Below are 112114 nucleotides of genomic sequence, written 5' to 3' on the forward strand. Positions count from 1 at the left end.
CTTATGACAAAAACACCCCAGGGGATGTGTGCGTAAGTACCTCTCAGAACTTCCAGAAGATAGACATAATCTCGGGAAATCAGATAAACAATAGAATGAAACCCCCTGAAGGGGTTGCTTTAAGTGCATCTTTTAATCTTTTATCTTGCTATTAATCAAAGAAAACAGTTTGATCTATTCACGAGTGACGGTTTGGAGATATGTTGCTGTTTATAACACAGATGCGTGCAGGGCCTGGGTCACCCTTCTGGGCTGGCTGAGGCCAGAGCAGAAGCCCAGGGTGAAGAGGACAGGCTCCCTGGCTTCCATTTCCAGCCATCGGGCCTGGATGCCTGTGATGCTCCCAGGCCTGAGGGAAGAGTGCCATCTGGAGGATCTGCATCCCAGAGAGAAATCCAGGGCAAAGCTGACCACGGAACAGGGCAGTTCAGGACCCACGCTGTCACAGCAGCCACTGTTAGTCACCTTGGGGATTTAGGTTCTTTGCAGACTTACCTTTTTAACAAAAACTTGCCTTTTTACTAAAATTTGAGAGAACTATTCTTGAATTTCATTTCCCAGTCAGCTGCATAGTCATGGTTGTTATCCAGGAAGCGGTGTCTTCTGGGCAGCCTTCAGGTCCGCTGAATGAGTCAACGTCCTTTCCTCCCATAATCCACATCCTCCTTCTAGAGAAGGTTCCACTCCCACTCCACTCGGGCCCTCTATCAGGGCAGGTACCTTCAAGGTCCCCGGGGGAGCTGCCAGATCCAGCTCCCAGGCCGCTCAGTCGGATGGCTCATCCCTAACTTAATCATGAGCTAGCAACTGCCCTGGCCAGGGGAGCGGACGGAGTCTGACCGCTCTGTGCACTGATACACAAACTGCCCATTAGAGGAGGTTGTTCCGGGGGTGGCCGTCTACACAGCCTCAGAAGAACCGTGACGCAGTTTTCTGTGCTAATGGGGGGAGGGAAGGAGTGAGGCGCACGCTTTGCAGTTACAAGAGACCCTGCCCCCAAATGGCTGTACTTGTCAAGCAACAGGAATAGTTGCTCTGAACAAAAGCAAGCTGTGTAGCCGTCCTGCAATGCGTTTACTTCAGTTCTGTCCTCAGTTCCCCAGCCTCACAATTGCTGAAAACAGAATGCTACTGGAGATGGTGGGAATTTTCAAAAACATTTTCTTCACCTGTGAAAATGGTCCCTTCATCCTCTCAACAAAGACAACCTTTGTTCACAAAAAACTAAAGTTGGTCGGGGCGATACTTTTTTCCATGCGTTCTCAGAGTAAGATATGTTGAGTACAGACAAACAGCTTGTCATTAACACAGCTGAGTTCTGTTATAAAAAGAAACCAGCCTTCTTTCTGATTCATTCTATGACCCCTAAAAAGGTAAAAGAAAAACTAAGCAAGCAGAATGTCCAGGGGCTGAGCCCTAAGAACAAGAAAGCGAGGGCAGAACACTTCCAGCAGGAAGCAAAACACTTTGTTCTCTGTGGGTCAGGGTTTGCGGGGGTTGAAGCCTAGGGAAGCAGAATCACTTTACTGCAAACTTCCTCCAGACAGCACCTCTTCCCAGGCACAGAAAGATCACACTCTCTACCCTCTTCACACAAGAGGAAATCGTATTTCAGTATGAAGAGATACAATCCAGCGTCCTACAGAGAGTAACTTTAATATAATATACACCTCCGATGGCTGCAAAGAGTTAAGACAGAAAGTTGAGCTGAAGGCTCACCCACATCCACCAAATAAAGGATTAGGCCGCAAAGCCCACAGTTAGCATCTCAAAGCACATACATGCCAAAGAGCCACTGGCAATTCAAAACCTTTGTCGTTTGGTACTGAAACAGGAACTTGAGAGGCCGGGAAAAAAAAACCCAACCAATAAAATAGAATTTAGTTGAAATAGCAAAAAGTGCCAAAAAATTTATACTGAAAGAAAGACCTAGGAGTCCTAAGAATGCTGAGAAATTAGTAGATAGTGTTATGAAGAACAGGATAGTGAGCGAGTCCTCTGTGAGGATCGTAAATGTCAAAAAGGATGGGACAGAAGACAGGAGAACGTGATGGTCTCTTTTGTCAAAGCTCCCATGTTATTAAAGACACTCACCCTTAACTCTGAAAAGCATTATTTATTGGAAAGAAATATTAGAGGAAGTCTCCTTAATTCCTGCAAGGCCAAATATGGTTCCCTTATCCTCCAAAATACATCTCCCATTTGCTCACAAATTCTTTACTCTGACTCGTGCAATGTCCTGGATTCCTTGATCCGAGGCCAGGGCTGATTATTTTCAATGGACACAGTTCCCACAGGGTCTTGGAAGCAGCATGAGATAATGCTGCCCCGCAGTTTCTCATCACGGGAGGGCAGCTAAAAAGTCAGCAAACCGAGGTGCTTCACTTGACATCTTAACATCCATTTCTTCAACAAAGCCTAATACAAGCCATGAGGTATGGTGTTCTTGGGTGAAATCAAACTTCCAGGATATATTAGCTCACCAAAACCAACAGGTGATTCCAAGAAGCCTTTAAAGGAGTAATTACGCCAACAGAGGAATCCACATAGTCAAGACACAGCCTTCTCAGGAGGCTGGAGCTATTTAATCTTAGCAAGGGCAGCCGCTCTTCTTTCCGTGTTCTGGAACAAGGCACGAATTAAAGCTTTCACTTCACTGGAAGAAAATGCAGCTGCCAAGGGCCCTTTTCCATCTGCCCACCTGCAAAATAAAAGATACAATTTCTATTTCCTATTACGTCTCTAAAGTATAAGCAAGATTTTAAAATTGTTTACTTGATCCCAAATGTGTATTTGTTTTAAATGGAAATAAAGCAAAACCTGGCATCCTCTCCTTCTCAATAGCTTTGATGTCTTCTGCGCTTTGGAATCAGCAGAGATGGACGAAGAGACCAAGTCAGGAAGATAAGACTGTTCCCCCTTACTCTCTACCCACTACTCCCTGTTTGAACTTGATCAATGATGACCACACCCTCACATGGCAATATACACTAATGGGATTTGTAAGTACTTTAAAAAGTGAACCATGGGCCACACATTTTAACTGACAAAGGATAGGTATAAAAAAACATGAAATCACACACAATCCAGTAGAATAAAGGGTAAAAATTATGATAACAGCTCACAGACATAAAGAACACACTAGTTACTACTGGGGGAGGAGCAATTAAGGAGCAGGGGACCGAAAGGTACAAACTGTTACGTAAAAAAAGAAGCTACAAGGACATAGTGTACAACACAAGGAATACAGCCAATCTTTTAGAATAACTATAAATGGAGTATAGCCTTCAACAATGGTGAATCACTATACTGTACACCTGTAACTTACATAATACTGTACCTCAACTAGACTTCAAAAAAAGACATAGATACCCAGTATCAAAAAAAAAATACGTACAGACATTTTATAATGGAAGAAAAAGGATCAATGAACAGATGCTCAATGTATCATGTAGGGAAATGTGAATTAAAATGACAATGAGCTATCATGTCATGGCAACAATCTAGCAAAAATTTTCAAGTCTGATAATACCAAATACTGGTGAAAATGTGAAGCAACAGGATAAGCTATGAAATATTCAGCTATAAAATAAATAAGCCATGGGGATACAATGTAAACACAAAGAGTACAGTCAGTAATATGGTAACAACTTTGGTGATGGATGGTAACTGGCCTTATTGTGCCGGTCACTTAATAATGTGTAAAAATATCAAATCCCTATGTTGCGCATCTGAAACTAATATAATATTGTACAGTAAATCAATTAAAAAAATAAAAACTATAAAATATGTATAAAATAGAACATGATACAGCAGTGAAAATGAACCACAGATTCATGAATGAATTTCTTGAACGAAAGAAACAAGTTTTACAAGGTACCATTTTTAGAAAGCTCAAAACAGGCAAGTGTAAACTTTATATTGTTTAGGGATATGTGCAAATGTGGTAAAGCTATAAAAAGGCAAACAAAGAAGTAACACAAAATTCAAGATCATGTTAGTTCTGGTGGGGACCATCTGGAGAAGAGTACACAAGGGTACACACAGGTAGCGGTAATACTTTTCTTAAGCTGGGTAATCACTACATGAGCATTTATTTTACTCTTTCTTTAAACTGTGAACATATGTTGCATATACTGTACTCCTCCATATGTATGTTTGATAATTTTTGAATGTTTAAACTAGAGGTACTTTCTTCGGTAAAAAAAAGTTTTTCTCAGGTTAGTTATTATCTTTGTATTTCCTGAAATCTCTGAGAAAAAAAGAAGCTGAGATATATCAATACTGTAATTTTTCTCATAGCAAAGAATTACTGATCATTGTTGGGCTCCAAGAGGGCCCTGGGATAGCACAAAGAAAAATTCTAATCTGCTGCCCTCTGGAGTCTTACCTGAAAACATCTTATAACCCACTAAGGACTTGTAAATAACAAAAGGAATAAATCAAATTTTGTACTGAGTGTAGTTAGAGATATTTTAATGTGTTTTTTTTTTTTCAAGCAAAAATCTCATCTACCTCATTTTAGAATGGATAATATTTGCTGAGAACAACTCAGACCCATCCAGGGTGACCAGACTGGTATCGCTGGGCATCTGCAATTAACCGAGCTAAAGCAGGGAGACAAGTAGCTACAGGAATGGATATTGACCTTAAGGTCTGTTCAGTGAGCTCCCTATGCAAGGTGTTAATAATATACCAAGACAATAATAAAAGCATCCAAGGATGTGTAACTGACCCTCGTCTATTCTGTTTTGCATAGTATCAATGACTTTTGCACTCTCAGGATGAAATGACCTAGCATACAATTACTGGGCACAGAAACATTAACTGATGGTGTAGAAATAAACACATCACCTACCATATTTAAGAAAAGATGAAACTTCTCTATGTGTATGACGCTGAATCTCTAAAACTACTTTACTCCCTGCAGAAAACTGCTAGTCAATCTAACAATGGTTTGATGCTGAATATTTTTATAGATAAAAATCACTTCTCTGGTAACGTATCAAGGCAATCTTAAAATGCATCCACTGTTGGTTAAAATGGGCAAGAATTTCCATCCAGGTGTCAGAGGGTTATACTTTTTTACATGTAAGGTTATCTGTCTGTACAGCATACCAAAACATGTTCAAGACCAAAATAACAGAAACAAGGTCTTTATGTCATCGCACATGAGAAAGCAGTAATGAGGTCCACATCATGACAGACCCCGCAAAGGCCCCAACTACTGCCACTCAGTGTGCAGCTTCCCTGAGTAACATTAAGAGACAGAGAACAGCATTGCCATCAATGGCACCAATACTCTTTCACGGCTGTGATGAGATATAAAAATCCTACAGAAGGGCTGACCCACCGATCCCCGATTTCTTGCAGGCTGGCCTGTAACATCGTCATCAATTCTTTGAACGGCATCCATTTTGGCACATAGACTGGAACCTCTTCTTGATATTTCTTGTTCTTGCTTTCTTCAGACAGAGGTGCAAATACTTGGGGTCCTTCATCCATCACTGTTTTGCATAAGGAATACAATCTATCACCATCTTCCGTAGAGATGTCCTGGTTTTGCAAAGGGAACAGAACAGAACAGAATTGGGCCAGCTTAACATGAAAAAATGCTCAATATCGCTAATTATCAGAGAAGTGCAAATCAAAACTACGAGTTTTCACCTCACACCAGTCAGAATGGCCATCATTCAAAAGTCCACAAATGACAAATGCTGGGGAGGCTGTGGAGAAAAGGGAGACCTCCTCCACTGCTGGTGGGAATGCAGTTTGGTGCAGCCACTATGGAAAACAGTGTGGAGATTCCTCAAAAGACTAGGAATAGACTTACCGTATGACCCAGGAATCCCGTTCCTGGGCATACATCCAGAAGGAACCCTACTTCAGGATGACACCTGCACCCCAATGTTCATAGCAGCACTATTTACAATAGCCAAGACATGGAAACAGCCTAAATGTCCATCAACAGATGACTGGATAAAGAAGCTGTGGTATATTTATACAATGGAATACTATTCAGCCATAAAAACCGACAACATAACGCCATTTGCAGCAACATGGATGGACCTGGAGATCATCATACTAAGTGAAGTAAGCCAGAAAGAGAAAGAAAAATACCGTATGAGATCGCTCATATGTGGAATCTAAAAAAAAAGCATATATACAAAACAGAAACAGACTCATAGACACAGAATACAAACTTGTGGTTGCCAAGGGGGAGGGGAGGGGAAGGGACAGACTGAGACTTCAAAATGTAGAACAGATAAACAAGATTAAACTGTATAGCACAGGGAAATATATACAAGATATTGTGGTAGCTCACAGCGAAAAAAAATGTGACAATGAATATATGTATGTTCATGTATAACTGAAAAAATTGTTCTGTACACTGGAATTCGACACAACATTGTAAAATGACTATAATTTAATAAAAAATGTTTAAAAAAACACCTAAAAAAAAAAAAAAAGAATCGGGCCAGCTTAGTAGTAAGTTAAGAGCAGATCTCTGGTGCATGCTATCCAGGGGGTCAGCCACGGCAAGATGTTTTCCAAACAATTTAGCACATCTTACTAGACACCAGATTCCATCAGCGCTGACAACACTCCTAAAGCTAGAATGACACAAAATATGTTTCAACAGATTGTCGGTACTTTAGTTTGTCTGCATGGAAGAGCCTATTTCTCCAGTAGAATGTGGCACAGCTTGCTGCAAAGCAGGGGATGTTATTACAAGTAAGATGTTATTACAAGTAAGGTATCAGTTGGCAGAGGCCAGGCAACTTTCCTGTAGGATCATCACACATACATTCCCAACTGCAACAGTGTGTTGGAAGCGACACACAACACAAGGCTGCACCTCACTTTACTGCATGAAATTATTTCGTTCACTTACATATTACATAAATATGTAACTTTGTACTTTACATTTTGGAACCACTGCCCCGTTTCCAACCTCTTCATTTACAATTTACACGATACCAGATGAAGCAGCAGTATAATCCCACTGTCTTACACAGGTTTAAAGACAGAGATTAGCAAGTCTCCAGCAGAACAGAATTACGGCATACGTGAAAAAATAACAGTACAATGAGTGAGACGTGAAACGGGAACAATTTCTTCTGCCACCTGTGTTGACTAAAAATGAGACTTCAACGTGACTGTCTCAGTAAAGTGACCATCTGGGACAAGAATTGCATCTCCAGTCTGGCGAGGCATCTAACGGTCCTTACCTCTAGGGCAGTCACTCTGCCGATGATCTCAGAAATTGCTGTATTGAGTAAAGTCCCCATAGCCTTGCAGTATATATTCACTGGCAGGACATCCTGCCACACAACTCCAAGTCGCTTTAGTTGGTGCAGTACCTGTCAGAAGAACACAGCTATTTACGTGGAAGAGAGATTGTTACAGCTCCTATTTTCTTGATTTATATTTATCATTTGTGTGTGTATGGGAGAAGAGGCATCATATAAAGAAAGGTATGTGCTTCTTGAATATCTAACCTGAGTGATCTCCCAGCTAGATGAAAAACAGACTCATCCTGAGGATGGGAAAACTGCAGCAAAAAGACAAGTCACTTAGAAGAGAGAGGCATTTTTTTTTTTAAGATGAAAGCTAGTATTTAAAATTCCCCAAACCCTAGTTCATGGGTTAAATACTTGCTATGACAGACTCACTAGGTAACTAGTCACTCTACTGGCTTGATGGAAAGACAGCTTCCTACTGAACTGGTGGAGCCAGGGAAGGGAAAGGTCGTGAACATGGGACCCACATTTTCCAGTTGGGGTTGTGGGGAATCAGCTGAGCTGTCACAAATTTTTTGCTGATTGAAAAACAAGGGAGGAGCGTCTAAAGAAAGAGGACAGAGTCCAGAGCTAACAACAGCCTCCCACCTGCCGGACCGCTTTACTTGCTGCGGAATAATTCTCCTCGTCATCCATGTTTGAGAAGTTTCTAGCACTTGATAATCTTTCCAGAAGTTCTCCTTTCTGTGCCCGCATTTGGGCCAAAAAACACTCTGTCCCTATGAGAAAACAGAAAAAAGAATTCTAAAAGTTGTTCAGTTACACACTGCGAAGCCAGGGGAGAAGAGACAAGACAGACATGAACCGCATGTACCTTTCCTGCTTATCTGGAAACACCTGCTCGCTAGATAACATCGGAACGTGGCCCTAAGGTTAGCAGAAGCATCACTTCTGATACACTAGCCAGTCCCTCCAAACCCGCCCTCAGGACAGTGAGTCTCTTCCAACAGTTTGTCCAGAGTCAGATAAGAAAAATTACTTATACAGAAGAAGCAACTGCTTTTTTTTTTTTCTGATAGATGTATACCACCTAAGGGAAAAGTCAGAAATTGAAAAGCTAAGTAAATGACACAGAGTCTCTGCTTTTCTTAGTCTATCATTATAGTCAACATGTTGATTTACCCCACATTTCATTTATTTTAATTTTTAATAATCCCAAGTAAAGCTAAGGGAGGTAGACGAGAAGGGAGTTCAGTTGAGGTTTTGCAAAAAAATCAGCACTGACATTAGTGCGCTCTCACTGGCAATGCTAACAGAATTGTCACTACACAAACCTTATTGTGTGTCACTCCACTGACATAACTCTGATTTGAATTCACTACACACCAGCGATGAAGTTGGGAACTCTAATGCACCATGAAATCATGTCATGAAAAAGTAACGCTTTCAAAAGACTGCATTCACTTCGTAAAACTGAGTAACGGAGAACACCTGGACGTTAAATGCCCTCCCACTCTGCAGTATGGCTCAGGACCACCACCTAATTTCTAACCGCCTCATTCACAGATTACAAAGATGCTAGTCTGAGAAGCTGCATAATCCACATGGTTTCCTGAATTTAAGGTATCAGTTACCGAGTCTCCTGAAGCCAGGTACAAGATCCACAAAAGTAGTGGTGCCATCACACAGAATGGGGGCAAGACGTAATCGGAACTGATGCCCGAGGGTCAGCAAGTGGTGAGCGATGTACATACAGTTGTTGTGGTGAATGGCGGCCAGCTGAGGCAGTTTTTGAAGGTTCTCCCTAAATCAGGAGGAGGCGGAGGACAAGACATAAATCACGGTACAGAAGTTGGGGTTGATGGAAAGTCTACTCTTCTAATGTATTTCTAGGCGTTAATCACTGTCTACTGTATAAATGCTGTACGTAACAAGATGTAACCTCATCACTCCCACTCCGGTTCAATCAGTGAAGCTGTTCTGTCTGCACGGGACCTTCTCCTATAAACTATCCCCATGATTAATGAAAAAGAGCAAGGGGATCAGGATGTCTACCTGTGTCCGCTCTTTGTGCCAACCTAGCCTAGCTATACTTAATACTTCCCTTGAAATTTAACACTGCTAAGTCCGTGGAGACACAGGTTTACTTCCCCTTTCTCCAAATTCCTATTTCATTTCTATAAAGAAGTCCTTGAACTATTTTCTAATTCACTAGTTTTCAAAGGTGGCTAGAAATTAGAGTAATCCAAGAAATTTAAAATCTATAGATGCTCACTTAGACTTCGCCCCAAACAAACTAAATCACAAACTCTGAGTGAAGCCAGGGCATTTATATGTTTTAAAATCTTTCCAGATTTTAATTACCACAGAAGATCAAAAATCCCTGCTCTAATTCTTCTGCACATATCAGTCTATCTACCCAGCCTGGGGAGAGAGCCTGTCTTATACTTACTTCTGCTACATATCAACTAGCAGTCATACAAGTAACACCTTGTGGTTTGCTGATTCAATGTCAGGCTAGAATGTACCACATCAGAAACTAACAATCTAGAACAGTGGTCCTCATTTTGGGATACAGATCCAAATTACTGTAGGGCTTCAAAAAAAAAAACCAGATGTGTGGGTCTTACACCCCACCTATAAATCAAAATCTCTAGGGGGTAGGGCCTAAGTAAATATATGTATGTTCTCAAAGTTCCCTAAGACAGTCTGAAATCCTACCAAAGCTGAGAGCTCTAACCTAGAACAGTGGTTCTCAAAGTGTGGCTCCGCTGACAAGCAACACTGGCATCACCTAGAAATTTGTTAAAAATTCCAGGCTTTATCCCAGGTCTACCGAATCAGAAACCTTGGTATGGGATTTGGCGATCTATATTTTAATAAGGCCTCCTGGTGATTCTGATACACATTGAAGTTTATAAACCACTGGTCCAGCATCAAGTTCCAAGGTCATACAAAGGGAAGAGAGAAACAAACCTAACTCCACACTTGTCTGAAAAAGCACAGAAGCTCCTAAGCCAACTGTCTCTGAATCTACAAAGATACGGTGATTAACTGACAGGAAGATGATTTCTCTTTCCCTTTACCTGACTAAGTAGAAAGTGAAATAAAAATTGTAAATCGCAGCAAAGAGAATACAAATAAAAATAATAAGGTTCACAGTAAACAAGCTGTCTTTTAGAACAAAAGCAGTAGCTGGGCCTCCTTAAAAATACCTCAATTGTTCAAAAAAAAAAAAAATCTGAATCAAAAAATACTCCAAATAATAAACTGGGTTCTTCTCTGAAACCAGGGTCCTGGATTAAGGAATAGCTTTGTTGACATATTGTTTAAAACATTTATAAAAGGTATCCAAAACACTTAATTTAGAAAACAGAGAACTCCTGGAGGCTTAATGTTATGAGTACCTTTTCAGATTAATATGAAAAGAAACTTTTAAAATCCAAGACATAAGGTAGATACCTAAGATAGCCAGGAAGAGTGGCTGATGGACAGTGAAACAGCGATCTCTCGTGGTATTAAGTCTGCGAAGCTATGAATGCCAGGGGGAAACGTGGCATGTCTACTGGACAGCAATATGGAGTGAGGACCTCTTTATTTTGTAACTAAGTAAAGTGAGGCAGTTCTGAAAATACCCACCATCAAAACCAGGGTAAAGTTCTTCTGAGTTTTTAAATCTGTATCACCTACTACATGCAAGATTATAGTAGCCTTATTAGTTTATTAATAAATGAGCAATGCCCTTTAAACCTGTATTTTAAATGGTTTACTGCATTTTATTGTGAATTTTAGTAACCAGTTATCTTTGATGGGAATATAAAATCACTGGTTTTAACCTGACTTACAAACACTTCAGATCTACAATATTATACCAAAGTCAGATACAATGGCACTTACTTGTGATATGTTGGTACAACATCATGGAACAAATGGAAGATATTCCTCACTGAGTAGAAAAGTTGAACAGCACTAAAAGAAAAACAAGGTTTCAAAAGAAATGCAGAAGGATATATTGGCAATGAGAAAAAAAAAATCAAATTAAATGCACCTTAAGTGAGAGTCATCGGCTAAAACTGCCTCGGTCACTGCTGAAAACACAATCTAGATGGAAATACATTCTCAACCAGTTTTACTAAGACTGAACTAGACTTCAGTTCTAAAAACCTGGACCCATTAATAATTTTAAGAATAGCAGCATTCAACCCAAAGCCTCTTTTCCATTCATCAGTTTGGGTTCTGCCAGTACCCAGAGTATCCCTGCAGTTACAAATGGAGCTAAGCCTCGAGCAAATGCCACCTGCCCACTGACACACTCTGCAAAGGGCAAGCTATCAATAAAGGGGCTCGCTGATGCTGCCAGAACCAGCCCGCCTTTCAGCTTCCACCTTTTCTCCTGCTTCCCCCAATGCAAGGAGATGAATCAACATTTCTAGCACAGAATCTAACCTCACGTTTTCTTGCCCTTTAAATCTGGCCTTAGAACATGTAAAGATTATTATTAAAATGCACTTAGAAAGAACAAATATAAGGTTTTTATGCCTTACTTCTACGTATCTTCAACTATGTATCTTGAACGAGTCACAGGAATTTCATAGTTTTTAAAAATAATGGTTATTATACCCCAAAACACTTATGACTTGCTTGTGATACCTGACTATTTTTGTTGCACACGTTGCTGTTTGACATTTGATAAGAGGGAAACAGGTTGTTGTAGTGTAGTTGTGTTTTTGTTTGTCGTGTTAAAAACTATTTTTGGCGGGGGAAAGAATGTCCACAGACACTCAGTATACAGAAATATTGTTTGGGGTTCTCTTCGGAAAAGTCGCCTTGACTCCCTAACTCTGGTCTGGTATATTTCAGGTGAATGTCATGTAAAGAAACAGTCATGCCCACATTTATTTTGCCAAAGGAGTACATATTTCCTTCTACATGTATCTTTTTTTCCTACTTATATTTAAAACTGGATGGACTTGTGAATATAATGATTCATTAAAATCATGTAAGTATCTTGGTAAACATGTTCTTTCTAGAGAAGAATAAAACAAAGGGGTTAGTTTTTACATAGAGATAAAAACTGAAACTCCGGGAGTCCATCTGAAGATACAATTTGATTAAGTCAGGCCCTAACTGAGACTGTTTTCCACTATGAGGATGAGAAGTACAAAAATTACTACACACAGATTCAAACTAAGGTTTTGTAAATCTGTTTTATAATCAACTTGGGCTATAGCCTACCATTTTCTCCTCAATTTAGCTCAGGAGCAGGGGAGGAGCTTCCTAAACAAAAAGAGATTCAGTACAAATGCAGAAGCATGTGGAATAGAGTTTGGGTACCCTGGATACAATGTTGACTGGAAGAAACCTTGAAAGGGAGAGATCAGAACTTTGGTGCATTCCACTCCTTTCCTTCTACCTTTGGCTGGCTGCCCACCAAACTATTCTTGCTTTAAAACTGGTATTTAAAATGTAAATTAATTAGGGCCTAGATTTCCAAAGGTAAAATGAAGGTTAAGGTAAAGGGCCAGCGCATGCTAAAACAGACAGTACAACAATCACTGTTACCACCACCGCCAATACTAATGAACATCTGAGTATTAGTTAATTCCCAGGCAGCATTCTAAGTTCTTTACAAGTGCTTCCTCATGTAATATCATTCAAATCGAATAAAAAGTTAAAAGTAAATAAAAATTGAAGAGCTTTTGTGAAAACTGATTGACAGTTTTTAACATCTGTCCATCCATACACATGCTTTTATTTCTCATACCTTGCTGTAAGATTTATGTTATTGTAAATAAAAGTAAATTATCAATACATGTCTGTGTGCTGTACTGTTTTTCTAGGGAAAAAAAAAATTAATAGGATATGAAAACCCAAAGAATTCCAGTTAATTTTCTTAATAAATGTCTAGCTTACGTACGCATCTACCCAAGTCATTGCCATTTGCAGATGACTCAGAACTCATACCATTGATCGCTGCTGGTTGTTGCCTCTAGTAAAGTCTGATAGGCAAGTTCCATTAATTTCTTCACAGATTCACTGATGCGGCACGTGGGCAGAGAAAAAGAATGCTGGTCCAATGAATTTTCAGGCTCCAGATTCACCACTTCGTCGTACTGAGTTATGGACACTTTCTGAACTTGCAGCTTGTCATCCTCATCAGGACTAGGAAGGTCTGGCACACTTATCTTAGAGGCAGGAGTAATCTAAGATTCAGACAGAAAGACAGAAAATGCATTGTCCTCAAAATAATTCAAATGCAAGCATACAGTGAGGAATAGGATACTGGTTGCTTGCATGATGCTTACGCTGTTGCTCTAGAGTAGCTGGAAGAGCTGAGTAAATATGGCTGTCCTTTAATGACCTGCTCAATCTTGGGGGAGAGCACGTTATGAGAAATAAACAAGTCCTTCCACTGCGCCATTCTTCTAGTTCTGTGCACATTTACTCTCGGTGGAGACAGCAGAGCTGTGAAACTGGCCCAAGATTTCAGGTAAATGAAAGGACCTTCAAAAATTCTCTTTCTCAGACCAGACTGTTGGATTACTGCACAGCAGTACGCTTTTGTGTTCCACTGTCATTAAACAAATTACTTGTGTTGGCTTGGTCAAAGAAACAACACATTCACGCTAGCTTATCCTATTCTTAAAAACAAAATTCCAAACCCAAACCAAAAAAGCCTCCCTAACATTTACACAGAATGAGAATTCCCTGACTTGGTCAAGACTAAAGGAAAGAACACTAGACTTACAGTCTGGAAACATCAGTGATATTTTTTAACCCTAACTTTTAACAAAGTCATTTAACCTCTCTGGACCTCAACTTTCTCATTGTTATGTGAAGAAATTGCACTACAATAAGGGTTTTCAAACCTTGCTTCTCAAAGATGCCTCAGGGACCAAAAAAAAGGGGGAGTGATTAAGGGGGTGGAAGCAGCGGGCTCCCCACTCCTACCGCAAGAAGAGCAGCTCTGTCTGCACGTGTTGACCTCTATGGAAAACTTCTGATAGAAAAAGTTTTAAGTCTAATCACTTAAGTCATCAGACTTGCCTTCTTAATCTGCAAAATGGTAAAATCATGTCTACTTCATAGGGCTGTCAGGAAGTTTAAATGAGAACACAAGCATCACAACCAGGAGAGATGCTACTGGCATCTAGTGGGTAGAGATCAGGGGTGCTACCGAACATCCTGCAGGACAGCCCCTACGGCGAAGAATTATTTGGCCCCAAATGTCAACAGCGACAGTGCTGAGAAACCCTGATCTAGAGGAAGATACATTATTAGGATTTGGGTACTTGGGGAAAAATACAACACTACAGAATGTGAGAACTAATTGAATAAGGAGCTCAGAGATTACCTAGTTCAATTCTGTCATGTTACAGAGGAGGAAATGAGATTCAACAGGTTAAAAGATTTAGCCCAGAGTCACAGAGCAATCTAGTAAAAATCCTCTTTACATCAAGGAGTTATGACAGAGCCAATGAGATACATGTTACTTTCATTTACCAAACATTTACTAAGCATTAAGCCCACAGTAGTGTGTGCCAGGTATTCTCCTGATGCTAGAGATCCAACAGTAAACAAAGCAGGAAAAAAAAAGCAGCACCCCGCCCTCACAGAGCTTATTCTCTAGAAGGGAGAAACCAAATAATTCACACAGAATGCTTATCGCTAGTAAGGGATATGAAGAAAAATAAAGCAAAGAAAGAGTATAAGAAATAAGGGGAGGTCACAGTTTTAAAAAGAGCGGTCAGGAGAGGGAGCGAGTCACCTAGGTGTCTGCGGTAATATTCCAAACGGAGAGAAAAAGAGCTTCGGAAGTTGTGCAGCCACGTGGGCTGGGCACCGAGTGTGCGGGGCCTGCAGGGAGCCCAGAGTGCGCGAAGCAGAGTACGTGCAAGAGCAATGTGCTAGGAGACAGTCAGACAGCAGGCATGGGGACACAGCACAGAAGTCCCTGCAGGCCTCTGGAAGGGGCTTCCTCTGAATGAGATGGGAGCCAGTGGATTTTGCGCAGAAACGTGACATAAGTGATATTTACATATAAAAATGTGCAGCCCAGTCCCCAGTACTGAGTACATTTCAGCTCCCTTAACAACCCCCAAATTACCTCAAAATGTGTTAACATCTGAGCACTTCGAATGGCGAGTTAAATATTCTGCTGAAGTAGACACAATAGCAGGGTACCCCCAAGGGAAATGGGGGATGGCAGAAGGGGTAGAGGGAAGAAGAGCTCAGTGCTTTCAGTGACAACAGAAAATTCCTCAGCCATTTTTCTGTTAAGGGATGACTTTAATCTCTGTCACGCTTTAATCTAAGTAACACCTGACATTTGCCAAATATTATTTTATATGTGTAAGACATTAAAAAAAAAAAACAGAAAAAAGTACACAGAATTATCTAAAGTCAAAGAAATAAATTACTCTCAGTACAAATTAATTAGTCCACTGACTTTGCAGATAATTGTTTATACCCTACACAGATCACAACTTTTTGTACGTTTCATTATTTTTACTTGAAAACGAGTGTCTCCATTAGCCTAAGAAATGAAGTCAACATTTTCACAAAAGGATATAATCTCTGCATATAACCATATCAGTCATGAAACTGTGTACTAAAAACTCAAGTGATGACGTTGAGAAAAATCCACAGGCTAACACACTGTCTGATTTCAGTAACAGTGTAATCCATTACACTGATGTAGACTTTTTCAATTTACACCATGCTTTTATGTGCATTATCCTATCCGGACCTCACAATGCCCTATGAAAGAGGTAGATGTTAGGACCACTTTAAAAATGAGAAAACAAACGTTTAAGAAGATTAATAATTCGTCTCAGTGACCTCAGCAACTGCCACAAGCTCTTCCACTCCACCATAATCCTCTCAAAAATGATCTGCTCCCTACGTACAACGTATAACCACCCCCATACCGTCACAGTGTTGTGAATTTCAGAGGTCATCAGGTTTCTAGCCGCCACGATCACATCCTGACACTTCTTGTTAGCAAAATGAGAATTGACATTACGGGCGTATTTCAGCAAATCTGTAGTATCTCCTTTTAAAAACCTCATCTCCTTTAGGGCATTTTCAAATTCTTCAGTAGACTGTATGATCTGAGAAAGAAACACATGAAAAAAAATATACATATATACATATATTCCGTTTCAATATTAAAATTTCAAATCCAAAGTATAGAAAAGAACAAGGACCAGCTGATCATTTAAGTTTTAGAACAGACCACCGATTACTAGGTATAAAAATAGTATACATTTTTCTAGCCTTAAGTTCTCTGGAAGAGCATCTTCAATAGAAAGTTCTGACTCTACTGAGTAAAGGTGAAAAAAATCTTTAAAATAAATATACAGTAGTATCCTTGGTTTCATTTACCCACAGTAAACCATGGTTTGAAAATATTAAATGGAAAATTCCAGAAATAAACAATTAATGAGTTTTAAATAGTGCGCTGTTCTGAGCAGTGTGATGAAATCTTGTGCCGTCCTGCTCTGACTCGCCCAGGACATGAATCACCCCTTTGTCCAGCTATACATACTACCTGCCCGTTATTATAGGAAAAAACATAGTACGTATGGATATATATAGTTCAGTACCATCCACAGGTTCAGGCCTTCACTGGGGGTCTCAGAACTTAGCCTCAAATAAAAGGGGGGGGGGGGGGGACGACTGTATTTATTTTAGTGTCTGAGGAACCACTAAAAAGAAGCCAGAAAGTAAAGTGTCACATAGTAGTTACTACAGCTATACAAATATAAAAACAATTGTTTTCCAAAAGTATCCTACTTAAGAAAACTTACTTAATAAGAAAACATACTTCCCCAACCAAAAGGTAGGAAGCCAGGAAAGAAATGAAGTTACAGGGAATTTGCCTCCACACTTCATAATTTTCTTGCAGATGTCACTAAAGAACAAAAGATCTCCAAGGTAAACAAACGACACCAAGGGGAACCCATGGTCTCCTCAAACCTTCTGCAACCCTTCTGCTCTTACCTCTTCATACTGCTGTAACTTGCTGCTGTTAGTCGGGATGGAATAAACCAAACAATTTTTAATGAGGCACTCAGATAAGTCCTCCCAGATCATGTCACCAAGCATCTCAGCCAATATGATCTTGGATGTTTTCTCATTTTCTAGGTCAGCATCAAGAGGCAAATCTGAATTCAAAAGAAAAAGTTTTAAACAAGAAACCATTCACGGTCCAGATATACTCTCAAATTCCCTTGTTTTCTAGAATCCCCTAATTCTAAGATGATGGGGAAGAAAACAGCACACATAATTCTACCACTGTCTCAACTGACTGCGTGGGACACGGCATGACACACTATTATTTTATTTTCACTGCTCAGATGAATTGTCTGCACCGCATTACTGCCTGTTCTCTATTAACAATAAGGTATCAAGCCATCTACATTATAATCATCTACTGCTAATCTACCCATCTGATTCTATGACAAGCATTCAGAAATTCCGCACACCAAACTGAAACTAGTTTAGAATAAAATCCCAGCTCTTTAATAATGAATAAACATAGGTTTTTTTCATCTCTGCACAGGATCTGAGTGTTTAGCCTAACTAAAATAGCAATAAACCCCTTACATTATAGCATAATATCTAGTCTATGAAACAGAGTACCTCAATATCTCTTCTATGGTAATATTTTATGTTGGTATTTTCCAACACATTTTCAGGGAGTTATATTTAGGATACACTATTAATTAATTAAATACTTAAGAATCAGTGACCAACGTAGAGGGAAAGACCATAAGCAGGACCACCTTTTTTGAACCTAGTTCTGATTCACCAAGGAAGACCTTAGGAGATAAGAACCTTAAAAGAAAGTGACCGTATTACCTCAGAGCCTTGAGATACGTTACAGCATCTGAACTCTAGGCCTTTACTGCCTGACTTGGTAGCAGTCAGCCACATTTTGTTACTGAGCACTTGAAATGTGGCTAGTGTGACTCAGGAACTCAATTTTTTTTAGTTTTTAGTAATTTCAAATGAAGTGTAAAAATGGAAGCAAGAGTGGGCGGTTATGAGGGGTAGGTGGCCCCAGGGAGCCTTGTGGTGACAGAAGAGTTCTGTATCTTGATGCATGAATCCACACAAGAGATAAAACTGCACAGAATTGTGCACACACACACACACACACAAACGCACACACAAGTGCAGGTAAAACTGAGAGAAATCCGAGTAAGTTCTGTGAATTGTACCAAAGTCAATTTGCTGGTTTTGAAATTAATACTATGGTTACACAAGATGCTAACACTGGGGAAAACTGGGTGAAGGGTACATGGGGCCTCTGAACATTTTTTGAATAAAAAATTTAAACTAAAAAAAAAAAAAAAAAAAGGAAGCAGCATAAAATGCTTTCAAACACAATTTTTGTTGCTTTGATAAGACCGCATCTCACTTTAACCATCACATCACGTAAGCTATTACGTTGTACTGCAGTGCTCACATCAGGTACGTGTATCATTTCTAGTATTCCGTATGAACACACCACCCATCTAGTCAGTGTAAACAGATTCATTCCACTCTAGCAACTTTTTTACCCTGTGAACCAACGTAACATTATAATGTGCTTATTTGAATATTTTATGCATACAGCACAAATGACTGTGATATCTACATGAACTGCAAAATGCAGTTAAACTGAAATCCTTATTTCGATTGATATATTCTTGTAGTTTAAGAAAATACCTATAAACAGATTTTTAAGTTTAAAACTAAGGTATACTATTGATGCAGAATCAAGTAAAGATGCAGAAGCTAGTGAAACTAGTGGAACAGTAAAGGAAAAAAAGAGATGAAAACAGGCCACAAATTTTACAATGGATGGCAACTGCAACTTGCTAAAACAAAGCAAAACAAATCTTTGCTTGCTGTGCAAAAAAAAAATTTTAAGATAATAAAGCAGACAACATTAAGAGAAAACTTTCAAGAAATACATTAGGGAATTGTGAAGTTTCCTCTCAAAAAAGAATTGACAAAATTAGCCATCTGAAATCACAATTAAATGTCCAACCAAAAATGTGATTTTAATGGGATCTGAGCTTGTAACTTTGGCTAGCTATAAACAGACTTGGTAAAGTCATTCTATATGTTTTCTCTGTGCGCACAATTTGGTGTCAATTTTATGCTGGTTTTTAAAAAAGTTAAGGCACTTATCTGTCTTTTTCTATTGACCAAAAGAGCTTGATTAACAGAGGAATTATCTGTAATTTGGAGAATACAAATGCAAGCTTTTGGTTAGTTTTCAGAGTTCCAAAAAAGTTGATTCTGCCAGTTTCTGCCAGTTTTTAATTGCTTTTATGGAGGACAGATTTTTGGTGTTCCTTACTCTGCGCATGGTCACTGATGTCATCCAAGTACCGATTAAAAAAAAAAAAAAAGACTGATTAAGATTGTTGGTCTTTTTATGAGCAAATTGACCTAAGTTTCCCAATAAAATACCAAAAGAGAAGGTACGGAAATCCTTCAGAATTTTTGAAGTGCTCACACATCCCACAGCAGCATTATCAAGGTATCTGAGGAGCCTCATTCATCTGGTCACAGTGCTGGGATCAAGACCCTCCATTTAAACCCTGCATAGGCAGCATGCTTTTCTCAATTCTAGGCCACAGATAACCCCTCAACTGTCTACTGCTTTTTAAAACATGATTTCCAAAGGATATCTGGCCAGGAGAACCCATATTTCTCTTTGTTTTTAAAAGAATGATGCAGAGAAAATAAGTTTATTGCACTGTTCAGATATAAATCAGTCATGTGTTAACACTCTGGGGAGTGGAACTGAGGAGGGCGTGGAGTGTGCCACTTTATATACTTCTGTAGTTTCCTCTAATGAGTATTACTTTGGAAATTAAAAGAAAGGAAAATAAATTCAAAATACCATGTGAAATAATTTTTTAAAAAAAGAAAACGCCTAGAATTTAGCCATAAACCATACGTACCTAATGGTGGCCTTTTTAGTGGCAAGTCTCTTAACAACCTTTCAACCTTCTACAGTTAATTGTATGTCCAGAATCTCTACTTCTTGGTAAATTTTAGTAACTTATACTTTCTAGAAAATCATTCATGGCAAAAGCAAAATGTGCTTGTTGTGACCAACCCAATACTATTAAGGTTTATAAAGAAAGAAACCAAATGTTCCCTCTCCACAGCCACAAGCTGCTCTTTCTCTCTCTCCTTCTGTGTCCTAGTGACCAGTGTTAAGAGTTTGGCTTGTATTCTTTTTCCCTTACGTTACACTGTTTATATAAACATATACACTGTTTATATCACTTCTGTAAGGAATGAAAAACTGGGATACCTGGGTCAAAGAGATGCATATCTTAGTACAACTATATAGCTTCAGATTACTTTATAAAAAGCACTCACAAAAGCCATGAAGGAGACTACCTTTCCATTTTCTTGCCAGAAACATCTTAAACAGGTCTTTTATCAACTCTAAGGGTGGAAAGTTCTACCCTGATGGTGTGATTTCCATTCCCCTATTAGGGAAATTAAGTAACACATATTTTTAGGTTAATTAATAATTTGTACCATTTCTTTCATAAATTGTTTATTCATTACTTTTTTTTTAAACCTATTTTTCTACTGTTCTCTTTTTCTGTGGGAAAAAAAATCTTTATATTACCTCCTTGTCTGTCAGATGTATTACAAATATTTCCTCCCAGTACACTATTACCTTTTGACTTTATGGTATTGTTTACTATATAGAATTTAACATTTATATATAGTCAAATTTGCCAATCATTTCCTTTATGCATTGTGTGCTTCCTGAGACTATTCAAGTCTTCTCCTAAATTTTCTTCTAGCATTTTTACCGTTTCACTTTTGCATACAGGGCTTTAATTCATCTGGAATTTATTTCTGTATGATGTATGGAGCAGGAATCTAACTTTGTTTTATGCCATATAGCTAATTTTGCTAGCATCATTATTTAGTAAACTATCTGTCCCATTAAACTGAAAATGTGACTTTGATCAAATGGTAAATTCTCATTTATGTCACTTCAAAAAAAAGTGAAGGAAGTTTTATATTGGTGATAAGATGCAGGAGACATGACAACAGCTGCTGTGAAAAATCTGAAAGTCCATCATCTATAATAAGAAATAGACTTATTCTGTATGGCTCCACACAGCAGAAATAGCATCAGTAAAGCAGATATTTCAAGGCAATATATTTTGAACATATTTTTAAAATAACTATCCTAAAGATTTAATTTCCAAAATGGGCATTTTGGCCATAGTATTTAATATAAAAAGGATATACAATTAAAACAAACAAACAAACAAACAAAAACTTCAGAGTAATCAGAGTTGCCCAGTGATAGGATGGAAAGCCTCAAGAAATGAGTTCTCTCTCACTAAAGGTGCTCAGGTTGGTTACATGAACAGAGATATCTGGACTGAATCACCTCTCTAGTTCACTCCAATCCTTGGATACTGTTTATAATTTTATAAAAATCAGTGTATTATCTCCCCAAGTGAAGGAATAAGAAGAAAACTACCTTGGATTTTTGTAATTTATGCAAGTCTTAACATTTTTTATTCTCTGCTGTCAAACCTAGAAAGAATTCTTTGCTTTACATATAAAAATATTTACATATAAATAAGGTATACGACTGCCAGGAAGGCATACGAACAATAGCGGCATTTCTTTTTTATCTTTTCCACAGCAAGGATGCTTAATCTGACTATTCAATAAGACAACTGAGAAAAGCAAAAAGAAGGTAAGTCAAATAGAGTAAAAACAACAGTGTTATAATAAAACACCAGAATAGCATGACAGCCAGAAAATGATTTAAGCAACATAGAAACTGGCTATTTCAAGGATGAATATATAAAGATCTAACCAACAGGTTGAGTTGGAGTGAAATTCATTTCCTACATTAAACCCAGTTTGTTTTTATCAACTAGGTTGTTGGGGATTCTTCCCATCGAAACATGTAAAACAGCACTTGGTTCATTTCTGCTTCTCCCATAATTAAAGCAAGAGCCCAAAATGTGATGCTACTAGAAGTCCAGTGAGAGAAATGCATCCTGAAGTTCAACTAAATATTACAAACACAGAATCCGGGCACCACTGATAACCCTGCTTGTCAGCACAGGGCAGAGAAGGAACGCAAAGTAGAGCACAAAATAAAAAGGCAACGGCTCTGGTCCTATGACATAATTTACTCACCTCCCATCCTCCATTCACGCAGATTGTTGGTATTTTTATTCACTTTAAAATAATATTTACTTTAAAAAATCATATTTACTTTTCAAAAACATAAAAAGCACTGCCTTGGGGACACATACCTAGAAGCTGTTTCTGGACCACTTCCAGTACCAGTCTGATCTTTGCAAAAACTTCAGATGGCGATGGATGTTCCAAGTCATTCATCACAGATTCAAAACGAATAACAATGATGTTAGGCTGGTTTTCTATCACAGCAAAAACGGATGGGCAAGATGCCAGAGGCCTAAGGATATACTTCAGCAGCATCTGACCTGAAAATGATATGAAGACTCATCAAAAATCACCAGAAGAAACAAACAAACAAAAAAAGATTTGTGCACCTAACAACAAAAATACATACACCATGACATTACACAACACCCACAATGCACTGCAGGTTTTCCCACTAAAGCATCCCAGACTGTCTACAGATTTTTATATAAATTATTCAAAAAACCAAATAAAACAAATACCGGCACTTAGTCAAAAAAAAAAAAAAGAAGAAGAAAAAAAAGGAAAGGATCTAGGCCCTTAATGAAAAGAGTAATATTTACAACAATTCCATTTGATAAACCATGAGGCCAAACCCTGTATGATCCATTATTGATATTATTCAGAGAATATTTGTTAATTTTTTCTGTCATTCCTTTAACACTGGACCTTCTGAAATTTCACATAAATGAAACAAAGCTTAAATCATTTATCTTACCAAATGACTTAAGCTTGGTATGTAGCTCCCCAAGAAGAGAAAATGCCAAGAGGACAGAACTGATGGGTGGCACGGGGCCCTTCTCCTCTTTCTGAGATTGCTCAGTACACAAATGAAGTTCTGTTTGTAGGCAAGATTCCAAGTTGCTGATGTCTAAGAAAAAGGGAAAAAATATCAGCTGTCTCAGCAACACAGGATGTTCCCATTCCTATTCCTGAGAGCCCACTGTCTCCTGAGTCTTTAAGTACATGCTCTTACTACAATCCACTTCTAATGCAGCCAAATATTAATTACGACATACATGTCCTGGGCATCACTTTAAAACAGGAAATTACTTTTTTTTGGTATGTTCGAAGAATCAAACTGAGTGCAAAAGTATGATGACGTGCTTACAATAACTGCTAATTCAATATGTACTGAATGGCTGAAAAAAGTCAAGGAATAAAAAGTGAGATCCTAGTTTGCATTAAGACCTCCCCTTCTATGCTCCCTCTTACCAAGTGAAGAGAACAGCCTGCCAGACAAGTTTAACAGGAAGAGTGTGTTACAACAGAGAATGAACACACCTGCCACCTTCTCTTAATTTTACAGTCTGCTTGGAAATAGCATCTAATTATTTTCTAGATTCCTTCCTTCAAAATACCTAAAATACATACATGTGTATATGTGTGTGTATGTGTGTGTGTCTATGAACACACATCCATATATAATGTATCTGAGGGCCAAAGTGGACATAAGAAAGGGAGCAAGAGGAGACTGTGAGGTTTCCTCTGAAATAAGACTAAATTTCAAGATTAAGTGCTGGAAAATACACCAGGTTTAATGGCATGCCCTTTACATATACCCTCAGGGGTTTTACTTTGTGTAAACAAGACATCAAAGAGGGCTCCCACCCAGAGGTGGGCAGAGGGACTGAGAGCCAAGTAGTATAAATAAAAGCCAGGGCCAGAGTTATCCTATTTCTTCACCTTGCAAAGCAGCCCCCATCTCATGATTCTGTCACCATTTTTACCCAAGGACTGAAAAAAAATTGGCCCAAACTCCTATCTCATTGATCCTCTGTCTTCTTTCCTTAGCAAGAGAGAGAATGATTGAATAGCTTCTTTAAGCTTCTAGACAAGATAAACTGTTGGGATTAGGGATTTGGGAACTGGCACGTCCTACAGCGCAGTGGAAACGGTGTGGTCTTAAAGTGCCACCTTCTCTACTTTCTTCTCTACCCCTCCTCCAAGTGGACCCCTCCCAATCACCTTCCCTCTTCTCTGCTCCTTCCTACTGGAAGGGACAGAAAGAGAAATGTCACAGAAGTAAAAAGCATTTTGGTCCTAACAAGCATTTTCCTTAAAATGAGAACTCAATATAGACTTGATAGAATAATAAATGAAACCTTCTCATCTACCAATATAAAACATTTGGAATATATTCAGAGGCCAAACTGGTTCAGGCAGATTAAGCAAAGCAGTCCACCTGAGGTCAGCAGCACCTTTTGATGGTGGGAACTTCCATACAATCAGCTTCTGCCACTCTTCTCCAAGGTGATACAGTATGTTCTGTTTCTGTATTGTAAGCTCCATACTGAGAGATTTCAACATTTTTAAATCAAAGCATTTTCTGGATTTTAACAACTTCAAGCATTTCTGTGCCTGGTAGGGAAACAGAATCATTGTTAAACATCCCACCTGGACTGTGGGCAATCAGAATACATTTTATAATAATAAGGAATACATGGAACACAAAATTTACTTAAAACAAGAATAGTATTAATTGCTCATGCTTTGGAGAAAGTGTTTAATACCTCCTCGAGACGCTGAGCAGCAGCGACATACTTCTTCTCTGCTAATGCACAATTGTATTCTTCAATAGCAGTTGAAAACTGAAAAGAGAAGTGTAGTTATTTAGGTATCTTATTTTACATACTATTACTTCAAGTCTGTCTGCTTGCCTGTTTTTAAAATTTGGGAAAGAAACCATATAGTCAAAGGACACCCATTTAATACTGAGACCAACTGGAAAAAAGTCACTTTCTCACCACCAAAACACTGAAGTTTGGTTTGAGTTTACTGACCTCTTGTAGCTGTTTAAGCAAACTTAGGACTACTGAGTCTCTTTCCAACTGTTGCTTCAGGTCTGTAAATTCAGCAGTTGATACATGAAGATCCCGGCGGACCTAAGTCACACATCAAAGACAAGTAATTTTAAGCTATACTATACCTAAGAAATAAAACATTTCTTAAAATCAATAAGCTTTATTAGGGGACTGTAATTCATGATGAAACTTACATGCTGATGAAGACTGGAATAAAAATCACAGAATGCAGTAGAAGAGACCTTCAGTTGTCCACGTAGCCCAAACCCTTATCCTACACAGGAATACCCGTTTCCAACAACGTAACATCTTTTTGTCACCATCTATTCTTGGTTTTAAATTCTCTTTCATCAGAAAGCTCATTCACCTGGATTACTAGCAGGGTATCCCCACTGCCAAGTGGTAATTCATCCTACAGCTGAACAGTTCTAATAAAAAGCTTTTCTTACGTTGAGTGAGACTCCACCTCCCATTCTGTCCCCTCTATTCAGAGACTTGGTACTATCAATTATTCCCTCTCGTCTTTCACCTCTCCCTAATTCATTCTTCATTCACGAATTATATATTGATTGAATACCTATTAGAGCATGGCTCCTCCCATCAGATTTAAACGTTAAAATTTCCCCCATCTTTAAGAAAACATCTCCACCTCAGCAACTGCCCTATTTCTCAACAGCTACCTTATTCCTCTCCTGCCTCTCAAGCTTCTTGCAGGAGTGATCCATACTCACCGTCTTTACTCTCTCACCTTTCATTCACTCTATAACCCACGTGATCTGGTTTCTATCCCCATCATTCCACCAAAACTATTCCAAAACAGCTGGTGCCAAAAACACCGATCAAATTTTTGTTGCTAAATCCAAAGCATCCATCACCCGTAATAACCATTCATCAGTACACCGTTACTTCCTTTTGCTTAGTTCCATGACACCAATTTCTACCCATCTTCCTCCTGGTTCTTTGGCCATTCTTTCTCATTTTCTTTTGGGAGCTTCATTTTCCCTCTGATCACTTCACACATATTGACATTCCTTTCTGCCTGGCCCTCTTATTACTCTGAACCAACGGTTCTCAAAAACTAAACTTTTTTTTTACCCCACCCCCATCCAGGGACACTTGGCAATGTGTAGAGACATTTTGGCTTGTCACAACTGACAGAGTTCTACTGGCATCTAGTGAGTTGAGGTCAGGGATATTGCTAAACAACTTACAATGCACAGGATAGCCCCCCCAACAGCAAAGAATCCCCAGCCTCAAATATCAACAGTGCCTAGACTGAAAAACCCTGCTCCGTACACTCTCTCTGGACAATTTAATCCATTCCCATGGCTTCAAGTTCTAAGCGCAGCTATCTCAAGTCCACATCATTTTCCAAATCTCCAAATATGTTATGGAAGGAGTGATATGTAAACTGTCCTCTAAAATCCATTCTCCCACTCTCCCCCAGTAACAGCACATGGCTACCCAACTAGGCTACGCATTCTAGAGGGACAATGTGCCTAAGATCCCATCAAAGGAATATAAGCCAAAGGGATGTGTACCAGTTCCAAGTCTTAGTCTCAAAAACACGGATGTGTCCCCTCTGTGCCCTCCCTTTGCCCTTTAACCTCCAGCTATAACTGGACATGGGGCAAGACCCACTTCAACCATGCAAACAACAACAAAGTCTTAGAGCGTGCTTCTCAAACTATAACAGTGGCCAATTCCACTGCTCTCCAGACTGCTGGAAGACAATTCTTTAGGGGCACCTCACATTTCTGCACTGTCTTGCAAGTGAAGCAACTGACCATCTTTTGGTCTGGGCTACCTTTTCAAGAACACTTGTGTAGTGAACACTGGAAAAATAGTGTTTCCCTCCGTAGCAAAAAGCAGGCATTATGAGGCTGAGATTCCCTAACTCAGGAGTTCTATCATGCAGTCCACTGCACACTGCCCTGCAGAAGCCTGGGCTCAGGACACTGTGCAAAAATGTTTAGCATTCTGGTTACTGCTGTGAGTAGTAAACTGTCCTTCTTCTCTCACCCAAGGATGCTCATGTTAGAAGCAAATGCAGAAGACACCTAGGATTAGACTTTGTTTAATCCTCTAATATCAGCTTGATTTCCTTCAACTGCCTGTTTTTCCTAAAAGGAAACTGCAAGGGAAAAATCCTGGTGAGATAATATATGTGAAAAATATTTTCTAAATTATAAAGTGGATACTCCTGTTTCCAGACTGGCTTCTTTATGATGACAGCACTCTGGCAAATGTGGTCAACATTCTTAAAACCCACTGGACCTTCCATAAGAAGTATAACAAGCACGAGGCCCACAAAGTGACACCGTGTAAGACAGGCAGGGATTCTCTGCATGGCCAGGAAAAGTGGCTTTACGACAGGAAGAAGAGTGGCTGATTGGCAAACCAAGCCAAGTTTTCAGACGAAGGCCAAAAGACAAAGACTGTGCTGAAGCTTTAACAGGTTGAGGGCAGCTGTGGGTATAAAAGAATGCCGGCCATTAAGAGATACAAGCATTTTACAGTAGGAGATGATGGGAGAGAAGGCCAAATGGTCCAGTTCTAAGCTTCATCTATTTTTATTTTATTATGAGGACAATAAAATATCTAAAATATCCTGAGTTTTTTTTTAATTTATAAAGTGCTATTAAAAATGTAAGACATTATTGTAGCTAAAACATTCTTGCCATGAAAAAGAAATTTTTTAAATTATGTTTTTGGAAAGTATTTGCTTTTGTTTTTTGGGTTTTTGGTTTTGGTTTTGTTTTTTTTTTTTTTCCTTTGGTGGTGCAGGAGGAGGGAGGCATTTAGGTTTATTACTTACTCTTAGAGGAGGTAGTGGGGATTGAACCCAGGACCTTGTGCATGCCAAGCATGCACTCTACCACTTGAACTATACCCTCCCCCTGTTTTTGGAAAGTATCTGAATTTTAAAATTGGAAGTTTCCCTAAAATCGTCTCATCCAACTTCCATTCCCCAATAAGGAAAGTAAGGTCTTTGAAAGTTGTATAAAACTGAATTGTCTTAAGAATCAGGAAGCTGACCTGCCTCCCAATAAATCTACCTTACAAACTATTCTTACCTCACTCTCGATCCTGGATTTCAGCAGGTCAATGTCGTCAGACAGCTTATCTACTTGGGTAACCAGGTCCTGTGCACTTTGCATGCTAGGCAGGAATTCACTGTACTTCTTGCTGATCATACTGCATACCTCACCCTATTATATAAGATACAAAATTGAAAATGAGATGAGTAGGGAACTCTGTTACATAGCTCGTCTTCTGTTAGGTATCTTCCATATTAGAGCCTTTCTGCTGGTTACCCACACCCATCTGCTTTCCCTCCAAGCCAATGGGGTTCTTCAAAAAGCACATTTCTCCCACCATTAAGAGTCCCATAACTTAAGGATGCAAGAAGACAATGACCAAATCCCAGTGGTGCCCAAGAGTTGTGCAAACACTGAAAAAGAGAAAGGCACAACCAGAAGTTCTCATTTTGAACTATATCAAGACTATCGCCACTAATTTTAATCATATCACTAACAGAAAAAAAGCAAATGTATAAATTAAACCCATAATGTGTATACTTCAATCAATTTGTGAATTTCTGCTTTCTTGCTTATAAAATTGTAAGATCTATATAAACTTGTGGTTGCCAAGGGGGCAGGGGGTGGGAAGAGATAGACTGGGATTTCAAAATTGTAGAATAGTTAAACAAGATTACACTGTATAGCACAGGGAAATATATACAAGATCTTATGGTAGCTCACAGAGAAAAAAAATGTGACAATGAATACATATGTTCATGTATAACTGAAAAATCGTGCTCTACACTGTAATTTAATACAGCATTGTAAAATAATTATAAATCAATAAAAAATGTTAAAAATAAAAAAATAAAATAAAATAAATTGTAAGACCTCATTTTAAAACCCTAAATTGATTTGAATGCCATTATCTCTGTTAATGCGAATTAATTTGATAAACAAATTATTGAATACTTTGCACTGAATTAGTCAATGCTTTGGAAGACACAAGAAAAAATTATGCTTGCCCACAAATAAATTCCTTTTAGGTAGGAAAGACAGCATACACAAGTAATCAGAATACAGAAAATGTAATATGACAACAAAGTTAGTGTCCTCCAGGAACACAACTGGAGTTTCGCTTGGAGTACAGAAAGTAATTCTCAACTGGCTGAAGATTTAAGTTGTTAAAATCAACTAATGAAAAGAAAGTTAGGTCCAGAACAGGGAAGAGCCTTGGGTGCCATGCTCAAGTAGCTTGATTGTCTTCTTTCCATTTTTATATAAAAAGTGATGAAAAATCCTAAAGCCATATTAAAGAGATGCCAGTGACATCAATACTTAACATTTAGGAAATCATTTTGGTAAAGAGAACTATTTTTGTGCTTTTATGGTACAGTACCAAACTTGCTCCCTTAAATCCAGACCTATACAGGTAAACATCACTTTAAATAAAAGCAACAAAGACAAGGGCAAATACTAATAGGCTGGTGATAGCAGAACAAAGTGAAACTGCTTGTGGCTATGTGCCTTTTGTTTTTGTATCAATCTCAAGATAGGAGGGTCCAAAGAAGCGCTATTTACGTGTTTTGTAACACTCAGCACAGCCTCAAGGGCCTAGGGTGGAGAAACTTTTAAGAAAATATCGATACAAAAAAAAAAAAAAAAAAAAACAAGAAAAATTCCTAGAAAGGAGATTGGTATAATCCTCCCAAAGCTATTAGATTCACCCACAAATCGTACAAGGGAGTAGGTGGAGGAGATAAATACACGCCGACGAGGGGTGGGGGGAGCCTGCCCTCATTTCTACCCTCTCCTATGCAGACACCTCGGCCCTCCAGTCCCACCTTCCCTGCTCTGCTGGTCTCCTCGGCCCTCCTCCTCGTCCCTCTATCCCATCCTTCCCCTACCTAACCCCACTCCCCAACACCGCCCCAGCCCCCTCGCTTCCTCAGTCTCCCACTTCCGTCTGGGCTCCCCTCTAAGCGCCCTCCTCAGCCCACAGACCTCCCAGCCCTCCCACTCCTCATTCTTCCCCCTCAGCTCCCACACCCGACTCCTCGCACCCACTCTGGCTGCCGTTGGCCCCACTCCTCTCCCGTCCCTTTGTAGTCAGCCACCGGCTGCCCCGCCTTCACCTTGATCTCCTCCACCCGCCGGGTCAGGCGGCTGATCCGAGTGCCCAGATCCTCCTTCTCCAGCCTCCCCGAGTGTGCCAGAACTTCTGTCACGAACGAGGCCATCGCCACCACTGGAACCAACGCTGACAGGGTCACTCTCCCGTAGCCAGCGCGGCAGCTCCAGTCCCGTTGGCGGCCTTGGCGCGCGGCCTGCCGGGAAACGAAGTCTCGCGGGGCCCGAACTGCCGCGAGAGGGGGCGAGCGCCGAACTACAACTCCCAGCAGGCACCGCGGCTGTCTTAGCGTGGAATTTCCACGGTGTCCGGTAGTTGGCAAACTGTGTGGAGACGCGTTTTCCTCTGTCTCCGTTTTCAAATCGCTTTTCCTTTCCCGCCCGTTTTTCCCTGGGAGAAATGTTTTTATTTAATAACCAGTTCCAACTGAACCTTTCTCAACTTCAAAACGCTTACCTGTGAAATTTATCTAGCCAGAAAACCCAACGAGCCCATCTTGATGTTTTTTTCGTTAAATATTCCTTCTCAGGGGCCGCAGAGGCCGTCAGTCTGTACGAATGGTGCTCTCTGAAGTTGTGCAAGGAAATGACTTCACCTCATTATAAACAAAAATCTGCCCATAATTGCACTCCTTTTATATTGCATGGTTTATATTACATCTGTGTGTGTGTGTGTGTGTGTGTGTGTGTGTGTGTGTGTGTATACTACATCTATGTAATACTATTCATATTACCCAAATATAAATAACAGTACAGTGTGGACTAGAACAAGATACTTGGAACTTTCTATCAGAGATTACAAGTCAATTTTATCAAAACCTTTTTTAAAATTTTTTAATGTGTTATGTGTTTAAGATATTTACACATATTTAAGATAAATAAATACATATATTGAGATGAAGGATATACATCTCTCTGAGTGATGAATTTGTGGGGGGGGGGGTTCCCCTTCTCTTTCCCTATTTATTTTTCTGCAATAAACGTGTACTGCTTTGATTAAAATGTTATTTTTAACTTTTTTAAAGGTCTCTTGCAAGGGTTGACCCCAAGTAGATGCTGACCCTAAGGTCCTTGCTAATTTTAAGTGCCTGTGGGACAATCTGCTTATCCTAGTGAGGCCAGGGCAGCTTCCTGTGACGTGAGCAAAGGAAATGAAGCTGGAGTTGAGGCAGGAAGTCATAATATCTTGGGAAGCACCTCTCCCTAGAGAACCAAACCAACTTGTTTGGTAGACCTGTCAGCTTCACTTTGAGTTCTAAATGCTACTGATAATAAATGCCCAGTGAGAAAGAAGGACCTGCAGATGAAATTCCTGAAAACTTGTATCACACATTTACTGAGCAACTACTATATGACAGATGCTGTGCTAGGTTGAGAATCCAAAATACTCAAATAAATAATCTCAGGAAAATACGATCATTACTATTTTGGAGGTAGATAAGGGACTGATCCAGATTTTGTGGGGCCTAAGTCTTACAGTTGCCAGGTGAGGGTGGAATCTTTAAGGAAAAGAATATAAAATAACAAATACAAAATTAGATACAGGCCTTGGAAGGAGCCTGTGCAAGGAAAAGTCCCTGAAGCTTAATCCACCTCTGAGGAAGAGACAAAAATGCAGAGAAAATATTGGAGGAGGAGCACCCAGTCTCTGATTGAATCAGAAAGGTTTCACAGTAAGAAGGAATCTGACCTAAGAATGGAAGGAAGATGCCAGGTTGAAGTTCTGGAATCTTCCTCCAGGAAACCAATCCATTCATACCCACAAACACAGCTGTGGAAGCTCCACCTCTCCCTGGGCACTGGAGAAGCTAAAGATTGTTCCTCAAGTTTCCAGAGAAAGAGGGAAGAGCCAGAGTCAGCCTGAGGAAGGAGAAGAATGCTCTTCTAGGGGATGGAGTGAGATTGCTACACACGGTCAGTATACACAGGCATGAATGAACACTTGAATAAATAAAGAGGAATTACCAAATGAATGGGTTCCAATTTCCCCCACTAACCTGATCTCCCTCATAGTTCACACTTTATCCTGATGTGTGTGTCTCCCAACTCACAGATTTTCACAAATCATCAAGAAAGAGCTCCGAGGAAGAGCCAAAGAATTAAGGAGCAGTGTCTGACCTCTCATGGCTTACACACCTGCGGCATGCCAGTATTCAGGAAGCCAAATATCAAACACAAATCCAAAGGGATGTAGTACAAGCAGACAGTGTTTCCAGGGATGCCTAATATTTCACCATTGTGTTGATTAGAACATGCGGTTGTTATAAAAGCAGCAGAAGGAGCCTACGATTTAAAAGAGCATCCCATTTGCTTCAAGATAGTGTGAAGGGAGGGATGGGGAGCAGTGGGTACAGGTATGGATGAAACAAGGTTGGTGTAAGTGGATAATTTTTGACGCTGGGTGACAGTGCATGAGATTTCTTTATACCATTTGCTCTACTTTTGTATACATTTGAAATTTTCTGTAATAAAACATTTTTTAAAAGGGCATGCCAGAAGATTCTGCTCACCTCCCTTCACCCCTACAAGACTGATAATCTAATCAGGCTGCTTAAGTGTTGAGGCATCTTTCAGGTAAAGTCAAGATACTGCTTTCTCAGATGCTTCCTCTTTGCTGAATATTCCACACCCTTCTTTCACTTCGTAGTGTACACAGGGCAATCAGTAGGTTAAAATATGAATAGGGGAATACATTAGTCAACATTTATGTTTTCAATATAACAAATCCCAATTTTTTTCTGTGTTTTGCCATTAAGATTAACCTTCATCTATGTGCCGTGTCACAGGTGCATAGGCACAGGGCAGGTGGAATCTCTGCTGTGGCCTGGAGACAAGAATATGAAATGTCACCGGCGAGCCGCCTGGCTTAGGAGTTGGATCTGTTGCTTACCAGCTAGGGGCTTTTGGCAAGTTACCTAACATGTATCTCACATCGGTGGTGTGAAAAGTAAAGAAGGATATAGAATTTAGTCAAAAGTCTGGTATTTAGCTGCACTCAGTTAATGCAAATGATTTCTTTTCTTGTCGGAACCTGCCTCTTGGCAGCAGCAACAGAAAGGAATGGAAGCTGGTATGACTACCATCTATTTATAGCTGCTTTCCTAACAGCAGCAGGAGGCTGAGGAGGAAGGGCTTCCCTCCCGATATATTCTGGGTCTGGATAGCTTCCTTGGATTGGGGGATTTTTTTTTTCTGCTTGCAAAAATACTAAATTATGAATTTATAAATGTATAAAATACATAGACAAGCAGAAATAATAAAATAAAAACTATCCATAATCCTTCCACTAAAATAACCATAGTTAACGTTTTATGGTATATGATATATAGATACATACTTACATACATATATACAGATATATGCAGTTTTTTGTGAAAGTGAAATTGCATTCTATATACTCCATATATTGTTTGCTCACTGCTTTTCTCACTTAACAATATGTCAAAAACATTTTTCATGTTATTAGAAGTTCTTCTACATCAATTAAAAATGGCTGCCTAAATTGTACATAGCAACGTACAATTATTAATACTAGTTCAATAAATATTTTCATAAACCTTTATATATATTCACAGTAAATGAAGAGAAGTTCTTGGAGGCAGGATGCTGGGTCAAAATATGCATATATTTGAAAGTATAAAATGTGAAGTCATGTTGCCCTTTAGAAATATTATATCAAGGTATAGTCCCAGAACATCATTCTTGTCTTCTTGCAAGTGGGGAGTGACCCTAACTCTTAAGTTTATGAATTTATTCATCAACTATATCTTGATGGCTTGCTGTCTCGCTTTTATGCCTCTCGTGGACCCTCCCCAAGAATCCACTCCCCCTGCCAATCTTGGACACACCCCCTAAACCCAAACATTGCCAAGTTCCTGGCACCTGCTTCAGCTGCTGCCTAGAAAACTGAAACAGGAACCCTCTCCAAATGCGAGAGACCTTCCACTCAACCTCCCCAAATTCCTCGCTGCCAGCCAGTCACCAAGCCGCCTGTCCTCCTTTTCTTTCTGCCTCTATTTTGTGGCAGGAGCCACCATGGCCTGGAGTTCCCGTGGGAAAGCCCAGCTCGGGGGACTGCTCCTCTCTCTCCTTGGCTGGGTCTGCTCATGTGTCACCACCATCCTGCCCCAGTGGAAGACTCTCAGTCTGGAACTGAACGAAATGGAGACCTGGATCATGGGGCTTTGGGAGGTCTGCGTGAATCAGGAGGAAGTTGCCACTGTGTGCAAGGCCTTTGAGTCCTTCTTGTCTCTGCCCAGGGAGCTCCAGGCATCCCGCATCCTCATGGTCACCTCCCATGGGCTGGGACTACTGGGGCTTCTGCTCTCTGGCTTTGGGGCTGAATGCTTCCAGTTTCATGGGACCAAATGGGTATTTAAGATGCAGCTTTGTCTCCTGGGAGGGACTTTGGAGGCATCAGCTTCGGCCGCTACCCTCTTTCCAGTCTCCTGGGTGGCCTACGCCACCATCCAAGACTTCTGGGATGACAGCGTCCCTGAGATTGTGCCTCGGTGGGAGTTTGGAGATGCCCTCTACCTGGGCTGGGCTGCTGGAATTTTCCTGGCCCTTGGCGGGTTACTTCTCATCTTTTCATCTTGCCTGGGGAAAGAAGATGTGCCTTCTCCCCGGATGGCTGTTCCTACAGCCCCACCATCCTGTGCTCCAGCGGGGGAGTCTGACAGCTCATTCTATCTAATGCCAAGACCTAGGAGCCTGGTCATCTAGGACTAGCGTCTGCCAAGGAGTCTCTGGAAAATGTCAGTACAATTTATTCTCTTCCTTAGCCTTCATCACTCTATATTTGTTTGCCTCATTTTGCGGGGGATGGTTCCTGTCTCATTTGTCAAGAATTTGACAATCTTGGTAATATTCTAACCCTAATTTCAGAATGAAAAATCAAGGCACATGTGTCTAAAAACATGTTTATCTGATTTAGATTCCATTTGTATAAAATGCTTTTAAACTCATAACATGAATTATATGCTTGATTCTTTTATTACTAAGGAAAATGGATTACAAAGTGGCATCCATCCTAGAAAATCTAGTCTCCTGTTAATCCAGATAGAAAAGCTGAAGAATATGCCTTGGCAAGTGAAAGTGAATTATGGGCCTGGAACAGCACCTCAGGACAGGAAACCTCCTTGTGTTTATTTCCAGCCTCGGGTGCACGATTTGAAAGGGTGCTTCACAATGTATCTTTGCTGTTTTGTAGATTTCTGATACTCCAAAGGGAAGTCATACTCTTGTTTCTGCCATGTCAAGAGGCTATGTACGGTCTGCTCTGTCTTCCCAACGTCATGGTGAGAAACAGTCAGTGTGAGTGGGTGGTAGGGTGACCAACTCTCCTGTTTGGTCTGGGTTTGCCCAGAACTGGGCATTTTCAGCACTGAATGTAGGAAGATCCCTGGCATGACTGGGTACAAGGACTGCCCAAAGGGGCATATATGTGGAGAGAATTATCAGCTCCTCGGAGCTGGTAAGCATAGGTCTTTTACTATATGCAAAATCACATTATAAATTTCTCAAATTTTAACCCAAATGTCAGAAGACCTACCCAGGCCATGGTACAAATGAAGCCCCTTTCACAACAATGACCCAAGTTCCTTTGCTTGTCCCCCCTGCCTGACCACCACCCCCCCACCCCACCCCCGTCTTCCTCCAGCACTTCTGCCAGTCTTCCAGAAGAAGCCTCAGGCTTGGTCATAAAGCTGCCCGTCAGCTGAAATTACCCTGCATATCCACCCTGTTCCTCTCACTACCATTTGTCCCCCACTCCCTTAATTGGTTGAAAAAGAGTCACCATCGACCCCAACCCTGTTGACAGTTCCCACAGGAGCACAACTAAGGGTGATGGTCCCTTTGCCAAGTTCAGAGGCACCTGGATTGCTTGCAGGACTGAAGAGCCCCGTCTCCTCCACGTTGGTCTTGCCCTTCGCCCTGAGGCTATGTGGCTTGTGCTGAGATGTCTCTGGTTCTCAATTAAATAGCCCTGGCATGGCCCTGGCATCTTGAGACAGCCGCCACTCAAGCAAGAATGTGCACACACCGACACAAGAATACACAAGTTTGCCAGCAGAGTCCCAACCAGTTCCCATTTTTTTCTGAGGCAATGAGTCTGCCCAGGTGCAGCCTCGTCTTTGGCACCTTACTTACCTTCTCACCCAGAAGAGGGTCCTCTAGGAGCCTTAGTTTCTCCAGAAAGCTCCTTTCCTTTTTATGAATGACTTTTTGGGGATGTCCACTTGACATACACAAATCCAAATGACTCTTAGGTATGTAAATTTCTGAGTATAAGAAGACAGTTTGCTTCAAACTTGTATTCTGGCCTTCTCTGGTTCCAGTGCTGATTGGATCAACAACCCTTTAGTTTCAAATATCTTTAGGCCACTTTTCAATCAGGGGTGAGGCTCAAATATCCAAGAGTTATCCTGGGATTCCCTAGGATCTACAAGAAAGACCCATTTCATCGTTCACCCATCCGACCGTTTATTCACTCATTTAACAAATATTTATTGAGCAACTACAATGTGCCAGGCATTGTGCTAGCAACCAGGAATAAAACGGTAAGACAAAATTTATCCCTACCCCTCCTATAGGTGAATAGAGGAGACAAATATTAATGAGAAATCACTTACATGAATGCAAATTGTAACCGTGACGAACTTGACAAATTTGAAAGGTACATATCATGCAATTGGAGGAATTTAACCTAGTCAGGTGAAATGAGTGGGTACCCTAGGGAAATGATGACTGGCTGAAAAAGCTAAAGGCTGGCCGGCAGTTCTAGATGGAGAGAGACAAGAGTATAAGGCAAGGCTGGTAAAGTAGGAAGGAGCCAGGTCTTACAGGGCGTGTAGGGCTCATAGGGCCTGGAGAATGTTGGCTCTGTGCTCAGGACCACGGGAAGCCAAGCATGTGGCCAGAACAGGCGCTCAGCCCCCAGCCGCCTGCAGCCGTAGCCTGCTCGCCCTTCCCTAACACCTTGTCCCCACCGCACAGTTGTGTAGGGTTTATGAGATTACAGCATACTTTCACGTCACTTGTGTGTTTTATTTAATGTATCTTGAGGGGTTTTTTAATTTTTTTTTTTTTGAGATTGGGAGGACAGATATTATTTGTTTTGCTAAAGAGGAAATTAAGAAGTTAAACAACATGACTTCAGTGAATAATTAGCTGGCCAGGACTTGAATCTGGGGTTTTGACGTCGTAACGGCCTTTTGTCACCCCATCCAGTTGCTTCCTGGGAATCGGTCGCCGAGACAATCCACCAGACCAAAGGGAAAACTAGCAGCGAAGTGGAAGGAAAAACCAAAGGCCTGCAAGAAAAATCGTGTGCTCTGTGCTTTTGTTGAGGTCTAAACAGGGTCTCTGTGGCCAGGTGGCTCACCTGCTCCTGCTGGTGGCTTGCAGCCCGCATCCTAATCCCACGTGTGCAGGTGTTGTGATTCTGGCTTCCTCTGCAAAGAAGCGAACACAAAGTAAGGATTTGTTAAGAGAAAATAGCCTGTCTTCCCAACTGTCCTGATAAAGGACACAAAGGCATTTAAAAAAAAAAAGGAGTCAGGCAGGGACTGCTGATTGATTCTCAGTTAGCCAACAGCATGTCATCCCCAGAAAGGAATGTCACATGCATTCTGGCCAGAATCCACTTTTAGAGAAAGAGTCCAAGAAAGAAGATGCTTTTTACCTAAACCTACCACTGCTTTTATCTACCTGTTTTGTACAGAAAATAATGAGACATAAAAATAGAAGTAATTAAATCTTAGCTTCAACACAGCTTTTTCTCATACATTTGTGGCAAATTATTTCAACATTAAAAGCATCTCTTTGTTGTGGTTACACATGGGGAAGTGTGTTGTCATATGTATTAGAAACAAAAAGGGACATCCATCAATCAGTGTTTTAAGTCAAAAGCTTTTATTATGTGCAAGGCATTGAAAGAAAAGAACTCAGCAACTCGCCAGATTTGATGCAGTTAGAATTTGATGCATTCAGTGCTACTGTCTTCTCCACCAGTCTTCCTTTGGATCTGAGCATTTCAGGGTCAGCAGGGAAAGCACTCCAGAAGGTCCCTATTAAAATGCTCATCTGTTATCCTTCTGAACCTCTGAGACAGTTTCTGAGGAAAAAGTCCCATAAGTTAGACACATTTGGGGATGGGAGAGAAGTCAGAAATGGTTTCCTGGGCTTCTAGACAGGAGATGTGTCTTAGCAGCCAGGAGCCGGACAATACAAAATTCAGAGTTAGGAAAATGTTCGCAGTCACTGGTCTCTAATAAGGAGCTGAGAGATGTTCCACTCTACTAATTGATGGATTTATTTTTTAAGCCAGTTGTTCTTGCTACCTCATCCACATTTACAGGACGTGTATAGACTGTTTTGTCATCCAGAATTCTGACCAGAGCCTCAAAACCAAGTCCCATGGGTGCTATATGCCCGTATTCTAAAGAGAAGGGCTCACCACATTGTTAGTAAGAACTGACCAAACTGGTTGGCCTTCATACCCAGCAGCCTACGTAAGAGAACCCCGGGTTGGGGGTGGGGGGGAGGTATAGCTTAAGTGGTAGAGCGCATGCTTAACATACACCAGGTCCCATGTTCAATCCCCAGTACCTCCTCCAAAAACAAAAACAAAAACAAACAAAAAAAAAGGGAAGCGCCTTCATGAAGGAGGATTCCTGGAAGGGAATTCATAACAGTTGGGAGCACTGTGATGTCTCTACACTTCCCTGTGAGCAACGGGGTGGAGATGGACCTCAAGAGAACTACTCAGAGGTGGGGCTGTTCCCGGCAGGGAAGACCTGTATCTGAAACACACCCATCCCACCCCTGCTGAGCTGCAGAAAACCCTGTGCTCTGGAGGCACAGAGAAGGGTGCCTGACCACCAATGGAGCAGCCTGAAGCGGGGGAGCAGGCTGAGAAGGGGCAGAGTGGCAGCACCTGACTTCTGCCTCTTACTGGGGCAAGGACAGTGAGCTTTCCATAGCCCAAATGGATGCTGGGGAAGGCAATCTGGGTGGCACTGTCCCTGAGCACCGCTGGAAAGGGTGAGTGACTAGAGCAGGAGCTGAGAGGGGCTGTAAGAGGTCAGCCAGAAAGTCCGAAAGCCGTATCCTGGAATAATGTGGTTTTCTACAGGGTTCTCTGAAGAACCCATAAAATAGCCCACACAAGAGCTAGTGATTGGATTCTTGCCATAACAAAGAACATTTGAGAACCAAGAGAGAATTACAAATAAAACTAGCTGTTTCTTTAAAAAGTAAACAATGTCCTTTGCCTTATTCTCCTAGAAACCCTCCTTTCCCAGGCTCTAGGGCAGCGGAAGTTGGGGTGGGTGAGGCGGGGAACAGAGCAGGGCAGTGGAAGAGCATCCTATGGCTCCTTCCTTACTGCTGGTCCCTGAACTTCAGATTGGGGCCTGAACCAAGGCCAGGGAGAAGCCCTGATGCAAATGGATGAGAGTGAACTTTTGATCTAGATGCGTTCAGACTCTGTAATTCATGAACATTTTTATTTTAATACTCAAACATGACAAGAAAGCTCTGAGCATCTGAAAAGCAGTGGAAACAAAAAGAGAGCTATTGACTCATCGTACTCTATCAAGCCCAGGCCATCCAATAAAAAGATAAAAGAAAAAATATATCTAGCACAAGGAAAGAATCAGATGGGAGATACTGTCGTGTTTCCATCCAGCGTAAGCCCTGACCCTTTCAACATCTCTCTTCCACTTAGATCGGCTAATATGAGTCCATGACCCCCTGGATATCTACATTATGCCCCAAGTGTTTAGAACCCACCTGGAGCCCTACGCAGGCCAAGGACAAGCCTTACGATTCTTGCCCCAAGACGTGTTTCCCCATGAGAACTGAATCGGGCGTTCTTCACACCAAGCCATTGCTGCATCTGTGGCCTCCTTTAACCCTTAGGACAGAACTGCAGGGTTAAGGCTTTTCCTGTTTTATAGACCAGGAAAGCAGGTTTAGCTAGTATTTGAACTCAGTTGTGTTACAGTCCAACGTCAATATTCTCTCCAGGAACCACATCTTCCTAAGAGACCTACTGATTCAGCAGTGATTTGTCAACAAGAAAGCTCCAGAACTGTGTGACTCAGGAATGTGAGACCTGGCTATTCCTTAAGCAGGGACGGTCAAGATGACTTAGTGAATGACCATGCTGCTTCCAGGTCATCATCAGTGGGGGTTCTGTCCTTACTGTTACAATCTGAGTGCTCATTTGGGAAGAGCATCTTTGGCATGAGTGGTACCTCCAGCCCGCTGTTAGGACTCTAGATAGAAAAGTGGTCATAGCTCCATCCATATGATTAACACCAGGACCAGCCCACATTTAATTTTCAAAGCTCACAACTGGCAGTTTCTGGGCACTTTTGTGCCAGCCTATCAGTCCCATCACCTACATTCTTTAGAAGGTTGCTAGCCCCTACTTCTACTCAAAGTTAATACTTCTGATCATTGCTTATTATCACAATTTCTGGTCCTCTTCATTGCAGGAACATCCAGGCTTATTTTGAGAAGGGAATAGACCAGGTCTCTGCCCCATAGGATCTATTCACCTGTTTATAAATGGCCAACTAGCTACACAGCAAGGTGGCAGGGTCGTCGTGACTAGCCAACGACCTACTGAGCAACGCAGCAAACAAGAGTGCTTTAAAGGGAGGAAGTGCCCTTCAAAAATCATTTAAGCCACTTCCACTCTGACCTGTAGCAGATTAAAAGATCAGTTGAGTGTTCAACAACTTAGAAGAATGTGGAAAATTTCTGTAAAGGTTCAGGGAAAAGCAATGTAGTAATCAAACAGCTGAGAAGGTGAGCTTACAAGCAAATTTTAAGTGTTTATGCTAATTAAAGGAAAGGTTAATTACACAGAAAACAAGATTTTTCTCTATCTCCATCAAAGTTGAGTTTAACACAAGGAGTGTGCCGAAGGTAAAACAGATTAATTCAGAAAGCATAAAAGCCTGCAACCTATCATTGAAGGAGGTTACAGACCATGAAACCAGAGAATTCAGGGTGTTGAGGAAACTAACTGCAAAAGCCACTTCATTGGTAGGCGTAGTTCTGGGAATTCATTCTCAGTTGTGGCCGTGTGTCCGTCAGAATCACCTGTGATGGGCCCAGCCTGGATCTAAGGAGTCAGGATCCACAGGGTCAAGGCCGGGGCAGCTGTGTTTTAAAGTGACAGCTGATTCTGGATTGATGGCCAGGGTAGGAATCACTGCTAACTCCAACTCTCTGAGCAATAAAAGCCGCTCTTTTTCCACTTGGTCCCTCTGCCTCTACTGAGAATTCTTTCTCAGTCAGCGGGCAAGGACCCACACATTTGGGGTGGGCTTTCCAATTTGGGGGTCCTTCCATCCACTGACACTTACATGTAATGCAACTAGAAATGAGATGACAAGCTATCAGCCACCACTAGGTGCTGCTCAAGAAGTGACTGCTGTCTGCTCTTTCTTCAATCCCATCAAGCCTCTCAACCCTGTAATCTGCCTTTTTCTTTTGAAGAAAAACTAAGGGGGAGGGTATAGCTCCAGTGGTAGAGCACGTGCTTAGCGTGCACAAGGTGCTGGGTTCAATCCCTGGTACTGACTCCAAAAGTAAGTAACTAAATAAACCTGATTACCACTCCCCTTACCAAGAAAAGCTAAAAAAAAAATAAAATAAAAACTAAAACGTGACATATACTCACTGAGTCCAAAACTGAAAGTATATATTTAAATGAAGCCACGCTGCATTCCAAAGGTAAAACAAATACTTTTATTGCACATTTATAAAATCTGCATAGTTGTATCAAGTGTTCTTCCCTCCCACGATTCCCTCGTTAATCTTAAAATTTGGTTAAAACACAATACCCAATCTGGAACTTTTAAAAAATGGTCAATGGGGGGATTTCTCTCTCTACATATACATATATATATATATAGTTTTTTTTTTTCTTTTTACAAACCCACATCCCTAATTTTTTTTTAAAGCAAAAAAGGGGAGGGGCATCAAAACGTTCTCCTGGGCCAGCAGCAGCCTTAGATATGTGTTTTTGACAATTTTCAGATGCTAGAAAATTTTACATAAATGGTTAAGCAAATGTGAAAACACTATCTTTTGTCAAGTTCCACGACGCTGCTCTTCTGTCTAAAGTCCGTAATGCTTTCCTTTCTTTTGCTCAGGACTGAGTATGAGGTTTTCTGGTTTATTCAAAAATATAGAATAAAAGAGAGAGAAGAAAGAAAGGAGAGGCAGCTTTGACTTTTCGGCATCTTGCTGCCACGTGACCTTACGTTCAACCCACACGTGAACGGGCGGTGATTCATCAGCAACCCTTCTGTCATCTCCTGTCAAGAGCCAGGGAGGTTTTCACTTCTCATCTCTGGATGTTAAGAATTTTTTTAATGTCATCTGTATTTGATGAAATAACTAGTTGCTATTCATCTGGTTCAGGTTCTGATGAATCACGCTTCAGTTCTGCTGTCAAAAATATTTATGCCTGAAGGATAATTTAAAAAGTGGCAAGAGGCTTAGAAAAAGCCCAAGCCGTCTTACAGGTGCATGAGGCATTTCAGGTCTTCTGGCATCAATCAATATCTTAATACACTGGTTTCTGCCTTTTTCAGTGAAATTGCTTTTATGATCCTGTACCTAAAAAGTGCAATTTTATTTTCAATCCTTCTTTACACACATAGCATGGTCGGGGTCTGGATCTGAATCTTAACTTTTTCACCTAATCCGTTTCTCAAAGTAAACACTGTGACAACAGACTTCTGTGCAACAGGCAGTCAACCAAAGACCAGGATGGGCCGTGGACACCTCAGGGCTTATTTCACGGTCACGGTTGAAACTCCTTGAATTGACTCCATGACGGCTGCAAACCGGCTGCAAAGGTCATAGGGGGAATTGGGTCGAATAGTTGGAGGCTCCTTCAAGACAATGATTTCTGCAGAAGGGTCTAGAAGCCTGGGTAGAAATTCCCCTAAGCACAGCTGCAGATTTTCTGTGGAGGGAAAACAGATGGTTACTATACAGCTAAAAAGATCTCTGAGTGAGGTGGGAGGGGATAAATTTGGGAGTTTGAGATTTACAAATGTTAGCCACTGTATCTAAAAATAGATTTTAAAACAAGTTTCTTATTGAACTATGTTCAATACCTTGTAATAACCTTTAATGGAAAAAAAAAAAAAGAAAACTAATAAATGTGTGTATATGCATGACTGGGACACTGTGCTGTGCACCAGAGACTGACACACTGTAACTGACTGTACCTCAATTAAAAAAAAAAAAAAAAAAGATCTCCAAGTAAAAATGTCTGCTACACAGGAAAGCCTTCCATATAGCCATCACCCAACCTCAAAGGTCAAAGCACTACTGGCCAGCTGAGAACAAATGATGACTCCTTCAGGCCAAACCAGGAGCAAAGACCTATTTGCCAAATATAGCAAAGCTTTAGGTCACTGCTTTAAGTCATCTGACATATACAGTCACTTCATTAGGGACAGATCTTCTAGTCAGTCATCCTTTTAAAAGCTGAGAAAGTGGTATGATACTCTACCATAAACATAATGCTGCTAGTTTCTTTCAAATAATTAAAATATACCAGTGTATACACATGGCATTAAGTAAAGCCATATATCACACATGGTCTAAAGAAGAACTGAAGACATTAAACGGAAATTGGTAGCTTGTAATTATTATAGAGTTTTTCAATAAATATTATAAACTTGAACACTTCGAAAAGTCAACAGCATATCTTTACATCTGTGAGAAACTAACAAAGAGGATTCATATTAGGATATATACCAACCTTCTAAGTCTACCAAACTCGCCTGAAAGTAACTAGTTTTAGGCTTCCTCTCCAAAACGCACAGATAATCCATTTACTAATTTATCAACCTTGAAGGCATAATAGTTAATAATAAGTTTACATCTTGCAACTTCAAGTCACAGGAAAATCTAGTTATGGAACCATCAGGTAATTAAGCTCACAAATAGATTTGTATTTTTAAACTATAAAATTACTGGAGTTCAGTTACTGGCAGATGAAAAAGTAACAGAAGTCTGACATTCCTGCACAGCAGTGGTTTTTTCAAACAGGGCTGGCTGGCTGTCTGTGGAGGTGACAACAGCCACAGAGGAGGTAAGGGGTTCAGGCTCATGTTCCTTGCTTCAATAGAGCAGATTCACTTTTAACTCAACTTACATGCCTGGGGCTTCCAATCCCTTAAAAAGGTTTGACAATCATTGCTATAGAATAAAGTCCACTGTAATTTCTAGGATTCTCAGGAGCCTTAGAAATTCTGACAAGTGGTAACACCCACACACCTGCAATATCTTGCCCAAGGTAAGAGCACCAGTGGTTCCTCATGATCTCAATGGCATCCAGGTCATCCTTGGAGATGTCGTTATTAATGATAAGGTGAATGCACGGAATGATCAGCTCATTCATCACGTTGATGCCCTCAGTTACAGAGTGGTCATCATTTGTTTCAAAGAGAGAAGCTGCTCTGGCATTCAGCTCCTACAGATAAAAAGCAGAGTTAAAAAACCAAGCCTGAAAAAGAAGATAAATATCTGTTTTAGCAAAGTCTAAACAGTTCCCAAACTTTCCTGTACATTGGAATCGCCTGGGGAATCTTTAAGAAGATCTCTCGCCCCTCCTCAGACACACGGATTTAATTGATATTCAGGTGACCTGGGCAATGGGATTTTTTTAGTGTCCCCAAGATCCTGGTGCAGCAAATAAGTCTCTGACCCACTGGCCTAGACGCACAAGTCAAGGTCATGCTCAACACCCACTTCTAGCAAAAGCCCTAGTCAACGGTTCTCAATCTTCAGTGAACGTCAGAATCACCAGCAGAAAGCAAGCTGTGCCTGGGGTCCTCCCCAGAGGCTCGGCCCTGGTCACCACCATGTGAAAGCTCCCACTTAGGTGCTTCTGACGCACCGCGGGGGGTGGAGGAGCCGGAGATGAAAGAATCTAAATCCCTCCTGCCTCCTGGCGGAAGCTGAGCAGGACGGTCAAAATGTAATCTGTATTTGGTGATCTAAAAAATAAAAGCATGCCTCTAATAGAATTCAGATCCATCAAATCTACAGGTTCCCCTTTTCAGCTTAAAAATGCCTTGCTACATCTATAACTGATACAGGAATCCAAGTATAAATTAGAAAATGAAGCTCTTGAGATAAATATACATCATGACAATCTCCTCCACCTGCTATTAACCAGAGGCACCAGAGGCAGTGGCAGAAACGCTGGCCTCACTCCCCAGAGAAGGGCAATCGTGCCTGGCGTGAGGGAGGCCAAACGCAAGCACACGGTCAGAGGGCAAGCCTCCTCTGTAGTCTTCTGAAGGACAAGCACCTGTAGAAATCCCTGGGGAGGCAGACGGGCTACGTGGCGGCCGAACGCAAAGCAGGCCAGGACAGCTCTCCAGTGCTATATGACAACAGTATTAACAAAACTGCAGGACCAATCCTTACGGTTCATACCTTTAAAAACAAAACAACCTGGAATCTCTTCAGAAGTCACTAAGATTCTCATTTCCTAGCTTAGCAGGGAGCACAGAAAACCACTGCATTCCTTTAACACACTTTTATTATACACTTAGTACGTGCCAGGCACCGAGAAAAACAGCTGAGTAAGAAGAGACTCTGAGCTCAGGGAACTCACATCTAGGAGAGGCGCCCCGTGATAAAAGCTACGATGGATGCAGGCACACAGGAAGGGCACAGAACAGGGGTGGTGCTCATCCCAGCCTCTACCGGGAGTGGAGGAATGACTGCAACTGAAATGACTGATGGAACAATCTGTTTCAACGTAAAACTACTCTTAAGAGTTTGGAAAAATCCAAAACCCCTTGGAGATGTATTTTTTTTTTAATTCTTTTAAAAAATTTATTATTGCATTATTTAATTGTTTTATTTTGGCAGAGGGGAGGTAATTAGGTTTTTTTATTTTTAGAGGAGGTACTGGGGACTGAGCCCCGGACCTTCTGCATGCTAAGCACGCATTCTACCACTTGAGCTATGTACCCTCCCCACGAGATATTTTTGTGTTTTAAGTTATATTTCTTCATGCCTACAAGGAGCAGAGGTAAACACAATAAAACAACACAAATCGTAAGGCTTTACAAACAGCACAAACCAGAAGGCATTTTCTTCGGTATAAAGCGATTACCGACTCCTTCACGCCCCGGCGGGGCCCCTTGGTCAGCAGGGCGGCATTGCTCTGGTAGGCGTACACCAGGTAGGAAAGGGCCTCTTGGTACCTGAGAAAGCGGTAGATAAAACACAGCTCAGTGCCCCTTCCCCAGATCCAGGGCTTAGACCCCACTGACCCCTAAAATAAGAACGCAATTGGCTGCATTATGGAAAAGGCTTCAGGATGGAGGCAGCACGAGGCACTGGGAAAAGCCTGAGGGCCAAAGACCACAGCCACTCTCAGCTCCTCTGCAAACTGGCCAAGAAACCCAAGGCCCATCAGGGACTTCCCTGGGCTTCTGTTTTTCCCAACTCTAAAGCAAAGAAGCAGACTATGCTCAAAAAGGTCCAAGCCAACGCTAAAATTCGTTTTCTGCGTTCACTTTCATTGATCACAAAAAATTTGGCCACTGTATCTCTCTAGTAATAAATCCATCATTCTGTGACGGATGAAAGGGCATGTGTGATGTTCAGAACAAAGCCGAAGTGAAACGCTGGAAAGAGCAGAGGCCTGCTGGTGCGTGTGACAAGGGAGGGGACACAGCTGTGTTCTTAGAATTCCTGGGCGGGCATCAACAAGTAACAGCGTCCTGACCTCAGTGACATAAGAGGCCAACTTACTTTCCTTTCTGATAGAGCTCCAGGCCTGTCAGGAGATACACAGACACCTTTCGAAACAAACTGTAATCTTCATGCCACTTCTGAAAGGAAGGACAGCCATGAATGATTACGACCACAATTACTTCTGCACTTTCTACCACAGTGAATTTTAAACTCAATAGAACTATTTATCGAGCACATATGGGCAGGGACAAAGAGATGCAAAAGCTTTCAGATAATAAAATTTCCAATATTTAGCATAAAAGTCTACTGCTGACCTTACTTTTGACCCTGTTGCTTCTGCAGAGGAACAGAAATATTTATAAGCTTTAGAATTTAGTGTCTTAATTTCCAACACCCACGTCAAAGGCATTCAACTCTGATCTCAATGAATGGCCTCTCAAGTTCTGACGAAACCACCCAGATGTGGGGAAGATGGAGGGACAAGGCTGTTCCAACCACACAGAACACCACCCAAGCTCTAGGTGGCCCACCTTGGGCGGCACGTAACATTGTTTTACCTACAACGCAATGTCTTTAAAAAAAAAATTTCTAGTTATGTGAGCATTTGAATGCACAAAAATTTAGTTTCCAATATAGAAACAGTAGAAAACTGTATTATTTAAAACAGGCCAAAACCAAGAACTGTGTTGTCTAAAACAAGACTAAAGTGGGTATTTGAAGGAAATGAAGTGTTGATTTAGTCGAACAGAAAAATGGAATAAAGAAACTGCCTCTTCTAAGGGTAAGGAAAGATCATTTGTTCATTCTTACTCAGTTTTTTTTGGGGGGGAGGGAGAGTCAGTGATAACACAGTTGTTAGTTTTGCTTCAGAAATGACTGTCTTTGCTTCGTGGACGTGAAGAAAGGACCTCACCTTGTACTCGTCCATGTTCATGTCATCTGGACCAATCTCCTTCAGCTTAGCCTGAGCCACCTTCATAATACTGATTGACCTGTGGACAAAATTCAGAAGGCTGTGAAAGCTGCCCCTTCGGGAGAGTCGGTCAAGTCAGACCCAGAAAGAAGGCTGGTCCCCCGAAGAATCCCCTTCTTACCTTTCATCGTAGCTAAGATTTTTATCTGCAAACTGTTCCAGAAGGGTCCGCTCTACTACCCTCTTAGGTGCTTCATTTTGGAAAAAGTAGACGAGCACGTGCTGAAGGCGAGGGTCGCTATGAGCGGTGGGGGTCTCCTTGGCAAGCTGGTAAAGCCTGGAGTACTCTTCGTGGAATGCCTATTAAATGCAGAATCAACAGTCGGAAAAGGGGGCACTGTGGGCTTCTACACACAGAAGGTGACGCCCAAGGGCTGGAGAGGTTTTCATAACTCTAAGAAGGCTTCTAGGAAGTCCTTCTTACTGAGGAATTACAGAGGCAACTACAGAATCTGTAAGTTGTTTGCATCTCCTAAGGGATAAAACTCCTCTGGCACCAAAGACCTACTGAAACTCATTTTTCTCATAAATTTCTCAGAAAAACAATATTTTGTTTTCATTGTTTCAGGAATATCCTTGAGGACCAAGGATGTGAATTTTAAAAATCCACATAAATGCAACTTATCCAAGTAGCTTAAAAAGCATGGTCTACGTACTTATAGGATGGCCCCCAAATTACCAAGGCGATGTCTCATTCACAGCTTTATTTACAGACATCTCCTAAGAGCAACAGCGAGCCCTCCAGGCGAGGTGTGACACAGAACTAGTGCCAAGACAGGAGGGGCGAACACTGCTGTGGGATGGCTTGGTCTTTAGTCAGGCAGGTAAGGGAGTTTTGTTTTATTTCAGTAAAAAACCCTTTTAATCCCATTTTTTTACCATCTGATAAAATTAGTGCCCCAGTATTATGATATGTGTGGTATAATGATTAGAAGGAAAAAAACAGAGATACCTTAATAAGCCCTGCTTCAGACCCATCCCGGTCAAAGGTCTGACGGGCTTTAGCTATGGCCAGGATGACCCCTTGCATGGCAGGGCTCAGCATCACCTACCACAAGAGGCACAAACACAGAGAGAAAGGAGAGGGGGAAGGTTCAGAAGAAGACCATGGGAAAGAAAGGCGAACAGACGGCCGCAGGGAGGCAGAGCAGGGAGCGCCTCGGCCAGCGTCCACTGCAAGTCAGGTCTCACACACCTGCCCCTGCACATTCACAGCCCCCATCCCTCTGCACAACGGCAAGACCCTGCCCACGACAAGCTACGCCTATATACTGCCTCTAGTTTAGCAGATGAATAAAGACATATGTCTAGAAACACCTACAATATGTCACTGCTGAAGAATCAAGTTAAATTATAACTTTCAGGAAGTGTCTGAGGTGAGAATTCCAATTTATTTCCGTAGTTTGGGTGTATATCTGAAATACACCACTATGTTAGGAGTTTTACTAGGATGAACAGCACATTTAAAACAGTCTGGAAGTAGGGGATACCCAAACAGGACTCCATAAAATGAAACCTTATAATGACTAAAAAAAAAAAAATATATATATATATATATATATATATATATATATATATTTTTTTTCCCACAGGAAAAAAACCAGAAATCTGAGGGACAGGACTCATGACTGTTAGTGTGGGGTGACAACTGTAAAGGAGGTAGACAGGGAGTGACTTGGGTTCTACAGCTTCTTCCTAAAGCTCAGAATTAAAAGTAACAACTTCAATTCACATTTGTTTTGCTCATTAGATGATGGAAAATTTTATATTTGGAGGAAACACCACAGACTAATATTACCAAAGACAAACACGCCTAACTTAAAAGGCAATCTTTTTGGTCATGAAACCAAACAAGGAACTAAGGGGGAGGATATAGCTCAAGTGGTAGAGCGCATGCTTAGCATGTACAAGGTACTGGGTTCAATCCCCACGTACCTCCTCTAAAAATAAATAAGTAAAAAAAACCTAATTAGCTCCCCGTCCCAAGAACAAAAAACAGAAACAAACAAACCAAACAAGAAACTAAATTCTACCTTTCTGAGCCATCTGGACTCTGCAGTGGCCCTTGTAAGGGGAGGTCTGGGGAGGCAGCCGTGTTCAATGGTAACTAAGACAGGCCCTCCTATCCATCATTTGTCTCGCTGAGAAAATAGTAACTATTGCCACACACCTTACAAACGTATATTCGGTTCACGTGAGCAGGAAATGTAAGACTGACAACAAACAGCTAGGTCCTGTACTCATCTCTGTACCTCCTCATCATATCCATCTGCATCAGATCTAACCAGAATCCTTCCCACACTGGGAATCTCGACTTCAGAGACCTCAGAATCAGGCTGGGCAGCAGACTCTGCGTCATCAGCCTGTGGGGGCTGCTCTGACTGCTCTGCAAGGTGTGTTTCCGGGGGCATGGGCATCTTGGGTTCAGCCTCCTTAAGCTGTGGCAACAGAGCGGAGAGAAAGAGTAAGGAAAAAAAAGGAGAAAGAAAGAGGGATCGGTTAAACGCAGCAGACACACAGAATAATAGAAACGTGAGAAAACTGCGGCAGTGACTGCCGAGAGCCCGCCCCTCCTGGGGCGGGGCTTCCAGGCCACGCCCACCTCACTCAACGCGGCCTCCACGCCGCTCTTCTCGAAGGCGCGCGCCGTGTTCGCTATGGCCTGGGCCGTCTGCTCCTTCGCTATCACAGCGTGCTCCGATGACAAGCAGCGCGCCCCGTGGGACGAGGCCACCGAAGGCTCTGGGAAAGAACCGCACAGAAGAATTAGCGTCTGATGAGAAATAACCAGCAGAACACTCTGTAAGAGACACGAGGATGGATGGATACCAAGTTTAATACGCAAATCTTCAACAAAAACCTTTAAAAAAAATCTGCAAATTTTCCTCTAGAAACTAGTGACTTAAAGAAATGGCTAATTCAGCAAGAAGCCATTGGCTTTTCTGTAAAATTTAATGTGCTTCCAATGGTGTAATATTTCTTTATGCCAAGAAGGCTTCCTACATAAACCATCTCGTAGGGTAGGTCACCTTAGGAGAACAGTTTTCATAAAAATCTACCTGTTAATCCTACCTACTTTCTCCTGCAACATGGGGAATAAACAAGAACTAAACAGAGCGAAAGCACAGGCAGCTAGCCTTTCTGCTGTTACTTCTGCTCAGCAGCAATGACTTCTGAAGCCACAAGCTCTTCCATCAGGTTGAGGAAAACCAACTATATATTTGGAGTCTATTGTGCAGACTGGCCTGGCTCACTCAGAGGCAGTGAGAGGGGATGGCCAAGGCAGTGCAGCGTGAATTCCACCAGATCACTGGCAGAAACTCCCTGCTCAGATACCTTGTGATGGAGAGAAGTCCTGTGATGCTGAGCTGGTGGAAGACTCCATTTGAGGGATTTTGCAAGACTGCTCCTCTTCCCACTCCTCGACCTCCTGCTCAAACCTCCAGTTATCTTCCTGAACGTAGTGCTTCAGTTCAACAGAGAGGGCCTCCACTTCTCCTAACATCTGACCTAGTTCATTCGGGGCTGCCTCTGAGGAAGAACAAAGACGACGTTAAAACGGAGTCCCACTGAGCAAAAAGGTCTCACGGAATCAAAAGGTCCTTTCTAGAAAGAAAGAAAATACGACATTTTGTAATAAGAAAATACATCCATCCATCAGAGGTACTGACAATATCAGGCCAATGGTGACAGCACTCCAGAAACAGTACCTGGCGTATGAGTAGGCAGGCACATTGAGTATCTGTTGGATGAATGAATGAATGATGGCGAGTAAGAATTTGGCATAGAAGCCAATCACTGACAAAGTAGCAAGAACAAAGCAAAACTTTCTTGGAAATTCAGAAAATCATTAGATCCAATGAAAATTTCAAGGTAGTTTTATCAGTGTAACCACTGTCCCTATTATTGATACGAATATCCGTCTCAAGATAGTTAGAGATGAATTCCAAGACATTTACACTGCTTTGAGTTTCACACAATCAAGTGCTGTCAGAGAGCAATTTGATACAAAGGTTGGATGGTCAATGACACCTGGTTCATTAAAAGCTATGAGGAAAAATGGCTAGAATATCAAGGACATACTAAGTCTCATTTCTAACCTGGTGACCAAAGCAAAACAAAAAAACCTACAGCACAACAGCATATCCACTTACTGGTTGCTATTAACCAGTCTTTTCACTAAGCAAATGATAGTTTCCACTTTTTGTCTGTTTCTGTAATATAAAAATGAGCCATACGTGTAATAACAAGGCTTCTACAAGCTACCAACAGCCAGCACAGTCATTTGTACAGTAACTCCCACAAGCAGCTGTTCCTGCTTTCACACTGCAAATATGCAACTATGAAGATAGGCTGCCCTTAAGTGAGCACTCTCTCTATTCCCCACTCCCCCAAACCACACCAACACATTAGAAAGACAATTTGCTGCCCAGACAATATGCTCACGTGTTTTCTTACTTATGCGACACAGTGAACTTTGAACGCTAAAAGACACTTCTATGACCTCGGATGTGAGAGGAAGAAAGTGAAGACTAAGATAAATGGAAAACAGCACTGAATCTGGAATCAGAACTGGATTTGCATCTTGGGCCTGCCATTTATTTACCGGCTGTATGACTCCAGACAAGTGCACAACCTCAGCTGGAAAATGTTGGTAACAAGAATTCCTGCCCTACCTGCCTCCCTTTTAGAGTTACAAGTTATTAGAGAAAAAAAGTTTGAAAGCATGCAGGAAGGAGTAAAGTACCAAAATGAACGACTGCTCTTAGCATTAGCAGTAGTGTAAGAGAAGTATGAAGTTGTTTAGGCAAATCCACTTATTAAATTTAGCTTTTCCCCAAAGGGTGCAAAAATATGTGCACAAGAACATCACTAAAGAAGAAAAAAATTAGAGGCAATTTAAAAGTCTACCAATGGTTCAAAAAGACACCTGCACCCCAATGTCCACAGCAGCAGTATATACAATAGCCAGGACATGGAAACAACCTAAATGTCCAGACAGATAACTGGATAAAGAAGTTGTGGTATACTTATACAATGGAATACTACTCAGCCATAAAAAAGAATAAAATCATGCCATTTGCAGCAACATGGATGGACCGGAGATTGAAGTAACCCAGAAAGAGAAAGAAAAATACCATATGATATCACTTATAACTGGAATCTAAAAAAACAGGCAAATGAACTTATATATAAAACAGAAACAGACTCACAGACATAGACTACAGATTTGTGGTTGCCAGGGGGGAGGGGAGTGGGAAGGGATAAACCGGGAGTTCAAGATTTGCAGATACTGACTGTTATATATAACATAGGTGAGTTTATACTGTGTAGCACAGGGAAACATATTCAATATTTTGTAGTAGCTTAAGGTGACAAAGAATATTAAAATGAGTATGTATATTCATGCATGACTGAAGCACTGTGCTGTACACCAGAAATTGACACAACATTGTAAACTGACTACAACTCAGTTAAAAAAAAAAGTCTATCAATGGGAGGCTGGTTTAATAAATCATATACATATTTCATACAGTGGAATTATTATATGGTTGTTAAAAAGAAAAGGGTGGTTCTATTTTTAAAAATATAGAGATTGCTAAGATAAAAAACTAATGAGAGAGATGCAGAATAGAATGGAAAAACATCCCCCTTGTGGGAGAAAACGCGGTGGGAGAGAGAGATCAATAAATAAAATCTAGCATCTGCATAGAACATGTCTTGAAAACTATGTAAGAAACCTAAGAATGGATACTTGTTGGGCTCAAGATAAACTTATTTTTCGTTTTTATTTTCTTTTGTACTATTTGTCTTTTTCAAAATACATTATACTTGCTAACAAACTCTAATTAAATTTTTTTTTTTTAAACTACAAGACAGTTCCCTTCCCCGAGCAGTACAGATTTTCCCCATCCCTGGCTTCTGCTAAGGAATTTTTACCTGCATTGAAGTGGGGTAGCTTGTCGTTAATGTACATCAGACAGTAAGCACTAACATTCCTCAGGCCCCCGTAGGAATCTCTTTCAAGCTCTTCCCAGGAAGACTCTGTGACAGAGATGTCATTGTACTTGAGCCAGACTTGTCGGGGCTGATTATAGACGTAGGCCCAGTAGTGTCCTGCATTTGCCTGCCCTTCGTGCACGAGAACCGCGTGCAGGCGGTAAGGCACCTGCAAGTCAGAGAGCACTTCCTGAGACAGGTTAAGCAAAGCCATCCGATTAAAGTTTCAAAATTCAAAATTATTCCCAATTATCAGACATAAGAAAGCTGACTATCTATAAATGTGTCTGATACAGAGTTCACACCAAAACATCTAATTGATTCGAGAGAGACTAAGAAAAACACAGCCTTGCCATTATATTTCTGAATTGATAAAGCACGATGTTGACATTCCTATACATGTTAATACTCATTTTATCAAGATGGCCGGTAAGCTTGTACTTGAAACTACTGGTTAACATACTATTCTTTACGCACACTCTGGGGTTAGGTCCAAAGATTAAGTCCATATAGCCATCAAGTCATATTCTCCAAGTCAAAATTATATTCAAAGGACTTTCAGAAGATCAGCTTCCAACTAGTTTTTTACTTGCTAATTACACAACTGAAAATGAACTGTTTTGCTACCATCTTATTATAATTGCATTACACTGAATTTCCTCAGCATGAAATTAAAAGGCATACTTCTCAAGTAAAAAAAAAAAAATCCGTAGCCTTGGAATCTCCCAATTATATCTCAGTTCCTGAATCTCTAAAACCAGACAGCTGAACTAGATGATCTCTTTGAGGCCTCTTTCAACTCTAAACTCCATGACTACAGACCTAAAATGAAAGATAACCAAGACCTATTTATCCCTCGAATTTCAAACTCAGTTTATTTAAAAACAGAATCACCATGACCACTCATGCTGTGAACGTACTTAGCATACTTGGGACCTACAGCAAGCATAGCAAGTATCTTGTTCTATGCCTACTTTATTTGGCACCAAAATCTAAGTTAGTGTATTTCATTATCAATCAGTCACATGATGTATTTCTTCTTGCAAGTAATCATCCACTTATTGGGGTGAAAACCCATTTAACTACATACTTGTTTGCTGCAACATTTGGAAAGCATTTTATTTTTCCCAATGTGGAGAAAATAGAGCAATGTTTAAGTGCCAAGTAATTACTGGTGAAAGAAAGGAAAGTCAGCCCTCGAATCAAATCAAACTTTCATTTAACCAGTAACTTGACATGCTTTCTTACTGGTGGTGAAATTTTTAAAATAATACAAAAGAGAAAATGGGGAAAACCTAATATTTACATAGTGCATTCCTGCTATGCGACACAACCGTGCCTCCACGTGACCTAGAAACAGGCCGCTCCTCCCACAGCCGTTCACACGGGAGCCCCTGGAGGTCAGGCCCCTAGCTGGAGCCTCTTTATTCTCTATGTCCAGAATGTTAATCTACACAAAAATTTCTGTGGATACTAAGAATTTCTGCCCTGCCCTCCCTGGAGTTATCAGACAAACAAAGCTTGAAAGCATGCTGCTAACTGAAGGATCACGAAGAACGTGGTTCTTTGGAAAGGATGGGTAACCAGTCCCTCGTCAGCTTCCCCCACTGCACTACTTAAATTACTATTTTATGAGATTTTAAAAACATTTAACAATAAATCTTTCTAATATATGCAAAAAATACCATGTGGCAGCATTAAGTAAGTTTCAGGTTCTGTTGGCAGTAGAAAATACATTGCTCTTTTTTTTTTTTTTTTTTTTGCCTAAAATACAGAATAACGCCAATTTCTTTCCTAAATTCATTTTTATACCTCAGGGAAGTTCCCATTCTATTTCAAAGAAAACTATCAAATTTTCTCTTGGTGTCTCCCACTAGCACCATCACACACGCCTTGACTACCTTCCCGTCAGCTTTCACTCTACCTGACGAAGGAGAGGATCACAGTACATCTGCTCGATAGTCTGCGTTGTGCTTGCAATACAGTTCTTTAAATCTGTGAAAAAAGAACACTTGGTTACAATGATTTCATTCCACATCACACAGGCTGCTTTAACTCTGCACATTCTTCTCTGTACACGGGGTTCTGACGATTTCAACTTCACTCTACGAAACACAAAGGAGTATGTAGTTTTACATGAGCTAGCACTTTAGGTTATAAAGGCTTTTAGTTTCATGTAACTACATTAAGATTTTAACAAATGATCTCTTACAACTGGCATCAAAATTTCTTAAAAGAAGAAATAATCTCTAGAAAAAAGACCTTAATGGGTCACTTGGGTGTCAAATATACATCCTAGAGACAGGACATGAAAGAAGGCAGAGCAAAAGGCAAGGCTAGATTTCTGTGAATAAGAACTTGGGAATAATCTAGATTTTATTTATTTGTTTGTTTGTTTGTTTATCTATTCATTCATTCATTCATCTATCCATTTATCTCTAGATAAAAGGAGAAAGGAAGGGGTGGAGGGAAAGTGAGCAACATGACAGCGAGGCCAAAAGAGTTTTAAGAACAGAATGTTGAACAGTTTGATTTTTCACTGTGTGTATCACTCAGTCTTTGTCTCATTAACCTTCAGTAAAGCATATTTCATGTGGAAAAGACTTTAAAAGTGGAAATTAAGGAAAGCTAAATTACAAATTTGGGTCAACTCCGATCACTATAAGTGAAATAGAACCTGCAAACAAAAGTCCAGGATCAGACGGCTTCACTGGGGAATTCTATCAAACATACAAAGAAGAGCCCACAGTGATCCTTCTCAAACTCTTCCAAGAGATTGAAGAGGAGGGAATATTCCCAAACTCATTCTATGAAGCCACCATCACCCTGATACCAAAGTCAGACAAAGACACTACGAAAAAGGAAAACTATAGGCCAGTATCACTGATGAACACAGTGATAACCTGTTGAACAAAACTCCTCAACAAAATATTAGCTAACAGAATACAACAATACATAAAAAAGATTATACACCATGATCAAGTTGGGTTCATCCCAGAGACACAAGGATGGTTCAACACACGCAAATCAATGTGACACACGTCAACAAGAGAAAGGACAAAAATCACATGATCACCTCAACAGATGCAGAAAAAGCACTTAATAAAATTCAACATCCATTCATGATAAAAATCTAACCAAAGTGTGTACAGAGGGAACATGTCTCAACATGATAAAAGCTACTTATGACACGCCTACAGCCAGGATAACACTCAAGGGTGAAAAGCTGAAAGCCTTCCTGTCAGAACCCAGGACGCCCACGCTCACCACGTCTATTCAACACAGTATTGGAAGTCCCCGCCACAGCAATTAGACAAGAAAAGGAAAAAAGGGGGATCCAAACTGGAACAGAAGAGGTAAAACTGTCATTATATGCAGATGACATGATACTGTATATAGAAAAGCTAAAGGTTTCCCACAAAAACTACTAGAGCTGGTAGAGAATTTAGCAAGGTCGCAGGATACCAGATTAACATAAAGAAATCAGTGGCATTTCTTTACACTAACAGTGAAATATCAGAAAAGGAAAATAAAGAAACAATGTCTTTTAAAATTACATCCAAAAAAATAAAAACCTTAGGAATAAGTCTGACCAAGGAAGTGAAAGACTTATACACGGAGAACTACAGAACATTGATCAAGGAAATTAAAAATGATTTACAGAAATGGAAAGATATCCCATGTTCTTGGATTGGAAGAATTAATATTATTAAAATGGACATACTACCCAAAGCAGTCACAGATTTAATGTGATCTCTATCAAATTACCCAGGACATTTTTCACAGAACTAGAACAAATAATCCTAAAATTTATATGGAATTACAAAAGACTCAGAATTGCCAAAGCAATACTGAAGAAAAAGAAAGAAGTTGGAGGAATAACTCTCCCAGACTTCAGACAATACTACAGAGCTACAGTAATCAAAACAGCATGGTGTTAGTAAAAAAACAAAACATATGGATCAATGGAACAGAACAGAGGGTCCTGAAATAAACCCACAAACATTTGCTCAATTAATCTTTGCTAAAGGAGGCAAGAACATACAATGGAGTAAAGACAGTCTCTTCAGCAAATAGTGTTGGGAAAACTGGACAGATGCATATCACTCAATGAAGTTAGAACTCTCCTCACACCATACACAAAAATAAACTCAAAATGGCTTAAAGACTTAAACATAAGACACTATAAACCTCTTAGAAGAAAACACAGGCAAAACATTCTCTGACATATATCTCAGCAATGTTCTCCTAGGGCAGTCTACCCAGGCTATAGAAATAAAAGCAAAAATAAATAAATGGGACCTAATTCAACTTACAAGCTTTTGCACAGCAAAGGAAATCATAAGCATAACAAAAAGAAAACCTAGGGAATGGGAAAAAATATTTGCAAAAGATGAGACTGACAAAGGCTTCATTTTCAGAATATATAATGTATATACGCTCATACAACTTAATAAGAAAAAAACAAACAACCCAATCCCAAAATGGGCAGAAGACCTAAACAAGCAATTCTCCAATGAAGACATAAAAATGGCCAATAGGCACATGAAAAAATGCTCAATATCACTAATTAGCAGAGAAATGCAAATCAAAACTACAATGGGGCATCACCTCACATCATTCAGAATGACCATCATTCAAAAGTCCACAAATGATAAATGCTGGAGAGGGTGTGGAGAAAGGGGAACCCTCCTACACTGTTGGTGGGAATGCAGTTTGGTGCAGCCACTATGGAAAACAGTATGGAGGTTCCTCAAAAGACTAAAAATAGACTTACCATAAGTTCCAGCAATCCCATTCCTGGGCATATATCTAGAGGGAACCTTAATTCAAAAAGATACATGTACCCCAATGTTCACAGCAGCACTATTTACAATAGCCAAGACATGGAAACAGCCTAAATGTCCATCAACAGATGACTGGATAAGAAGCTGTGGTATATTTATACAATGGAATATTACTCAGCCATAAAATATAATAAAATAATGTCGTTTTGCAGCAACATGGATGGACCTGGAGATTGTTGTTCTAAGTGAAGTAAGCCAGAAAGAGAAAGAAAAATAGCATGATATTACTTATATGTGGAACGTAAAAATTAAAAAAAGGCAAACAAACTTATTTATAAAACAGAAACAGACTCACAGACACAGAAAACAAACTTATGGTTACCAGTGGGGAAAGGGGTGGGAAGGGATAAACTGGGAGTTTGCAGATACTAATATATATAAAATAGACAAACAACAAGTTCACACTGTATAGCACAGGGAACTATATTCAATATCTTACAGTAACTTACAATGGAAAAATACAAAAACAAATATATGTATGTTCATGTATTGACTGAAGCATTATGCTGTACACCACGAGCTGACATGACATTGTAAACTGAGTATACTTCAATAAAAATATATATATACAAATTTGGGTCAACTGAAGCCAGAGTTCAGATAAACTAGGAAAAGAAAATCAGCAGATGCAAGAAACTCTCAAAGTAAGTGTCATGATGTCTCAGATCCCCGGGAGTCCCAGAAATTCTGAGAGGAGAATGTAGGAGAGAGCTTTTCACGACTGTAAAATGGAAACGTGTGATTCAATCTTATAGGGAGCAGAAAGTACCGAAGAGGTCACAAGCCCCGTGCCCAAATTCAACAGTTTGCATGGCAATGGGAGGAGGTGTACCCCAGGTACCAAACTTCCAACTATTCAAACAAATGGAAAAGGCAAAGGGTAAGTGTTTACAAGAACTGAAGGAGCTGACCTTGTATATCCTGTTCAATCTCGCTCCTCCACCTCTGAAGGCAGGTCTTAACAAAGTTTATCTCCTCGTCGGTCACTGTTCGAGGAGCCGGGTACGCAGGCATTTCCATGGAAGACAGGGAAGATGTGACTGGCTTATTTGCTGTCTTAGAGTTGTGTGAAGAATCTTCCGAAGAGGAAAAGGTACCTTCAGCATCCTGAGAAGTGCTCTCCTCATTTGTACTGAAGGAAGATAAAAAAAACATGCTCATATGATAATTTCCGAAATATGCCTTGGCCTAAATGTGCTCTGCAGGGCAAGCTGTTATATGGGAAAGTACAGCCAGAGTTCAGTGAGTGCGTACTCTGGAAAGGTGCTGAGCCGAACTTAGCTAGTAAATGGCAGAGAGGGATTTAAACCCAGATCTGCCTGGGTTTAAGAGTCTATGGCTCCTGCTTCTCTAACCCCTTGTTCTAATGCCTTCTCATCAAGAAAGGATGAGAAGGAATATGGAAAAGAGGAGACTGGGACTGGAAGAGTCAAGGAATCAACTACAGAGTGTCCAAGATGCAACCGACTAGAGTAGGATGATCCAGACGGATCCAGGAACAAAATATACACAAGAAAAATCAGTATCAGCTCAACATCCATCTCACAGGAACACCAGCCAGGTGGCACCGAGGAGAGTACAGGGCACAGGACTGAAAGGCAGGCCATCCCAGCCCAACCATGCCTTAGTTAAACACCCAGTCTAATGCCTCAGCTATAAAATGTGAATGTTAACTCCTTTGTATCATTGCTGTAAACTGAGAATAAAGTATATAAAGTAAATGTTAGTTTATCTGCTAAGCATTGCCAACCTGCACACAAACAGGAATATAAACTAAGCTTCTAACTATACTTGGGTTTCTGTTTCACACCAAAACGGAAGAACATAAACTTTCTGTAGCTTTGACTTAAGAAACCCTCCGTCCCTGTTTTTCCCACCCGCCTTTTTCTCAAAATAATGGAGAAAACCTCTTTTCCCTATGGATCCATACATATGAAAAAATAAGCCTAATATAAGCAAAGGAGCAGATATCTTAATCTCAAAAAAGACCACACACACACACACACACACAGAGTAATTTTAAAATCTAACATCAAGCAGTATTATTTTATGTGATTAAACAGACTGCCAAGGCTCTTTTTAAAAATTGAAACCACTTCTATTTCATTAAAGGACATAAAAACATTCTACAAAAATCCAAACACATAAGTAGAGTATAAAAAGTAAAAGAATCCCCCATTCCTTGATTCATGCCATTGCCTAGAGATCATCATTCTTAACACGTGGTATGTTCTATCCAGACAGACACACTTCTACGCACACATGATGAATGAATGTTATTCTGTGTGTGGGGGGGGCGCCTGGGGGAATGGCTGGGGTTTTTTTTTTAACATAAAAGTCTAAGTAATCTTTTTTTAAAAAATAGGTTCTAGTTTTCTTATTAGTAATTGAAAGATTATTAATAATCTTTTTTTTAAAATAAATTCTAGACACACACATCAAATCTGATCCGAGCGGACCCTGGTGGCTCCTACAGACCACAAGGTTGCTGCCCGTAGCTGAGCTGGGAGAGAACCAAGGGCTCGTGTGACTTGGCCTCCCTGCTTCTTTTCTAGATAAGCCCCTCTAGGCTGTCCTCTTCAACTTCTAGCCAGTTCTTTTTCATATTTTAATTTTACATTTATGAGTAAGTTTCTCTTTCCTTGACATTTAGCTGGTGGAACATACTTCAGCAGCAGCTGAGAGAATGAGATGTTTTGGAATGTCAGGGGCGGAGGGTTTCCTGTGAGCAAGGCCTTAGTGGCAGCTAGCTTGTGGCTAGCTCAAAACTAGTGGCCCTGGTAGAGAACGGACACTGTTCACTGGGACAGCTCAAGACACCTCTGAAATAATCCTGACTATCCTGCGGGCAAGACAAGGCACACTCCCTCCACGTGACAGTTGGCAAAATCCTCCCCTTTAAGACAAAGAGCTCGTGGCCCTTGAGCTCTTAGGGGGTGAGTGTTAATCAGGTGGAAAGATGGCGCACAGTTCAAATTAAACCAAAAACCCCAACACGTGCATACTATTTTTAAAACTTGTCTTCATTACCTTTCCTTGGATGTCAGGTCAGATGCCGGGCAGTGCACTGAAGAAAGTGGTAATGTCACGCGTGCATCACTTGGAGATGGAGAGCTTTCTGAGGCAGGTTTTGTGCTAGCAAATTCAATAACATATTTCAGCATGTCCGGGAGTGGGAACCGAGCCGGGCCCGAGCCGTACTTCACATACCTGCGGGGCGAGAAAGCGGTACTCCGCTGCCAAGCCTGTCCTGCATCTTCAGGCTTGCTGAGAAGGTCTGTTACTGTGCGGGGAGTCAGTGGATAGGCTTACTCCTGAAGGCTACGCAACATTCACTACGTTAATCCACAGAGCGAACGTCCTCTAATTACAAAAGTGAGAAGCGGTAACACTACACTTTTACACCTGGCAGAAAGTCTTTCAAGTGGGCTCCCAGTCAAAGTCAGGCCCGTTACGCTCTCTCCTGACTCACATCACACTTAGGCTCTGGCGATAAAAGTAAGAGCTGTTTCTTAAAGGAAAAGAGAGATTTCACCAGTGCTCAAATCTGAAAATAATGTTAGTGAACCAGTCCCAAGGGTTTTTTTCTCTGCTGCCCTTTAGATCAGGTACTTTGCAACTAGGAAACCTGAGAAAGAGAAAGCTGGAAATGGGAAGGAGGTGTTGACAAAGCTCAGCGTTTAAGAAAACTGGCAACACAACTGTAAACTGACTATACTTCAACTTAAAAAAATGGGATTCATAGAAAACCAAAAAAAAAAAAAAAAAAGAAAACTGGCAAATCTTTCCTCTGCAGAGTCCTACGTACCCTGTTATTCACATACTCATTTAAAAGCACGGGCCAGGTATAAATTATTGAAGGTTCCCTTGGGATTAATATGTAATAAATATCTTCAATATGTAACCAAAATAACTCATAAATTATTTTAATAATACCCAGTGTTCTGCCAGTACTAGCATATGCTATGCTCAGCAAAGAGATTGACCTTAATGAATTGTACACTTCACTACAGGAGAGAGTCTAAATAGCACAGTAATTCAGCTGACTCATTGGCACAGGTAAACTCTCTGATTCTGGGATTCCATTTACAAAAGGATGGAGTCACTTCATATTTTTCTTCTCCAAACAAAGTGAAGGAAAGAAACAGGTACAGAACTAGGAAGAAGAAAAGCTATTCCTATATCAAAAAGGGCATTATGAAATGAAAAATAAAACATAATGTGACCCCAAATCAACCACATGTTAGAGAGTATGTAGCAAAGAGTTCATCCTAATTTAAAGGAGAAACAGAATGATTTTTCCTGTAGATCTGCCTGCCAGAGAGCTAGAGCTTTCATTGGAAAGGATGTTAAATATGTAAGGCTAGAGAAACTTTAAAGAACTGTTCTATTCCTTAGATCTATTTCTTTGGCTTAATTTCAGTTATCATTTTCTCTAAATTCCACTTATCTTTCAAGATCTACTTTCTCCAGAAAGTCCTCCCTCAATGTGCCATTCTCCCTAACGCTGGAAGGAACATCTCCTCTCTCCTACAGTACGTGATCTAAACCTCTTGCCTATCCCATAGATACGATTAATATGTCTTAAGCCCACAGTGTTTGTTGAAATAATTTATTAATATTACTGGCTTGGACCAAAGGAAAACATTTTATTAGCAATGCAACACTGATTATCTGTTGTAAGATTTTAAGTCATCATTTTACATCTGTAACTCTTCCCAGGTTTGTTGTATTTTAATGACACATGCAAAATTTCAGGAAAAAATTTTGTCTAAAAAACTTATCTTCCATTTTATGGCACAACAATTTTCCTGTTCTACTGAATTCCTTTAGACCAACTGCTGCATACAGTGCAGTACCTTTAGTACAATTTGGTAGAATCAAAGCAAAAGTAGTTCTAAAAAAGATGTCTACACTGTATACAAGAAACCTTATTTTCAATATTATATCAAAGTACCTTATAGAAGAAATAGTGAACATTTTAATTTTTTTAAATGATAGAAGCAATGCAGGCACCTGGTAAGAAAATCCAAATACAAAAAAGTGTAAAAGCCCCATAAAAGCCATGCTCCTCTGCCTCAGCTCTCCCATCTAACAGTGTCCATGAACAGTTTCTTGTTATTATTCCCAGGATTACGTCATACACAGGGAAACCATTTTTTAAAAAATTATCCAAGTAAAATTATCTGAAATTTAAAAAGTCATTTTATTTTAAAAAGAAGTAGTATCCAGAGTATAGAAAATGCTCCTGTGCACTATTTTAAAATCTAATATAAGCCAGAATGGCTTGATGGTTCCTGGCAAATTGAGCATCTTTGAGCTATAATGCATCAGGTATATCCGGTTGTATAAAAACAATTAAAATTTTCTGATCTTATGAAGTATCACTAAGACCTTAGAAGTAAAATACTGCTGCAGGTATAAAGCCCTGTGAATCTCTTCCAGGACAGCATCTGAGGGACCGATCATCAGCGTAGGTCAAAGGCAACTAGACGCTGGATCTTAAAAGGGGAGAGGCACCTACAGGTGCAGGGTCTTTCTGGGGCTGCTGTGGGAAGTTCTGCTTCTCAGGGAAGTTTCTGACCTAGCAACGAAACGGGTAGAAGCGGTGCGGTGGAGGCAGCAAAACTGTTAAGCAGATAAAGCGGAAAAAAGCCATTGACACTGGATGGGATTTCCTTCCTAAATTCCAAATCAATGGGCTCTCCTCTGACTAGAGAGAAATGACACGGACTCCTTAGTAGGCACAGGGTGATTCCACAGAAACAGCACCTGCAAAACAAGTGAACAAAAAGGGACAGATTCCCCTGCAAGAGAAGGGGCTTTGGACGTGTCAGGAGCACAAGCCCTCAGTTTGAATCAGCGCTGCTCCAGGAGAACACCGCTGTCTTACCTCCCCAGCACCTCAACAACTGCTCTCCCAAGACAAAGGGGTTGGGGTTTTGTGACAGTTACCTCTCCCGTGTTTGTGGGAAAAGGTGGCAAGGTGGGTAGAAAAGGTAAAGGGCTATGAAATCAGAACTTAGGTTGCCTTCAGTGCACCACCGATAATCGACTGTGGGACTGGGTCACGAGGGTCCCCCGGGGAATAGCGCCCCAAGGACACAATTTGCTCATCTTAAAGACGACTGCTTCACACTTAGGAATAATTTTTTCTTAGCTATTTTATAAAATACACATTAATGCTTAAACTCTGAATTATTTTTTAAATATTAGCAAATTATCTGATTTTAATGACTCACTCTTACCTTTCACATTTCTAAATACAAGGTGTCCACGACTCACCTTTCCAGTTTCTGCTGCAGAACTTTTATTTCCTCTTTCAACTTTCGAATACACTCTCTCTTACTTCGAATAAGCTCTTTGCTCCTGTACATGTACCTAAGCAAATGATAATCCCACAAACACAATTTATATTTAAAAACGTTAATGACACAGTTTCAGCAAACTTGGGATACAAGGAAACTGCCTTAATCAGACAAATGACACCTTTGAAAGCGCAGAACTAACATCATATTTAATGGTGAGAGACTGAAAGCTTTCCCCTTAAGATCAGGAACAATGCAAGGATAACCACTCTTGCCTCTTCCAGTCAATGTTTTACTGGAGCCATAGCCAGTGCAGTAAGGTAAAAAGAAATAAAAGTCATACAGATAGTAAAGGAAGAAGTAAAACTGCCTTTAGTTGCAAGTAACATGTAAAAATCATCTATATAGGAAATCTCAAGGAATCTCCAAAAATGCATCAGAACTAATAAGTGAATTTAGTAAGGTCAAAAGATGCAAAGTCAATTTAGAAAGAAAGAGGAAAAAATCCAGTGCATTCCTGTATGCTTGTAAAGAAGAAATGAAAAGTAAATTTTTTTTTTAAAAATCTTGTAATAACATCAAAAGCAAATAATTATTTAGGGATAAACAACCAGATATGTGGAAGACCCTTACACAAAAAATTATAAATCCCTGTTGAGAGAAATTAACAAGGACTTAAATAAACGGAGCAATACTGCATTCATGAATTAAAGGACTAAAAATTATCAAGATGTCAGTTTCCCCCAATTGATCTATAGGTTCAACACAATCCAAATCAAAATCCCAATAGCTATTAGGGGTTTTGACAAGTCGATTCTAGTATTTAGATAGAAGTGGACCAGAATAACCAAAACAATTTTGAAAAAAGAACAAACTTTGAGGTTTACACTATCTGATGTCAAGATAGTACAATAATATCACAGTAGCCAAGACAGTGTAGTACTGGCGTAAGATTACACAACAGACAGAATAAAGAAAAGGCCCGCAGATGTAGGTTCAATCAATTTTTGAAAAAAAAAAAATTCAATGGGGGAAAAGGGAGTCCTTTCAGTGAATGGCACTGGAATAATTGGACATCCACACGCCTCCTTTCCCACTCCTGCAAAAAGAAAAATCCCCTTACCTCATACTATACGTAAAAATAAACTCAAAATGGGTCACAGACATGAATACAAGAGTTAAAATTACAAAATTTATAGGAGAAAATAGAAAACTTTTGTGACCCTGGTTTGGCAGATTTCTTAATTAGAATACAAGAAGCAAAAACTATAGAAGAGCAACTGATACATGAGACTTCATCGAAACTAAAAACTCCTGCTCTTCTAAAAACACTGGTAAGAAAGTAGAAGAGACAAGCAGAGACAGGGACTATTTGGATTTGCATCTAAAATACACAAAGAACTCTTAGAATCAGTATGAGCACAATCAACCAGATTAAAAAGCGCATAAAAGATGAACAGACACTTCGCCTAAGAAAAGAGACAAATCACCATTAATTAAGCACATGAAAAGATGCCCAACACTGTAAATTATCAGGGAAACATAAGTCAAAAGAAAAATAAGATATTCCTACAGACCGAATAGAATGGTTAAAATTTAAAAGACTGATAATTCCAAATACTGGTGAGGATTTCGAGCAAACAGAGCTCTCACACACCGCTGATAAGAGTGCAAAATTGCACAGCCACTTTAGAGAACAGTTTGGAAATTTCTTATAAAGTAAAAAAATATACTTTTCATATGACCCAGCAATCTCACTCCTAGGTATTTTACCCAGAAGCACTAAAAACCACACCAAGACTTTTATGTGAAAGTTCACAGCAGCTTTATTCGTAACAGCTTAAAAATGGAGACAGCCGAAATGTCCATCAATCGGTAAATGGAAAAAACACTGTAGCACATCCATTCGCTGTAACACCACTCAACAGCTAAGAAAGGCTGCTCTGACACTCAACGACACCAATGGACTCCAAAAACATTATTCCAAGTGGAAGAAGACGGCCACAACAGGGTTCATACTGAGTATTAATGTCCCTAACTATGACATTCTAGAAGTGACAAAACCACAGGGCCAGAAAACAAGAAAGTGGTTGCCTGGGGGTGGGGGAAAGGGCCTGACCGCAATGGGGTATGAGGGAACTTCCTGGGTGATGGAAATGTTCTCTATCTTGACTGTGATGGTGGTTACTTGGCTGTAAACATTCGTCAAAACTCACTGGCTGTATGCCTAAGAATGGCAACATTTCTTTTTATGTAAACTGTATGTCAATAAACTAGACTTTAAATAGATTAAAATTCTATTAAGTCTGCCTAGAATTTTTTTTTCCAAAGTACAGATAGTATTTAGATGAGAAATGAATACACTGCAGCTACTCTTCATACTGTTTATCAGCACAGATTAGCAGGGCTTTTACCAAAGCCAAGCTACTCAAATTGTGGTCCAGAGATCAGAAGCATCATTAGCATCACCCTGAGAGCTTCTTAGACATGCAAACTCTTTGGCCCCAACCTAGATCTACTGAATCCCAATTTCCACAGTATCAAGACCTCCAGGAGCGTCCTATGTACCACACGCTTAGTACCTGCTCACTTCTACTGCTGCAGTACATCAAGAAGCCAATCAACCACCAAACTCACCTGTCCATATAGATGATCTGAGGAAATTCCAGCTTATTGTGAATCTTCTCTGGCTGACCAAGGGACTGATTGAACTCAAATCTTGAGAGTTCAAAGGTCAACACTGGAGGTAGCTTCGTAAACCAACGCTATTGTCAGGAGTAGAAATGCGGGAGAGAGAAGTTAATTTTAGGAAATGTAATATGCCAGCCAGATTTAGTATGTCCCTCATCAGACTTTCTTCTTTTGGTATAGAATTTATATTCAAATCTAAGTCATACTACAGAGGTTTTTTTTTTTTTTTTTAATCTCAAATAATAAATTGACCACTTAAAATCATCCCTTCTTAGAGAATATGGTTAAACACTCCTCAAGATTCCAAATTTATGAGCCAGTCAACAACATTTTAACTCAACTATCATCCTCAGAAATAACAACCCTTAAATATGTGAAATGCACCAAGAATCTACATATCATTCACTGGATCATCAGTATTCCAAAGAGGTTCAAACCCTGCAGAAAATGGCTAGCCTAACCAAAGAATTAGAAATTATCTAAAAAGACTAATATGTATACATAATATTACATACTATTAAAGTCTGGTAACCATAATTTGAATCCCCAATTTTTTAAAAAAGGAAACTTGAAATAGCCTCATAATTATGAGTTCTCAAGTTGCTGAGAATATCCCTGAATTCCAAGAATTTCCAGATCTCATAAAGGATTTAGTCAAATCCACCTATAATGTTACCTTGAGTTTCAGGAAAAGAAAGCATCAAGTTATAAAAGAGCGCTCAACTGTCACTGATCACAGATGAGGAAATGCTAAACCAGGAAAGGCATTTCTGTTCACTTCACCTGTATGCCACCTATATGAACAGCCTGGTGATCTTTCCCTTACCAAAGGTGCAAACAGCTCCATTCCCTCCACACCCTTGTCGGCATGAGGTGAATCCAGACAGCCTGCCTACCTCAGGGTTAAATCTAAACAGGCATAATTCTCTATTTTGTTTTTTAACAGAGAGTTCCCATTCTTGAATAAAGGTCTCCAGGGGTCTTAGTAACTAGTGAACATGTCTCTTCTTTTGTAAGAGCGATCATCAGCTCCGAACAGATGGCACACATGTTATGTCTCCCAATCAGGAATCAGTACTTCCCCTGAAAAGCCAGGGAGGCAGCAGCTGTCAGGTCCAACCCTGCTCTGCAGCTAATGCACTTTGATGAGGCTCATGTTAGGCTCTCTATTTTAATTCAAGAAAGATTTCCTTTCCCTTATAGTAATCACTGAATTGGACTCATATAAAACGCAATTCTGTTTCAAAATGTATGATGAAAGGAGAATGATCCAAGCTGTGTGGTGCTGACAAGTATCCTTCAATGTAACTCACTAATTCTTAACTCAATCCAAATTTTGAGGTATTAATTACCGTTGCTCTCTCCCCCTCTAACTTCCCACTTTCTTTCCAACCAACAAAAATAAATGAATCCTAGATTAAAAAAAAAATGTTAAAGCAAAGGCAGACTTTACAATTGAGAATAGCAAATACTATAATAGGGAAAATACTCTAACTGGCATACCAGAGGAGTTAATCACTGCACTTTCACCCTCTGAAAATATGGAGGCAGTGGGTTCTCCCTACCCAGGTACAGGTAGGCTTCAACAGAAAGAAACTTGATTATACTTAAAACATCAGAAGCAGCACACAACCTTTATGTGATTAACTCAAAATTCATATGAGACTATATTTCTCAAACACTAAGACTCACTAATACTTCTCAACTCATGACAGACTTCAGACTAGCTCTGATAAGTGTAAAGGTATTTAATATGTGGTGTGAAAACAGCTTGCCCCAAAGCTCTGTCCTGTTGAAGTGGCTTTGTCATTGGCTAAGCAAATAAAAATACCCAACTCACCTCTTGTCCATACTTCACTGAATGATCAGAAGGAAGCAGCTCAATGTCGCCCTCCACCATGGCCCCTTCCAAACACTCGTCTAAGTTGCGATAACCATTTACCTGAAGGGGATACTGGCCGAAGGTCTCGTTGTTACAAAAGGGCTTTCCTAGGCAAAGAAATAGATTGCTTTTTTAGAGACATCACTACTGCTTTCTAAAGCCTTTTTCCTGGCACCACAGAGACAGTATCTTCTTAGTTCAGCGCCTCTGAGAACTGGTTAGAAGTGTTCTCAGCCTGTACGGCAACCTCTAAGGAACCAGCGGAGCCGGGCACAGGTCATTAACACCTGTTAATAGCACAGAAAGACAGACAACTGGACGTTACACGACGTTACACATCTCCTGATCAAACACTGCCCAGCTACCTGTGAACTAGTCTTGACTGACTTAAAAAACCTTACGTGAATCTCGTCAAACTCTAGACCTAACTACCCATTTACAGAAAGAGGAGCAGAGAGGAACATGTTAAACCGTATCACAGATGGGTAAGCAGCACCATTTTAAACTGCGAAGTGTATTAGAGAACATACAACCTAATTTCTTAAAAAAAAAATCTCTAAAGGAAGAAAGGATGGGGGAGAGAGAGATTTTGAAAATAACTTAAGAGACATATCAACCAATCATAAATGAACCACATCTGGATCCTGATTAAAACAAACTGTAAAAAAGTATATATATGGGAAAGTCTGTGTTTATTTTTACACGTATAAAATTATATATTTATATACTTATAAAATTATAAAACAAATTGGATATTTGATTTTTTTTAGAGAGATAGTGGTATTAGATTGTTTTAAAAAGGGTATCAGAGGAGTAGTAAGACGACAGGGGTTAGATGGAGAATGGCTGGCCACAGGCAGCTTAGAGAAGCCTCTACAGTAGACAAACATTTTTGGCCACCTAACTCAACGACACCTTGGGATTAGATTTATGTCAGAGAAAACAACACAGAGAAAACTGAATAACATCAGTGTGTGTCTGACATTAATACAAGATTTGGACTGTGCAAGTATCACACAATTTAATAGAACAACTCTGAGACAAATACTGTGCCCATTTTACAGATGAAGAGACCGAGGACTCAGGATCTCACATAGTTTGTCCACGGCTGCACAAATACTAAGAGGCAGAACAAGTGTTCAGACCTGCGTTTGTCTGACTGTCAAGCCTCTTCACAGTTACAGAGTTGTGGTTACAAGTCTCAAATTAACATTTAGAGCAGAGAATTTACCTTCACGAACCCCTTCAGTGAGGAAAGTGCCGTAGAACAGCTGCACCATGGGATTTTCAGGTTTGCTCCTGGGATCGCTACTTTAAAAAAAAGGAAATACTTCTGTATCATTTGGATCAGATAAGCAATACACTAAACCCAACCATCATTCAAAGGCAAGAATAATACATTTTTCATCAACCCCAAAGAGTCAGGTATGTGCTAAAAGAAGTAACAGATTAGTTCAGTTCAAGTATATGCCCAGCATGGTCCTAAATTCTGGAGACATAAAGACAACAGGCATGATCACTGAGCTGAAGGGGCTGAAAGTCTAATGGGGTCATACATGCAAATATATGTATGTGGACACATTCAATGCGTAACCCATACCCACTGACAGAAGTATATAAGGTACTGAAGTTGTATAAAAAGTAACAGTGAACTCTCTTGTGCAGTTTTGCAAACGAATGCAAAACAGCTTTCCCAGTGGCACAACAGAAATTCAGTCTATCCATATTATACTATCAAGTTCATATCAAGGATTGATTTGACCTTTTTTAATACGTTTTACAGCACAGGTCATGACTTTGTAACAAAGTTAACAGTTACAGTCCTTTTAGTAAAAAGCTGCAGGCTAGTATGGTTATCTACAGCCTTAGAGGGGAAAACCAAAGGCAATGGGGATGAACAATGACAAATATGAGTGGTTACCCCACGGGCTTTGGTAAAAATCAGCAATTCCCACCTGGGAAGAATCATTTCCCCCATACCACGGTCATCACTGGACCACATGAGTAGGAAGGATGTACAAAGAAACACTCAGCACTCACTTGACATTAACCGCTAGCTGGAATGCATCCTCTAGCCAGTCCAGGAGCTTGTGTGTGAATTCACTCACGTCTTGCTGGAAGAGAGGCCCAAATTGCAAAAGAATGAGACCCGACACTATACTTAGGGAAGTGAAAATGTGCCCTTATCCAGTGGTTAAGATTCTATTACTATGAAAGGATTTCTTTTTCAGGGCCAAATGTCCTGAAGATACAGGGAACTCTGGAACCCAGCTGCTGCAGATACCACGGAAGGCGTGTGAGGCGATCTCTGACTGGGTTGTGGTTAAGAAGGAACCTGGAACTCTAACCCTCCCAGCCACGTCTATTTGTAACAAACTAACAAACAAATAAAATCTTCCAGTTAGGCCTTTAAAAAGGTCCAAAGAACAGAGCAGTCTTCTAAGGGAACAACTGACATCTGAGAAAGGAAACTTTTATGAAATGTTTCGAGAATTTTATAGAACTGTTGGACCTTTACATAAATAGACTGAAAAAAAAGTAATTTTATGAGAAAGAAGCTGCTGTACCAGTGACAGCTTTGATTTTAATAGGAGGTAGGGAACGGAAAGTAGTAACGTCTAGAAGACAAAGATTGCTCAGAAAAGCTACCGAACTCGGGTTGAGACAGTTTTGAAAAAACAGTATTTCTATCTGGGCCATCCACAACAAAGGATGGACGTTCCTTATCTTGGTGACCCTTTGCCATGATTCACTGAGATATTTTCCAGTCTCTTCCACTTCAACAGCCCCTGGATAATTCTATTCTTTCTGCTATTATTTCTTCTTCCCTTTAGAACTGCCAGCCTCCCCAGCACAGCACGCCCGTACATATGTGCGAACCAGCCCAGACACGAGATCCTTTTACCACCTGCTCCCAGGCATCATGAAGGGCCAAAGCACTCAGGCACCCAGGGTCCCATTCACTCACGTTCATAGCTTATTCCACAGCCGAAATGAAGCACCAGCACCGTCACAGTAACAAGGCATCGTTCCAAACTCCAGAGTTTGAGGGAAAGCACGAGGGTAGCGGGCTTCCCGTACCTGCTGTTCCTCAGGCGACCGGAAGGCTCCCTTTAAGAGATCCAGGGCTGCGGAAGGGTCTACAAACTTGCGATTTGAACCCATCATCAGAGCAAACAGATACTGAAGCTCCTGCATGAACATGATATTTCTCTTTTCCTGTAGGAAAGACAGCAATATATACTCGTATACTCTCATATTTAGAAAATCTGAACACATAAAAGAGAGAAGTTGCTAACGATCACTCCCTAATTCATTTTTACACAGATCTAGGTCAGGGTCAAGTCTCAAACTAGGTTACAGGTACTCTGATAAGGTCTGTGTAGGGGATGGGCCTAAACTCAAGAATTCCTGTTTAGAAGCCAGAGAGAGCATTGTCAGAAAGCAAAAGTGTTTATTTTCTAAAGCTGCTGCCCTCCCTCCTGCTGGGAAAGGCATCAGGAAGGTGAGATCCTGGGAAGGGCTGGAGCTCCGGGAGGAGGCTACATCCTTTGGCTAAAACGGACTAAAGTCTCATCCAGGAAGGCCCCGGCCTCCAGCATCAGGCCAGCTCCCCCGCATTCCTCAGTGAAGGAGGCCACAAACAGAACAGGTGTTTCTGAATCTCCCAGCCACAGGCAGAAAAGCTGAGGCTATCAGGGTGACTCGCCACCTTCTTGAAACTGTTTTTCTAATTTTATTCCTGTTTAGCTTTACATTCTTGTCAACTCTTATTTCTTGTCTCAAAGAAAAAGAGCCATTTGGAAACGAAAACCAACACTGCACAAGCCAGAGAGCAACACGGCTACCAGCTTTAACCAAAATTTAAAGGTCCCTGGGATGTAGGGGACTAGACAGTGAAGACTCCTCGACGCCAGCTTACCGTGTGACTTGGACAATTTTCAAGTACGTTCTGTGGCAGACTGTAGCTGAGAACAAGTCTTCGGAATTCAGGCAATTGAAAGAGAGACTGAAATAAAGAAAGAAATGGCTCAACAGCCTTTCTTTCAAAATAACCGCTGCAAAAAAATTTTTTTTTACCTTAAAAGAACTACACACAGTTTCCAATCCAGGATCGATTTGACCCTCCACCATCTGCTTCCTCCCCTGTAGCCTCTGTGTCACGAATTACATTCTTCTCCTCAGCCATCAAAGTGTCAAACTTTAGAACAATCTCTGACTCCTTCCCTTTCTTAACCACGCACATGCAGTAAGTAAGAAGCCCCGTGCACTCTGCCTCAGGGCGCTACTTTATTTAGAACCACCTCCTCTCCATCAGTCCCTATCACCGGCTCTAATGGAACTCCCCTCACTGCTCACCTGGATCACAGCACACGGCCGGCCTCCCCGCCTCCAGAGCCTCCCCTGTACCAGTTCTCTCTCCACACAGGTCCTTCCAACCGCCTTGCTAATATGACCAAAACAGAGCTCCTGATTCACTGAAGGCTACCGTCCGGGAAGAGGTCTTCCTACCACCCCGAGTCCTGCCATCCTTACTAGGTGACTTCGGTCAACATCCAATCCAAGGGACACCCTGTCAGCTCCGCCTTCAGAATAAATCAAGATTCCAACCTCTTCTCTACATCCGTGGTACGGCCTGGTCTAGGCCACCAGCGCCTCTCAGTGACGACTGGTGACCTCCTTCACGGTCTCTCCACTTGTACCCCGACCCCTTCCATTCTGCTCTCCTCCCAGCAGCCAGAGGGAGCCTCCGAAAACTCGGGTCAGAGTTTATTACTCCTCGGCTCAGAACCCTCAGTGACTCCCCTCTCACTCAGAATAAAAGACAAGTCACCTCTCCAGTCTCACCTCCAACCACTCTGCCTCCGCTCCTAGCATTACAGCCCCTGGGGACTCCTTGATGTCCTGTGAACACGCCAGGCTCGCCCCCACCTTGCGGCCATGGCTCTGTGCTTTCCAGAACGTTCTCCCACAGCAGCTGCCTTGCTCCCTCCCCCACCTGCTGCGAACCCGGCACCTGCTCCAATCCCATCCCCATCCCGACACCTAACGTAACATCACGGTTGACGTCGGAACCTGCTCCCATCCCTCCTGCAGGGACTCCAGGACCCCTTGTCCTGCTCTCTTTCCTGTCACACTGACCACAGTTTAACAGATCATATAAATTGATTTGCCAAGTTAACTAGTTAGTTTTTCAACTACTTACTGATGCTTATTTCGACTATTTATTTCCTACAAATTGTTCCTTGTCTGTCTTGCGTCACAAGAATCTAAATTCCACAAGAGAAAGGCTCTGTCTTGGTTTTGCTCACTCCTATATCTCAAGGGCTTAGAACACACAGCAGGTGTCCGGCTCATATTTGCTGAGGGAACAAAGGCACATTCGTTCAGCCCAGGGACCCCCTGGCTTCCTGAGCATCCTACCCCTTGTGATCTAGCCCTCTACTCCACCTCCACACCCACATCCACACCCAGGATACATCTATACCTGAAAAGCTGCCAATTCTCAGATCACAAATTCAGAAAATCCGCCTCTTGGACCACAGCCTGTCTTCTGGCTTATTTGTTCAAGGACCCACAGGACACCTGTGCTTTGACTTTATCAGGAACCCAAGCGAACGGACCTCTCTCCTGTCTTCTCAGCCATTAGCTCCTCTGTCTTCACTTCTCCCTCTCGCCAGCTTTGATTCCACGGTCTCTAAGCATCCTTTATTATATTCTCAAACTGCCCTTTGGTCCTTTCATTGCACCAGCAAATCCTCCAACTTAAATGAGTTTAATTTTCCACTTAAGCGTTTCAGAGCGCTGCTAAGAGAAAGTCCCAGTAAAACAGGACAAGTTGATACCACTGTCCACGTAAGGCGACAACCTTCGGCAGACCTGCACATTTCAAAAAATCCCACTATTGCATTCTGGTGCCAGCTGGTTTCCCACTGTTTACAACAACTATTTAAACATTCATTCCCTTAAAAACCTGTCACTTTTCCACTCTGTCTCAGAGAGTGGCTGCTTCCTTCAGAGGCAAAAATGACTATTAGAAATTATTTCAGCTTTAATTTGCAGTCATCACTTCTTCCTTCTCCTCTCCCCTACTACGCTCTTGCCCTTTGCTGTTTAAGGCCAAGCCGCCCCCACAAGCTTGATGTCCCACCCCCCTACCTTTCTCAGAAGCCTTTCACAGTCACCGCCTCTATCTGCCAGCTCCGTCCCCATCGCTCACAGGAGGGAAGTGAGTCTGGGGAGGGGTCTCGGTCTCAGTCTCTCCCTCTTGAAAAGAAAGAACTGACACCTGTCCCTAATTCCACGTGACCTTCCTACACTCTATTTTCAACACAGAGGCCAGTGATCCTCTTAAAACAGAAGTAGGATCATATTACTTCTCTGCTCCAAACCTTCCAATATTTTCCCTTCTCACCTCATTCCTGAATCCTTATCATGACCCCAAGCTCCGCTGCCACCTCCACTACCTTTCTGCCCCCGTCGCTGCCTCCTCCGGAGTCTCTGCACCTGCGTTCCCTGTCTGCAGCGCTCTCTGTGTAACTATATGAACTGTCCTCTGTAATTACATGGCTCGTTCCCTCCTTAATTCAGGCCTCTGCTCAGGAGCTCACCTTAGCAGAAAGGCCACACCTAACATCCTCTGTAACAGCACCCTGTGCTCTCCAGCTGAGCCCTCCCCAGCCCCGTGTGCCCACATTCATGTGTCCTGACGGCTCTTCTCACCATCTGATACATATGCTGGTTCCTGTCTCCCCAACTCTCCCCAGAGTAAACTCCACGGGAGTAAGGGCCCTGTTTAACACTGCTGTTCCCCCAGCGCTAACACAGTGCCAGGCACAGAGTAAGCTGAGTGAATCCATGGATTTTATGCTGGCTGAGTGGCTGGGCCGGTGTCACACAAGGTGAAGGAGAGATTGCAGGGCGGGATCGAGTGCTGCCCTGCGGCCACGCTACGTGTAAGGGACAACACTCTCTCCAGGGGAACTCGTCCTCTTGTTTGCCTTTATCACCGTCTCCATGCTACTGATCCCCAGAATCATATCTGCGGCTCAGATCTTTTTACTGAATGACAGAGTCACACAGATAACTGCCTGCATCTCCATGAGGCATCTCAAACTCAGCATGTATAAAGCTGAACTGAAATCCCACTTTACACACAAACTGTTCCCCCTTCAGTGTCCAATGGCACTGACATCCCCGTGGCACCTCAAGCTAGAAACCTTGGAGTCTTTGTCCGCTCCCTCCTGCACATACCCCTACCCAGTCGCTTACCAACTCCTGCAGACCCGATCTCCTAAACACCTGTAGAATGCTCTCACTCGTCTCCTCCTCCCATGGCTTATGTCATTTCTCTAGTCCAGGCTGCCATCATTTCCTTCCTGCCTGGTCCTTTACGATCACCTGCCAACAACTGGCAGCTCCTTGGTAACTCCTGCTCTGCTGGAATACAGCACTCCCTAAATGCTGAACCAACACATCTCTTCAACCTATTCATAGCACGGAAGACTCTGTTTACTATTGTACAATTTAGACCCCGGAGCATCCAGGTCCCAAACATAAGAAAGCAGCCGAAAGACAATAATGCCACGGGGAAAACTCTAGTTTTATATACGTTTCCATTTTTTTTTTAAAACTATGTTTTTCACATTTCAGTTTAAAGAATTACAAAGTTGTTTCCAGAAGACACAGTTATCTCTTAAAAACATCCTACCTGAATAACAGCACTGAACCAACATGTGTTGCCAACATTCTTCAGCCCAACTGGCCAGCCGTCAACTCGCCTCCAGCCACTGGGATTCGGATTTTCCCCCCAGACTTCACAGCGTTTTCTCTTCGAGCGTTTAGTTTCGGCAGAGGGTGCCTCGTGCATCCTATAATGTGCCAACGTACCACACATCAAAAAAGAGAAAAGTTAAATGACAACGTACTACATGGAGGATGCTGGTAACCTTTTATAGGTAATTCAAATTGCCAGGTAAACTACTTACTGGGTAATCACCAGCTATAGAATAACTACAAGATTATAATATAAATGAAAAGTAAGGTTTAAATATAGAGTTATTAATCCTTCCATAACAGAGATTATTAGCAATAAGGTCCCTAAATGGAACAGAGTTGAGACTATTTACAGCTACCAAACTACTAAGAGTTTTAGATTTCAACTAGCGCCTTCTCTCAGACCTTGCCGTTGAAAGGGGCAAGACAGACATTCTGCTACAGATAAGAGCCTCCAGATTGCTTAGCACACAAACCAGGGCCCTGTGTTTCCCTGAAAGAAACCACTCGGCAGTGTGAGCGGATAAACATATCCGGGACCTGACAGGCCACCACTCGGACTGGATATTTGTGAATACCAGACAATTACCAAATTAGTGCCAATTCAAAAAATACACCCCCTAGTCACTTCTGAGACAGAGTGGTTGAGTGGTAACTTTCATTTTCAAATAGCTGACCACATAACCCTCAAAAGTTTACAAAGGCTCGAAGTTCATAAAGAGAACACATATTTATCAGATACTTGCACTAGGATGGGGTTTTGTTCCCCAGTAACTGTGAGGTACAAAACCTTGCAGGATTCTACTTAAAGACACAGGCTGCATTAAGACCCTTATCGTATTTAGCTTCTTCAAAAGTGAACCAAAGAGTAAGAAAGCTAATGTGAATTTAAATTTGCTCCTAAAATAAATCTCCTTCAGGTGCAATTAAAGAAGCCTGCCAGAACTGCTCCTCAGCAGCACGCACAGAGATACTGTCTTTGACCTACATACTAGTGTGCAGAGCAAAGATCATAAACTAAATCAATAACCTGTTAAGATCTCTTCCATCAGTCTGAATTTTGGGGGACTCCAGCAGACTCAAGGCAATGGCAGCCTGAAGATCATCTTTGCTGTCATGAGTAAGGTCTATTACCTCTGAAAGATACATAGAAATTCATTAGTCAAAGATAAATAGAAATTCATTAGTCTACATGCAGGAAACACTGCCCTTCTGTCTGTATTGCAGGGAAAAAGGTAAATGCATTCACAAAATTAGATACACTCCCTAGTTCTCACTATAGTGGCTCATCTGTGTAACAACCTCACTATTCTACACTAGAGTCAAATGAATATCTTACAGCTACACTGTAACCTTAAGATTAGCAAACAGTACAGTAATAAGCTGCTAAAATGAAACGAAGCAAATACCCTCTTCTGCAGTCTTACTCCAGAGTCAAAAATACATCCCATACCTGTAAGTTAAATAGTCTCTTTACTTATCATTACTTATCAGCTAAAAGTTGAACAGTCAAAGAATAGGTATTTTCTTTCTTTTTAATTTTATTTAAATTTCTTTGAGGGGAGGAGGTAATTAGGCTTATTTATTTAATTATTATTATTATTTTTTTAATGGAAGTACTGGGGATTGAATCCAGGACCTTGGGCATGCTAAGCATGCACTCTACCACTGAGCTATACCCTCCCCACAAAGAATGGATGTTTTCAATCTCACAGAAACTATTCTAGAGAATAAAGAATATACATACTCCTCAACTCATCTTTTGAGGTCAGCATTAACACCCTGAAATATCTTTAACCAATCAAGAACAGTACGAAAAAGGAAAAATAACAAACCCACACAAGATCACAGATGCAAAAAGCCTAAACAAAATATTAGCAAATACAATTCTGCTAACAGACCAAAACAGGTTATACATTAAGACCAAGTTGAGTTCATATGAGAATGAAATAACTGAGTTCATATTAGAAAACAGACCAGTAAAATCCACTATCTTAACAGTTAAAGGGAAAAAATGATTATCTCAATAGATATAGAAAAAGTATTTGATAAAACCGCCATTCAGGAATAAAACCTTCAAGCCAAGTAGGAAGAGAAATGAGTATTTTTAGGCCGATAAAGAATATCCATGAAAAGTCCACAGCAAACTTTGTCCTTAATGGTGAAACATTAAACGTACTTCCTTTAAAACTTAAGACTGAGACAAAGATGTCTAATGTGAGGACTTCTACTCACCATGGTTCTGAAAGTTCTGGGCAGGGCTAAAAATAAAAGAGATTTTAAAAAAATAATAAAGATTGCAAAATAAGAAACAAAGCTGTCATAACTCACAGATAACGATCACCTACAAGGAAAACCCAAAATAAACTACAGAAAATAGTTATAACTAATGAGGTGGTTAGATAATAGATCAATGTACAAAGGTTAAATGCTAACTATTATATATAAAATAGATAAACAAGGCCCCACTGTACAGCACAGAGAACTATATTCAATACCTTGTAAAAGCCTATAATGAAAAGGAATATATATAAGTATAAAAGAATCACTATGCTGTACAATAGAAATTCACACAACACTGTAAAATCAACTATACTTCAATTTTTAAAAATTAAATAATTACTTTTTTAAAGTTAAATTAATTTCTATACATGAGCAATGAAATATTTAATTTATAAAGAAAAAACCCACAAAGATCACAAAACTAATAATCATGATTGTGTGCTACTGGCCTAAGAACAAACATAGATCGATGGAATAGAACTGACAGTCCAGAAATAAACCCTCACATTTATGGTCAATTGGTTTTCAACACAGGTACCATGACAGTTTAATAGGGAAAGAATATCTTTTCAACAAATAGTGCTGGGACAACTGGATATCCACATGTAAAAGAATGGCTTTTAACCCCTACCTAACATCATTTACAAAAATGAACTCAAAGTGGATCAAGCCCTCCAGGTAAGAGCGAAAGCTACAAAACTCTTAGAAGAAAATAGGTTTAAATCTTCATGACCTTGGATTAGGCAATGGCATCTTAGAGATGACACTCAAAGCACAAGCAGCCAAAGAAAAAAACAGACAAATGTGACATCATCAAATAAATCTTTGAGCTTCAAAGGAAACCATCAGGATAGTGAAAAGACAACCCACAGAATGAGAGAAAATTTTTGCAAATCACGTATCTGGTAAGGGATTTATGTTCAGGATAAATAAAGAACTCCTACAACAGAAATAAAAAGACCAACAGCCCGACATTCAAAATGGGCAAAGAATTTCAACAGATACTTCTCTGAAGAACATAAACAAATGGCCAGCAAACACATCAACAACACCAGCGACTAAGGAAACACAAACCAAAACCCTGATGAGATTAACATTCCACACCCACCTGCACAGCTAAATAACAAGTGTTGGTGAAGATGTAGAGAAGTTGGAACTTTGTGTATTGCTGGTGGGAATGTAAGACGGTGCAGATGTGGAAGTTAGAAGAATGAAGTTTGGCAGTTCTTCAAAAAAGTTAAACAGAAAAAGCTTCATGACATTGGACTTGGCAACAAGTTCCGGGACATGACACCAAGAGCTTAGGTAACAAAACAAAAAGTCAACAAATGGGACTAAATCAAACTTAAAAACTTTACAGCATGAAAGGACACAATCAAAGAGTGAAAAGGCAACCTACAGAATGGGAGAAAATATTTGCCAATCATATATCTGATAAAGGGTAGATATCCAATATATAAAGAACTATAACTCAACAATAACAAAAAATCAACTAACCCGATTTTACACGTGCTCAGCGTCACTAATCAGCAGAGAAAAATGCAAATCAAAACCACAATGAGAATACTGCTAGGCTACAAAAAAGAATGAAATAATGCCATCTGCAGCAACATGGATAGAACTAGAGATCATCATACTAAGTGAAGTCAGACAGAGAAAGACAAATGCCATATATTATCACTTACATATGGAATCTTAAAAAAAGATACAAATGAAGTTATTTACAAAACAGAAAAAGACTAAGACAAAGAAAATAAACTTACTGTTACCAAAGGGGAAAGGGGGTGGGGGAGGGATAAATTCGGAGTTTGAGATTAGCAGATACAAACTACTATATATGAAACAGATAAATAAGGTCTTAAGTATAGCACAGGGAACTATATTCAATATTCTGTAATAAACCATAATGGAAAAAAAATATTTAGAAGTATGTATATATACATGTAACTGAATCACTTTGCTGTACACCAGAAACCAATACAAGATTGTAAATCAAATATACTTCAATAAAATTTTTTTAAAAAAACCACAGATATCACCTCATATCCATTAAAATGCTATCACAAACACACACACACACACACAAACACACGCACAGAAAATAACAAGTATTGGTGAGGATGTGAAGAAATTGGAATTTTTGTGCACTGTTGGTGGAATTATAAAATGGTGCAAATGCTATGGAAGAAACAGTATGGAGGTTCCTGGAAAAAGTTAAAAATAGAACTACCATATGATCTAGCAATCTCACTTCCGGGGATATATCCAAAATAGAAAAGCAGGATCTCGAAGAGATATTTGCACATCCATGTTCACAGCAGCACTAGGCACAACAGCCAAGAGGTGGAAGCAACCCGAGTATCTACTGATGAATAAATGGATAAACAAAATTTGGTATATGCATACAACGGAGTATTATTCAGCCTTAAACAGGAAGGAAATTCTGACATGCTACAATCTGAATGATCTTTGAAGGCATTATGCTAAGTGAAACAAGCCAGTTAGAAAAGGACAAGTACTGTATGATTCCACATATATAAGGTACTTAGAGTAGTCAAACTCATAGAAAACAGAAAGTAAAACAGTGGTTGCCAGGAGCTGGTGCAGGGGGAATGGGGAGCTACTGTTTAGTGTGTACAGAGCTTCAGTTTTGTAAGATGAAAAGAGTTCTGGAGATGGACGGTAGTGATGGATGCACAGTGACATGAATGTACTTACGACCACTGAACCGTACACTTAAAAATGGTTACGACAGTAACTTTTACGTGTATTTTACCATAATAAAAAAAACTGGAAAAAAGAAAAAAGGAAATCCTGTCACATTACAGCATGAACAAACACTGAGGATATTATGCTAAGTGAAGTAAGTCAGTCTCAAAAAGGTAAATAATACATGATTCAACTTATATGAAGTATCTAAAGCAGTGGAATTCACAGAAACAGAAAGTAGAAGGCGGTTTCGAGGGGCAGGTGGGAGGGGGAAAGGGTTATTTAATGGGTATAAAGTTTCAGATTTACAAGGTGAAAAAGTTCTGCAGATCTTTTGCACAATCACGTGAATATACTTAATGATACTGAACCCTGTACATGTTAAAATGTAAATTTTATGTTATATGTTTTTTACCACAATTTAAAAAAAGATTTACAACTAGTAAATTATGAAGTAATGAGAGATAAAACATTACCACTCTGAAATTTCCAATAAAATAAAGAATCTAAGCAATAATCAGCAATGGTGGCGGGAAACACTGGGGGGGGGGGCTTTGATGATAAATGAATCCAGCTGACACTATCTGAGCGCAACAATTCTAACACAAATGGAGGGTGACCAGACATTGTCTGCTTCTTGATATGACAAAATGGAAGAAATACACACAACAGATGCCAGATAAGTATGTAAGTTATTAGGAAAGACAGGAGACGGAAAAATCCATTAAAGGATACCACAAGAATGCAATCAGCAAATCCCAGAATGTGTGAAACATGACGGAACAAAGGACTTTATTTCTTCGAACATTCAATTGTAAGAAAAAAAAGTGATCTTAAAAGACATTTCAAACATATTTTAATGTTTTAATTTTATGTGGATCATTAGACTCACAAATCAACTGCAAACATATTGTTAATGAGACAATCAGGGAAACTTCTACACAGGTAGTTAATGAGGTTAGGGAATTATTAATTTTTAAGTGTGATAATATTGTCGCAGTTATTAAAGAGTACTCTTTTAGAACTTTTTAAACACAGAATTGTTATACAACCTAGCAATTCCACTCCCAATTTTGTCCATCTCCAGCCTCCATCCCTCCCCTGAACTGCACACTTGGACCCCCACTGCCTTTTTGACACTCCAACTGGGTGTCCAACAGGCATTTCAAACTTAACACTGCCAAAAGTGACCTCTTCATCTTCCACCCCAAATCTACTCCACCTGCATTTATTCCCACGTCAGGGAGGAGCAACTCCATCCTTTCAGTTGCTTGAGAAAAAAACGTGGAGTCCTCTTTAACCCCTCTCTTTCCTCCACAACTCTTACCTCCTTTGTAAGCAAATCCTACACAGCAAGCACTTCTCATTCTCCACCACTACATCCTGGCTACACCACCTTCATCTGCAGTAGCTTCCTGACTGGTCCTGGGCTCCTGGATCTGACCTGTGCTCACTACTCCCTCCCACACCTTCTGTTCCCAACACAGTGATCAGAAGGATCCTTAGAAAACGGAAGCCAGTTTACCTCGTTCCTCTGACCCAAACTCTCCAATGGCTACTCCTCTAACTCAGGGTAAAAGCCACGCCACGCCATTATGAAGGCTCTGCACGGTACATCCCCTGTCCCCGCTACGGCCTCATCTCTTTACTGCCCTCCTCACTTGCTAGACGCCAGCTCTGGGCTCCTTGCTGAGACTCCTGAAGCCAAGCAAGGTATATATACTCCCATCTTTGGGCCTCCCGTGACTCACTCCCTCACCCCTTTGCATCTTCTCAAAAGGTCCCTCCTATTTGAAATCCAGTACCCAGCACACCTTTTTTTTTCATTTCTTTCATTCTATCCTTTATTCATCTCCATGGTACTCATCACATTCTAATATGCTATATAATTCACTTATTTACTTTTTTTGCTCTCCCCTACCAAAAAAAAAAAGCTACAGACGGCAGGAATTCTTGTTTCCTTTCCTCATCTCCAGTGCCTAGAAGAGTGCCTGGCACACAACAGGGGCTCATTAAATAAGTGTGGAATGAATGGAACCATTTAAGTGCTGAGAACCGTGCCTGGCACATAGTAATGGCTCAATAATTAGCCATTATTACCATTACGTCCAAAGGGTTGACACGATTGACAGGACATTCACATAAACTCATCTCTGATTTTCTGCTAGTTGAGAGCAGGACCAAGACAGGATATACTCACTTGCTAATACTTCTTTGTTGACAGCACTCCCCTCGACTTCAGATGGTTCTGTAGCAACAGTGTCTTGACTGGGCTCTTTAACTCTTTCATCAGTGAGAAGGCTGACTGCCTGGGTGATGTCACCATTACTGGCCTAAGGGGAGGAAAAAAAAAATAGAAATTTCAAAAGTGAAGCATCACAGCATGCAAAATTAGTAGTCAAGTTAGTTTTTTGGTTGTAACTCCTCACAGCCTGGTGACATACTGAGTAAATCTAGGCATAATTCTGGGCTATAAAGTAGAAAACAGAGTACGGTGGAGGATAGTGAATCTACTTTGGTTAAAGCATTGATATCAAATTCCTAGTTACAGGGAGGGAGCTGCTACGCTCTGATTTCCCACAACATGCAAACAAGAATGAACTCCTGCTGGAGAGCCGTGCTCACTGCTCTGAACACTCCTCCTGATTTCACAGAACAGCCAAGGCAGGATGTATCAAAAGGGAGCTGGCAATTAACACAGATTCCAAATGAAGTCAGCTCCTACCATAAAGGTGCCAAACAGGCACCATATTCTGCAGAGGTGATCATGCTTCTATTTCTTTTTAACTTTTTCTTAGGAAAAAAATTCTAACATATACAACGGGAGAGGGAGTGTGTAAGTGAACGCCACATGCACATCACTCAGCTTTAACAATTACGAAGCCAGGGTCAATCTTATTTTACCTACTCTGCCTCCCCCTCCCAGATATTTCCAAGCAAATCCTAAGTGTCTTATCATTTCACCAGTCAACACTTCAGAACTTATCTTTAAAAAAAAAACATATATATATATATATATTTAACCCACAATGCTAATAGCCTCACAGAAATAACCAATTCAAATTTCCCTGACTCAAATATTTTTTAGTTTGTCAGAATCAGGATCCACAAAAGGTCCATACAGTGTAATTAGCTGATGTGTATCTTAAACTACCCTTACGCTGTAGAGTTCCCCCCACTGTGAATCTCTCCCTCCCCAACTTTTTCCTGCTCTTATAACTTACATATTGAAGACACTGGCTCATTTGACCTGTAGTACTTCTGCCTCTGTACACATGCACTTTCTTTTTGGTATAAAAATAGGCTGAACGGGGGGAGGATGTAGCTCAAGTGGTAGAGTGCATGCTTAGCATGAATGAGGTCCTGGGTTCAATCCCCTGTACCTCCTCTAAAAATAAGTATATAAATAGACCTAATTATCTCCCTCCCCCTTAAAAATAAATTAAAAAAAATTTTAATTAAAAATTAAAAAAAAAAAGGCTTGAACTGACAAAATTATGATACAAACAACTGTCTTAAACCCTGTTGACTAATCGGGGCCTTGAAACTAACCTTCAGAGCTTCATGAAGAAAAGAAGGGTCCTGAATGCCCGTGATTTCTCTCAGTTGATTTAACAGCATTTGGCAGCTCTGTATTTGAGAAACAAACAAACAAAAAACCCACAGACACATGTCAATCAGAAAGTAAGCCTGGATACATTTAAGCAGGTACAAGCATCTTGGGTAAACAGGCCTGAGACTTGCATTTCTTACTTTAAAAAACCAACAAGCTCTAAGCAACAAGGTATTGACTGTCAGGCACATTCTGAAATGCCAAACCTATTGCTCTTTTAAAAGCTTCATCATGGAAAATGCTTTTGGCACTTGTGGAAGAAATACGAGTAAACAGTAAAACTACAAATACATAAAACATTTAAACGTAATATTCTAGTCTTAATGGACGCCCGAAGTGCCTCAGGTTTCTCTCTGTGGGCAGTGCGTAAGTAGGTCATTATAAGGAGTCCAGGGAATTTGCATGGATGTGGAGATGTGCTATTTTAAGCTTCACTGCACATGCCATTTGTGTGTGTCATTTTTCACTGACAATAAGTTTCCAATCTTGTAATTAACAAATGATACCACCAATGTCATATAGGAAACTTTAGGCTTGACTGCTTAAAAAGTATAGATGAAGTGAGAATTTTCTGAATTATAAATAAAATTCCAGAGGGACAAAAATAAAGCAGGGAACGCTTTCTCCTCATTCAACTGAATCGTGGAAAAACCTTTCTTATTAACGTCCAGCTACAAGATCAGTTTATAACCCTCTTCAGCCTTAGAAGTCTTCACTGAGCATTTTAACCTCTTTCACACAAAGACAAAAGTTAACACAAAACACCTATTTACAAGGAAGCTCAATGTAAACAGCTGGCTGGCCAAGGAAAGACACAGTGATCTTTCAGACGAATACTGAAAACAAAATAGTTTAAATTCAATCCAGTGAGAGGAAATCTAATTTACACCATTCCTAAGATTATCCTAGAATGAAGCCCCGATTCAACACTTGATGCTTCACCATTAATTATCTTTCAGTTGTCGTATGTCTCCAAGAGGCAGTTTACGCTGTCAGCTGTGACAGAAACAGTATCCTCTGCTCTTCAATGGCCGAGAGTCCAAGGCAATGCGTAAGGGTCATACCACCAGAAATAACAAACTGAAACACCCGGTACCTTCCTCGGAGAAGCAGCGACAGTCTTTCTGTGCGAGTCCCAGGCCAGCGTCACAGGCTAGAAATGGAGCCCTGCCCTGCTGAGCCCAGCAGTCTCCGAGGCTGGGCACCGGGGGAGGGACTCTCAGACCAACAGGTGTCCAGATTTAAACTTGGCAAACACTGAAAACATGGCATGTGATTTCTAGAAGAATGAAGTATTAAAAAGTGTTTTTTCAAACTAGTTCTAATTCCATTGCTCTTACTGTGCAAAAGTGTGTGAATCTATATATCTCAATCATACCCAATTTTCTAAAAATTCCACATCAATGTACTCCAAAAAAAAAAAAAAAATAGCAGAACAGTAATTGGGAAGGGGGAAATGAGTAGCTTATTAACCCTGAACTGGAACCAAGAAGGTGACAATGGGATAGATAATCGCAGCTTCACCTCAAATTACTCTATGAACCAAGTGACACAGGAATCACAGAAAATAATCCAGTTAAAGTAACAGCTCACACACGGCTTACTTTCAGCCAGGTGTTGTTCTGAACACTTCATGCGTATTGATTTATTTAATCCTTGTAACAAACCTGGGAGACAGACATTACGCCCACTTGACAGAAAACTGAGGCACGGTGGGGTTGAGTAACTTACACGAAGTTACTGCTAGTAAGAGGTGGGGCTGGGGTCTGACCCCAGGCTGCCTGCCTGCAGGGTCCGCCCACTAACCTGTATGCCATGCTGTATGAAGACAAAGAGAACAGGCCGGAATACCTATTTAATGCAAAACAATGCAAACACTTTATTTTTATATTTTGACCTTGATCTCTGCATCTTAACAAGTTTCCTATTTTTATTTTAGCTGCCTTCATAAAAATCACAATTTTGATTACTCAGTAATAAGTATATAATCAGTTGCAAATAAGCTATCATCAGAAAGTGGAGAGGTAAGTACGATACTGAACTGAATCTGAGGTGCCATCCGTTATAAAAAGCACCATTATTTTATGTATCACCCAAGAGAAAAACTGCTGCCATTTAAGCTATGACACACGGCCTTCATGACAGTCCTAGGAGACACACGCATTGGTCACACCAGCTTCTTGCAGCTCTAAAATGGCTCATTCACATTGAGAAATACAGCAATTCACCCCCTTCCAGGTGCACTGCCTGGCATGCGATAGGCAATTCTTTTGCATATTTCTCTGTAACAAACAGCTTAAAACACGTATATTATCTTCTGTTTTCAGGTCCCTGACTGTAGCTTTGTAAAAAAAATTTGGAACTGTAATCATTCCTCCAGTGAAAAATATTTTACTTCACATAAAATCATATTTGCACCCTTCTGTTCCCTTTCTATGCCCTTCTCCGTGTGTTTTTTTTGTTTCAATGTTGAAGTACAGTGTGATCTTTTTAAGCCATTTTAAATGACAAGTAAACTAACTGTGTGGTCCTAACCATTGGGTGCACATGACTTGACTACCATGACAGCAGGAACAGCGAGGTCCCAGCCCATACACGTGCCAACCATGATAACCACATTACACCTGCTACTCTGATGGTATTAATGTAAGGAGCATCTCAGTTTCAGAGATTTCAGAATGCCAAATAAATGTGAATCGATGAAATACGGTGTTCAAATCGTAAATAATTTACTCATCATTACATCTGCCCTTGGACTACAGTTCCACTCCTCTGTCTCCACTTTGTAATAGGCAGCAGTGGACATTAACACATCTGGAATAATACACTCAGGAAACAAAAATAAACTCTTAGTTTCCCTTTTTCGAAAGCAATTGGGGGGAGGGTGTAGCTCAGTGGTAGAGCACGTGCTTATTAGCATGCACGAGGTCCTGGGTTCAATCCGCAGTCCCTCCATTATAAAAACAAAAAAACAAAAACTATTGAGCAGAGGTGACAACACGTAAAATCATGTGGTACAGCTCCAAGAGCAATGTCATATCCATCTCATCTCCTTCCAGAACCTGGTCCCATACTACTTTCTGCCCTTTCTAACCTCCCAAGTGGAGGGAAGGAAGGAGCCTGTGAATGAATGGGACTTACTGTCTTCACCTGGTATTTCTCACCATGCGGCTCTCTAACTGTTTTAAATGTGAAATTCTTGCCTCTGTACAGTCAAGATTCATATGACATCCCGCCTGATTTGAATCGTCCGCAGAACAGTGCTGTTAACAACTGTAACTAACACCTATCGGACGCCTGTCGGAACCTTGTGTGCCTCACCTACGTGCAATCCTCGTAACAACTGTAAAAGTTAAAAATCACTATCTTCGTTGTACAAATAAGAAAACTAAGGCTTACAAAACCTGTTTTTGCCATCAAATGTCTTGAATCAAAAGATTAATCAAAGGTAACTATTAAGAGTTTGGATGATACATTTCACAAGGATTAAGCTATGCTATTGACCCACAAAAAAAACTGAGGTGACATGACTCAGTCTGATAAATATTTAGTTAAACCTAAATTCTCAGCAGTACCCACAACCCAAATCTTCATCAGTACTATGTGTTACGTGTTAATTTTACACTAACAGACAAGCTAAGCGCATTAGGGACCTACTGTGCTACTAACTCCGACAGTTTCTCCTGGAACTTCACAGGAAGCGGATTTTAAACATTCACTTCACCCTAACTCTGATGCTACTTATAAATTTAGGACACACCCAACAGGAGACAAGACAAAGCCTGTGCTCCAGTCATAACGAAGTCAAATAACTGGCAAGAGCCAACACGCCTGCATTTCCTTAGCTAAAAACACATTATTTTCATAAAACAAAAACCACTCTCTTTTCCTGTCCAGAGGCAATGAAGAAAGACAGGCACACATAAATCTCTAGAAGGAAGGAACTCAAGCTTTCTGACCTCAGCTTCTCGGTGGCTTTGGTGCAAACCAGTCCGCTTCTCGGAACTGAGGTTTTCATAAAACTAAGACAGTAACTCAGCGCATAATAAGCAATAAACAGGATTATTCACACAATTAAAACATTAAGCTTTCAAGTTTTTGTAATAAACAACTGGCCTAATCTTACTGCAACTAAATTAAAATTCTCTCTCATCAGATGAAGCAAATTAGTGAGATTACTAATCTCACAATCATCAAAATACCCGATTTAGCATTGTGATGAGGTGCTTTCTAGATTATTCAGTTCTTTCAAACAGGGATGCTGTTTTCATCATTCTGATGCACACACTTCCTCCATCTCAATTGTGTACTATTACAAAGACATTTCTAAAATTTAAACTTAATTAAATAATTGATAACTGTTACTTTACTCCAAAGAACGACCAAGGTGTGCCTAATAAAATTCCCTCCAAAGTTAAAGATTTGGCTTTCAAATTTTAAAATAAACTTAAGTATTCAAGGAAAGCAAAGAAATAACTTTGGAGTCAAAGAAAATATACAGCAGCAACTCCAGAAATCCAGTCTGTACAACCAGGTCTTAACAACACACTCTAAGATTGCCACTAACCTTTCCAACTTCCACAAAACAAGGACCAACTCCACAAAAGCCCTGGTATTTTTTCAGTGTTTTCCAACAACAACTCCATGTCGGTCCAGTTTACTCATAAAGCAGAAATCTAAAGCGTCTTCAGGTTATGGTCCTCTACAAGTGACAAATAGCAGTTTTTTGTGGATGAAACTAAATCCCCTGAAATAGGCTACTTGATAACTTATTTTAATGGTACAAAAATTAGGTACATGATGAAAATGACTAGGAAACTAGGAATAGAAGGACATTTCCTCAACATGATGTGGTCAACTGATTTCTGACCAAGACTGCCTCTTAGACCATTCGATGGGGAAAAATAGCCCCTTCAAAAAGCGGTACTGGGGTGCTACAGGGATAAGACTAATGGTGTTTAAAAGTACAAATTTGCTACTAGTACTAAAAGAGCCATAGAGACTTAATGTACAGTTATTAACACAGATAATAGTATTGCACTGTATGTAGTGTGATAAATCCCACTGTAATGTAAACAGCACCCATATCATAATATACAAATTTACCAAAGTAATACAATGTATGCCTTACATTTACATACACCACAAACAAAAATAGTGCTAGGACAACTAGAGATTCATTTGCAAAAGAATGAAGTTTGATCCCTACCTCACACGATATTCAAATAGTAACTCAAAATGGATCAACAACCTAAACATAAGAGTTAAAACACTTTCTTTTAAAAGAAAGTTTGAGGTAAAGCTTCATGATCTTGAACTTGGCGATGGATTCTTTTTATAAGATATCAAAAGTACAAGCAACAGAAGAAAAAATCGTTAAGTGGGATGTCATCAAAACTAAAAATGTGCGTTAAAGGACATTATCAAGACGGTGAAATGACAACGAAAATATTTTCATATAAATCTGATAAGGGCCTAGTATCTAGATTATATTAAAATTCTTACAATTCAAACAATTAAAGACAAACAAACCCAATTAAAACATGAGCAAGGGACTTGAACTGACATTCAGACATTTCTCCAAAGAATATATACACGTGGCCAATAAGTGTAAGAAAGGATGCTTAACATTAGCCGTTAGGAGAATGCAAATCAAAACTCAATGAGATACCACTTCACCCCTGAGGATGACTATTATGAGACACAACAAAGCAAAAATGAAAAATAACAAGTGTCTGGGGAGGGCGTGGAGAAACTGGAACCCTTGCGCATTGCTGGTGGGATTGTAAAATGGTGCAGCTGCCATGGAAGTCTGGCAGTTCCTCAAAATGTTAAACATAGAATTACTATATGATGCAGCAATTTTTTCAGGTACATACCAAAAGAACTGGAAACAGGGGGGAGGGTATAGCACAGTGGTAGAGTGCCTGTTTAACATTCACAAGGTCCTGGGTTCAATCCCCAGTATCTCCATTAAAAAATAAATTAATTAAAAATGAAAAAAATTGGAAACAGGTACTCAGATATTTGTACATAAATGTTCACAGCAGGATTATTCATAAAAACCAAAAGGTGGAAACAACAAATGTCCACCAATGGAAAAAACGGGTAAGATGTAATACACAGGGCAGAACATCAGTCATTACTGAAAGGAATGAAGTACTGATACGTGCTATCACTTGGATGAACCCTGAAAACATTAAACTAAGTGAAAGAAGTTGGACACAAAAAGTCACGTATTGTATGCTTCCATTTATATGAAATGTCCAGAACAGGTAAATGCAGAGCCAGAAAGCAGGGGCTGGGGGAGGAGGAGTAGGGAGTGACCACTTAGTGATTAAAAATGTTTTGGAACTAAACAGAAATGGTGATTGCACAGTATTGTCAATATACTAAATGTACACATTAAAATAGTTAATTTTATACTATAGGAATTTCAACTCAACAGCATAAAAATCGAGAGCTCTATGCTCGCATGAGCACGGGTATACACGCACGTATGCGCACACCAAAAAAGAAAAAAGACGCCAGGAAAGTGCTAACTTGGGCAGGAATACTGGAAAGGGGAAATATTTGTTTAGGATATCTCGGGTTTAAACCAACTACAACCATCATGCAGCAGCTGCCAGCTCCTATTCACGCAGATCTTTAATGTGGCTTTGAATGTCTGATATTTTGACTTCCCTTTTTACTAGAAAGCCTTCACAGTGGAAATAGGACTACGTAGCCCGGATTCCACCACATGTTAGCCTCTGGGGAAATTTCAACTTGTCTGAGCATCAATTTCCACATTTGGAAAACAAAGTACAGCTTAAGCTTTGACAGCACTGCTGTGACTATCAAGCGAAGTAATGCATACAAGAATTGTTACTAAAATGAAAAAATGATTATATGAATGTAAAATACTGTGACCTGCCCATCCAATAAAACTCATCTAGAGGTTGTAGTGGAAATACAGACATCTGAAGAGAAAAATACCCCTGCTGTGATTTTGGTTTTATCACTTACTGGCTGTGTCACTTTGCAAATTCTACCTCCTAGTTACACTAAATTTTACTTCGTAGGGTTGCCATATGGGTTCAATGAGAATATATGTTAAAGTGTTTTGTAAATTGTCAAGTGGCAGTCAAAAAGTTTGGTTCAAGAAAGACATGTACTGCAGTGGGGAAAGTCAGAATGTCTCAAGTCCCAACTGCGCTACTTAAAATTTAATCTTGAGTAAGTCACTCCCGTCATCCGCAGTGGAGGCAAACAGACTTTGGTTTAAAATCTCTTAGGACCTTGCAAGCTATATTAATATCTGGGTCTGAGTTTCCCCATCAGTGATAAGACATGAAAATTCACACCTTGTAGTGTTTTGTAAAGACTGAAAATGTACAGAAAAGTGCTCTGGGCAGCAGCTGGCATATGGCAGATGCTACAGTTACAAGTGTATATTCCCGTGCCTGGCCTCCTAACTGTGGGAACGGAGCTCTGCAGCAAATGTTTATAGCCAAGGAGGTGGATACGCAAGCAGAACCTTTCAAAAAGCACTTGGAAAAAGAGGGGGAGAGGTCATCTGCAATTTGGGATAAGAAATGCAGATCTAGAAGCAGTTAGTAAAAGGACAGCGACAACCGAGAAAGCAAACAAGTTCGCCTCTGGCAGAGAGGAAAGGCAGAAGGGCCAGAGGAAGACAGTGCCCAAGGGTCCACGGGAGGGAGCTCAGGAGGCAGGGGAGCTGCAGCACTGGGCGCACTAAGAGGGCCCTGAGCTGAAGCCTGAGGCCAGGGTTCTGCCCCAGACGGTGTGATCGTGAGTCAATGGACTCCCTAAACCAGTTGCTGTATTTGCAAGATGAGGAAGGCTACAGTAGGTCAAGTTCAAACATATTTTCCAGGGCGAATTTCCCTAAGAAAGTTGTAAAATGATGTCGTCCTGCTATACCTCTGTGATGAGACTCTGGAAATTTTTAAAAAAAGCAGAACAGTTGACAGTAAGTAGCAGTAAAATCAAATGCCAAGATAAGTATCAACCAAAAAGTGTCAATGAACAATCATCACAAATGAAAACATGAAAATGGAACTTGAGGGGGTACTTGAATAACCAAGGGAGACCGTAAAATGAATTAGGACTGAAAAGCCACTGATTTGACGGGAAGGTGGTTAGTCACTGGTCACCTCCAAGAGATCCATTTCATTTGCTGGGAACAAATACTAAAAGCCTACTGCTGGCAAGGCTCTGGCTGGGTGGCCTGGGAGATGCTGATCACAGAAAACCACGCCCTGCCCTACAATCTAATCTTCTGCTGCCTGGTCAGCCTCTCTGCAGGCCTCTGGGCAATCAGCCCTCTTCTTCCTGGAGCCTAAACTCATCACCAGAGCCACCTCCTAATTGGGTTTTTGCAGAAGCTGTCGCTGCACCTCAAGGTCTGTGGCGGAAACTGGGAACCAACTCTCCTCAGCTTAGGGCCCTCCTACCAGCCAACGGCTAATCTTGCCTGGGTCTGTGTTCCAAATTTTCTACAAGTTGGAATTACAGTGGTAATTGGAAAACCATTTCAGGAAGGAAACAGGTGGATTTAGAAAATCTGTTCAAAAAGTAGACAAGATAAAAGGAAGGAGGTGGACAAGGCAACAGCTGGACGAGGCAGAAGGCGATTCTGCTGTTGCTGCTATTTTGTTTGAGGGCTAAGGACAAGTGTGCACAGCTGAATGGAAAATGGGAATTCTGTGCAGCAGGAAAGAGCTTCTCAAAGTTTATCCCCCAGGGATCTTGTCAAAAGGCAGAGTCTGATTCAACAGGTCTAGGGTGGAGGCGCAAACAGTGGTGTGTGGATTTGTGGAGCTTGTTTATTTCCTTAGTAGAAATACTCCCACTGCCCACAATTTCAAGCTACCAACGTGAGGTCACTGACCACAGAGTTGGGCAGAAATGTACACAGTCAGCTGGAGAGGCAGTCCAAGCACAAGCTGGCTCCAGCACACCCAAACTTCTACATTTCTAACAAACTGCCAGTGATGCGATGTTGCTGGTCCGTGGACCATGCTGAGTCACAAGGGGGCAGAAGACAGTGAAGGTGCCTGGGGCTTAGGCTAGGATAAAGATGTAAGAAAACTTAGGAGGGAGAAAAGAGACATCATCTAAATCAGGGTTTCTTAAGTGCAAAATTACTGATGTTTTGGGCCAGACAACTTTTCTTTTGGGGGGGGCGTGGCTATCCTGTACACTGCAGGATGTTCAGCATTTACCCACTTTGCTTCTACCCACTTGATGACAATAGTATTCTCCTCCAGGAGTCACAATCAAAAAGGTCTTTAGACACCACTGACATAGATTCATCTCTAAAAAGTGAAGGGAGAAGGGCACCTCTTCCACTGAGAGAAAAGAGATGCTCAAGAGGCAAAAAAAAAACCCCAAAAAACAAACAAAAAAAAAAAACGAGACACAGCTCTTTAGATATCAGCAAACTCAGTCTAGTAGAAAGGAAGGTTATCTAGAAAAAGGTGCAGGGAAGATTGAAAGTCTGAAACTTCAGGAGGAGAGTTCTAGAGAGTAACAGAAAGATTCTGACCCAAGGCAATGGGTCCACTGACTAGGAAGTAAGATCAGGGCCAGCTTGGGCTCTTGGAGTCACAAGTGCCTGGATTCAGTCCTGGCTATGCCATTTACTAGCTGGGAGACCTTGGGCAAATTATTTAACAAGAAACGAGAAAAATTCCTGGAGTTGTCATAAGTACTGAGATAATATATGTTAAGTTCTGAGCGTGCACACGCACGCACTCATGTGCACACACACACATACACAAGTTCTGAGCACAGAGTCTGGCATATAGTTCATGCTCAATTAACCTACTACTATTATCAGCATCATTGTGTTCCTTGAAAAATCATCTTTCCCTTGGCTATTGCTTTAAACTTCTTTGATGAACCAGAACACACGGAAAGCTCTTGCCTGGTGAGGTGTTACTGTCAATGTGTTTTGTAAAAACTATTTACTCTGTGAGTAGAAACTGTTTATAGCTGGAGGCATGAGAGCTGTGGAAGCCAAGCACTGACTTACTGATGTTCCAAAAGTCACAATTAAAGAGACAAGGTAAAAGAACGAAAAGCCAATAAATCAAAAGAAAGCACTAAATTTTCACTGTAACTGACAGGTTTTCAAAGGGCTTCCGTTAGCCCAATGTGCGGCGAGCCCTCCCTAGGATAGGTGTCAAGGATGACAGGTTTATAAGAACCAAACTGCCTTCAAGTTGTTTATCCTGCAATAACAGAAAACATTGCTGCTGGTTTTCATCTAAGACAAGAATCGATTAAAATCATACCCTCTTTTAGACTCGAGTACATACTGAGAACTTATTTCAAGAGCACTACATTTCTCTTTCACTAAAATTCTTGGGAGGCTGTTAACGGGTTCTGCCTGTCCCAAGTACAACTGAACAATAAGGGAAGGGAAGCATTCTAGGTTTTAAATAGCTTCTGAGCTTCAGGGGAGGGGAGCTCCCCACAATTAGAACAATTAAGGATCCTTTAAGGGCAACGCACAATGCTTCAGAGAATTCAAAGTAGAGTTCTAACAGGCAACTTAGGAAGATGCACAAGAAGTTATTAAAATCTTTTCTCTGAGATGTGAAATGCACCCTCCCCATAGAAGATTCCTTCAAGCTAGCCTGCGAACCTCAAGCATTTCACATTAACAAAAACAAAACGGGCAACATTATCAAGCATTCCAAGCTTATCGGCTGTCTGTATGGGGCGAATCACTGGGAAGAACAGTAAATGTCATCGCTGTGCAGGTTGCCAGGAATCAGGGTCCTCCAGTCAGCCACAGCCACTGGAGTTCCAAGCTTTCCAAAAATAGTTATGACTTATATACAAGTGTTCATCAACTACCTCGCATATAAACTCAGAGCGCCCAGGCAGTGGTCACCTCTCAAATGGTGGCAGAGGTAAATGCATTTGCTGCTGAGCAACAGGCACATGGTCTCAACCAACAAATTTAAGTATGACTTGCTCTCCCTTAAAAATAGTGTCTCCTCTACATTAACATGACTGCCCCCAAACTAAGACTTTCCCACCTGTTTTTAAGTCACTGTGCTAAAAACAAAGAGCACTGATCTCTGAAACCGGAGAAAATCCTGACTCAGATTCCAACAGGCATGTATAAACACCTAACAATATTTCTATTAGAAATCAGCACATGAAATAGCATACGCCTACTTTCATTTTGGAGCCCAGGGCCTGGAGGTATCTTTTACTACAGGACTTTAAAAGGGAAGGGCGGTCACTTTGTACACTATCGGTCTCCTGAGTGCCTGAAAAGAATAAAAAGCAGAAAAGGTTTCTCACGTGGAGGTATCTGACAGCTTTGTCTTGTAAATACTTTATGCAACTCCTCATTTCCAAACTCGCATTTGAATACTTGGTACAGGTTTCCCATTCTGTCTTGAAAAAGCGCAGCACTGGAGGGGTGACCGGGTAGTAGTGTTATATACATTCCAAGGTAACAGTAGAAGACATTCTCAAATTGCCCACTTCCCAAGTTTTTTTCGCACAGACACTAGCCTTTTGATTTTCTCTCAAACCAGTGTCCTTTTACTCTTACCATCTTAGCCCAGAAATCCTTGTACTGATTTCAATCTTCTTAGATAATAGGACTGGGAAAGCATTATCAGCATACCTTCTATTCATCGCGGTGTTCCTCCCCCGTCCTTAAAAATCTACAGTGATGAATGCAGTAATTGGGGAGACTGCTCTCTGCTCTTTAAAAAAAAAAAAGGGGGGGGGTGGAAGGTAGGAAGTGGTAACAAGGACCCCATGTCTTTCACGCGGTGTTGATAAATCCTGGCTTTAAGTTAGCTAACTCCGTTCTGCTTTGGAATCTTTTAAAACAGCACTGCCTTAAAACGGATTCAAAAACAAAAACAAAAAACAAAAACCAGCAAAGCTGCCCCTTTCGGAAGTTTCTCACCCCCGGTCAAGGCCCAAGAGCGCTCTCCTTAGGGCTCCCAGATGCAGACAGCTCACGTTCAGCCTTTTATATTTGATTTTCCAAAACAGCTAATCCCTCTCGAACTTCAGCCCGCCCCCGGCCCGAAAAGAGTCCTCAATCTGTGCGACCCGAGCCTCGCAGCCCTCAGCCTCCTCCCCGAGCCCCCGTCCTCACCCCGGCAGGCGCACCGCCCTCGCCCTCGCCCCCGCCGGGCCCGGGAGCCCCCCGCAGCCCCCTCCCGCTCGCCGGCCTGCGCCCCGCGCCGCTCCCGCTGGGGCCCCGCACTCCCTCCCCCGCGGGACCGCGGAGCCCGCGCCCCTGCTCCCGCCCGCCGCCGCCGCCGCCGCCGCGGGGCCCACCGAGCCGTGGCGGTCTGCCGCTCCGGCCGCGTCGTCCTGCTGCAGCTCCGCAGTCATGGCCGAGGCGCCCCTCCGCGGGTCACCCGCCTCCTGCCGCCGCCGCCGCCTCCGCCGCCAGCCCAGCCTCGCCGGAGGAGGAGGAGGAGGAGGCGGAGGCGGAGGAGGAGGAGGAGGCTCCGCCCCCGCCCTCGCCCTCGCCCTCGCCCTCCACCCGGCTCCGGCCCCGCCTCCGCCCCGCAGCGCCCCGGAGGCTCAGCCCACAGGCTCCGCCCCCGGCCTGCGCGCGCACGCCAGGCGCGCGGCCGAGGGCCCAGCCGCGCTCTGCGTGCTCCGCGTACGCCGGGCGCTAACCCGGCGCCGGCCACGTGACCCCGGCCCCGCCCGCGCCTAACGGTCAGCGTCGGTGACGGCTGTTGTGTTCCGGGCGGTTTGCGCCCAGGAAATGGCCTTGCGGAGCGCGGACTCTCCTTCTCAACTCTCGTCCTCCGCCGTCGGTTCTCAGTTCCAGGACTCACCGCCGGCTCAAGCCTCCCCACAGATGAGTTAAAGCTGCTCCCCATTTGGGGAGCCCGTCTAGGGACCGCGAAATAGAGGGGTTTCTCACCCAGCGGTGGAGCCATTTCCAGGTCTATACGCGAAAAATTTATGCATCATCCTTAAGAAAAGGAAATCAGAGGCTGAATGGAGTTGTCAGTCCAAAGCTAACCGAACGGACCAGAACCTCTATTCACTGATGCCCAGGTTGGGGACCTAACACGGACCTGGGCATGGGGAGCCAGAATTGCCAAGTTGTCCCATTTTAGATTTTCTGGAGTTCAGACTAAAACTGTATAGTATTTTGCTAAGTTTGAGCCAGATGCTTATAATGGCATTTGAAGAGCTAAGGTGCCCTCAGTTGAGTTGTATTTTCAACAATTTGGTGGAAAATGTAACTACTTGATTGGCAAGTATTACAACCACAATCCACTTGGCACGCTTTTGAGTGTTCCAAATTGGTGTGGAGCTGGGTGTGCAAGGGCCTCTACTAGGGGTACGGCTTATACCAGTGCCCTTGTCTATCCCTTGGGCAGCGCCTTCAGTGTGAGTTTTCTATGAATGGTGGCCTTTCCTGTGCCCCTGGCATTGTTGTCCATGTGATTGTGATGTTTCAGCTGCAGGCCTTTCTGGTCTGCAAGTGAGCACAGCTTGAAGCATAAGGAAACAGGTACAGATCAGCTGCAGCCCCCATGGGAGACCTGATTACTTTCAGGAGCCTGGACCATGACTGCTGCTACTTCGTCCCCTTTCCCTGGCAGGTAAACTGGCAGCGTGATCATAATCTTCCACATTGAACAGGCTGTGTGTTTGGTGGTCATAGGACTTTTTGTGCTTGTGGCTTTCCTCTTTTGTTTTTTTTTCTCCTGAGTAGTAAAAACTTGTGTTCATAACCTTAACCTGAGGGTCATTGCAAAACAAGTTGACTTCTCATTTCAGTTTATTTGCAGCATTGCATATTTCTACATTGCTAGGAAGCTCTATTTCTGTGTGTCTTTACCATGTATCCAGAGGAACTCTTGTTTGTCTTTGCACATTCGTTTTAGGAAATTGCTTATTTAATATGTGTAAATGGGGTGGAAACCTATAAGTCTATTCATGAAAATTTCCTTGAAAGACCACCAGAGACCTTCTGTATCCATATATCTGAAGGTGTGTACAGCCATTTGGTAAATCTAGACCCTTGAGTTTTGATTAATCATCTTTCTGCTATATGGTTCTAAACAGAGCTCCAGAGCTAATAAATTTGATCTAATCTGAGAGCTGGAGATCTGATAAATCCTCTTAGCCCCTTTGGGTTTAACTATCATCGGGTCCTAGATGTGGCAATCAGCTAGAGACACCCTGCCCAACCAAAGTAATTAATGAACACTTTACATTGGTGCTTGGCCATCAGTTGGCAACCTTCATAGTGATCAGATATCAAGATTGGGTATCATGGAACATGTGCTGTCACTACAGAAAACCCCTTCTCATTCCTCCTTAAACTTATGCTTAAAGGTTCCACAATAATTGCATTTATTAGTCGATAATCATTCCAAAGATATTCAGGAAAAAAGAAATAATATTAATAATAAGCAGTAACAAATAGTTGACTTAATTTGAAAAGGGAATTGTTTCCAGAGTATGTTCCCAAGGAAAAAATTGAAGAAAAAATTTTCCTTTCCTGGAAACTTTTTGTCCTAGTGCTAAGCTATTTCCTGAGTCAATAAATTTATATTTCTGCTTTTGTTTCACCTCAAAACCAAAGTGTAGTTTTTTATAATAAATGACCCCACTTCAGTGTCTTGAATACCGGTGTAGAGCTTGTGTGGGCTAACTGAGAATGAAGGGGAAATGTTAGGAAAAGGAAGAAATATATTTCTTCTCTGCTTCACTCTGTAAATAGTTTTTTCCACTGGCTTTGGAGCAGCCGGATTTGAAAGCTGGTGGTTGAGGCTGACTGACAGGTGTGACTGTTCTTTGAGCCATGGATTCCTTTCCAGGAATTATCTCGTCAGGAATGTCCTCAGAGGCCAGTGTCTCAGCAGTTAGGAAAATGGCCTTTTTTTTTTTTTTTTTTAACTATGGAGGAAAGAATATGGATATTTCTGCTACAACCCCTAGATTAAAGAATGAGATGATGTATAAGGTTAAATACAGGTGTTAAAAAAATGTTTCAGAAAACGCTCTCTTTCTGCTAGTTGAAAATTAATGGGTTTCCAACCTTTCCGGACTGTGTACTGTAAGCAAATGTAGTTTGTGGAGAATTGAAACAACTTTCAGTAAAGTGAATGAGTTCATTTTAATTTTAGAAGTGTTTGGCCTTGGTATTCAAAAATAACAACCTCAGTTTCCCTTCTTTTTGTTTCTGTAGAAAAATATAGAGAAACATACACAAAAAAAGCTTCTAAAATCTGTTTTCATGAGTTCAGGATTCCTTAAACTCTTGGGATTTACTTTTCCTTGCATAAGAAAGTGAAAATAACTTTAGCCTCCAGATAGAAAGGTGACAATAGACAATTAGAAATAAGCCCATTTCTGCAAACTTGATTTTTGACAGCATTGTAACCCACTGGGAATAGGATGGACTTTTAATAAATGGTTCTCAGACAGTAAACCATATGAAAAAATTAGTTTTTGTCTCTTACATTATAAACAAATGTAATTAAATGCTTAAATTTAAAAAAGCAACATTTAAAACTTTTGAAACACTTCTGTGGGGTATCTCTGTCTTTAGGGCATAGGGGAACTTTCTTAAATCAGACACAAAAGCACAATCCATAAAAGAAAAGATTTATAACTTCAATTATGTTAAAATTAAGAATTTCTCTTCATTCAAAGTTACCACAGGAACAGTGAAAATATCCACAAACTGGGAGAAAATATTTGCAACACATATAACTGGTAACCTATTAATATCTAGAATAAAGTTTCCAAACCTTGGCACATATTGGGCCCGATAATTAATTCTTTGTTGTGAAAACTGTGCCTTGAATGATGTTTTAGCATTATCTCTGGCCCTCAACCTATTAGATGCCAGCAGCTCTCCCCTACAAAGTTGTATGACCATCAAAAATGTACCCAGACATGGCCAAATGTTTCCTTAGGGGCATATTCCCTCCAGAGAATCACAGATCTAGTAAGTGAAAAATGAAATAAGTCAGACAGAGAAAGACAAATACTCTGCATTATCACTTATATGTGGAGTCTAATAAATAAAACAAATGAATGAAAATAACAGACAGATTCAGATATAGAGAACAAACTAGTGGTTACCAGTGTGGAGAGGGAAGTGGGGAGGGGCAAAATAGGGGTAGGGGATTAAGAGACACAAACTATTATGTATAAAATAAATAAGCAACAAGGATATATTGTACAGACCAGGAAAATATAGCCATTATTTTGTAATAATTTTAAATAAGAATAATCTATAAAAATATTGAATCGCTATTATACACCTGAAGCTAATATAATACTGTAAATCAACTATACTTCAATTAAAAATAAAGATAAATCAAGTGAAAAATTCTTAAAAATTAAAAAGACGATGCAACAGAAAAAAGTGCCAAAGGCTTAAGCAGGCATTTCACAGAAAAGGAAATGCAAAAATACAAAAAGTTGCTAAACTCACTGGTAATCGGGAACACATGAATTAAAACCATAACTATACCGTTTCATGCATACAACTGACGAAAAAAATTTTTAAATGCCACAGTAAGAAGTGTTGGTGAGAATTTGGAGCAATGAGAGAACACTTTTACACTGTTTGGGTGTGTAAATTAGCCCAACTGCTTTGGAAAACAATTTGACAGCATCTACTAAAATTTGAAGTTATACATGCCTCACAGCCAACAATTCCTCTCCTAAGTATCCTAGATAAATTTTTAAACATTTTAACCAAGATATATGTACAAAAATATTCATAACACCTTTAACAACAGACAAAAAGGAAACAACCTAAATGTATCAAAAGTAAAAGTGATCCGATCTTGTATAGGTATTCAGTGGAACATTATACAGCAGTGAAAATGAATGAGTTACAGCCATGCAATATCATGACTCAATCTCAGGAACATAGTCCTGTGGGACAAAAAGCAAATCACAGAAGATAACATACGATATGACTCCATTTATGTAGATTACAGAAACTGTGCTAAACCATTTACTGACTAGGGAGATAAACATGTTAAACTACAAATAAAATTATAAACCTAAAATCCAGAGTAGAAGCTCTGAGGGAAGGGATGGGATGGGAAGAGACATATAGGGGACTGCACTGATACTGATAATGTTCTGTTTTCATAAGTCAGGTGGTAGGTAGATGGCCTCATTATGTCATTTTATGTATGTTTTTATAACTACTTAACAAAACCAAAAGATCAGAAGAACACTACTCTATAAAAGTCAAAAACATACCATTCTCATTCTCTAATAGCATTTCTGTGCCCTCAAAAAACTCTGAGAAAACAAGTCTGTAGTTTACAGAAAATTTAACTCTTATGCTGGCCGATGTATAAGGCAAAGATTTAACATTCTGTTCTAATAAGTAGAAATTATAATTTGACTATCTTCAATATAAAACAAAAATATTACCAACCCATCTTTTGCAGAGTGTGCCAAAAATCCAAATTTAAATGAGGGTGAAGGAGTTAGTAAGTCTGTGTTGTAACATATTTTCATTTTAGCCTCTAAGTTTTGGAGAGAGACTTCTGTGTCAACTGAAAAAAAGCAAAGCAGCCTGAAAGTTGAGAATTATTTTATTAGGTGGCCTTACTGAGAACTATAGCCCAGGGAACAGCCTCTCAGATAGTTTTGTGGAACTGTTCCAAAGAGGTAAGGGAGACACCAGGATGTATAGGAGTTTTTGCAAAACAAAACAAAACAAAACAGTAGTTGAACATCAAAAGATTACTGCTAATCACAAAAAACAGATGTCTCAAAGATTTTAGTACTTTTCTATGTAGGGAATGATGCAAGAGTCCAGGCTTATTGAGATTATTCCTTTGATATGCGTCTTGACTATGGAGGGCCAGTATCCTGTTTTTCTCCATCCTGAATTCCCCTCAGGGCACACCCACAGGGGCTGCAGTAGCTTATGGCTTTATGGCTGCAAAATCCTGTGCTCACTGAAATGGCAGGTGGGACATTCTTTGTCCACACGTGTTAGAGGTGGGGCCTCGCTCCAGAAACCAAAAACATGATTTAGGATAAAAACCAGAAAGCCACCCAGAAAAAGCACATAGAAACTTGTATAATGAAGCAAGTACCGGGACATAAATTGGGACTCCAGGTGACTTAATTCTTTCACTCAGACACCACTGAAGTAAAAAGTCCTTAAAATATCAGAATTTGAAAGAATAGATGAAGCCAAAAGTAATTAATACAATTTTGCTGTTAGAAATGCCAATTTTTTTAATCAATCTAATACTTTGCTCTAGAAGAAAAAAAATTTTCTAGAGGAATTGATAGCTAACTTTACTGAGCACTTAAGGCTAGGTGGTGTGTCAAATGCTTTGCACACATGAACTCATTTTATCCTAACAAGTAAGTGCTGTTATTATTAATACCTGCTTTGCAAATGAGGGAACCACCACAGAAAGTTTCATTTGCCCAGAGTCTTTCTACTAATAAAGGTAGAGCCAGGATTCTAACCTAAGAAGTCTGGTTCTTTTTCTATAGCCTGAGGCAAAAGATGAGAAGATTCTGGGTTAGAGAAACCCCAGTTGGGAAAGATAAATAATTAGAGAAGAAACAGACTCTAAAGACTTGTCTGAGGAGGTGCCACTTGAGAAAGACAGGGAAGGCTGAGAGGAAGACAGTGAGAATCTTGGCACTCAAAAGACCAGTTATGGTTGAGGTAACCACAGGTCCCAGTTTGCTCAGTACAATTCCAGTTTACCCCTGCTTTCCCAGCATGATGAGCTCCACCTTTCTCAAACTTTCAGGTTTGGATGATAAATTACATGGTCGCCCTACTTATGGACTTAAGCCATGGTCCTAGAGAATATTACATTGTATTTCCCAGAGTCCTTCAGATACAGCTAAAATGCAAATACCCAGCCAAGTCTGATCAGCATGCATCATTCACAAAAAAATGGGTTTTGTTCTAAAGAACCCAGCCAGAGGGAGTAGAGGATACCCTGGAGTGACTGAATTCCCTCGACTTGAGTACTATGCCCTTAAGGGACTGTAGTTTTTTCACTTTTGTAAGCCAACTTTTATTGGCGTTTAAGGCCTAGGTGCCCCAAGGCCATCCCTGAAGAGATGGAGACAATGTGGAGTTAGAAGACTGGAAAATAATTGGTCACTGCCAGAGGGTTAAAACCTAGGGGCAGAAGTTGAATGGGCCTTTCTGTCCCCATTGGAGAGGAGAGTTTAGAATTCCAGCCCTGTGGAGGCAAAGGTAAGAACTCTGAAGTTCTGAAGCAATTGTTTGTTGTGTTTATTGTCTATTACACTTCACCAGAGTAATCCACAGCAAGCAACTTAAAACCCACGCAACGGGGCGCTGAATCCACTGTCTGGAATCTTCAGCTGTTTTTGTGAGGGGCTGCAGCCCTGCAGAGCGGGTTGTAGTTAGTTTATGGAGGGCAGGTAAGTATTGCGTTCCTGGGGCCAGCAAATTTGAGAGCTGGTCTGTGCAAATCAAGGAGCTATGGTACCAAGAAGTAAAAAGCTTTAGGAAAGGATTTCAGCTTAAAATTGTCAGTCATGTTATTTGAAGTAGAGGAGTCTCAGCTTTTGTCCCATCAGCTTCATGAAAAGATGATCAGTGATCCCGGTAACTATCTTATCATCGTCAAGACAGAGAGAATGGGCTGCGGGCATCACTGTGTCTGAGTGATCTGGTTGTTAGCTCATCTGAACTGCACGAAAATACTGTGAGCCTTAGGAAGTGACACTTAAAATACATTTTGATTTTTACGAATGCTAAATATGCATTGCTCTAACCGGATAGGGTAGTTAAAGAGCCCTTACTCCGTCAGTCTGGACGTTACCAAATAAGCCCACACACTCAAAGCAGATTCTGGAGATCGCTTGAGAGAGATTTCTTGAAGCAAAAGTTTGTTTAACCAAAGTGACATTTTTGTTTCCTTTCTTGGCTAGGAATTCATTCTCAGTCTTTAGCCGTACTAGAAAAGCTATGATACATCTTTTGCTTTTCCCATCCATGTCCACATGTTAGTTGGGAATCTCTGTGTTGGTCATTATAAAAATCAAAAATCCGAACCATTCAATGATGTAAGATCTCATCTTTGTCTTAAACTAAGCTACTAGAGCTGATTTTCTCTTTACAAATGACAGATTAAAAATAGTTTTATTTTTCTCACAAAAGAATTTATATTTAAAAATCTATTTATTGTTACTTATAGTTATCTACTTTTACTCTCAGTTTTGAAAAATTAATAATAATTAATAGTTACTATTTTTGTAATTATGTTCAGTCCATAGCAAGTGATACTCATTTTCCTTTTGTATTACTGATGAGGTGTTGCCTTTTAAAATCAAGATAAAAGTGAATCAATCAAGAGTACTGCTTTTGCTTTTTTTTGGAGGGGGTGGGAAGGAAGGAAGTAATTAAGTTTTTTTAATTTATTTTTTTAATGGAGGTACTGGGAATTGAACCCAGGATCTTGTGCATACTAAGCATGTACTTTACCACTGAGCTATAACCTACCCCCCTTTGATGTATTGCTTTTGATGTGGAGGAGTAAAATCTTAAAACTACTCTCCAACAGATAATTATAAACTCTAGACAAAATAAAAACAACTACTTGAAGGGTCTGAAGATTGAACAGAGGTTTTAAAAGGGAATCAAAACGTGAACGAAAGGTCTGGCGAAGGCGTGTGTGCCCCATTTTTGCAGCTTTATTCAGACAACAGGCCTTAGTTGCAGCATGACACAGTATAGAAAACAGCCAGGTTTCTGGACTGATGAGCCGTAAACTAGAGCTTGGGATATTTACAGATAGCCACCCAAAAGTGAGAAAGGGAACTGTGAAAGGGAGAGAAATAAAGAAGAGGATCCCTGGGTTATTGTGTAGACGCTGCCCAAGCCTCTGGCTGACCTTCTACCATACATGCAAAGCACCTCAAAAAGGACAAAAGAATCAGCTGAGCTTTGAGCTGTTGTCCACCTTAGAAGAAACAGTTTGCAGTTTGAGTATACCAAATTAATTGAGTGCTAAAACAAAAATAACACACATACATATACACAAACATATATCTTCTTTTCCCTTTAGGTACAACAGAATCCAGAGTCTCAACAAAATAACATAATGTGCAGGATACAATAAAAAAAATTTACTTTATATATGAAGAACCAGGAAAAGTGATCCTTTCTCAATGAAAAAGACAGTGTAGTATTGGCAAACGACTAGACAGATCAATGGAATAAAATAGAGAGTGCAGAAACAGACTCACATAAATATAATCAACTGAATTGGGACGAAATAGATAATCTGAACAGACTGATCATGAGTAGTGAAATTGAATCAGTAATCAAAAAACTCAGCAAACAAAAGTCTAGGACTGGATGGCCTCATAGGGGAATTCTACGAAACATATAAAGAAGAGCTAGTACCTATCCTTAACAAACTATCCAAAAAACTGAAGAGAAGGGAACATCCCAGATTCATTCTGTAAGACCATCATTACACCCTGATACCAAAACCAAAGACACTACCCAAAAAAAAGAAAGAAAATTGGAGGCCAGTGTCTCTGATGAATACAGATGCAATACAGATGCAAAAATCCTAACAAAATATTAGCAGACTGAATTCAACATACACTGTGATCAAGTGGTATTTATTCTAGGAATGCAAGGATGTTTCAGTATCTGCAAATCAATCAATGTGATACACTGCATTAACAAAACAAAGGATTAAAATCACACAATGATCTCAATAGATGCAGAAAAAGCATTTGACAAAATTCAACATCCATTCATGATAAAAGCTCTCATCAAAGCGGGTATAGAGGGAACATATGTCAACATAATAGAGGCCATTTATGACAAACCCACAGCTACCGTCATACTCAATGGTTAAAAGCTGAAAATTTTTTCTCTAAAATCAGGAACAGGACATGGATGACCACTCTCATCTCTTCTACTTAACGTAATACTGGGACTCCTAGCCACAGCAATCCAACAAGGAAGAGAAATAAAAGACATCCAAATTGGAAGGGAAGAAGTAAAACTGTCACTATTTGAAGATGACATGATACTATATATAGAAAACCCTAAAGTCCATTGAAAAACTATTAGAACCAATAAATGAATTCAGCAAGGTTCAAGGATACAAGATTAATATACAGGAGTCTATTGCTTTTCTATATATTAATAATCAACTATTACAAAAAGAAAGCAAGAAAACAATCCTATTTAAAATTACATCAAAAAATACAAAATACATAGGAATAAACTTAACCAAACAGGTTAAAGACCTATACTCTGAAAAACTATAAAACGTTGATGAAGGAAGTTCAAGATGATACAAAGAAGTAAAAAAATATCTTGTGTCCATGAATTGGAAGAGTTAATATTGCTAAAATGTCCATACTTACCCAGTGCAATCTACAGATATAATGCAGTCCATATCAAAATACCCATGACATTTTCCACAAAACTAGAACAAATAACCCTAAAATTTTTATGGAACTACAAAAGACCCTGAATAGTCAAAGGAATATTGGGGGAGGGGAGAACAAAGCCAAAGGTATTATGCTCCCTGACTTCAGACTATACTATAAAGCTGCAGTGATCAAAACAGCATGGAACTGGCACAAAACAGATACATAGGTCAATGGAACTGAATAGAGATCCCAGAAATAGACCCACACACATGGTCAATTAATCTACAACAAAATGTACAATGGGGAAGACAGTCTCTTCAACAAGTGGTGCTGGGAAAATTGAACAGCTACATGTAAAAGAATGAAATTAGAACACTTTCTTGACCGTATACAAAAATAGACTCAAAATGTATTAAAGACCTAAATGTAAGGCTGGAAATCATAAAACTCCTAGAAGAAAACATAGGCAGAACATTTTTTGGATCTATCTCCTCAGGCAAAGGAAACAAAAGCAAAAATAAGCAAGTGGGACTTAATTAAACTTAGAAGTTTTTGCACAGCAAATGATACTGTGAACAAAGTGAAAAAACAACCTACTGAATGGGAGAAAATATTTTCAATATGATGTGTCCAATAAGGGGTTAATATCCCAAATATATAAACAACTCATACAACTCAATATCAAAAAAAAACAAGAACCTGATCAGAAAATAGGCAGAAGACCTGAATAGATATTTTTCCAAAGAAGACATACAGATGGCCATCAGGCACAAAAAAAAAAAAAAAAAAAAAAAAAAAAAAAAAAGCTCAACATCACTAATCATCAGGAATGTGCAAATCAAAACCACAATGAAATATCACCTCACACCTGTCAGAATGGCAGTCATCAAAAAGACCACAAATGACAAATGTTGGTGAGGATGTGGAGAAAAGGGAACCCTCATACACTGTTGATGGGAGTATACGTTGGTGCACCCACTGTGGAAAACAGTATGGAGTTTCCTCAGAAAACTAAAAATAGAACTACCATATGACCCAGCAATTCCACTCCTAGGTACATATCTAAAGAAAATAAAAACACTAATTTGAAAACATAAATGCACCCCAATGTCCACATCAGCATTATTTACAATAGCCAAGTTATGGAAGCAACCTTAGTGTCCATCAACAGATGAATGGATAAAGAAGATGTGGAGTATATCTATCTATCTCAATGGAATATTACTCAGCCATAAAAAGAATGAAAATCTGCCATTTGCAACAACATGGATGGACTTGGAGGGTATTATGCCTAGTGAAATAAGTCAGGTAGAGATAGATAAATATTGTATATTATCACTTATATGTGAAATCTAAAAAATAGAACAAAAGAATGAATATAATAGAACAGGAACAGACCCATAGACATAGAGAACAAACTAGTGGTTACCAGTCGGGGGAGGAGTGGGAGGAGGGGTAAGATAGGGGTGAGGGATTATAAAGTAGAAATTGCTATGTATAAAATAAATAAGCTACAAGGATATATTGTACAGCACAGGGAATATAGCCAATGTTTTATAACAACTTTAAATGAAGTATAATCTAATCAGATATTGAATCACTTTATTACCTGAAACTAATATAATATCATAAATCAACTATGCTTTCATAATTTAAAAAAAATCCAGAATACTGACAGCACCAAATGCTAATGAGGATGTGGAACAACAGGAAGTCTTGCTTCCTGGTGGGAATGCAAAATTGTATAGCACTTTGGAAGATAGTTTGGCAATTTCTTAGAAAACTGAACATACTCTAAGCATGCAATGGAGAAATTGTGTTCTTTGGTATTTGCCCAAAAGAGTTGAAAACTTGTATCCATACTAAAACACAGATGGTTACAATAGCTTTATTCATAATTGCTAAAATGTGGAAACTGAAATGTTCTTCAGTAGGTTAATGGATAAATGAACAGTGGTACATCCAGACAATGGAATATTATTCAGCAATGAAAAGCAATGAGGTCTCAAAGTGTGAAAATACATGGAGGAAGTGTCAATGCATGCTCATTAAGCAAAAAAAAAAAAAAAAAACCAATCTGAAATGGCTATGTATTGTATGAGTTTGACTACACAATATGACATTCTGGGGGAAAAAAAACTATGGAGACAGTAAAAAAAAATCAGTGGTTGCCAGAGAGCTGGGTAGCTGTTGGGGGCAGTGGGGAGTGTAGGTGATAGTGAAGCTCAGAGATTTTTAGGGCAATACTCTGTATGATGCCATAATGATTAATACATGTCATTCATTACACATTTCTCCAAACTCACAGAATGTGTATCAAGGTCGAAATGCATTGTAAGCTATGGACTTTGGGCAATTATGACACATCAGTGTAGGTCTATCAGTTGTAATAAATGTCCCACTTTGGTTGGGGGTGGTGATAATGGGGAGGCTATGCATGTGTTGGGGGGCAGGTTGTATATGAGTAATCTTTGTACCTTCCCCCTCAATGTTGCTGTGAACCTAAAACTCTTTAAAAAAATAGTCTTAATTAAAATATATAAATAAAAATAGAGAAAAAAATTTTAAATTGTATCCATGCTGGTTTTAATAATAAGAAATTGTGTGCTGGGAACTTACCTACCTTTCTGAAGTTTGCAGCCTTAGCTTTCCTCCAGGGGCTAATCGTAATTTGGAGTTAATTCAATCTCTAAGATTCTTCAAGAGTTAAAAACTAAAAATGTGAAGGAGTTGGCACATTTAGCAAGGATGGAGCACCCAGGAGTCTTTAGTTTGAAGGATCACATCAGGCCTGTTGCATTACAATCAATAAAATGACTTGAATAAATAAATAAATGAACATACATTGCTATGGGCTACATTGTGTCCCCCTCCCCCACATTTTTATGTTGAAGCCTTAACTGCCCTCACCCCCATCCCCAGGGCCTCAGAATGTTTCTATGCAGAAAGTATGTGGAGTCAGCACCTTTAAAGAGGGTAATTAAGTTAAAATGGGATCATTGGGATGGCCCTTAGTCCAATGCGACTGCAATCCTTAAAAGAAGAGAAGATTTGGACATAGAAATACACAAACTAAGGGACAACCACGTGAGGACACAGTGAGAAGGGAGCCGCCTACAAACCGAGGGGAGGGGCCTCGGAAGAAACTGACACCTTCATCTTAGGCGTCCAGCCTCCAGAACTGGGAGCAAATAAATTTCCGTTGGTTGAGCCGCCCAGTCTGGTATCTTGTTGTGCTGGCCCTGGCAAACTGACACACACACACTGTGTCTGACAAGCCTAATATATGCGGCAATTATTTCTCAATCACCCACTCAGCATTCCCCTTTGCCCTGCTCGACGCCGGCTGGAAGACTGAGGCGTGGCCTCTTTCCCTTACGGGGCCTCTAGTTTAGTGACGAAGACAGA

The 112114-nt window shown here is 40.5% G+C and overlaps 3 protein-coding genes and 1 non-coding gene across 12 annotated transcripts; 2 read left to right on the forward strand and 2 right to left on the reverse strand.

The window, feature by feature from the left end:
- Positions 1–2096: 2096 nt before the first annotated feature.
- On the reverse strand, positions 2097–30625 carry ZW10 (zw10 kinetochore protein). The gene is made up of 16 exons (XM_064482059.1): positions 30441–30625; positions 28360–28494; positions 25262–25363; positions 24992–25069; positions 24680–24839; positions 23197–23349; positions 22568–22759; positions 17250–17413; positions 16175–16357; positions 13209–13447; positions 11142–11213; positions 8879–9048; positions 7893–8023; positions 7233–7364; positions 5354–5556; positions 2097–2701 (listed from the first exon to the last, which is right to left on the reverse strand). The coding sequence occupies exons 1-16, from the start codon at positions 30543–30545 to the stop codon at positions 2581–2583; spliced, it is 2340 nt and encodes a 779-aa protein (XP_064338129.1). The 5' UTR covers positions 30546–30625; the 3' UTR covers positions 2097–2580.
- Positions 30626–34470: 3845 nt separating this feature from the next.
- Positions 34471–35160, forward strand: CLDN25 (claudin 25). Its single transcript, XM_010983297.1, has one exon. It carries the CDS (start codon positions 34471–34473, stop codon positions 35158–35160), a length of 690 nt encoding a protein of 229 aa, XP_010981599.1.
- Positions 35161–42184: 7024 nt separating this feature from the next.
- On the reverse strand, positions 42185–98804 carry USP28 (ubiquitin specific peptidase 28). Of its 9 annotated transcripts, XM_064482062.1 has the most exons (27): positions 98615–98726; positions 97944–98025; positions 86224–86301; positions 84872–85004; positions 78710–78815; positions 77615–77774; positions 73826–73912; positions 72985–73122; positions 71944–72017; positions 71135–71214; positions 69862–70010; positions 67968–68095; positions 65308–65403; positions 62053–62232; positions 59934–60154; positions 56100–56170; positions 54116–54344; positions 51512–51706; positions 50778–50917; positions 50428–50613; positions 49128–49223; positions 48297–48475; positions 48116–48194; positions 47260–47339; positions 46583–46706; positions 44761–44956; positions 42185–43435 (listed from the first exon to the last, which is right to left on the reverse strand). In XM_064482062.1, exons 3-27 carry the CDS (start codon positions 86290–86292, stop codon positions 43260–43262), a joined length of 3372 nt encoding a protein of 1123 aa, XP_064338132.1. In that variant the 5' UTR covers positions 86293–86301; positions 97944–98025; positions 98615–98726; the 3' UTR covers positions 42185–43259. The 9 variants fall into 9 exon arrangements, with proteins under 9 accessions (XP_064338132.1, XP_064338130.1, XP_064338133.1 ...); XM_064482060.1 differs by lacking the exon at positions 97944–98025 and having other exon boundaries at positions 71135–71211; positions 98615–98804; XM_064482063.1 differs by lacking the exon at positions 97944–98025 and having other exon boundaries at positions 50500–50613; positions 98615–98803.
- Positions 89160–89239, forward strand: TRNAN-AUU (transfer RNA asparagine (anticodon AUU)). Its single transcript is given in 2 exon segments — positions 89160–89200; positions 89204–89239. It is a non-coding gene; the product is annotated as a tRNA-Asn (tRNA).
- Positions 98805–112114: the final 13310 nt, after the last annotated feature.

This window comes from Camelus dromedarius, chromosome 34 (genome assembly GCF_036321535.1).
Source record: "Camelus dromedarius isolate mCamDro1 chromosome 34, mCamDro1.pat, whole genome shotgun sequence".
NCBI classification, from domain to species: Eukaryota; Metazoa; Chordata; class Mammalia; order Artiodactyla; family Camelidae; genus Camelus; species Camelus dromedarius.

Excerpts from the sequence above, each read along its gene's own strand:
- ZW10 (XM_064482059.1), bottom strand. The coding sequence starts at position 30,545 with ATGGCCTCGTTCGTGACAGAAGTTCTGGCACACTCGGGGAGGCTGGAG. Across the intron at positions 13,448-16,174 it reads AAATTCACAACACTGTGACG|ATTACTCCTGCCTCTAAGAT; the intron begins GTATGGGGGTGG and ends TCTGAATCTTAG. Across the intron at positions 2,702-5,353 it reads CTGCAAGAAATCGGGGATCG|GTGGGCAGATGGAAAAGGGC; the intron begins GTGGGTCAGCCC and ends TTTATTTTGCAG.
- CLDN25 (XM_010983297.1), top strand. The coding sequence starts at position 34,471 with ATGGCCTGGAGTTCCCGTGGGAAAGCCCAGCTCGGGGGACTGCTCCTC.
- USP28 (XM_031443688.2), bottom strand. The coding sequence starts at position 98,671 with ATGACTGCGGAGCTGCAGCAGGACGACGCGGCCGGAGCGGCAGACCGC. Across the intron at positions 77,775-78,709 it reads GATGGAAGAGATCTTAACAG|GATGCACGAGGCACCCTCTG; the intron begins GTTATTGATTTA and ends GGCACATTATAG. Across the intron at positions 62,233-65,307 it reads CTGCAGCAGAAACTGGAAAG|GTATGTGAAGTACGGCTCGG; the intron begins GTGAGTCGTGGA and ends CTCGCCCCGCAG.